Source organism: Eriocheir sinensis, chromosome 3 (assembly GCF_024679095.1).
Source record: "Eriocheir sinensis breed Jianghai 21 chromosome 3, ASM2467909v1, whole genome shotgun sequence".
Taxonomy (NCBI): Eukaryota; Metazoa; Arthropoda; class Malacostraca; order Decapoda; family Varunidae; genus Eriocheir; species Eriocheir sinensis.
The window spans coordinates 6855481-6999659 of record NC_066511.1 but is presented as its reverse complement, the minus strand read 5'-3'; the positions used below and the strand labels follow the sequence as shown (position 1 = coordinate 6999659).

Here is a 144179-nt window from a genome sequence, read left to right as displayed (position 1 = left end):
CTTTTAGGCAGTCATCAATTCTTTTTTATTATCCTCATCAAAATATTATAGGAAATGTTGGTTAGTGAAATAGGTCATAAGTCCTTCACCTTCATTCATATCTTATGGGATCATAACTGTTTGTGACTCTTACTTGTTGGGGTTTCTTCTTTCCTTATTAGCCTTATTAAAGCACCCTTGTTTTCCTTTTATATTTTTTACTACTCAGTGCTTTTAAAAGTTTAGCCTTTAAATGCAGTCTTTCCATTCTTTAGTTCCTTTATGTTCCATATAAATTCCCCCTCTTATCTTTTTTTTTCATGCTTCTGCACCCATATTCTACTTAACATGCCATACTTGTGTGTTCTATTAATTCATATAGTATACTTATTCCTAGTGGCCCAACACTTTAAATTCTGCTCTTCTCATTATCCTGATCTCTACTGTTTTTTTTTTTTCTTTTTTTTTTTTCCATTCCTCATGTCTTCCATCTGATCTCCCCTCTCAGATATATTTTCTTCTAATACTCCATTACCTCTTCCTCAGCTTCCTTTGTATCTAATTTTCTTCCTGTGTAAACCTCCAGCTCCTGTCTCTCTTTGCTTTTTTTCATTTTAATTCATCAACATATTCCCCAAAATTTTTCCTACATGGCCTTCCCTCTCTTGTCTCCCTTGTCTTTTTCTCCTCGTTTTTATGTTTCCTCCTTGAGCATCCTCAGTACAACTTTCTGTTTTATGTATCTCATGGCCCCCTCCTTTTCCTGTCCATCCTGAGCATTCCTCCACTCGTTTAGTTCCATCCTTATCTTAATGTCTCCTTTTATTTCTATTAATTCTTGGGGGTTCTGACATCTCCTTTCCTTTACCTGTCTGGAGAAACTTTAATTTTTTTTTCTACTACCAAATTCACAACCTCTTCCATATTTCCCATGTCCATTTCATTCTCCCTTTCACATTCTTTATCCACCTCCTTAATGTAAACCTCTTATGAGTTCTTATCTTGTAATACATTGTTTTTTCCCTTTGCTGGTTCTTTTCTCTTAATCTGTCTTAAGTCTCACTCGCAGGAAACTATGGTTCGATATATCTATTATCTCCTTTCTCTCGTCTATCTCCATTTCTGCATATCAGTCATGCAGTTTCCTGTTGGCCAGGGCAAAGTCTACTACAAATTTTTTTTTTGCCCTCCCACTTATAGAGACCATTGCACCTTGTGTTGTTGTTTTACATTATCCATCCAGTCTACTCTCATCTTGTTAATTCCCTTGCCTCTGCCTCCTTTCCTCTTCCTCCTCTCTCTCCAGATACTCTAATTTCCCCTCTTGATTATACAACGGTTGCCTTTATTTCTCTCTTCACTTTGCTTTTCTTGAAGCACCCTGTCTTCCTTTATCTCCTTCGTCACTTCCAGTTGAATTCCAGTTTTTATTTCCTCTTTGTTTGCTTAATTTTTCAGCTTTATTTTGTCCTTGCCACCACCACCCACTTCTCCTTCTCATCCACCTTCTTTATCTACACTGGCCTCTTTTTACTTTTTGTTTTTGTTTTCCTTCTGAGTCTTGTCACTTACACCATTATTATATTTTTACTACAAGGCTTCTTTCAGTGATATCACAGGATGTCCTATCCCTCTACCTTTTTCTCACGATCCTCTCTTTTGTGTAATAGGCGCACCTAACATCACCACAACCGATTCAGGATTCAATACGTTTCCTAACTTATAGGCGGTAATGTTATGATTGTATTTCGTAAAGAATCATTATAACCAAAAACTAACTAAAGTTATGAGTATTCTTTTTCTTGAACAAAACATTGAATAAACAACATAACAATAATATGAAAATACGTTCATATTTTATACGACAACTGTGGCCCGAGGCAGCAACGCACGCCATTTTGCGAGTATTAGTTTCCTTACATCAGCATATTTTTACTGCGCAAAGCAGATGATGTCACTTATTGTGACTTCGGGAGCTTTCATATTTATCTATTTGTGTATATTTCATGGAGGCAAAAGTTACATTACAGTACTACTTTCAATTTTACTAGTGACACGAATTTGTGACTTTATCACAATAGAATTTGTCAATTAAGTGAATCAGACACCATAGAAATATTACCAGTGCGTGTATGAAAGATAAGCACATACATTGATTTAACTCTAGGATGTCTCGTGGATCATTTATAAATAAAAACAAAATCTGGATAGGCTACTCTTTAGCCCACTACCGCCGCTTGAGGCACAAAAACAGTCCCTCCGCCAAGTTTGTTCCCCACATTTGGTGATGTTAGGTGAGCCTATTCCTTGAGGCTGAGCATTGATATTATTTCTCTTAATCATATTTCTTTCTAAAATGCTCTCTTCCATTCTCCTTAGTGCTCTCTCTACAATCCTCTCTTCTTTAAGAGAAACTTTTTATTTAATAATAAAGATGTAATACTCCTGTTTTACAATACAGTAAAACCCCGATTATCCGAAAGCGGATTATCCGAAAAACCGGATTATCCGAAATTGATCTGGATAATGCAATTAAATTTTTTTTTTCTATACTAAAACGTTATAAAACATCAAAAATAAATAAAAGTAACTACATATGTACTATATTAACACATTTAAAATTGATAAGAACAGTTAAAATGAATATGCTTTCTAATACGTATTGCCGAAATAGCTTGTAACGAATAGATCAATGTATTAGACAAAAAACATTAAACAAACTCTCAACAACACCACGTCCGCACCTTCGCCCCAGCAAGGACGTAGGTGCGGCGAACGAACAAACTACTGCACGACTACTCTCACACCGTACTCTCAAGACAACGACACAAACACGACTCCCCTCTCCACTCCATGCCACATTCCCCTTCCAACATACGAGTTGCGCGATAATATGAGTCATCATACTGTGTCTCCACCTGCACGATGCATCAAGGTCACACTTGCAAGCTTGCACAACCATTCACAATCGCACTCTGCAACATTCACAATTCAGACCTGCAACGCTCACAAGTATCAACATACACTGGTCCAGACAAGGAGACACACAGACAAACATACAATAAAACATTTACATGACATGTTTTAAGCGTACTACTTTGTTTAGCGTAGCGTGTGTTTGTTTGGTTTCATTGTTTACATCGTCAGTCGGCGGCCGGCAGTCGCGTCACACACTTCACACTGGGCAGTCGCATCGCGTTCTACCAGTGCTTCGACCTCACTTCTTTCTACATCACCATGCCGAAAGAAACCGGGAAAAGGAAGAAAGTCGTCCTTACCATACAGCAGAACACAATGCCGACGATCAAACTGGCGGCGATCAAAATGGCGGCCATAAATCCGGATTATCCGAAAAATCGGCTTATCCGAAAGAGGCTTCCCCCCTTCCATTTCGGATAATCGGGGTTTTACTGTAGTTTAGTCAGACCCCACTTGGAATATGCAGTTCACTTTTGGTCTCCCCACCATGCAAAGGACATTGCTAAATTGGAAGCTGTTCAACGTTGGGCAACAAAAATGATCTCTTCCTTGCGCAACAAACCTTACGACAAAAGGCGCTCAGCTCTTAACATGCTCTCTCTTGAGAAATGTTGCCTCTGAGGAAAACTGATCGAATGTTTTAGAATACTTAATGGCTTCACGAATGTGGACAAATCAAAATTGTTTAAAATCGATGACACTTTGCGAGCGAGAAATAATGGCACAAAACTTAAGTGTAAGTAATTAAATGCCGACTGTGCCAAACTTTTTCACCAATGTTGTAGGGCAAGAATAGGATAAGCTCCCACCTTCAGTGGTCCAGTGCAACACGAATGACTCCTTTAAAAACAAGCTCGACCGACACTTCCTTCAACTTAATATATGCTAAAGTAGAAATGCAAAGTTCTGGTGCCATCTGATTAATAAAAGTTCACTTAGGTTTAAGGACAGACCATCTAGTCTGGACCCTAGGGTCTGTGTGGTCTGAATTTCAATGTAAACCTATGTAAATACTCCTTCCCTCTCCCATCCTCTTTCTATGGTTACTCGTATCATCTTTTCTAGTAACTTTTTATTGAAATAATTTTTCAGTCCCTCTTATTTCTCTATTACACTCCCTCTGCTTTTCTTAATTCAGCCATTTCCTTATTCTCTCTCCTTAGTTGTTAAAGGTCTGTGCATTTTTTCACTTTGAGCTAACAGTTTCTACAGAACCATAACCATCCCCTTTGCTCTTGCAGGTGTTACCAGGCCACCCGGGACATGACGTTTATGGGTTCCTACAGGAGGCTGGCGTCCTCAACCTCCTGTAGGTTTGATTGACCTTATATTGTTGTTTTTACCATGTCTTTAATTTTAACTTGTTTTATATAGTTTTATTGTGTTGTTCTTATCATGTTTTTAATTTAAAGTTTTTATAGTTTTATTAGTTTTTTTTTATCATGTTTTTTTTCTTCTTTTACTGGTTGTGGTTGTATATAGTTTATCAGTAAGTTCGGCGCCATATGACCACGCAGTTGCGGTGCCAAGCAATGAACGCCCCAATAATCAATAATCATCCCAAGGTTGAACTCCATCTGCCATGTACCACTCCACTCCCATATTCTATCCAGGTCCCTTTGCAATGCCTCACAGTCCTTCACATTTCTCACTCGTCTCAATAGTTTTGCATCATCTGCAAACAAACTCATGTAGCTGGACACTCCATTTACCATATCATTTATATAAACAGCAAACATTATTGGTGGCAACACCGAACCTTGTGGGACCCCACTCATCACAGGGCACCAGTTGGAAACCTTGTCTCTGATTATTGTCCTCATTTCCCTGTTAGTTATGAAGTCCTTCAGCCACTTAATCAGTCCATCACCCACTCCACCCCTGTTTTTAATTTTCCAAATTAGTCTTCTGTGTGGTACTTTGTCAAATGCCTTTTTCAAATCCAGGTACACTCCATCCGCCCAGCCTTCTCTCTCCTGTATTAAATCTATCACTCTTGAGTAGTAACTCAACAAGTTGGTGATGCAACATCTCCCTCTCCTGAATCTAAACTGGCAATCCGAGATAATTTTCTCACTTTCTAAGAAATCCGACCACCTGTTTTTAACTAGTCTCTCACATATCTTCGGAACCACACCAGTGAGTGATACCGGTCTGTAATTTAATGGGTCCTCTTTCTTTCCTCCCTTAAATATTGGTACTATGTTTGCTCTCTTCCAATCTTATGGTACCTTTCCTTCACTCAGGGAGGCACTCTTTATGGAGTGCAGTTTCTCTGCAAGTTGTTCACTACATTTTTTCAAGATCCACCCTGATACTCCATCCAGCCCCGTCGCCTTTCTCACATCCAGCTTGTTCAAACTTTCCTTGACCTCCTGCACCGTTAACTGTATCTCTTGCATAACCCTTCCTCTTTCCTGGCCCGGGGGTTGTACAAATTCTTCTTCTCTTGTGAAAACTCTATGGAAGCTGTTATTCATCACCTCTGCCATCTCCACTGGGTCCCCATATGTGGTTTCATCCATTTTCAGTTTATCGATTTTTCTTTATTATTTATTTCTTTATTATTTGCCGTCCACATGTCTATAGAATAGTTTGGGTTGGTCTTTGCACTTGTCGATTATATCTTTTTCATACTTCCTTTTTTCTTCTCTTCTAATCTTTGTATATTCATTCCTTGCTTGTTTGAAATCGTTCCACGAGTTGATTCTTCTTCATCTTCTCCATCCCTTCCAAGCTTCCATTTTCTCTTTCTAGCTGTCTTGCATCTCTTTTTAAAGCACTCCTTTTTACCAACATCCTTTTTGGTTTCCTTGGGGATATATCTATTTTTTGGCTTCCTTGTATAGCTTTAAAAACTCCTCCCATTTGTCCTGTGTACTCGTGGCTTTGTACAGCCCACTCCAATTTGCATTTTCAAAAAAGGTTTTCATGCTAACAAAGTCTTCCTTACAGTAGTTGCTTCTCCCAATTTTGTGAACCTCTTTTCGGTCAGTCGTTCTCTTTTCTGATACTTTAAATTCCACAATGGCATGGTCACTCTTCGCTATTGGACAATCTACTTTAAGATTTTCTATTATTTCCGGCTCCTTACTAAATACCAGGTCTAGTCTTGATGCCCCGCCTTCTTTCCCGAATCTGGTATGTTCCTTGATCCACTGAGTCAGCACATGTTCCATTGCCAGTGCAGGAGTCTTCCTCCCCATGACTTGTCTGCTCCCTGTGTCTGCCAAGCCTTTATAATGATTCACACTCCCTCAACATTGCATGCAGGCAACTCCCCGTGTATTGTATCATTTGTTAATATTCTCGCAACTCCCATTCGCTTGTTCTTGGGGGCACGTGCCCTACTACATAATGCCTCCTTCTTCCTTCAGCTCCCACAGTTTTCACTTTCAACACCTCTGCCAAGCCTTCACCCTCAGTCACCTCTTCCACCCTAATGCCTTTTTTGACTGTCAACATCACACCTCCCTGTTTTATCTTTCTTTCTCTCCTCTATATGTTGTATGCACCTTCTCCCATCTCCACCACCTCAATTGGGTCTCACAACTTAGTTTCCATCAGCCCCACAATATCAGGTTCCTTGTCTCTCAAATAGTCGTTAAACTCCATCCATGATGAAACTGTTCCATTAATCTCCAAGTTTGCCATAAATTGGTCGACGTTGCGGGTCGCAAACATTGAAATTGCAAACTTTGAACCATTATTCTTATGGGGAAAATTGAAAACCGTCAACATCTTGTGCTTGGCCACCCATCCAGGTGGCCAAGCGTCTTGAGCTGCCGACAAGCAGCTGCTGCTGGCTGGCGGGCGATGATGATGGTGATGGTGATGATGAGTATTGGTGGCGTGACCTTTGCATCGGCGCCGGCTGAACAGTGTTTTTGTCGGGGCCCGCGTGTGTGTGGCTGTGTTTGTTGTGGGTTTTGGCTTCTCAATTTGCCAGTTCTTGTTTTCCACATGTTGCGTGGGACCCCTTTCTTTACTTCCATCTCTTCTTTTTGAAAAGGAAGAGATAGAAGAAAAGAAAGAGGTCCCGCACAACATGTGGAAGGTAGGAATTGGCAGATTGAGGAGCCTGGGCACACGATGGGCACAGCTACACACGCATGGACCCCGATGAAGGTGCCGTTTGGGTGGCACCGATGCAGGGGCTGCGCCGCCGACGCTCATCATCACCATCACCATCATCAGCCGCCCGTCAGCTGCTCGGGCCCGGCGCGCGATCAGGGCTGCTCGCACACATGTGCCTGGCTACCCGGATCCCACTCACCATGCTTCCTGCTGCCAATGGAAAGGCCCAGGGGGTGGGTAAGAGCGAGAATGGGAATCAAGGACCACAACAAGGTGTGAAAAAACCTGGTTTTAGCAGCCTTTTCCGTTTCCTTTCGGGTCATATTGCAATTTCAGTTTTCAATAAAAATCTAATTTTTGAGGTCCTTATCGCAAACTCTGTGAATCGCAAACTTGAAACTCGCAATCCTGGAGACAGTACTGTATTCGTATATGTCACTTTCCACCCTTCCTTCTTTTCTGTTAGTTTCATTCCCTCCTTCCTCTTGACCCTATGAACCACTTTCTCACTTTCATGTCCATATCATGTGTGTGTGTGTGTGTGTGTGTGAGAGAGAGAGCACAGAATTTTCCTTAATTAGGGCTCATACAACTTTGTACATCAAATAATTTGAAAACCCTTATTACAGGGACTCCACAAAAATTATATAGCTCAATTCCACTAGTATATATGCTTCTTTGTGTCTTCTATGTATACATTCCATGTCTACGTATCTGATTTATATGTATGACATATGGTGCCAGTAGGCTTTATTGGCTGGGTCTGGTGGTTGGCCAAAGCCTGTTATGGCATAGGCTTCTGTTTAAAAAGGCACCATCTTGCTTGTCTCATGCTGCCCCTTGGAGCTCATCTTTGATCCTCTTTTTTAGAGAGAATCCAGAATCTAGGTGTATAGATGGTCTTAACCCTTTAAGTGCTATGGCCGGGCATGGATAGAACCCCGTACTGCGGGAGCCGGGGAGAAGTGAAGACAAAATTCACATGTTAGCATCTCAGAAGTAGCAGTGTGATTTGGGAGGGAGGGAGGAAGTAATGAATGAAGAGGGGGAAAACGCAGGTGTTTTCCCATTGGGGGAGGATTAGCAGAGATAATTTTCTTCCTCTTTCTCTATTCCTTCCTTTCTTACTCTCTTCCTCTCCTTCTTTCTTCTTTCCTTTCTTACTTGCTTCCTCTTTCTCCTTTCTTTCTCTTTCATTCTTCCTCTCTTTCTCCTTCATTCTTGTTTCATTCTTTCTCCTCTTCTCTTCCTCTTTCTTTTTTCTTTCTCTTTCTTTCTTTCTCTTTACTTTCTTTGTTTCTCTTTCTTTCTCTTTGTCCTTTTTTTCTTTCATTCTTCTTTTTTTCTTTCACCCTTTCATTATTCTTCTTTTATTTGTCAACCTTTTTCTCTCTTTCATTTTTACTCTTTCTTCCTTTCTTTCTTTCTTTCCCTTTTTTCTTCTCTATTTCTCCTTTATTTATTTATTTCTCTTTCATTTTTTCTTTCTTTATCTTTTTTTCTCTATTTTGCTTGCTTTCTTTCTTTCTCCCATTCTTCTTCTCTCATTCTTTTTCTCTTTCTCCTTCCTTCTCTCTTTGTTTGTTTTTTCTCTTTATTTCTTTATTTCATTCTTGATTTCTCTTTTTCTCTCTCCCCTTTCTTTCTCTTTCTTTATTTCCTTATTTCTTTCTTGCTTTGTCTTTTCACTTTCTTTATTTTTTCTTTCTTCCTTTCATTCTTCTTCATATACGCAGGATATTTTGAGGAGGGAGGGAGGAGAGGAGGATGGGGATAGATGGGGAAGGAACAGGAGGAGGAGGAAGAGGAGGAGGGGAGATCATTATGGAAAGGATCACTCTCTCTCTCTCTCTCTCTCTCTCTCTCTTTTTTTTTTTTTTTTTTTTTTTTTTTGTTGCCTGTTGCGCAGTAGGCATCTTCCTGGTGGGGCCTGATGGTCGGCCCAAGGCTTCTTCCAGGTGGGGCCTGATGGTCGGCCCAGCCCGTTCTGGCGCAGGCGAGTGTTTATAGCGGCGCCATCTTGCATTGGCTCATGCTGCCCCCCCGGAACTCGTTCTTGATTCGCTTGGACGGCTTCCTCTAGAGTCCGGGTTGATGGGTGGTCTTCAGGACAGCATGTGGGTAGTTTTAAGCCACTCGGCGGTGACTGAAAAATCGAGTGGTAGCGTGGATTCGAACCCAGCGTCCATCACGTGAATGTGAGCCAGCACAGCACCACCTTTCCCACCCTTCGCTACACGCTGGTGAGATGTAGCCCCAGTCGCCACCAGTTCGGGCCACCCTCGCCTACCTTTGTCTCTGTCTCTCTCTCTTTGTCTCTGTCTCTCTCTCTTTGTCTCTGTCTCTCTCTCTTTGTTTCTCTCTCTCTCAGTCTCTGTCTCTCTCTCTCAGTCTCTGTCTCTGTCTGTCTCTCTCTCTCTGCCTCTCTCTGTCTCTGTCTGTCTCTGTCTCTGTCTATCTCAGTCTCTGTCTCTCTCTGCATCTCTTTGTCTCTGTCTCTCTCTCTGTCTCTGTCTGTCTCTCAGTCTCTGTCTCTCTCTGTCTCTCAGTCTGTCTCTCTCTGCCTCTCTCTGCCTCTCTCTGTCTCTGTCTGTCTCTGTCTCTCAGTCTCTGTCTCCCTCTGCCTCTCTCTGTCTCTGTCTGTCTGTCTCTCTCTGCCTCTGTCTGTCTCTGTCTCTCTCAGGCTCCTCTGCCTCTCTCTGTCTCTGTCTGTCTCTCTCTGCCTCTGTCTGTCTCTGTCTCTCTCAGGCTCTGTCTCTCTCTCTCTCTCTCTCTCTCTCTCTGGTGGTGGTGGTCGTGGTGTGTGTGTTTCCCCTTCGCCCCCCCCCCCCCCCCTCGTGTCCCCTTAGGTCCCTCTCCCGGGTTGTGGATGGGTAGGTAGGTAGTGGGTGCTAATCTGATAACTGGGGGTCGAGCCTGACTGCGCTCCATCGTGATCAACAAGGTGCCAACTAGTTGCCCAAATATAAAAACGTCCCCGGACGCTCATAACAGAGAACCTGGGAAGCGTCCACAGACGCTCATAGCACTGAAAGGGTTAAGGACAACAAGTGGGTAGTCTTAGGCCACTCAGCTATGACTGAAAAATTGCCAGCTTGTTTGTAGCAGCAGGCGGGATACGAATCTGCATCCTCCTGGACAGTGCACCTGCTCACTGACCATTCAGCTTTTTAAACTTGTCTGCTATATTGCAATCTAAAATATCATACCCTCACTCTTGCCATCATTGCCAACATAATATATATGTCCAACTTTCTCCTCTTATACACCTTGTTAAAATCCAGAATATTCTTCATCATCCTCTTACTTTCTTCTAAAAAGATGATTTTCATCTGAACAAAGGCCCATCATCAAAGACTGCTCTGTACCTACCACTTTAAGCCCTGGACCTAACTTCCCTACTCTGGTCCTACTTTCATGCAATCTTTCACTTATCAGTGCCTATATTTTTCATATCACTGCAAAGTGGTCAGGATATAGTGGTTCAAATATGTTTTCTACAAAATTTTATTGCTTGTGAGGTAATTTTTACAGTAAAACTCAAAATATGTAAAATATTTATTCAATGGTAGTCAGCAGTTTATTGTGTATTATACATTTAGATAAATACTTTGGTGTCATCTAACATTGTAAATTTCATCAATCAATGCTTTGCTTTACACAGTAGTTCACAGTTTTTTTTCTACATCAAAATTTTCATATATGTAAAATTACATTTTAAATATGGAAAATATTTCCATAATGCCAACTGTCAGTAGCCTATAGAATCAAACATTATGATCAAGGCATGATTTTTATACAGCTGGAACTGCTGGAAATGCTTCCTTAAAGGTTTTATAATCCATATTAGATAAATTTATCAATAATGTTTCAAAGAGCTTCTGGAGAAACACTAAATCATCTGATTGTTTTAAAAAGTTGAGTGTCCCTTAAGTATATTTCAAGTTTTTCAGACATTTGTTAAGTAGAGTTAATAGCTTACTAAGAATAGTGCAATGTTCTTACAATGTTGATAAATAAGCCATAAGTAAAATTGAATGTGAGGTAACAAAACTATAAATATTTCTTTCTTCAGTTGTAAACTTCAGAGTTGACTAACATCTTTGTTTCTCTTCAACAGATAACTGGTTTAATTTAATCAGTAGGGGCTATGGGTCGCTTTGTCTTCCCCAGCCTATGATGCCAAACCTGGGGGTTCCCTCGGGGAAGTCTCCATGGAGGCTTCCTTCCCATCCAAAGTACCTCACGGTAGGATCTATAAGATTGCTTAAGCCACAAGCTCTGTTGGCATCCCCTTGGCCTCCTCCACTTGGGATTGTCTTGCAAAAGCAGTCCAGTGAACAAGGTACACTTATGGGTAGTGTGCCATTTACCCATATAGCTGGAGTTAACATTCACTGACTATGCAAGTATTAGGCCTCAATCTAATTTCGTTAAATAATCATCAGTTTGACACACAGTCATTCCAGCGATACCCCATAGTTTTGCATAGGGGCTTATTACCAGTCCTTAATCTGACTCTTCAAGTATAACTCCTCCATGGTCTAGTGGTCAGCGTGCCTGGCTTCTACTCCACGGCCTGGGTTCAAATCCCGGCCCGGGCAGTCGGCGTGCAGCTCACCTAGCTGTTCATCCTCCCTCTCGGGCTGGTCGATAAATGGGTACCTGGGGAAACCTGGGGAAGGTAAACTGTGGTAACCCGGATGTCACACTGGTCCTGTGTCCCGGGGTAACGGGCTCCCTCCCACTACAGGCTCAAGGGCCAATATTACGGAGATGAGCACCGAGGCCATGCACTGCTACAGCGTATGCCCCCAACTTTACCTTACCTTTTCAAGTCACCATTCAGTGTCCATGTTTCACGGTTTTAGAGTAAGATGGGGAGCCCAAATGACCTGAAGATTCAAATCTTTGTCTTTCTGCACAGGTATTGATAATGGCATATATACATGGTGAGTGAATTCATAACACAATAGGCCAAGTTAATCAACTGCAAGACTTCTTGACGAGACCTGCCGTTTTTCTGCACTATGCTACTAAAGTATGTGGCATTTTCTAAGATATGAGTGTCCTCTCCACATGTATGAACAAACTGTACTGTTTCATCTTGTAAGCCTCCAAACACCTGTACCTTGGCCTTGGCCCAAGAGACCTGAAGTCTCAAGGGTTTCTTTCATCTCTTCGTGCAGTGCCTTGAGAGCCATCACCAGAACCTCAAGTGACTCTGATATAAGATGTGTGACCTTGGCATTACCAACTGATGCTCCACACTGACTTTGATCTACAACTCTGTCTAATCCCCAGTCCATATAAGTGTTGAAAAGGGATGGGTCATGGGAAAAAAGCTGGACCCCCCTCACCCTCAAGACACACCTCATAGCATTCTCAGTCCTAGAGTACAGGCCAGTCAGTAGACCAATGATCTTGCATGTATCCTGTGGAGTTGCAGGAGATCCCAGAGTACCTTGTGATGCATTGAATTAAATGGCTGCAAACATCCCCTGTCGAAACTTAAATCAGCGTTCCACCAGTGTGCAAAGTGCTAGGATACAGATGGTTGTTGACTTACCAGGTGTAAATTCAGACTGTTCAGGTTTCTGCAGCTTCAGCAGCAGGTTACTAATCTGCATTTTGTCTTGCAGTAATGAAAGCAGCTCAAGGGCAAAGAAAAAAAAAGCCACATTAAGTGCTGGTCTTATATAAAAAAAATGTAATCAAGTGGCCAAAAGGGAGGGTCAGTTTTGGATGGAGAAGAAACCAAAGTTTTGTGCCAGACTGTCAAAAGCTTTTAAGATGTTTAAGGCAACAGCAAAAGTTTCACCAAAATGGCTAAGAATGGATGACCAGGATTCAGTTAGAAGGGAAAGATCACCAGTAGAATGTCCCTTGCAGAATCTGTACTGGAGAGCAGAGAGAAGGATGACAGTTGATAGACGAATAAGAACTTAACTGTTAAGGATGGTTTCAATATCTTTAGAAAGACAGGAGAGCAAAGTTATAGAATGATAGTTTGATTGGTGATGGTTACTCTTCATAGACACAGGATGTATGTAGATGTACTTCAAGGTAGAAGGAAAGCTATAGGTATTGAAATGCAGATAGAGTGGAGTCAGAATGAGTCAAAGGTTTTGTCTCATCGACTCTGCTCATCTTACTGACAGTCTCCTACCTCTAAAATTCTGTTGCAATGTTGCCCCTCTATCTTCTATTGATATTTTAATGCTGACTGCTCTCCTGAACTTGCTAAATGCATGCTTCCACCCCTGCTGCAGCCCCATTTTACATGAATTTCTACTCGAGCTCATTTTCATGCTACCCAAACCCCTTATACAAGAGTTAACCAGCTTCATCATTCTTTAATCCCTTTCACTGGTAAACTCTGTAACAGCCTTCCTATGTCTGTATTTCCTCCTGGCTATGACTTGAACTCTTTCAAGAAGGAAACATCAAGACACTTCTCCATCTAAAATTCACTCTCTCTTTTTGACTTCTCATTCTGTTTTCTTTACAGAAGCAGTGCATAGGATCCTTTTAGATATTTTGCCCTTTAGCTGCTTCCTTTACTGTAAAAAAGGTTTTACCTGGTATAGAAAATAGATGGATAAGCACCTTGACTGGCACACTGAGCTGTGTAATACCACGGAAGTCATTTCAGTTCTGGCGGTCCCCACTCCTTTTCCAGATAGGGACGACCAGCTTCCTTTTCCAGTCAGGAGGAATGGTACCAGATTTCCATATGGTCATCAAGATCCATTTCCCTTTGGCTGGGTTGCAGACGGCAGCTGCTGATTCACCAAGAGATGATACTCATGCAGAGGTGAGAGAAGCTGTGAGGAAGTTGAAGGGTGGAAAGGCAGCTGGGGTGTGTGATACCAGTGCATAAATACTGAAAGGGGGGTGAAGCCATGATCCATGGGTTGCATTTGGTGTTGTCTGCTGTGTGGCAATCTTGACTGGAAAAGGGGGTTGGTTGTCTCTATCTGGAAAGGGAAAGGGGACTGATAGGACGGTAACACTTATCGTGGTATGTATATGTATATGTATGTATGTATGTATGTATGTATGTATGTATGTGTGTGTATATATATATATATATATATATATATATATATATATATATATATATATATATATATATATATATATATATATATATATATATATATATATATATATATATATATATATCTGTTTATATTTCTGTATTTATGTTTTTGTTTATGTATGTCTCTCTCTCTCTCTCTCTCTCTCTCTTTATTTATTACATTGCGGCCTATTCCGCCAGTGGGCTTCTTCCCGGTGGGGCCTTAAGGTCGGCCTGGCCCGTTCTGGTGCAGGCGAGTGTTCATAGTGGCGCCATTTTGCATTGGCTCATGCTGCCCTCCCGGAGCTCATCCTTAATCCTAGAATCTAGAGTCCGGGTTGATAGGTGGTCTTCTGGACAGAATGTGGGTAGTTTTAAGCCACTCGGCGGCGGCTGAAAAATCTCAGCTTGATGGCACCGGGTGGGGATTGAACTCGCATCCTCCTGAACGCAGCGCCGTCACTCTGTCAACTCCGCCACCACACGGCTCAGTGTGCTGTGGAAAGTACTCACTCATCTGCTGCTGATGCGAATTCTGCAAATCCGCTAAGGTTTCAGACACCTGGGCAATCTGGGTTCATGTGTGTCCTTGTGGAACGCTGAAGTGAGTTTTGACAGGAGCTACTCCCAGCCTATGTCGATCTCAAGAAGGGTTTTGACTCGGCGCATCGTGAGGCACTCTGGAACATTATGCAGATATGTGGGATTCCTGCAAGGATTATTGACCTAATGACTAGCCTTTACTTTGGGACTGAGAGTGCTATGAAGTGTGGGGGAGGCATTTCCAACTTCTTTCCTGCTAATTCAGAAGTGAGGCAGGTGGTGCATCCTTGCTCCATCACTTTTCAACACTTGCATTGACTGGGCTTAGGCAAAGTTCTTGATCATAGTTGTTGTGGAGCATCTGTTAGTGACATCAAAGTCTCTGATCTTGTTTTTGCTGATGATACTATACTTGCAAAATTCCTGGAGGTCCTGGTGTTAGCTCTAAGTGTTGCCATTGGTGAAGCCTCTGGGACTGAAGGACTCTTGGGCCAAGGTCCAGTCATTTGGAGGCTTGATAAATGACAGTTCAGTCTGTTCATGCATTTGGTGAGGATGTCGAGAGCACTAAAAGTTTCACCGACCTTGGTAGTGTAGTGTCTAAGCAGAAAGTCACTGGACAGATTGACCTGGCCCATTGTGATATGGACTTGCTCAGCATGAGTATATGGCATTGTCAATATATATGGAAGCAGACAAAGATTTGGATCAATTAAGTTGCTTGTGCTTGTTTTACTGAATGACTGTGAGACATGGGCACTGAATAGTGACTTAAGAGAGTCATATTGATGTCTTTGGTACCAAGTTCCTCTGTAGGATCATGGGGTATCACTGGAATGACTTCATGTCGAATCAGCGACTACATGGTGAAACTGATGAGGCCTGTTACCAGCTTAGTCTGTGAACGCTAACTCTGGCTGTATGGACATGGTGTATGCCTCCCAAACATCAATCCTGCTCATAGGATTGTGTTTGTACGAGACAACCCTGAGTGGAGGGGACCAAGTGGACATCCACATCTCATGACTGGGGCAAGTCAATTGATCCTGCCAGGAGGGACTTAGGATGGATAGGGCAGCTGTGTGGGAGCTTGCTCGGGGGAACCATCAGGAGTGGAGTCAGTGAGTGAATTTCACCCCCACGGTGTATGCTCCTTGTTAGTTAGTCAAGACCGCATGCAACATGAGAATCATGGCCTCAACTCCAGGTTTTAGCAGCTTTACAATGATGGTAAATACCAACTGCTTCTCTACCATTCAATGTTGCCAAAGGGTCTCTGACCTCATCATAAGAGGGGTGGGCTTATCAGTGAGTGGATCAGCATCTGCCAATTGGAGAGTCCCCTGTGTACAGCTTCTCAACCTATTCAGCTCAATCAGCCCTCTGTCCATCCGTGTCTGACATGAGGCAACCATCTACCATTTGGATAGTGCTCACCTGGGAGGGAGGCTTCTTCAGTGCTCGGTAAGCAGGTCTGAGATCATTTGCATGGAAATGGCCCTTGATATTCTTGGTGAGTGACATAAATCTCCTTTTCCCTCCTCAGGAGAACTATAGTCTAGTGTGGCAGAGCCAATTCACAGTAAGCCTGGCAATACGACTCTCCTCAATATTCTTCAGCGTCTCTGCTGAGGCAAAACCACTCCTCGATCTTGGCTGCTCTCCAGTTATAACTCCTTTGCAGTTTGGAGAGTGTCACGTATGAAGGTATCCCACATTTCTACAAGGTCCTCAAGGGTGCTGAGCCCATTGAACTGATTTGAGAATCAAAGCATACTCATTGTATTGAGATGAAATACTGTACTGTTGTATCTCATTATTTTTCTTGACCTGACATGAAGCTTGAGTGTTGTAGCAAGAAACCTATGATCAGTTGTAATTAACTCTTTAGTCCAGAAAGGCCTGAAGCCCTGAAGGATCCTCCATTGATTGCTTACAAGGTTGTGGTCACTCTCCTCAGCTACTCTTCCAGCATTACTTTACCAAATCTAGCAGTCCAGCTCTGGTCTGTGGTACCAAGAACCTGTGATTCTCAGCCTCCTTGAACTTAAAAAATTCAAGAGGAGAGAGCTGTTAGTGTTCCTGGTGCCAGAACAATGGGGACCAGTATGTAACTTATGGACAAGTCTGTCATTGCTAATAGTAGCACTGAAATTGCCCAAGACAATAAGTGTGTCCTGAGGGGGCACAGGTCTGATATGAAGTCAAGTTTGGCATAAATCACCTTTCTCTTTAGTTCCACATATGTCAGTAGGAGCATACACTGCAACAACAGACCTGAAGCCCAAGGCATGGTTCAACCTTACTCCCATTATGCACTCATCATCCGGAGTAAACAACTACAAATAGCTATAATTGGCTGGAGATGTCTATAGATACCCTATTAAGACGGGTGCCATTGCCCCTCATGTCAGATCAGTAGTAGGTGGGAGGCGATGACCGAGTGGTTAGTGTGCTGGCTCCGTGTCCAGGAGGATGCGGGTTTGTATCCCGCCTGCCGCCACAAGGTGGGATTTTTCAATCACCGCCGAATGGCCTAAGACTACCCACATGCTGTCCTGAAGACCACCTATCAATCTGGAGTGTAGACCCTTGTCTTGAAAAGAGAAGGATCAAAGATGAGTTCCGGGGGGCAGCATGAGCCAAGCAAGATGGCGCCACTATACACACATGCCTGCACCATAACAGGCTGGGGACAACCATCAGGCCCCACCAAGAAAGCCTACTGGTGCCTTAGGCCTCCTTGTTGGAGTTGCACTATATTCAACTTAAGCTGTCGGTGATCCCCTGAGAGGCTCTGGAAACTTCGGATGCTCATGCTGCACCAGGATTGAATGAGCCTGCTGTCAGTGATGGGTGCAGGGCAAAGGCAACAGGACTCCTGCATCCTGAAGGAGGATGGGCTCCCTACCCCCTAATTTTGATTTGGGGATGGCTGGGGAAGTGCAGAAGCGGTGCCCGCCCACGGAACCATGCCCGGGATTAATCTTCAGAAATCTCTCCATTTGGGCTTCTGGAATGTCCTGATCCTCTTGGGGGATCACTGACTACTCTTGACTACTTTATTAATCGAATATCTCAGAAGGCTTAGAGTAGATATACTAGTGGGACTTTCTATGAGGAAACCTGGCGAGGTCAGTAGTTGGGGGTACACCTACTACTGGTCTGGCATGAGCAATGGTGCCTGTCTTGAGGGGGTGGATTTAATTTTTTTTTTTTATTGCATTTCCGCCTATGGTGCAGGTAAGCTCTCTTGGTAGGGCCTGATGGTCGGTCCCAGCCTGTTGTGTTGCATGCAACTGTTAATAGTGGTGCCATCTTGCTTGGCTCATGCTGCCCCCTGGAGCTCATCATTGACTGTCATTTAGAGAGAATCTAGAGTCCAGGTTGATATGCAGTCTTCTGGACAGCATGTGGGTAGTCTTAGGACACGGCAGGGACTGGAAAATTCCAGCTTGTGGCGTGGGTGGGATGCGAACCCGCGTCCTCCTGGATGCAGCGCTGTCACACAATCCACTCAGCCACCACCTCCTCGAATGGATGTATTTCCAGCCAACTCCAGCCATTTGTGGCTAAGGTTACTCTGGTTGATGAGTGTGTAATGAGATTGAGGTTGAAGGGCACACTGCTTTGTCTCTTGTTGCAATGTACGCTCCTTTCGAGATGTGTGAAACTGAAAAGGTGGTGGTGGTCTGTGCCAAAGTCAACTCCATATTAGGCTAGTGCCCCCCTCGGGACACACTCATTGTCTTGGGTGACTTATACTACTACTGGCCCTGATAGGATTGGTTATGAGTTATGTGTTGGTCTCCATGGTTCTGATATCAGGAAGACCAACAGCTCTCTCCTGAATTTTGCCAGGTTCTTGGCACCAGAGGCCAGAGCTGCACTGCTGGACTTGGTATAGCAATGCCAGAGGGGTAGCTAAGGAGATTGATCATATCCTTGTAAGTACTCTTTGTAGGATCCATCAGAACTGCAGGGTTTTCCTGAGTGCTGAGTTTTTTGGAACTGATTATAGGCTTGTTATTGTAACACTCAAGCATTATGTCAGGTCAAGAGGAATCTTGATATGCAACACTGTGTTCGTCTCAAGAAGCTGAAAGACCTGGCATGTTCTCATGAGTATGCAGTGGCAGTTTCAAATCAGTTCAATGTGCTCAACACTCTTGTGGACCATGTAGAACTGTGGGACACCCTCAAATGTGAAACTCTTCAAGCTGCAAAGGAGTGCACTGGAGAGTACCTAAAATCTAGGACTGGTTTTGCCTTGAGGGAGATGCTGTAGAATATCAACGAGTCATGCTGCCAGGCTTGCTGGGAATTGGGACCAATATAGAGCTCTGTTGCATAGGATTAGAACTCTCCTGAGGAGAGACAAGGAGAGGTATGTCAGGAGTTTCGCTGAGGAGGTCGGGGCCCATCTCAGTGCGAATGACGTTCGACCTGCTTACCATGTCCTGAAGAAGATCTGCTCTGAGCCTCCCTTTTGGGCGAGTGCTACTGGAACAGCAAATGGCTGCCTTGAGTTGGATATGGATGGGGAGAGGGCTTGTTGGACTAAGTACTATAAGCACTTGTATGCAGCGGATCCTCCAAGGGGGCAGCTTTCAGTTGCTGGGTTACAGATGCTGATCCACTCATTGACAAAAACCCACCCTCTCTTGATAAGGTTAGAGAGCTTGTGGCAAAGTTGAGGGGTGGAAAAGCACCTGGCATCTGTAACATCAGTGCGGAGCTGCTTAAAGCTGGAGGTGAGGCCATGATGTGCCGGTTGCATGTGGTCTTTACTAGTTTATGGCAATCTGGTACCATTCCTCCTCTTTCCCATCAGTGTAGGAGTGAGGCAGGGCTGTGCCCTTGTCCCTGTATACTATATTGATTTACATTATGAAAATAACATTTTCTGTTGCCTCAATGTTCATTATGACCTATCACATGCATTGTAATAGTGTTGCAATAAAAGAGCTAAAAACAACACTGTGAACTTGAACCATTCCCTGCTCTCTGCTTATTTTTATCTCAATGATTTTCAACCTAAGTGGATGGCTATCTTAAGGTGGGTAGGTTTAGAGGAACCATAGTTATAAAAGTGGAATCCATGTATACTCATGTAGTTCCGGTGAAAATGTGACACAATCTAATTTAAGTGAGTTTAGGTAATCACTGACTCGCATTGTAAACTGATAAGAAAAGTTAATCTGCTTTCGTAGAACTTTCTTCAAGTAGTTCAATGAGTTTTTAAATTTTATCAGAGAAAATGGGTGACTGTATGGGGTAGGCAGCAGTTTCAATCTCTACAATTCGGGTGGTGAGTCGATGCGCCCCCTGGTGTATGCCCCCATTGATTGATTGGCTTTACAGCACACACCAAGTATACAAAAGTGGCTTGCATGCATCTGCTGTCTGCCTGCATTCTAGTCACCATGCAGCTGAAGATACACTGATTTTTGTCTTGTGCAATCATCTTTCCAGATAAGTTCCTTGCCTTCCCTCTGTAAAATAAAGGTTGAAAATTAAAACTGTGGTTCTTTGAGATAGTTTGGACATGTGATAAGAATGAATGAGAGTTTGTGTAAGAGTTGACCCATTCACACACAAACCTCAAACACACACATTCTCATTCATTCTTATAACATGTCAAAAGTTCCTCAGCACCGGGCTTGACTCATCCAATCCCTTGTTCATACACCCATACAAAAATTTTCATTACTTTCTCCATCCCATCCTGACAAACCACTTGCACTTCTTATACAAATAATGCCCAGTGAAGAACAAGGAGGCTTCAGGAAGGGAAGGGGATGTGTGGATCAGATATTTGCCTTCAGGATGGTAGTAGAAAAAATAATAGCAAAAGGAAAGAAACTATACGCTGCCTTCATGGATTTGGAAAAAGCTTATGACAGAGTCGATTGGATTGCATTGTGGGATGTTTTAAAGATTTATGGTGTGGGAGGAAAACTGCTTAGTGCAATAAAGTCTTTCTATGAGGATGCATCTGCATGTGTCAAAATTATTGGAGAAACAAGAACATTTTAAGATAAAAGTGGGCTTAAGACAAGGGTGCGTCATGTCACCATGGTTATTCAATATTTATATGGATGGCGTTATTATAGAAATTAAGGGAGGAGTTGGAGTAAGACTTCGATGAGGGAAGGAAGTGGGTACTGAATTAGATACTGTTTGCTGATGACATGGTGCTCATTGCAGAAAATGAAAGTGACCTACAAAATTTGGTCAGTGTTTTTGATAGTGTCTGTAATAGGAGAAAGCTGAAAGTAAATGTCAACAAAAGTAAAGTGATGGTTTGTGAGAGAAGTAGAAGTGAGGTTGTTGATTTTGTATGCCCATATAGAGTGGGAATTGAATGTGGAAAAGAATGCAAAATAATTTTGAATGGTGAAGAAATGGAGGAGGTCAATGAGTTTAAGTACCTTGGATCAGTTATGTGTAAGCATGGTGGTATGGAGGGAGAGATAAGAGAAAGGGCATTGCAAGGAAGAAGGGTGGTAGGGTCTTTGGGACGAATCATGAATGGCAGAAGTGTGAGCATGGAGGTAAAGAGGGATTTGAGAAATACAATAATAGTACCAACCCTCACATATGCAAGTGAAATGTGGGCCTGGAATGAAAGTCAGAGGTCTTGAGTGCAGGCAGTGGAAATGAGTTATTTGAGGAGTGCTTGTGGTGTGAGTAGAATAGATGGAATGAGTAATGAAAGTGTGTACGAGCATTTTGGAATGTGTCACAGGGATGAAGGGAAGAAGTGTGGAATGGTGGAAGAAGTGAAGCGACAGACTTTAAAGTGGTTTGGCCACATGGAGCGAATGGAGGAGAGTAAGATGACCAGATGCGTGTATGTGAGTGAGATAGAGGGAGGGAATGCTAGAGGACGACCTCCAGTGAAATGGAGGGATAGGGTGCAAGAGTACGTTAGGGAGAGGGGGAAAGATCTTTGAGAAACTTTGAGCAGGCAAGGAGGGAGTGTCTGGATAGAGAAAGTTGGAAGCTCTTCTGCCGTGGCCATCCCCTGGTGGGAGCTCTTAGGAGCAGGCGTCGATGAAATGATGACGATGAAGTATTTGTGATTGCCATACATATCACATCTATCTCTGATGCACGTGAAAGGGCTGGGAGGTAAATTCTCTCTTTTTACCCTTCTTTCTTTCTTCTTTTATAACTCTCCAACACACTAATTACCTATCTGCTCTTCATTGCTCTCTCCCTTACTTCTTCCTACATGGTCCCATGCTTCATATCCCCAAGTACTTGAATTCACTCACTTATCTTCTCATCTCCCAACCAGATCCTACATTCTCTGCCTTAACTCTTTGGCTTTGCAAAAATAGTGGCCTGCTCTCTTGCCCTTACAAATACCATTACTTTACTTTTGCCAACATTTATTTTCAACTTTCTCCCACACATTCTATCCAGCTCATCCACAATCCTTTGCAACATATTTAAATTTTCTTACAATAACACATCTGCAAATAGGTCTGCCATCTAGGACTGTTGTGTACCTCTCACATTCCTTGCACCTAAACCCTATACATTTTTTAAAGGAAAGGAAGCAGCTCAAGGGTGAGAGAAAAAAAGAACCTTGCTAGTGCTGCTCCTGCAAATAGTGTTTAGTAGAAAAGTTCCAAATCAGAGGCCAGAATCATCAGGAGAGGTGTAATGATACTCCCTTCATGAAAGTGTTGGTCATAGACAAAAGGAAATACAGATGCAGGAAGGCCGTTCCAGGGTTAGCAGCAATAGGGATGAAGGAATGAAGATGCTGGTTAACTTTTGTGCAGTGGGGCTATAGGAAGGGTACAGGCATGTTGTTAGCAAGTTCAAAAGAGGTCGGTATGAAAATACTGACAAGATAGAGAGGTAACATTGTGGCAGAATTTAAGAGATAGAAGACTTGATAAGAGGAGGGGAGTTGAGATGAAAAACATTTGTCTATAGCCCAAAAGAGCCATCTGTGTGGAACTCCCTTCACATATACATGAGATACATACTCCATATGAGGTCAGACAAGGCTCTTGTATATGGACAGCATCTGGGTAGGAAAAAAAAGAGAACCTGGATTATACACAATGCCTAACTGAGGAAGCAGATCTGCCGCTCATCTCTCATAAAACCATCTTAAAAATATTGAACAATCTGACCTCACACACACCCATTTCACATCCACACCAACATCAAAGTTCGCACCCATATTTCCATTCACATGCCTAGATGGACTTGCTTCTTGTAAAAAGGCCTGGGGTTATATGCCCTTCCTCATCATGTTTTTTGAAGATAACTCCTAAACCCTTCCTCTCAGCTCTATCATAAGCCCTCCCCAGGTCCATGAAAGCAGCAAATAGCTTCCTACATTTATCTTCATACTTTTCAAATTTAATTCAAAAATCTGGTCTGCACATCCCCTCCCTCTTATAACTCCCTAGCTCATCTGCATTTATTTGGTTATTTTCATCATTCCTATTTAAAACCCTTCCATACACCTTTCCTGTCACAGTGTAAGCTTATTCTTCTTTAGCTTTTATAATCATTCTTACTTCCTAAACCTTTCTAAAGAATTGCAATGATGCTTTTTTCCAGTCTTCTTGCACTCTACTTCCATGCTGGATCATATGCTATCTGCTATTGTACCTAATATCAATGCCAAAAAGTTGTAAACATTTAAAGGTCCATTCACATAGTAACCTTTTCATCCTCGAACACTCCTACAACAGCAAGAGCAACAACAACAACAACAGACGTGGCACCAACAACAGTAGCAACAGCACTTATAACATCAACAACAACAATGGCTTTGCGATAGGAAATATATAAAGGAAGAAGTATGGTCTTTCTCCGTTTTCTTTGGAGGTCATCATTACGTCTCTCTCTCTCTCTCTCTCACTCTTTTCTCTCTCTCTCTCTCTCTCTCTCTCTCTCTCTCTCGCTCTCTTTTCTCTCTGCTCTCTTTTCTCTCTGCTCTCTCTCTCTCTCTTTTCTCTCTGCTCTCTTTTCTCTGCTCTCTTTTCTCTCTGCTCTCTTTTCTCTCTGCTCTCTCTCTCTCTCTCTCTCTCTCTTTATTATTTTTTATTTTTATTTTTATTTACTAAGCATGATTACATAAGGTGGTACATGGAATTGGCATCATACAACTAAAAGATACCGGTAAGGTTCCGAATAACTATCTGTAGTTGTGTTACAGGATAATGGACAGTACTGTGATAAAGTTAGTGGTGTACATGAGACAATAACCAGGTGTTCACTTCTTTTTTAAAAGTGTGGAGTGTAGTGGATGTGTGAATGTCAGTGTGTCTTGTCAGGCAGTTCCATAGTCTAGTATATCGGGGCACGAATGAGCGGAGGAAGGTCTCCGTTCTGGTGAAGGGCACGGTGAGCTGGTGTTCCCTCGACAGAGCGACCCTGGTGACGTGGGGGTGTGGTGTTGCCCACTGTTGCCGGAGAGTTGCGAGGTGCGGAGCAGCCTGCATGTGTACCTTGTAGATGGTACACAGGCCAGCCATGTCTCGCCTCTGCTGAAGAGGATGTAGTGGAGTGGGTTGCTGCTGGTTTGGGGCGGCCCTTTGAGAGATAAGCCGTTGGGCGCAGTTTTGTACCTTGTGGAGAAGACCCAGGTCCAAGAAGGTCCAGGAGACACACCTGACACAGTTCAGCCATCCTGCTGCCTTGGATGCAGTCTTCCTGATGTGGCTGGTGAAGGACAGGCTGTTGTTCGCCTCCACGCCGAGGACAGTGATTGACTGTTGCAAGGGCAGCACCTTCCCTTGTAGGATTATGGGGGGAGTGGGGATGGCTGGGGGGCAGCGTCGCCTTGAGACCAGCATGACCTGTGTCTTGTTGTGTGCCAGGTCAACCTGCCAACGATGTCCCCATGATGAGACGGTCTGTAGAACCTGGTTGATAAGGGCGACGGTTGCACAGTGATCTGTACCGTCGCAAGGGAATGTGAGGGTACAGTCATCCGCGTAAGCGTTTGCTTGAGGTATGAGGTGGAGAAGATCATTAAAATACACATTCCACAAAAGTGGTCCAAGGACACTACCCTGTGGGACGCCAGCATTAATAAGATACTCCCCCGAGGTGTGACCGTTCACCACTACACTGAGTGACCTGTCCTCGAGGTAGTCGTGAAGGAGATGGAGGAGCCTGCCACTAACACCCACACTCTGGAGTTTGGAGATGAGTCCAGAGTGCACACTCTATCATACGCTCCCGCGATGTCTAGGGCGATGACGAAAGTGTTGCGTCCTCTGTCGAGGTTATGCTGCCAAGCAGAGGACATGCTGAGGAGGATGTCGTTGGCATACCTGTTGGAGTGGAAGCCATACTGTCTGTCGCTGAGAATGTGGTGTGTGTTGAAGAAGCCTGAGATCCTCTTGGCAAGAATAGATTCAAAGGTTTTGCTAAGGACGGACAGGAGAGAGATTGGCCTGAAGTTACGAGGATCTGTCTTCTTCCCTTTTTTGTGTATGGCTGCCACGTTAGCAACTTTCCAGAGGGAAGGCCACTTGCTGGTGTTAAGGCAGCTCTGAAAAATGGTGGTGATGGGGCCTGCAAGCTGGGCTGCGCAGTGCTTGAGGATGTGTGGAGATATCCCATCTGGTCCAAGGGCCTTCTTGGTGTCGACCTTGAGCAATTGTTGCTTGACATCCTCAGTGGTAATAGTGATGAATTGGAGAGAGGCGGTGTTGAGTCGAGCCATGGCAGGTGGGTGACGTTCAGGGTCAGGGACAGTCATCTTCCCTGAGAAGTATGCTGCCAATACCTCTGCCTTGTCGTTGCTTTTGGTGGCTACCGAGCCGTCCGCCCAGTCTAATGGAGGAATGTGGTCTTCAGGAGCGAGGCCTTGTTGGTCCTTGAGGGCAGTCCACCAAGCCTTGCTTCCCACAGAGCGGCCAGAGAGTCGTGACTTCAAGTCGTCCTGCCATCGTTGTTGAGCCAAACGCTGCACACTTCGCATGTTGATACACTTTTCTTTGTGGAGCAACTTGTTTATGTAGGTTGGATGTTCTTTAAAGCGTCTCCATGCTCTGCTCTTAGCGTCGGCAGCCATCCTACACTCATACCCAAACCAAGGCTGGTCACAAGGCTTGACCTTGAAGGTATGGTTAGGGACAATTGTTCTGAAGGGAAAGAACAGTACTTGTGAAAGTGCTGACCTGTTCGTCCACGTCACCTGTGAGGATGGTATGCCAGGGAGTGCAACACAGGGCTTCCTGAAGTCCCTCCCAGTCAGCTTTGCCCCAGAGCCAGTTAGTATGCATCGTAGGGGCGTCCCTCAGTGCGGCGACTTGAATCGAGCTGAGGACAGCCAGGTGGTCTGAGGATTCCACGGCACCAAGGGGACGACAGGTGACAATATCCTCTGGCAGATCACTAATAACAGGATCCAGGGAAGAGCCAGAGTTGTGGGTGGGAAAGGTGACATGGTTTGTAAGGCCATGTACGGTGAGGAGATTGTCAAACACTCTAGCAACCAAGTGTTGATTTAGGTCGCCAATGATGAAGATGTGGCTGTAGGAGTGCTGCTACATAAGCTGGTCAAGATTAGTGTGTAGGAAGTGTATGGGCTCTCCTCCTTGCCACTGAGGGCGATAACACACGCACAGAAGGGTGGAGCCATGTTGTTGTGTCCATATCTTGAAAAACATCATCTCAAGGTGGATAGGGAGAGCTACATCAAGAGGATGAACTGACAAGTTCTTGTTAAAACAGACAGCGACACCACCGAAGGTCCCGCGTGATCTGTCCCTTCTGTGCCAACTTGTGTATCCTAGAGAGGTAACCTTGATTAATGTTGCCCATGACTCCACACACCGGGAGGAAGGTTGAGTGGTGGGCCTGGAGGTTGAGTGGTGGGCCTGGATGAGGCAGGAGTGGTTGTGTGGTGGCTGGCGGTCCTTGGTGCGATGTCCAATTATGCCCCAAGCTCACAGCTTGCGTTGGTGGAGAGAGGGAGGCTGGAGCAAGAAGACGAGTAAGAGACTGCACAAGATTGGCGTTGTTCAGAGCCTGTTCAATCGTAATCTTGTGGAGAAACTGCTGTCTCTCAACTGCCAGGCGAGTGCGGCACTCCTGAGTAGTGTGACGAGGACGATGGCAGTAGTCACACCACTTGTTCATAGGACAGCTGGCTTCCGTGTGATCTTTGCGTCTGCAGGTGTAGCAAAACACTCTTGGGTGTGTAACAGTAGGACGAGGCTGACCAGCAGCACCTGAGTGTCGTCTGGGCGCGTGAGTTAGTGTGTGTTGAGCTTGCTTGCCTTGTCCCCGAGTTTCGTTGGTGTACTTGAAGGAATTGTTATGTTTGGGTGCACGAGAGGGTTGCTCAGCTAATGGATGAGTGTTACGTGACAGGCTAAAGCGAGGATGATCCAAGTCAATTACTTGTTGAAGTGATGAAGTGGGGCGGTGTTGGTTTGAGCCGCGCCCCGTATCTCTGGGAGCGGAGTGGGGCGGGGCGGGTGAGGTGGCGCGGTGTACGCTCAGGCCTCAGTCTCTCTCTCTCTCTCTCTCTCTCTCTTTTCTCTCTCTTTTCTCTCTCTCTCTTTCTCTTTCTCTTTCTCTTTCTCTCTCTCTCTCTCTCTCTCTCTCTCTCCTCTCTCATCTCTTCTCTCTCTCTCTCTCTCTCTCTCTCTCTCTCTCTCTCTCTCTTTTCTCTCTCTTTTCTCTCTCTCTCTTTCTCTTTCTCTTTCTCTTTCTCTCTCTCTCTCTCTCTCTCTCTCTCTCTCTCTCTCTCTCTCTCTCTCTCTCTCTTCTCTCTCTTCTCTCTATTCTCTCTCTCTCTCTCTCTCTCTCTCTCTCTCTCTCTCTCTCTCTCTCTCTCTCTCTCTCTCTCTCTTCGTTATATATGTAATTAGTCTAGATTAAGGGGTATAATGTTGGTTCCATTTGCAGTATATAATAATCCCTGATAAAGTCTGGATTTTCGGTATTTCTTGCTCGATTTATGTTCATGACATAAAAAAAAGTGTAATGGAGGCTCCGAGCTTTTGGGTAATTATATATAGAAGGTAAATAACGAAGACTTAAATTACAAGAGGGAGTGAAGAATAGGAGAAGGGGAGAAATCACGCGTAGCTGCTCGAGTAGTGGTGTTGATGGTGATGGTACCTTTTGTGGTGGTGGTGGTGGTGGGTGTTGTTTATGGTTGTGGTGAATGGTGTTGTGGTGGGTGTGGTTGTGGTGATGGTTGTTGTGGTGGTGGTGTTTTTCGTTGTGGTGATTGTTGTGGTTGTGGGGTGGTAGTTGTGGAGGTGGTGGTTGTGGGGGTGGTGGTGGTGGTGGTGGTTGCAGTTGTGGTGGTTGTGGAGGGTGTGGTGGTTGTGGTTGTGGTGTGGTGGTGGCTGTTCTGTTTGTTGTGGTGGTTGCGGTGGTGGTGGTTGTGGTGGTTGTCGTGGGGGTGGGGGTTGTTTTAGGTGGTGGTGGCTGTGCTGGTTGTTGTGGTGGTGGTCGTTGTATGACTGGACCATTCTGGAAAGATCAATCTATCATTACAATATTTACTTGCCTCACATTTTTTTGTAGTCAGTCAACTTAGATCGGCTCCCACTGGCGTTAGTGTTGTAAGGAGAATTCTATTTAGTAAATATTTTTGTCAGGTCCTGACTTTACGATTAAACAAATTAGTGCATGTCAGTCAGATTGCATGTAATGTCAACAACTGACACACACACACACACACACACACACACACACACACACACACACACACACACACACACACACACTCAAGCACGCAGAATCACAATAATTCCCTCCACTCCTTTACTTGCTCACTGCTTCTTCTGGATCGTCGTTCGTTGACCCTCGGAGGCTACAGTATAGTCACACAGCCAAGGAGTCAGGTTGTCTCAAGGAAGATCTGGAATTAGGCATTTTCACGTAAGTTTATGTAATTGACGCTACTTTAACACTACGCTGATCTGTCATGAGGTGTTCACTGTTGGTATGAATTTCTTCAAAAAGGTAATTTATCCACCGTAATACACTGCAGAAGTAGGCCTAAATATGGTAAGGTAAAGGAAAAAGAAAGCATACGACAAGGCACCAAGAATTTCCTGTCAGACTTGTTGGTCAGAAATATTGGTATCAAGAGGCAGCTGGTGCTTCGTTAGGGTGGCTATTTGTGCTTCCCATCTTTTCCAGCTCTATTAATATTGAATGGATACAAATGAATTCTTGCAGAGGCTACCCATTCTCTTGCTCAAAGGTTCTGCTGTGAGATTTGCGTACTGCGCGGCGATCAAAACGTGACGTAATCTTTAAGGCATGCAAAAGAAGACATAATTGTTATCTTCTTCCTTTTCCTCTTTCTCTTCCTCCTTCTCCTTCTCCTCCTTCTCCTTCTCCTTCTGCTCCTCCCCCTCCTCCTCTTCCTCTTCCTCTTCCTCTTCCTCCTTCCCTTCCTCTTTCTCTTTCTCTTTCTCATTCTCTTTCTCTTCCTCCTCCTCTTCCTCTTTCTCCTCCTCTTCCTCTTTCTCCTCCTCCTCCTCTTTCTCCTCCTCCTCCTCCTCCTCCTCCTCTTCCTCTTCCTCTTCCTCTTCCTCCTCCTAATCAGCCATATTTATTGTCTTTGTCGTCATCATCATCACTGTTACAAGTACAATGGAAATGTATATATTTGTGGAGGAAGATTTTGTACACACCTAAAATGTAGCTTGGACAGTCGTAAAAAGCGGGGATTGCAATGGATGAATGAAATTAAATAAATGAATGAAAAAGCCTAGAGGTAAATAAAACATTAAGCACACACGCACAAGCAGGCGGAAATACGTGCGTGGGCTTGGGTGAATCCTCCCCACGGGGCAGAGTGGTGGCGGTGGTGGTGGAGGGGGGTGGGGGAGCAGCCGTTGACAAGAGGCATTTACTGAGTGGGACTGAAATGTGGACCTTCGCTTTCCCTCACTAAACCAGAATCTGTTGAGGAAAGGTAGCCTATTCATCCCCAGAGAGCCCCAAGCATTACACACAACCTCTGGACGCTGAAAAAAATAATAAATAAATAAAGTGACTTTTGACAATCAGTTCTGGTAAGTGAAATTCTATAAACTCGTGAAGAAATCGCACTGCCCATCATATTACGTATTTGCTCGACAGTATTCCGAAGTGCTTGCATTTGCCCCATTAACGCAAAATTGCTCTTATCGATCAACACTGCACAAAAAAGCTAAATGGACTAAGTAAAAGTCTGGGCTGGCGTTTAAAAGCTAATACAAATTTCACCGCGCCTGACGAGCAGGAAAGGCGCACTGGGAGTAGCCTGTAAAAGTGTAACCATATCGTAACCCCTTTTCTTTCATAAAGGGAGCCATATATAGTCCGTTCAAGCGAATTATTCGTCTGGTACGGTGGCACTGTTTTACTGGGCCTACCCTGATTAGCTGGATTTATCTTTGACTCATGGAAGAAGGATTTCAATCTCATACGTTCTGGGGCTACATATTTGGCTATGATTTACCTTAGTTCAACTCTCATACACGATAGACATACTGGGTTTACCTTATTAGACTCTACAGTGATTGTAAAACTCGTATGTTTGTAAAAAAATCAGCAAAACATAAAAAAGCAGCTCCGATACTTGCATACCACATTTACATATCGTTACCATTTCCAAGAGTTATGAAATCAATACTTAAATAATCTATTTCACCCTATAAAGAAAAGCCTCCTGAACACGATGATATAAATAAATTACAGATGAAATAGATATAAGCGAAAATTTGAATAATTTATAAGAACATGTCCCATCCTCCTTCAGGGTGGCGCGCGCCCGGACATGTGACCACGGGCTGCCTCCTGCTGGCGCTGGAGTGAGCGCTAATGCAGCCAGGTTCCTCCAAACAAATGCCTACTTATTTATCTCAGCTCATTATTCATCCCTACGTGGTTTCTTTAATTTCTGTTAATTTTTAACAATTTTTTTATAATTAAGAATTAGCGGAAATTGCGTGATAAAAGCACTTAGATGAATAGCAGGGGAGTGTGGAGGAATGAGTGGCTACGAGGGAAAGAAAGAGTTCATTATGATATGAAGAATTATTAGCGTGCTCATTGCTCGTCCCGCTAGCACATAAAATAATACAGTGATGTAGAATAAATCTATTTTGCGGGAGAGGAGGGGGTGATAAACCTATAATAGGTTATATAATTTATGCTTTGTCCGTTCCTGAGTAATGTAAACGTGGCAGGATGTGTCCGTAGACTTTTCCACATCACGGCCAATGTAATGCTTGTCCGTAACGCTTTAATCTTAGGCCTCTTTCACATGAAGCCACCGTGGCCGTCACCGGTGACCGTCACCAGTTACTTCCCATACTTTTTAATGACGCCTTTCATACGAGGCCACTGCGGTTGCCCGGTGGCGTCACCGGGTTTAACGGTGGCTCGCTCGTGTAGCTAGTGGCCGCCACCCACACTGGCCGTCACTCACTGTAAAGCATTATTTCCAATGGGAGCTTTCATACGGAGCCACCAGTGGACGTCACTTTCGTCCAGTGGAAGGCCAGGTGTAATGGAATATGGTGTTGATGAATGGGGTCTGTATTGTATTTTCATGACTATGCTTCTTCCTCTCATGTTTGCATCAGTTCCTGTGATATCGCCGATGATGAGGCCGAGAAGCTCCTCAAACGAAGGTTTGCTCATACGAAAGAAATTTAAAAAATTCTTCTTGTCGGCTTATAAATCACTGTAGTGTGTATGATGCAAATCACTGTCCATTCTAGATAATAGAATATCATGGGCATGCATTCTCCTTTTAGGGCGTCTCTTCTTTTTCTTGGCCAACAAAGCAAAGAGAAAAGCTCCTCGTTTGACGCCATTCTTGCGACTGATAGTCATGCTTGCAGTTACCCGGCCCTTTCACACTGGGGTAACCAGTGGCAGTAACCATTATGTATCATTATATATTGCAATGTCCCGCTATTAGCTATTACCGCCCACAGGGCCAGTGGGACCTGCCTGAGCTGATGAGCTGATTCATTGACAATAATGTTCTCTCCTGTATTTTATGAGAGTATCCTGCATTTGCCCCTAGATTTTAATTCTTCTGGGTGCAGTCCCTTGTGTCTGCCCCTTTTATTTCATCACAGCTACTATTATTTTTAATATAGTATTTGTCACATACCATTGTACCTGTTTTTTTTTTTAAATAAAGGAAGCAGCTCAAGGACATAAAAAAGTAATGAGGAAAAAAGCCAGCCCCTATAAAAGAATAGTTCAGAAGTGGCCAAAAGAGGTCAATATCGGGAGGAGAGGTGTCTCGATACTCTCCTCTTGAAAGAGTTCAAGTCGTAGGCAGGAGGAAATGCAGACGAAGGCAGATTGTTCCAGAATTTACCAGTGAAAGGGATGAAGAATGAAGATGCTGGTTAACTCTTGCATAAGAGATTTGGACAGTACAGGGATGAGCATTTGCATTAACTAGGGGTCGAGACGGCATGTTTCACCTCTATTAGATAATTAGACAACCATTTATCAATCTAGGAAGTTACTTACTATTAACCTTTTTGGTTTTGGGCACACACTTCCTTTATTTTCCTGTTTTCTTCTATCATATTACGAATCTTATTATTTCCTCCACTGCTTAGTGGCATGAATATTATACACGTTTTTTTGTATTTTTGCAAACTCCATTATATATTGCCTGGAGGTTGGGATGGCATATTCTCTTGATCTTGATCTTGATGTTAATAATAATTAATAATACACAAGGCACCTGTATAGGTGCATAACACATATATTATGGTTGGCTGTTAAGGGGAAGGGGAGCCGAGTGTGCAGGGGAGGGAAGTGAATCAAGTGCAATTGTTAGTGTGGGTGTGCTGTGGTGACAAGTGTATTTGTGTTATGAATGAGTCTACTGTATCGCAGTCACATATGGAGCGTGGAAAGTATGAGTGCTTGTATGGGTCAGTGTTTGTGTGATATGTTTGATATTTTTGGTTGTGTGTGTTACGAGTAAGTTGACTGTTTGCGTTGTGTAAGTATATATGTGGATTAATGTTATTGTGACTTTGTGATCTTGTACATATATGTAAGTCTATGTGCTTGTCTGCGTATGTGAAGAGGTTTCATGTTTTTCTTTTGTTTGATCCGTGTTGTAATACCAGGCGTTCGAGTGTAATTGTTTGTAATGAATCTAACCGCCTTGGCGTTGATTTGCCCTAACCTATCAATGTTTCTTTGTGTGTAAGGATCCCACACTGTGGAGCAGTATTCTACTGTTGGTCTCACCAGTGTGTTATACGCTAACGCTGTGTTTTATGTCATGTGTACAGTTATGTAGATTTCTCCTCAGAAACCCCAGTGTTTGGTTGGCTGTGGCACTGATATGGTCTATGTGAGTGTTGGATTTTAAGTTAGTGGAGAGGTGGACACCGAGGTATTTTTTTTGTGTGCACTGATCCAAGGTCTGTATTATGAAGAGTGTAAGTGTGATGGATGGAGCTCTGAGCTCTGGTGAATCATAACAGTTTACATTTGTCGGGCGGAAATGCATCTGCCATGTTCCTCCCTTCTCCTTTGTTGTGTATTTTGCAACAATAAACCATCAATCAATCAATATAACGGACTGGGGGCGACCACCAGCCCCCGCAAAGAAAGTCTACTGGCGCCATAGGCAGAACGTAAAAACAACAACTACAACTACAACTACTACTACTACTACTACTACTACTACTACTATAAAAAATACCTAATATATAATAAAAGTAATCATAACGGACTGGGGCCGACCACCAGGCCCCGCTTATATTTATTATCAGATGATCTAATGATAATCATCAGTTACTGCTATAAAGAAAAATCACGTGATTTGGATTACGAGCAAAGGCATTTAATTTTTTATTGACTGAGGTAATATGAAAACACTTTTCTAAAAAAGTTCAATATCTATCATTACAATGTTTACTTGTGTTGTGCATATTCTTTGAAAGTCAACCGACTTCGATTTACTCCCATCGCTCTTAATATTGCAAATATTGCGCGCGCGCACGCACACACACACACACACGCACACGCACACACACACACACACACACACACACACAAACACCGTTCTCGTATCTCAGTGGATTAAAGCTCTGTCCTGTTATGCTCCTTCCTGGCAGGCTGAGGTTCGAGCCCCGCTCAGGTCGAAAGATTATTTCCGCTGACAAGAAGCGGTCACTGTCCCTCCTTGAGAAACGGGGATGGGGATGTGTGATGCGTGAAGGTCGTAGCAATACCCAGAGATCGGCTAATGAGGTGTTTGCTGGCGATCACGAGTCCAGCACGTGATCAGGTCGTGGTGAAGTATACATACACACAAACACACAGATTTATTATGGAAAAACTGAATGTAGCTGGAAATATAACCTCATTTCGCCTCCTATTATTACCACAAGAGCCGCATTACACTTATAATTACTTGCACGGACCTGTACCACTCTACCCCAATATGCTTATGAAAAATTACTATAATTGCATGCAACGTGTGCCCATATGTATGTATCTCTCTCTCTCTCTCTCTCTCTCTCTCTCTCTCTCTCTCTCTCTCTCTCTCTCTCCTCTCCACTTTGTCTGGAAATGCACCAAATAAAAGGCCTGTAAAGTGGAGATAACTGCAGGGATGTGGTGTGTCGCGTTTGTGGGTCTCAAGCGGCGGTCAAGACAAACCTGATAACAAAGGCCATCACACCGAGGCCCTGTGCAAGACGCCAGGCGAGGGCTGAAAACTGTGATATAATTGTTTATTTCAAAGACTAACTGTTGTTGCAAAAAAACGATTGTGTTCATTGTTGTCTTCCTTGCTAACCTGCTTCCGGTTCCTTTGGCTCTTTATGTTGATTCTGGTTTCAATTTTCCATAAACTGTTTGTATGTATGTATGTGTTTACTTGGTTCCAATTATTTATTTTTCACTATTTTAATGCGTCGTTTACTATTAATATTAATTAACTTATTTTCATATATTATTTTACGAAAAATCATCGCTAAAGGAACTGAATGGCTTGATGACACGAGTTGACTTCAGGTTCTGGAGCTCTAGTCTTGCAGCGTACAATGTCACACATCACCAGAAAACAAACAAGTCGCAAAGCCACTTCAAGTAAAGACCCTTGCATTTAACGACTTCCAGATAGGCACAGTGAAGTGACAGAGCGCCCATCACTGCTCACAATAGAGACATTCAGGCCACCTTGGCGCTGGAGCAGTGCATGGCTCCTGTGTGGGTGTGTGAGTAGTCACGGGCGATGGGGCAGTTACCTTAAGTGGCGGCCGTAAACAAAGTCAGCCAACGACAATCTTCCTGGGCAGAACCAACAACCAAAGGCGTCGCGCGGCCCAGATAGCGCGGCTGCATCACCGGGGCCGCTAATAGTTGCCGTCCAAACTAAACTCAATAATCTACACACAAACAATGCCACTGGCTTTGATAATGGAACGGGCATACACCTCCAGCATGCAAGTGTCCCAAAAGCTGGGAACGACAATTATTCAAGGATGTGAACGTCGCTGGCCAGGATAGAGAATTCAACGACACTCAAAACCGACTGCCAGCTGGTGACGATAAATATAAGTGCTTGGCAGGTGCGTCAGGTGACATTGTTTCCATGTGTCAAGTACAGTTGTAATGAAATAAATTTCAAGCAAATAAACATGTGTTCAGTGTTATTAAAAGCTCCAGCAAACCCCTGTATTCTTTTTTCCACACACACAAAAAAGTTTGTTGCGGTTGCAGCTTCAACATAATTATGCCTTTGTACTTTTCATTGTCAAGCATCCTTGGTGAAGTGGTTAGCGTGCTCAGCTACAAATCCGCGGGTCTGGGTTTGAATCCCGGTTCAGACGGTCGGCACACAGCTCACTCAGCTGTTCATCCTCCCTATCAGGTTGGTCGATAAGTGGATACCTGGGAACTTGGGGAGCGTAAATGTGGTAACCCGAGTCCTGATGTCACACCTGCCCCATGTCCCAGGGTAATGGGTTCTTACCCACCACAGGCGCAAGGGTCGGTGCGACGGAGATGAGCACTGAGGTAACGCCTAGCTACAGTGTACGCCCCCAACTTTACGCATACCTCAATTTATCACTATCGACACTTTGTCTATACTGATTATATATTTTCACTTCTGCATTACGTAGTGTCGCATCAACTCAGTCACCAAACCACATGCCGATCATGCCCATGATATCTGTAATGTCACTAATGTCGACAAAAACAAATAAAATTCCTGAGCGTCTCTAGAATGCAGCACAGCCCTCAAGACAGACTGCTGACGAGGTTGTGCAAGTGCTGTCCAAATGGTAAAAAGAAAAGCATAATAAATATTTTTAATTTTGTCAGTGTTTCCAGGATATGAATTACATTAGCATATAACATCAGTCACGCCTCATTTTCATTTTCAGTTCGCACATACGAATCAGAAAACAGAAAAGAACATCTGTGGGTTAACAAAGTGTTGGGAAGAGCAAACTGCACCACTGGATACGTAAGATGGAAGTTCGATGTCAGCGACAAACTACGTTGCTATTTGCTCCGATTTTTTCCACAAACACGTCGTCAGTAATATCAGGTTCTCCGTTATCGGTAACTTAGAAAATAACATGACAACAAACATATTATTAATACCAATGAAATGTTGATGAAACACACTACAGGCACTGCTTCCATAAAGAGAAATACATCAATAATAATAATAATAATAATAATAATAATAATAATAATAATAATGATAATGATAATGATAATAATAATAATAATAATAATAATAATAATAAAATAAAAATAATAATTACTACAAAAATATTTCTACTACTACTACTACTACTACTACTACTACTACTACTACTACTACTACTACTACTACTACTACTACTGGGTAGCCGGTGGCCGAAGTGATAGCGTACTGGACCCACATTCGCCGCGTGATGGACGACGCGGGTTCGAATCCTCACGCTACCACTCGGATTTTTCAGTCACCGCCGAGTGGCTTAAAACTACCCACATGCTGTCCTGAAGACCACCCATTAACCCGGACTCTAGAGGAAGCCGTCCAAGCGAATCAAGAACGAGTTCCGGGGGGCAGCATGAGCCAATGCAAGATGGCGCCACTATAAACACTCGCCTGCGCCAGAACGGGCTGGGCCGACCATCAGGCCCCACCTGGAAGAAGCCTTGGGCCGACCATCAGGCCCCACCGGGAAGATGCCTACCGGCGCAATAGGCAACAACGTAAAAAACAAAACAAAACTGCTATATTATTATTATTATTATTATTATTATTATTATTATTATTATTATTATTATTATTATTATTATTATTATTATTATTATTATTATTATTATTATTATTATTATTATTATTATTATTATTATTATTATTATTATTATTATTATTATTATTATATATTATTATTATTAATCGCTCAAAGTTTTTCACAGAAGTATGAATACTGAAAGACACTAATACAACAATAAAACAATAAAACAAAAGGATGATTAAGTAACATCCCTTGCAGCGATTATCACGGAAATAACTAACGCTGATGCAAAACGAAACAAAACAAGAGCGAAAAAAAAAAACCGCGAAACAATTTTTTTTGTTAGACGCTTTCACAAAATGTAAAACAAAAAAGGCATCGAATTTGAGCAACATTAATTCATGTCGTTTTATATAAGGTCAAAAAGGCGTGAGAGAGGAAGTTATGAGAAGGCAAGCAGGCAGGTGGGCAGGCAGGCAGGCAAACAGGCAGACAGGTAGGCAGACAGGCAAGCAGGCAGGCAAGCAGGCAGGCAAGCAGGGTAGGCAGGCAGGCAGGGTAGGCAGGCAGGCAGGGTAGGCAGGCAGGCAGGGTAGGCAGGCAGACAGGTAGGCAGACAGGCAAGGAGGCAGGTAGGCAGGGTAGGCAGGCAGGCAGAGAGACCGACAGGGAGGGTAGGCAGGCAGGCAGGATAGGCAGGCAGGGAGGGTATGCAGGCAGGCACGGAGGGTAGGCAGGCAGGGTAGGCAGGCAGGCAGGGTAGGCAGGCAGGCACGGAGGGTAGGCAGGCAGGCAGGGTAGGTAGGCAGGCAGGCAGGGAGGGTAGGCAGACAGGCAAGCAGGCAGGTAGGCAGGGTAGGCAGGTAGGCAGGCAGGCAGGGTAGGCAGGCAGGGAGGGTAGGCAGGCAGGGTGGGCAGGCAGGCAGGCAGGATAGGCAGGCAGGGAGGGTAGGCAGGCAGGCAGGGTAGGCAGGCAGGGAGGGTAGGCAGGCAGGCAGGGAAGGTAGGCAGGCAGGCAGGGTAGGCAGGGAGGCAGACAGGCAGGCAGGGTAGGCAGACAGGGAAGCATGCAGGTAGGCAGGTAGGCAGGGTTGGCAGGTAGGCAGGCAGGGTAGGCAGGCAGGCAGGGTAGGCAGACAGGCAGGGTAGGCAGACAGGCAGGGTAGGCAAGAAGGCAGGGTAGGCAGGCAGGGAGGCAGGGTAGGCAGGCAGGGTAGGCAGGCAGGGAGGGTAGGCAGTCAGGCAGGGAAGGTAGGCAGGCAGGGAGGGTAGGCAGGCAGGCAGGGTAGGCAGGCAGGCAGGGTAGGCAGGCAGGCAGGAAGGCAGGCAGGGTAGGCAGACAGGGAAGCAGGCAGGTAGGCAGGTAGGCAGGGTAGGCAGGCAGGCAGGCAGGGTAGGCAGGCAGGCAGGGTAGGCAGGCAGGCAGGGTAGGCAGACAAGCAGGGTAGGCAGGCAGGCAGGGGTGGGCAGGCAGGGTGGGCAGGCAGGCAGGGGTGGGCAGGTGGGCAGGCAGGCAGGCAGGTGGGCAGGCAGGCAGGTAGGCAGGCAGGCAGGGTAAGCAGGCAGGCAGGCAGGGTAAGCAGGCAGGCAGGAAGGCAGGCAGGAAGGCAGGCAGGCAGGGAGGGTAGGAAGGCAGGCAGGGAGGGTAGGCAGGCAGGCAGGCAGGATAGGCAGGCAGGAAGGAAGACAGGAGGGCATAGGTTTAGCTGAGTAAAGTATTAATTCTCATGGTGATATTTCGACACACAGCACATCCTTGTATATATAAACTGGTCCCTGCGGTGGTAAATTGAGTTGCCCAGTCCTCGCGTGACGTCTTTCACAAGGTCGCGGAGCCAGGGCCAAGGGTCAAGTTTATCAGGTTTGTCGTGACCTCGCTCGGAACACATAAATGGGACGCACCACTTCCTTGCAGTTATCTCCACTTTACAGGTTTCTTATCCAGAAATAACGACTCTTTGTTCCTCTCATGTCTGTCTGTCTGCTCTTTTCTCTCTCAATGTAACAGAGTGATTGAATTTAATCTGGCGACATGTATAGACAGGAAGTTTTACGCCTACATGTAGATCGGGGAATAACCCGGCTTATCGTGCCAAATAACTGACTTTTACCAATGGATTTTCATGACTATTTTAGGAACAAGACTGCAAGAGATAAAGGTTTGGCATTAGAGATTATTCACTTTCCGTTAACACTACATTCGTCACCCACCTCGCTTCGGAAAGTATAGGTATACCTTGCTGGCAGTTCAGATCTACAAGGTAATGTTTTGGGTTTCCGATTGATTTCTTGGCCTCATCTAACTCTCCCCCATCCACACCCACCCACACACCCACACCCCAACAAACACCACTCCGGTAGCTCAGTGGTAAGAGCTCTGCAATGACACGATCTACGGTGTGGCAGGCGGAAGGTCTGAGCCCTGCTCAGGCCGGGATTTTTCCACTGACAGAGGAGCGGTTACTGTCCCCCCTTGAGCAAGGGTGTGGTGTATGAAAGTCCCGGCAGTACCCAGAGATCGGCTATAAGGAGCTTGCTCGGGTCGGGAGGGTACTTGCTGGCGATGACGAGCCCAGCTGGATGTGAGAAAAGCGACGGGGCCGGATGGAGTATCAGGGTGGATCTTGAAAGAATGTAGTGAGCAACTTGCAGAGAAATTGCACTCCATAATGAACACCTCCCTGAGTGAAGGAAAGGTACCACAAGATTGGAAGAGAGCAAACATAGTACCGATTTTTAAAGGAGGCAAGAGAGAGGACCCATTAAATTACAGACCGGTATCACTCACTGGTGTGGTTGCGAAGATATGTAAGAGACTGGTTAAAAACAGGTGGTCGGATTTCTTAGAAAGTGAGAAAATTATCTTGGATTGCCAGTTTGGATTCAGGAGGGGAAGATGTTGCATCACCAACTTGTTGTGTTATTACTCAAGGGTGACAGATTTAATACAAGAGAGAGAAGGCCGGGGGGATGGAGTGTACCTGGATTTGAAAAAGGCATTTGACAAAGTACCGCACAGAAGACTAGTTTGGAAAATTAAAAATAGGGGTGGAGTGGGTGATGGACTGATTAAGTGGCTGGAGGACTTCCTAACTAACAGGGAAATGAGGACGATAATCAGGGACAGGGTTTCCAACTGGTGCCCTGTGATGAGTGGGGTCCCACAAGGTTCGGTGTTGGCACCAATGATGTTTGCTGTTTATATAAATGATATGGTGGACGGAGTGTCCAGCTATGTGAGTTTATTTGCAGATGATGCAAAGCTATTGAGACGAGTGAAAAATGTGAAGGACTGTGAGGCATTGCAAAGGGACCTGGATAGAATTTGGGAGTGGAGTGGCACATGGCAGATGGAGCTCAACCTTGGGAAATGTAAAAAAAAAAAAAAAAAAAAAAAAAAAAAAAAAAAGAAGTTTGGTAGGAGTGGTAGAAGATACAAATATGATTATAAGATGGGAAGTGAGATAATATGCAGAGGAATGGAAGAAAAAGATTTGGGAGTTACTGTCTAAGAGAACTTATCACCGGGCAAACACATCAACAGGATAACGGGACAAACTCTGAATTTGCTCAGGAACATAAGGACGGCATTTGTGTACTTGGATGAGGAGATTATGAAAAAAATAGTAGTTACAATGATAAGGCCAAGGTTGGAGTATGCAGCAGTGGTCTGGTCTCCTTACGAAAAGAACATAAGGAAGCTGGAAAGAGTGCAGAGAGTGGCAACTAAGATGGTACCGGAACTTCGAAATCGGACTTATGAGGAGAGACTCAATAGAATGGGGCTCACAACCCTGGAGAGAAGAAGAGATAGAAGAGATCTGGTAGCGGTGTACAGGGTGGCGAACGGAGTGGAGCATTGGACAGAGAGGACCTGTGTGTGTGGAACGAGAGAGAAACGAGAGGACATGGAAAAAAGTTGAAGGCGACTACGTGTAGGCGATGTGAAAAAATTTAGCTTCCTAAACAGAATCATTAAAATACGGAATAGACTGGAGGAGGAGGTGGTTTGTGCAAGAAACATTCATGACTTTTAAGGAAAAGTTGGATAAGAGTGGATATGGAGACGGGACAGCGTGAGCATAGCTATTTTCCCGTATGTCACAACTAGGTAAATACACACACACACACACACACACACACACACACACACAGTCACACACACACACACACACACACACACACACACACACACACACACACACACACACACACACACACACACACACACACACACACACACACACACACACACACACACACACACACACACACACACACACACACACACACACACACACACACACACACACACACACACACTCACACACACACACACACACACACACACACACACACACACACACACACACACACACACACACACACACACACACACACACACACACACACACACACACACACACACACACACACACACACACACATTTATCGAGACTGACTAGAGTCTAGACGATATTGCACTCCTTTTAGCAAGCCAGTCTGTCACTAAGCAACCGGATTTGCCTGGGGTATGCAGATTATTTTCTTCCATCTTTTGTCCTCGTCTAAAGAATTTATTCAGGGTAGAAATTGGTCAATGAAAACAGAAAAAAAAAGAAACGTCACCACAGTTGTTTGAGGGCCGCCACAGGTGGACCACAACCCTAGGCACCGCCGCCCCTCTGCCGTTCGAGGGGAGTGGCTCGGGTAATTTGGTCTCAGCCACGTCCCAGGGGAGGGGGGGCCGGCTCTTCATTACGCTTCAGCCAGGTAATGTGGTTACTATACAAACACTACCGAGGACGAGAACCTGTAATTCCGTCCTCTTTGGGCATGATATATAAATATATACATTCGCCTCTCTGCCAGTGTAATAACTCCGGCGGTCTGTCATCCAGCAGGGCAGAAAGAGAAAGGGGAAAGTACTCGCACGAAATTTCATATCATATGCCGCCTCTTCAAGCATAACGAGCTGTGTATAGAGTACAGTCTTTGTAGTCTGTAATATATGGTGTGGGATTTACTAATATAATCTTTTTGGTGCATGACCAGACCCACCCCTTCCTGACAGGCGCGCGCACACACACACACACACACACGCACACGCACACACACACACACACACACACACACACACACACACACACACAACTCTCTCCCCTCCATTTACAGTATTCACCATCATTTACTTTGCTTTCCCCTCTGTTTCCTTTTCCTGTTTGTCTTTTCAACATGATTTCCCGTAAAAGGCCAAGAGCCTCACTATTTCCACCCCAACTCAGAATCAAATGTTTTTATATTTAAAGTTGTTTTCCTTTGTCCATACAGGAAAATGAGGTTCTCTTCATCGACACATGGAGCTTGGCGAGTTTAAGCCTTCATTCACCTCCTTCACAATAACTTTGCTACACTGGTTGTCACTGTTTCGGCAGGCGGTACAGTTGTCTTTTCATTCCCACAGAAAGGCACTGCTAACCAAGTTTTTCATCTTCCCAGAGGACACCCAGCCTGGTTTCAATAGGGGACCCTTCTCTTGCCGAGCATCAATCTAGTTATCTATCTACCTATATGCCTGCACATCGATCTATATACCTACCTACCCACATGTTAACTTATTAACTTATTCAATACGAAGTGTTGTAAAATTTCCTAACTTCTTTAAAGGGTTCGCTATGGTTATGATTTTTTCCCTGCCTTGAACATTGCTTCAGGATCATCACTGTAGATCTACTTTTCCAGTCCTCCTTTTTTTGTCCCATCTTTAGTTATTGTTTTCATATATCACTCATGTTTCCTTTCCTTTCACAGTACAGTTTGCTGACCCGCTCAGTGCTCAAACTTGTCTGCCAGAATTTTGGTCGAACAAAGCGCACCAAATCCTTACACTTTGGTAACATATAGATTGGTTGAAAGTTTGCATTTTTTCTATACATTTTTTACTTTCAAAAACCACATTGGTCGGTAAAAATACACGAGTGTCTGCGTTTCTCTCTGTACTTAGCGGTATGCAACAAAACCGTTACGCTTCGGTAGCATAGATTGGTTGAAAGTGACTAGATCCCTTTATTACTTTTATGTTGATCACCTTTAGTAGCCTACAGAAATAACACGAGTCAGCGTTTGTTGAAGGATTAACTCAGCAAAATCATTAGGAAACATTATTTATAGGGATTTCATACATATCTTAATATATTTCATAATACCAAATGTCAATTGCCTAAAACAGGAACTATAACGATGTGTCGAGTTGTTGTTTGTGTACTGAAGCGACCCATCCATCAAGCCATCGACCCGGAACTCTCGAGATCCACAATTCAAACTTTCATGACACATTGATCAATACTGCCGCACTCTGGCTTTTGTTCTCCAAGGAGCCGCCCGCCTCGATTCTACTTCCTCTACTCGCATGTGGCTGCTCTCCACTATTCTGTTTCCTTTATTTATTTATTTTTTCTCAGATAGGCACGTCGTGTACAATAATTTATTAATTTTTGTTATTGCTTTTTCATAATTAGCTTTCCAGATGACTACCGATAAACTTGATCTAAGATATACCAGCCAAGATATATCACGGCAGCCACTATAAATAAATACTAATCAGCTGAGGCCGACCACTAGACTCCTAAAAGATACGTTGCCTACAGGTACTATAAGCATTCTGTCCATAAAATAGTGACTCTTTCTGGAAAACACCCTGCCATCAATGAAATATTCGAGACGATTAAAAAACTCCAATAGCTAAAACAGCAACATCAACAACCAGACAACAAATGCAGCAGGAACAGCTGCAGCATGAACAGCAGGAGCAATATCAAGACAACAAGAACAACAAAGTAACTTACAGTCGTGCGAACCGTCCTTCCCTTCTGTTTTACGTTCGGCCTGTGTGAACACCCTCGCACTAACTCAGGCGGCGGGCTAAAGTTTGGTCTGCGTTTCCCAAGCCATGAACAGTCCATCTAAATGAAAATGAGTAACAACATTCACCGGCTTCCCTCATTTCTGAACCACAGGAGGAACACTTGGGGAGACAGACAGACGTGTGCATGGTTTGGAGGGATTGGAGGGAGGAACACGTACTACAGCTGCGTTTTACCGATTCACACTTATTGTATGGGCTACTTAATAAGGTGTGTCATAGGGAACACACTGTTTCGAGGTAGGCATATAGAAATGTGAATGAACAGAAAAGGAGCAGCGGAGTGGTCTTTTTAGCAGTGCGTGTTGCCTCTAACCTCCAATTTTGCCTGACTTCCATTGTCTGTATTCGCAAAATAATCAGACCGCATCCCATGAAGGCGTTCCTGTCCTTATGTAAAATGGCTTCTCGGGTTAGTCAAAAACAATTTAAGATCCAAAGCCATCCAGTCCAAGTGAAAGAGAAGGGGCAGACCAGTAAGATAAAAGGCTTCCTTATCTGTAATGGAGAGATGAGACGATGTGACGCATGATGAAATTGGTTACAAATGACGGATCCCACTCCCTCTACGTTTTATCAGTAGTTTTAAATTCGAGAGAGGCCGAAGTTAGACAGCTCTCCTATGGCAACCGAAAACCTTTATATCTGAAGCTACTAATCATTCGGCCGGACTGCAACACCTGGCCAGCGGATTGTGATAGATGTGTTGTTTTCAAAATACTCAATAAAGCATTAGTGTGCCGACTGTCGCGCGCCATGTCCGATCTACAAATTTATGATCGTAACTAATGTACTTCGGGAATGAAAAAATACCGATAGCGGCAAGCACACGCACATACACACAGGCAGGCAGGCACACACACACACACACACACACACACACACACACACACACACACACACACACACACACACACACACACACACGGACTGACCGCTATAAGAACAGCGCAGTGCCCATGATGGTCAAATATATCAACAATGCAAATTAAGAGCAGCACAATTTGTATGTTTTGTAAATATTTTTCATTAGGACTTATTGTTGTTGTTATTATGATTATTATTATGATTATTATTATTATGATTACTATTATTATTATCATTATTATTATCGTGATTATTATTATTATCTTTACTATGATTATTGCTATTATTGTTATTTCTATTTTCCTTTTTATTTTCAATCATACTACTTTGTTCATTTGTCTCATTCATTTCATTTCATCTTCCATTGATGTATATTTTCAGCTCTAGGGCTGCCTGGTACTTCATGAAATAAACCGTTTATTATTATTATTATTATTATGTAATCGTACCCGCTCCAGTAGTTCAATCGGCTAAAGCGCCGCGCTGCAAGGCTTCACAGCCAAACAGGCGGCAGTTCGAGCCCCGCTCAGGCCGGATTCTTTCCGTTGACTAGGAGTGGTTACTGTCCCCCCTTGAGCAAGGGGGATGGGGTGTGTGGTGTGTGAGGTTCTGGCAGTACCCAGAGATCGACGATAAGGAGCATGCACTTGCTCGTGTCGGGAGGGTACCTGCTGGCGAAAGCGAGTCCAACTCGTGATCAGGCAGTGATGAATTATACACACACACACACACACACACACACACACACACACACACACACACACACACACACACACACACACACACACACACACACACACACACACACACACACACACACACACACACACACACACACACACACACACACACACACACACACACACACACACACACACACACACACACTGACAACCTAAAATGGGTTGGCTGAGTGGTGGCTGTCTTGGTCGGAATTCGAACCTTACGGATCAGAGGTGAAAGACACCACCAAAAGCACTGCCGAGCGATAATTACCCTGATCGATCAGCCATGCCCTTAAGACAACATCTGCCTCACCGACTGAGTACCCACAACACACAACATAACACTTGAGAGGGCACTTGGGTCCCTCGTTAAGTCCACATTCTTCAACAAAGTTTAGACCATAATGGCCCATAACGGCTGCCTCTCCTGGCCTAAGTATTTTTACCTTTGCAGCCCCGGCACACCAGCCAGGTAGGCGGGCTGGCGCAGACCTGAACAACCAGAGGAAACTTTCACTAAAAGTGCCTCGTACACAACATGTCCATTTATTAATTAATCGCTCTTCGGCTCAATGGCCGCTGTTACCAAACACAACTTTAAGCAGTCAATTACTCTTCCTGTAAAATGCAGAATCACAGGCTGCTCTCTAACCGATTTTGCTTTTGATTTATCATCCACTCACGCTTGCCGCCTCTCACATCAAGAACCATTTATGGCCGCGTGAAGGCTCCATTCGCTTTCCGCTTTTTTTTCGGGTTTGATCAAACAAACGCGAGCAAACAAACTGTTCGCAGAAAGCCGCGACTGATGTAGTTTACAGCAATCATCCATATACATCACGCTTGAATTACTTGTCACGCGGAAGAGCTGCGCAGGAATACACTGGGCCGCCATTACTTTTGGATCTGTAAATGGCATTTGGATTTGTTTAAGCTGTTACGGGACTACTAGCATCAGAGCCCTAAGTGCCACGTGTTCCACCCCGTACTGTTTTTATTGATCACTTGTTCGCTGCAGCCTGCCCATCCTCCTCCTACTGGGTGGAATGTGTAGGGCGGGTTGTTCCATTACCAGTTTTGTATTCTTTCCAGGTTCACGTATATTTCTCTCGCTCAGTCAATCGATTCGTCAAAAAACATGCATTAATAAACTCTTCTGGAGTAGACATAACGCACGCAAAAATTCCTTAACTGCACGAAATCTGAGCCAGATGCTGAGGGAAGAAGAGGAAAAGGAAGAAGAAAACGAAAAACAAACAAAAGAGATGAAATGAAGAAAGAGACTCGCATCACTTAAATAGAAAACTTCCCGAAGAGTCAATACAAGTTTCTGAGTAAAGCTTAAGATGGTTTCTTCTTTTTCAAAGAATTTAAACCTGGCAACTACTACTGCTCTTACTTTTGTTCTCTACTCACATTAACAGAGAAAATAAGTCTCACCCACATAAACCTGGCAAACACCATCACGACAAACCTTTCCTACCATCCACGAGTCATATACATGCGTTGCTTTAGATGGGGGGGGGGGGGGGGGGGGTTGTGTATGGGCCAAAGATGTGAATTTTACATGGTAAAGGGAGTGGCTGATATTCGAAGGTGATACCAGAGGCTAGCCTATCGAGGTTCAGGTACGGACAAGTCACAGAGTGCACACAAATGTTCCCGAGTTTTTCCTCCAGAGGCCACGGCGTACTTATATTAGTGCACCCTGGCGGGATTTATTTTCTGCGTTAATGTAAAAAGTTAATAAAAGCAATCGCAGTAACAGTTGTTAGGGTCAAGTTTGCTGAAAAGAGGAAGCTATTTTCAGCTTACCCAGGCGCTTGTACTGATTCTTCGGGAAGTTTTCTGTACAGCCTCTCGACCCACCGAAGAGGCGGGGCTTCTGGCACTATGCTTCAGCTCGGTGTGGTTACCTGAGGTTGTACCTTTCCGACTTCCGTGGAATGATTACTGTTTCTGGGTCAGAAACTATTTGCTGGGTGTCCTGCCCTTCACGGAGGTGATTGTCACTGAGATGGAAGGACGCAATCGACGCACTTTCTCTTCTCGTGGTAAAAGATCATTCAATATTCAATCACGCTTGTTGCGCTTTCAAAGACACAAGCAGCTCACAGTACTTTAGGCAGTAGTGCGAGGGGCGGTGCCCGGGCCTTCGAACTCTTGCTAATCATTATTTTTTCATTTCTGACCCGAATCGTGACAAATCGACTTACCGAAAACTCCTCCATCGATTGAAAATGTCAGATCTTGTAAGCTTTAATTCATCTAGAGACTTCTGGCGTATAGTAAAAAATATCTCTAACAATTATACTCTATCCTTCCCACCTCTCCTTAATTCCGATGAATCTACAGCTACTATGACAACTGTCTCCAAAGCTGAACTCTTCGCTCAGACACTCAAAACCTGTACTTTCCTGTTAACATCCTGCTTGGTGAAACTCTTTCGTCTCAGTTTTTCAACATCAATTGTCCTTCATGATGAAAGTACGCCTATATACATCTTGCGCCTAGGAAAGGCTTTACTTTCTTGTCTTTCTAAAGCTTCTGAAGCTATCCTTAACAGGAAAGTTCTGAAACATTCATCAACTTCTGACCTTTTCTCTGTTCACCAATACGGATTCCACTAGGGGCGTTCCACTGGTGATCTTTCCTTCCTAACTGACTCTGGTCATCCTTTCTTAGCCGTTTCCGTGAAATTTTTGCTGTTGCCTGATGCATTTCCAAAGCTTTTTACAAAAGTCTGGCCAAAATCTTTGCGTCCCAAACTACATTCCTACGGATTCTATCCCTCCAGTTTCCTTTCTGGCCGATCTATCTTTTCTGTGGTAGATGGTCACTGTTCTACCTCTAATCCCCTAAACAGTGCATGGTGTTCCGCAGGGCTCTGTTCTACTGCTCACTCTCTTTCTGTTGTTTATTATTGATCATTTTCCAAATTAAACCGTTCTATTCATTCCTACACCAATGATTCTACTCTGCATAACTCACCATCTTTTAACAGAAGACCCTGCCAAAAGGAATTACAAGATTCAAAGTTGGACGCTACAAAACGCTTAACCTCCGACCTTCAATCATTTCGTAATGGGGAGAAAGGACTTGGTGTCTTTCAATGCCACAAACACTCAATTTCTCCACTGACAACGACACAATCTTCTAAATATCTATCCTGCAGTATTCGATAACTCATCTCGCCCCCCTTCTACACTATACATCTCGGTCTATCTTTAACTCAAAATCTCGACGGGAAACTTGATATCTCCTCTCTTGCTACATCAGCTTCCTCGAGGTTAGGCGTTCTGTATTGTGTACCAGTATTTCTCCCCTTCCCAGATGCTATCCATATACAAGGACCTTATCCACCCTTGTATGAAATATGCAATATCTCATGTATGTGGGGATGTCTCCACACACAGCCCTTTTTGACAACGTGGTGCCAAAGGTTTTTCGTCTCATCATCTCCCCTCCTCTTACGGACAGTTTTTTTAAAACATTAACTTCGTCGCAGTGTTGCATCCCTAGTTTCTGTCGATATTTTCATGCTGACATTTCTTCTGAACTAGCTAAATGAATGCCTTCCCTCCACTCGCGGCCTCAGTGCACAAGACTTTCTACTCTACCTGACCGTTATGCTATCTAAATTCCTTATGCAAGTACTGATCAAAATCTTCACATTTTTTATTCCTTTCTTTTGCTGGCAAACTCTGAAAAGCCTTCCTTCATTAGCATTTCCTCCTGCTTCCAGCTTGAACACTTTTAAGACGGGAGTGAGTACCAAGACACCTCCCAAATGATTTTGACTCTCTGGCTTGGAACCAACGATGCCAGATTGTCGTACTCAGCCTCTTATATTTACCGACTTCCGACCCAAAAACTGCCTCGTGGACCCCAATAAGGAGATTCACCTATAATTATCGTTAAAATAGTTAATTCCTGATGTTTCTTGGCAATAGTTAGGCGTCAGAAATCGGTATATACTATGCTCTGAGTACGATAATCTGGCAACGGTGCTTGGAACTCTTCTACTTTACACTATTTGCAGGAGAAGGGCCAGGGGGCTCTTTTGTTTCCTCTTTCTTTTTGCCCTTGAGCTGCCTCCTTTTCTGTAAAAAAATAAATGTATTACAATCTGCCTTGCCACCCCGTTTTATAATATTGTCTCGCTGTCCCGCCAGCAGCCACGAACACCGCGAGGCCGGCGTGCAGGCTCTGTAATTACCAGCCTTCGATTACTCTCAAGCTGTTATTACAAGCGCCGCTTTTTGCTGTCCTCATTTTTTAGAACTTCCTTTTGATCTATATTTTACGGAAACACGAGACTGATGGTGATAGTACAGTAGTAGTGTAGTTAGTAGTAGTAGTAGTAGTAGTAGTAGTATGTATTATTATTATTATTATTATTATTATTATTATTATTATTATTATTATTATTATTATTATTATTATTATTATTATTATTATTATTATTATTATTATTATTATTATTATTATTAATTAGTGGTAGAAGTATTAATATATTATCATTATTATTATTATTATTATTATTATTATTATTATTATTATTATTATTATTATTATTATTTGCACGAATAGTAATATGGGTTGCTGCTGGTGTTGGTGGTCGTAGTGGTGGTGGTTTGTGGTAGAGACAGCAGCATGTAGCGACGGTGGGATGGTGGTGGAGGTAGTAGCAGCCTTGAAGATATAATTTAATAACAAAGAAGGTCAGAATCAAGACACAAGAAAATATATGGGAAAATCAATGTAAAATTATTTTGTACGAAAATATTAGTCATATACATACAACATTGTGAAAGCATAAAACATTGCTTTAGATATAATAACCTGAAAAATTAACATAAAGTAAAAAAAATAGTTCGATGTAAGGCTTTAGATGTATGGGGAGGCGGTGGCTGAGTGGATAGCGTGACAGCGCAGCGTCCAGGACGACACGGGTTCGCGCCCCGCACGGTTGCAGAAACTGAGATTTTTCAGTCACCGGCGAGTGGCCTAAGACTACCCACATGCTGTCCAGAAGACAACCCATCAACCCGGACTCTAAATTCTTGGATTAAAGATGAGCTCCGGGGTGGCAGCATGTGCCAATGCAAGATGGCGCCACTATAAACACTTGCTGGGGCCCCATCAAGAAAGCCTACCGGCGCCATAGGCGAATACGTAAAAAAAAAATGTAGCTTCAAAGAGATATTCTCCTTGCTTCTGCAGCTGCAAATTTATCGATTAGTTCCTCATAATTTATGCTGTCGGTAACCTCCCGCTCCACACTCCACACTCAGCAAAATCAAGGCTGATAATCTTTCCTGTCCCATGGATGATCTCAGGTAGGACAATATAAGTTTTAACTTACTTAAAGACCTTTCACAGCTAGCAATGGATGTTGCAACAGTCAGTAAGATCTGAAGACCAACTCTCAGATTTGGAAATACATCATCCTCATACTGCACAATGAAGCGAAGCAGGTCCTCTGGTGTCGAAAGCGTAAAATCAGTCCTTGCCTTGAGTAACATTCGGCAGTCCATTATTTCACTGAACATCTCCAATTTCTCCGTGCATTTAATTAAGAGTGGAAAACATTTAATTCTGAAATTCATTCGTAATCATGCAACATCAATTTTGCGCCGCCCCCAGATGCTGCGCCCGGGGACAGATGTCCCCCCTTGCCCCCCCTCTAGCTACGCCACTGATGTTAGGTTAGGCTAGATTTAGTTAAGTTAGGTCAGGCTATTAGTTAGGTCAGGTTAGTTTAGATTTAGTTAGGTTAAGTTCAATGAAATGGATAAGAGAAACAGACACATGATATCACTACTCTGTTGTAATATACATCTTTACAACAGGAGCAGTTCTTTCAACTACTCATTCCTTCCTCTTTGGAATGGAAACTACGCTTTCCTAGACAGAGGGGGCAACCTTCTCAACACCCTTCCGTTGAGTGACAACTTTCTTCTGTTACGGAAGGAGTAACCTTTTCAACAACTGTCTGATTTGTCACAACGGGAACCTTTCCCTCTGTTACAATAGGGACTTCTTCTTTCTCTTTAGAAACAGTGACAATCTCTTCCGTCACCGAAGGGGCCCCTTTTTCAACCACCTCCTGTTGAGGGACTACCGGGACTTTTCCTTCCGTCACCGTAGGGGGAATCTTTTCAGCAATCTTCATCTGTGTCACAACGGGGACTTTTTCCGTTACCATCGAGGGCACATCCTTTTTAACAACTATCGTCAGCGTCAAAGCAAAGACTATCTTTTAACTTCAGCCTTTTTTAATACGACGCATAGGCTAGGCTTAGCTTTTGTATTTTTAGCCCTTGCTTTGTCTTTCCTAATTTTGTATTTCACGTCATCAACTTGTTGTTTCAAGTCTTCAATTGTTCCATTAAGACTTTTTTCGTTACGAACCTCCACGGATGTCACCTTCGGGCTTCCCTGTGGAGATAGTTGTTCTTCCTTCTCCTTCACTACAACTTGAGTCGTTTTGTTGCCGGGCAGAATCTCCTTTGTTTCCTCTGTCCGCTCTACTTTCTCAAGTCCATCGCTCTTATCTGTAACATCGTTTGTTTCTGTCATGATTTCCTTCTGTATGACAGTATTAGTATCATATCTGGGCGGGGCGCGCCGAGTGCCTGGAAATCGCATCAAAAGTAGGAGACTTCCTCTCGCGGCGTTTCCTGCTGGGACCGCCTCGTGAAAAGAAGGAAACACAGCAGGAACGGAAGAGGGGGAGGAGGAAGAGGAAAGATATGATAAGGGAAAGTGTACTGAGAGAATAGCAAGGGAAAGAAGGAGAAGAAAAGGAAGAGGGGAAAGGGAGAAGGAGGAGGAGGAAGAGGAAAGATATGATAAGGGAAAGTGTCGTCCATTTCTCCCCTGCATATATTTTTAGTTTCATCAATTCTCTTATTTTTTATTAATTGATTTTCCTTATGTATGTATGTATGGCAGGGCTTTGGCAGTGATGGTAGTGGTCGTGGTGTTGAAGGTAATAACTGCCTTCTGTGTTAACTCATTCCTAGCCGTTTATCACGCGGAGAAGGGAACCAAATTTTCCTCCCTTTACATTAGTATCCAAAGTTCGCGGAGATCGTTCATCGCCACGGACGGGCTGGGAGGTTCTTAAAGCCTCGTTAGGAGAGAGGATCCCATGTTTCAGCGTGCATGTGAGCCTATGCTCGGATCCGACACCTAGATTTCTTTGTTGGACGGAGTTTTAAAAGTGTTGGTGATAAATGGCGCTGATGAATGACGAGTGGGAAGACGGACGATTGTAATGAGTATTGTTATTATAATTTACACAATAGTAATCATCATCATCATCCTTTCCATTGCTGATACTATTGCTACTAGTACTACTACTACTACTACTACTACTACTTCTACTACTAGAACTACTACTACTACTACTACTACTACCACCACCAGCACTGCTACTACTACTACTACTGCTACTACTACTACTACCAGCACTGCTACTACTACTACTACTACTACTACTTCTACTACTACTAACTGCTACTACTAACTACGACTACTACTACTGCTACTAAAATTATCTTCAACATTACCAACGTCACTATTTCACCTCCTGCACTACCCAAACTGGAAGGGAAAGATCAAAGCTCGGTACGTACTAGGAAAAACAACAACAAAAACCCCCCCATCCACAGAAGAATGATTATCCAGTGAAACAGGTGACATCACTGAATATGTACATAAATAACAAAGTAATTGCTTTTTTTTCTTTACAACAAAGGAGACAGCTCAAGGGCACAAAAAAAGGAAACAATAAAAAAAATGCTCGCTACTCGCTGCTCCTAAAAAGAATCCAAAGTGGTGGCCGAAAGATAGGTCAATTTCGGGAGGAGAGGTGTCCTGATACCCTCCTTTTGAAAGAGTTCAAGTCGTAGGCAGGAGGAAATACAGATGAAGGAAGATTGTTCCAGAGTTTACCAGCGTGAGGGATGAAAGAGTGAAGATGCTGGTTAACACGTGCATAAGTGATTTGGACAGTAAAAGGATGAGCTTTAGTAGAAAGTCGTGTGCAGCGTGGCCGCAGGAGGGGGAAAGGCATGCAGTAAGCAAGTTCAGAAGAGCAGTCAGCGTGAAAATAACGATGGAAGATAGAAAGAGAGCCAACATTGCGGCGGAATTTAAGAGGTAGAAGACTATCAGTAAGAGGAGGAGAGTTGATGAGACGAAGAGCCTTGACTCCACTCTATCCAGTGCTCCCCACTGCCTGCCTTCCACCTCCACATAGCCAGACGCTCAGCCACAGCAGCCTGCCTTGACGTGATAACCAAATCAATCAATAAGGCTTAGGTGCAGCTTGGGGGTGAGGGCGAAGAGTCCCGTAACCTACTCCCATGAACCAGCCAGCCAGCCAGCCAGACAGACAGACAGACAGACAGACAGACAGACGCACACACACACACACACACACACACACACACACACACACACACACACACACACACACACACACACACACACATAGCCAACCTCCCCCCCCCACCCCCTACACACGCAGACGCAGGGACCAGCATTCACGACGTTTCCACTCAGACAAAGGAGGACACCCAAAAGAAATTCGTTGGAGTGGACAGGCCGCTCAAAGGAAAGAATCACCTCCACTTGAAACCACCACCGGGATCACGTCAGCGCCCTCCCTCACGCCTGCACCCAACCACCCAATCCCGGGGCCCACGCCAGCGCCCACGCCCGCCGCCAAGCACCACCACAACACTCCCACTCAGAAACTATAGGAGCATTCAGTCCGTTGCCCGCCATCAGGCCCCCGAAGCGTGAAAAATCGAGGCCGCTACATAAGTTACGAGATGTCAACTTTAGAGATTAGAACAGTAATGGTCCCTCTGGATTATAGGGATTAAGGTGACAGATGCCCGTGATCAGCCTCCCGCGAAGTAATGCAGCAGGCAAATGCGGGCAGTAACCTTCTTCGTGAAACTAGGGAAGGGAAGGGAAGGGAAGGGAAGGGAAGGGAAGAGAGGAGAAGAGAAGAGAAGAGAAGAGAGGAGAGAGAAGAAAAGAGATGAGAAAAGAGGAGAAGATAGAGGAGAACAGAAGAAAAGAGGAAAGAGGAGAGGAGAGGAGAGGAGAGGAGAGGAGAGGAGAGGAGAGGAGAGAAGAGAAGAGAAGAGGAGAGGAAAGGGGAAGTTTAATGATCCTGGTGGTAGTCTGACCCTTCTTCTGTACCATGAACCTAAAAAAAACACCCACGAGAATTCGATTAATCCTCTTTTTAGCCTTTGGAAATAGCTGATGTGAGAGGCGGAAGCGTCTGAGGATACCAACGTAGAGCCCTCCTGCCGGAAGAAATATGTGCCTTCAGTGCTGCCTTCCGGTTTGGCAAAGAAATGTCCTCTCTCTAGGTACGTCTCCAAGGGGACGATCTAGTGGCCAACGAGCAGGATGTCCGGTTACCGCACCAGCAGGCAGAGGCTGACTACACGTGTCCTCCATATAGTCTACCGGCGAACTGGTTCTGAATTAAAAAAAAATCTTATATCGTAATAATTTACTTAAGAGCCTAATAGTGTTGAATATTTTCCCTTAAGGTCAGCGGGCGATTAATTTTCTTCAACATTATTTGATAGAAAATTAGAAAACTCTCCAGTGCCATTAATCCCTCTCTGTCGGGACTTGAGTAAATATCGGTTGATCAAACACTTCGGGCTGAAAAAGCGGAAGGTCAGAGGTGAAAAATGACGGGGCTCCTCAGGAGAGTTCTGCTTAAAGACGCATCGCTCGCTTCTTCATTGGATTTTCTACTCCTTTACCTATCAGCACTTTTGAGAGCATGGCATAAAACGTGCTTCAAAGTCTTCCTCTTTTAAGTAGACCATAAATATGAAAATATTGACTTTCACGGTAAATAAAGTGGAGTCGTCAAGAGGACGGTAGCCATAGCATTAACGGGCAGGTGAAAGGCAAGTAATGAACACGTTTAAAAATCTTGCGGTAAAGTAAAAGACGACAAGCTCAACACCTAATAAAAGGTAGTTTTATACATGCCCCTCCTCTTGTGTCTTTCCCTCCAGCGTGAAAAACAGATGTAAATATTGATTTTAGAGGACGACATCTAACTTTACGCACGGCCAGTGGCTTTACTGGCCCATGGTAAATACTGCCGACGGCGTAACGGTACCGAAAAATTGCTTATGTTCCTGAAACCTCGGACACCAAAAGTAAGATAGATTATGTAAAGAAGAAATGCTTGGTCTCTAGATTATGCCGATATTCTTGCAAGCCTTAAATCCCATGACCCGGGGCTATTGACCGGTAAATCACATGTTATTGCCCGTTCGGATACTTAAGCATCGGTGGTTGTCTCACGCCACAATAAACCTGCGGCAGGCAACGGGCGGCCGGTGCACGCGTCCCCGAGAGTCCATCGCTCCGGACGTGTTCATCCAAAGTTGTGCCGTGATGACGCTGCTTCGCCGAGAGCTCTCGAGCGTGATAATGAAGATGAGTCCTCGAACTGCTGGGCTCAAGTTCAGTGGTCACTTTACACACACACACACACACACACACACACACACACACACACCACACACACACACACACACGCACACGCCCACTCACATTCACACACACACACACACACACACACACACACACACAGTTTAGTAGCCGCTAGCTGCAAGGGGTGAACATTTGTGTACGATGGCAGCTCAGCAAAGGAGCCTCGACTGGACATTATTCGGTCAGCGATGGTAACGTTGCCGGGGGGAGAAGTGTTGCCGGATTACAAGATCCCTCAAAGGTTGTAAAAGGCAGTGAAACAAATCTACGAAATTTTCCTTTTATGTTTTCATCACTCCTTTCGTTTTCCTGTTCAACTTTGTTTTCAGGGTGATAACAAAAGGAGGAAAACAAAAGGCAGGCATTTTCATTTTCGCCATGCACATGCTCTTCATTTGTTTCTTTTTGTTGCGAGAAAAAAAATTGTGGGGTTTCGCTGATGTAGAGGAAACGGCTTGAACATTTCCCACGCGTCCGCTGGTTGTCCGCTATTACCCCGGCGCAGCAGAGTAACCAGTCGTAGTAATGGTAGATTGCGTACCCCCCCCCACCAACTCACTCTCTCTCTCTCTCTCTCTCTCTCTCTCTCTCTCTCTCTCTCTCTCTCTCTCTCTCTCTCTCTCTCTCTCTCTCTCTCTCTCTCTCTCTCTCTCTCTCTCTCCCTTTTTTCGGGACCACTACTTTGTTTACCCAGCGACATTCAGAGGGCTTTTTTTTTCTTTATTTATTCAACGGCCAGGACTGTTCCCATTTGTGTAGAGAGGGGAAAACACTGAAAGGCCTCTTACACATATGACTGCACGCGCAACATTCCCAGTGGACAGGAAAATAAGAGCTGGAACTGAAATGAAAAAGAAGCGACCCCTGAAGTGTTTTTAATCTTTAATATCCACATGTAATTACTTCAAACCAACACAGACAGCGCGCTGATAATATATTTCATTGTTATGTGTACTAGAGTCCATGGGTTTGTGAATCAATGCGATCAAACATAGTAAATGGAATCCTTACAGTAATATTCTCTTGCGATATACGGAAATTCAGGAAATATGAAAAATACAATTAGAATTCAAATACAAGCAATAGGCGAGGCATTGTGCGTGGTGAGTACGTATACACCGAATCCAACGAGCCATGAAATGGTGCAGCACGGGCCGGGCTTCACGGTCTCCGCTCCTTGGTCGTTTCATTAGTCGCCTGTTTCTGCATGATATGTTTGGCCTACGTGAAATACAAAACCTCATCAAAAAACACTTTATGGTCACTATAGCTCATTGTAGGCTACCGTCAGTCAGCAGGGTAGCTTAAATCATCACAGTGAGATAAAACAAACTGCGGGACATTAACAGAACCTGCATCTTTGACGTTTACAATAGGGAGTCAGATTTCTTGACGTTCACACGAATGTGGAGGGACTGAGCCTTGGCAAAGGAGGCGACTGCGGAGATTAGGTTTTGCTGGAGGCTAACACACACACACACACACACACACACACACACACACACACACACACACACACACACGCGCACACACACATAAACATACACACACGCCCGCCCGCCCATCCACCCATTCACCCGCCCACTCGCCTACTCTCTCTCTCTCTCTCTCTCTCTCTCTCTCTCTCTCTCTCTCTCTCTCTCTCTCTCTCTCTCTCTCTCTCTTAAAACTGGTCACATTAAGCTGAAGTGTTTTGATTCTCGCCTCGAGTCTTAGATGTGTGTGTGTGTGTGGGGGGGTATGTAATTCACCACGGCCTACTCACGAGTTGGACTCGCTTTCGCCAGCAGGTACCCTCACGACGTGAGCAAGTGCTCGTGTCGATCTCTCTGGGTACTGCCAGGACCTCACACACCACACCCCCCATCCCCCTTGCTCAAGGGGGGACAGTTACCACTTCTAGTCAACGGAAATAATCCGGCCTCAGCGGGGCTCGAACCACCGCCTGTTTGGCCGTGAAGCCTTGCAGCTCAGTGCTCTAACCGATTGAGCTACCGGTGTGTGTGTGTGTGTGTGTGTGTGTGTGTGTGTGTGTGTGTGTGTGTGTGTGTGTGTGTGTGTGTGTGTGTGTGTGTGTGTGTGTGTGCTCTCTCTCTCTCTCTCTCTCTCTCTCTCTCTCTCTCTCTCTCTCTCTCTCTCTCTCTCTACGACCCGAAGATCACCTTGGAGTGTGGTTATTCTTCCACCCATGCCTGGAGCTGTTACGTGCACGGGTCGACGTCTTGTTTTACGACACTTCGCGGTTTATTTTGCTCTGGGCTGAAACCTTCCGACAATGCACCATGGATGTATGCTGACGGTTCCTTGTCACTAATGTTCATGGAAAAGCAGGAATATGACTAAAATGATCAGAAAGGTAGAAGAATAAACACTGAAGCAGCCCGCTTACCTGACGACCAACAACACGAATGCCATCAAAAGGGGAAATGCATGTCAATAAATGCATGTCAATAAATGCATGTCAATAAATGCATGTCAATAATCTTCCAAACAAAAATACGAAAAAAAAAATCTGTACTCAGACTAACGTTATGCTTGTTTGTTGGAAATACTAACATTATCACAACTATCATTTTATTGCGGGAAATGATTTGCATGTATATTGTTTTCGTAATTGTTTATTCTGACGCTTCCAGTTACATTTGTTTGTGAAATACCAAACTCCCGCCGGAGCAACTATCTTCGCCAACTCGGCTTAACCCCTTAACTGTGTATTTCCTACAAGAAGACATCACCAAGCTACAGGAGTGGAACAAAAAGTGGTTGCTACAATTCAATGAAGAAAAATGTAAAGTCCTGCACCTTGGGAGGGGATATCCAGCATACCAATACCACATGGGAAACACTCCACTATCCACCACAGAGGCAGAGAAAGACCTGGGAGTGTATGTTACCAGGCTACCAGTGAAGGCGAAATCCATGCCAATCGCAGCGGACGGCTTAAAACACGATTGTTAGCAAAGTGTCTGACGTCGGGAAGTAATAGACAAGGTCACCAACGAGGCTGAAACGGCCGTCGGGGCAAAGTTACGTAACGCCCCAGCGAGCGCCAGCACCAGCACCAGCCCGTTGCCTCGGTGTTTAATGTTGGGCTGCGCGCTCCAGGACTAACCACAAACAAGCATTTATACCGCCATATTTTTTCTCTTTAATTTTACTGGTGTGTTTTCTCCTTTGTTTTGTGGAATTACTTCATATTATTATTTGTATTTATATTCATTATTATTATTATTATTATTATTATTATTATTATTATTATTATTATTATTATTATTATTATTATTATTATTATTATTATTAGTGGTAGTAGTAGTATTGCTTCTTTTTTGTTCTACCCGTTCAGTTTCTTCCTTTTCATCTATACTATCTTCTTCAACCTCTATTTAACCTTCGTCCTCGTCCTCGTCCTCGTCTTCGTCCTTCTTCTTCTTTTTATTCTTTGTTTCTCCTATTTCTTTTCTTTTTTCTTTTTGTTTTCTTCTTGTTTTTTCTTGTTTTCTTCTTTTTCTTCTTGTTTTCTTCATGATCCTTCTTCTTCTTCTTTTCCTTTCTTGTCTCTATCTTCGTCTTTTTCTTCTTCGCCTTTTTCTCTTTAGTCTTCTTCGTCTTCGTCTTTTTCATCTAAGTCTTTTTCTTCTTTTTCGTCTTCTTCTTCGTCTTCTTATACGTCGTCTCCCTCTTTGTCTTCTTCCTCTTAAACCTTCTTCCTCTTAAGCCTTCTTCCTCTTAAGCCTTCTTCCTCTTAAGCCTTCTTCCTCTTAAACCTTCTTCCTCTTAAGCCTTCTTCCTCTTAAGCCTTCTTCCTCTTAAGCCTTCTTCCTCTTAAGCCTTCTTCCTCTTAAACCTTCTTCCTCTTAAGCCTTCTTCCTCTTCAGATATTTTTTTTCTTTTTCGTCGTCGTTTTCTTTTTCTATTTGTCTAACCTAACCTAACCTAACCTAACCTAACCTAACCTAACCTAACCTACGCAGGGCATTAAAACAGTAAGTACCATTGCTGTGCGCGCTCCATATGCTCTTGGGTTTGTTTGCTCTCGCACGTGATTGAACATAAGCTCACCTTTCTGTTTTCTGGGCACTGTTGTTTTCATCGCTCAAACTTCTTTTCTTTTTATTTTTTTTCCTGCCTTCCTGACTTATCGCAGTAATTATCTTAAGTGTTCCATCTATTAGTTCTCTGTTTTCTCTGTTTCTGTGTGTATTTATTAGTTCCCTTGACGTACGAAGCCTTTGTTTTGTTTTTTCGCTGAAGTAAACATTTTTTTTCTATTTTTGCGTTTTAGTCCCCGCTCATCCCTCCATATTTCCTTACTGATCTCCCTTTATTTTGTATTCGTTCCCTACTTCAATAGCTTTTTTTTTTTTTTTTTACAATATGTATCCTCTATTTGTTTCTTCGTTCCCGTGTTATTTTTGGGTGTTGTGTATATCTTTGTTTATTTAGTTGTATTAATATTTCACTACTTTTTTTCTCTGTCTGAATATATATATCAAAACGTCCATCCATGCACACAAAAACACGGATAGCAGAAAGATTAGGGTCTTTTCGACAAGATTTATGATCCTTTGCTGCGCCGCCCTAAAAAAATCAATCAGAATTTATAAATCATGCGTTGTATCTCCGCTGAGCCTGTAAATCGCACCATCCCTCACAGCCTCATGTTTATTCCGGCCCCGCCATGCCTCAGCTGCGTGTGCGTGCGTGTGCGTGCGTGTGTGCATATATGCGTGCATTTATTACTTGTGTGTGTGTGTGTGTGTGTGTGTGTGTGTGTGTGTGTGTGTGTCTCGGCAAACGAAGCTCAGTTACACTGTTACCCTTTCTTTTCCATTAAGGGATACTCTATTACACACACACACACACACTCACACACACACACACACACACACACACACACACACACACACACCACACAAACGGAGCCGCGGTTAGGGTGATAGTGGTGTAACGACGTCGAGGTGGAGGGTCAGTCTACAACGTGCCACACGAGGAATAACCATTTTCACGATTTTCAAAAGTACATGGCATTCACTTGCTCAGATTTATTCTAAAATCTGTCATTTGGACAGTCCAATATTTTTTTTAAATCCTTGCTGGCAAAGTAATATTGTCTCTCCCGGAGACCCTCGACAGTAGACTCTAGAAAAAAGAGTTTGGAGACCTGCATACCTTTTTAAGAGCCATTATAATGGATGGCAGACTGTAGTGCAGTAAAGACTGCGTGCACGGGCACAACATGGCAAGGAAGACGAAATTAATTAAGGACAAGTTTAAACTTACATCATATTCCAACGGTAAAACTTAATCATGCTTAAATAACGAAAGTGTTTATTTATTGCAATATTTTTATGCATCATATAATTAACCACACAAAAGATAGTGTTTTCTGAAATTAAAGTTATGTCTTGTTTCTTTCTACACACACATTTTTTTACTCCAGGCTTTCTGGCATCAGTTTTTTGTGCTGCTGTTCCCCATTCGCGACACTTATTTTCCATTATAAGTAACGTTATGCTGTCGAGATCTGTTGTCGCTTTTATGTTTGATTCCACACGTATATTTTCCAGAATGTCGTTGTGGTCTAACTTCTCAAGATTTCTTGTTCCTCAGCCTAAGAGCGGAAGGAAGAGACACAACATCCTCGTATCTCGTGTATTCATACTTTATCTAAAGTTTAGAGCGCTTGCTGGCGAGGGGACTCGATTTATTGACAAAGTTCCCTTGCTGCTACCATCCGATTTTAGCTTCCAGGGATGGTTTATGTACACACGATGCCCTTTTGATTCTCCCCGCAACCTCCGCACCTTGCCGGATGCTACCCCAGAGTCAAGGCCACAAGGTGTTGCCTCAGAATTCATGACGACGCAACAATATATTTCAAATGCAGACTGTCGATAGCAAGATATTCTGCATTGAAGTGTGAGTTCTGCTTAATCTTACGGACTCTTGTTTCGTTGTTTGATTGCAGTTCCATCTGGTATCAATGATGGTGACTCATTTGTTGTTTCTTGTTTTTACAACGTAACATCTAATCTGATGAAGAATTCCCAAGGTTCCCGACAATGTTTGTTTTCATAATGAAATTTGAAATCATGTTTACTGAATTGTTCATATGAGACGATGAAATGAATAATTTAAAGTCTTAGTTTGAGCAAAGACAAATGATATTCATTGCTTTATATCTTAATTCTCATCAGCAACAACTCTTGCCTATTTCCTTCCCGAAATTGAATTTATCCAATATATACTCGTTGCTGCGTGTTCTTACATCAGTTTGAGTATTCATCTAAATCGCCCTTATTCATTATAAACCTCAATAAAATCTCACCGTCTACGGTTAGGGAGGGAAATAATAGCCATGCCAACATTCTGAAAGTATTTTGGACAAGAAAAGTTTCCAATCTCAGCTTCATGCATCGTAGGGGCTTCGTCTTCTTTGTAGCGGCTTCTTTGGACTCGCAATGTGACAAGGAGACATGTATTCTCAGTCCCAGCATTTCAAGTCCAACACCCATAGGAACAACAATGCAATCTTTTTTGATGATGATGATGATGATGATGATGATGATGGTGATGATAACAATAACAATTATAAATATTTTTACTACTACTACTATTACTACTACTACTACTACTACTACTACTACTACTACTACTAAAACAACTATCTTTTAAACTACGGCCTCCATTCATTAGAGTTGCGTTGTGAGAGGTATCTTTTCTTATAGTCTTTCACAAAGCAATTCATTGACCCCAGCCCGCCAATGACTGTGGCCGACAACCATCTTTATTTAGTATTACAAACATTATTAAACATATTGTTCTTAAGCTAACAGATACGGCTATCAACCACCATCGCCTCAAAGTCCAGGTCGGCAATGTGGGTGATTTTGGGAGCAGGTGACCTGGTTCCTCTCAGACAGACTAAGGCTAGGAGGAAGAAGGACAACCTGCATCTCATCCAGGCGACCACACTGCTTCTCGGCTGCTGTTTCTTATCCGCCAGTGTTTCGGCGAGTCTTGCGTAGAAGCTCTGCGCCCTTGGTCCCATCCCTCCCGACGTCGTTAATACTACCGGGGTGAAAGAGCCCTGGTCCACATTCTGTATTCTTTCTTCATACGCTCTGTTTTTCTCTTGTTCATTTCTTCTGTGGGCTGCATCGAGGGTCAGGTCTCTAAAGCAATGGGCCATGGGATCAAAGATCCTTATGTCAAAATATGCCCTTTGTCCACGAGTCCAAAACCCTCTGGCGCTAATATCCACTCGTGTTTCGTTCGAATCATGAGCGGTGCGTCTGGCGGTGTGTTCGCCTTGCAGAGGAAGCAGCATGGGCTCCACGGTCACATCGTGACAGAATTCTTTCAGCATCTGAGCTGTCACGTCTTTCACTTCGTCATGTCTCATGGAGACGGAGCCTCCTGTCTTGCATGTCATGGCATGGTTTTGGTTGAAGGGTGAGCCACAGTTACACATGTTTGGGAGCCCATCCAATAGCCAGCCATACCTCAGGGCAAGGGCATCAGTGAATTCTTTCTTGTTTAAGTTGAAGCCTTTTGCCCTGATAGGTAGTGTGGTTAGCCAGTTCGAAGCGCCCACTTCCTGTGCTATATCCGTCCTCTTCCTTGTGTCTTCCGGGAGTTCTCTCATTAGGTCACTCAGAGTGTCTCTGTTTTCCTTCTCGGTTCTTGAAGATTTCATTTCTTAGTGACATAATTTCTTGAGGGTTGTCTTCTCCCCTTTCATTTTGGTCGATAATGTATCCGGTCAAAGAGGTTGTGATTCGGAGTGAGTTCTCGAATTCATACTCTGCCAGATTTTGCGGGTTTGTGATGCCGACCCCCCCCCTTTCTTGGTGGCAACTCCAGCAACCTTCGCTCCTGGTCGCTGGGGCATCTACCATTTGCTACCGCAGGTATGGAGGTGTTTCTGATAGCATCTTCCAGAGGTTTTAGTAACTAGTAACATCAGGAACTGTCCTCAAGAGTTAGTTCCATTTCTGCTTGACACCGTACGTAAATGCTGTGTAGGCTGCCTACGGTTCTGTTTTGGCGATCTCGCTCAGCCTCTGCAATTCGGACTTCCAGCGCTTTGCAGCTGTTTTCACATATTCGATTCTATAATCAGCTGTTCCAATGACTGCCCCGAGGTGTTTTTCACCAGTCACTGACAGCTTCACGTTACTGCCCTGGAATGCGGTTTTGGCCCGATCGTATGCCTCTGGTTTTACAATCACCACAAACTTAGTGGCGTTGGGACGGTACCCTATTTTAGGGCCGTGTTCATTGACGAGGTCCCACCATTTCCTGATAATAATAATAATAATAATAATAATAATAATAATAATAATAACAATAACAATAACAATAACAATAACAATAACAATAACAATAACAATCACAATCACAATCACAATCACAATCACAATCACAATGATAATGATAATGATAATGATAATGATAATGATAATGATAATAATAATAATAATAATAATAATAATAATAATAATAATAATAATAATAATAATAATAATAATAATAATAATACGTATAATAACAATGATAATATAATAAATAACAGACAAAATGTTAGTCACTAACAATTATAGTAAAACAAATGACGAAAAGAATGAGGAGAAAGAGTAGGAAGAGGAAGAAAGAGGGGGAGAAAGAGGAAGATGAAGAGACAAAGGAAAAGGAAGAGAAAGAGGAGAAAGACAAAGACAACGACGAAGACAAAGACAAAGACAAAGACGAAGACGAAGACGAAGACAAAGACGAAGACAAAGACAAAGACAAAGACAAAGACGAAGACGAAGACGAAGACGAAGAAGAAGACGGAGACGAAGACGAAGACGATGAAATGAAGATGAAGATGAAGATGAAGATAAAGATGAAGAAGAAGAGGAAGACTAAAACAAAGAAAAAGACGACGACAACGACGACGACAAAGAAGAAGAAGAAGAAGAAAAAGAAGATGAAGAAGAAAAAAGAAGAAGAAGAAGAAGAAGAAGAAGAAGAAGAAGAAGAGGAAGAAGAAGAAGACAAAGACAAAGACGAAGAAGAAGAAAAAGAAGATGAAGATGAAGAAGAAGAAAGAAAGCAACTTTGCTGAAACAAAAACACTTAAAGCAGTCTTAAAAATCCGGATTAAGCTCTTGGATCATCTGTATGTATGTATGTATGTATATATGTATGTATGTATGTATGTATGTATCTATTTATGAATCTATATTTATTTATCTATCTATCTATCTATCGATCTATACGTATCTCACCATTCAGACTTTTGCTTTAATTACTTCCAAGGCTACGCTGACAAAACTTTCGCGAAATTATAACGAAAAAAAAGAAAGATATTCGGTATATAAAAGAATACTAACTAACGTACTGCCACAGAATCCTGGCATGAGAGAAAAAAAAGAAGAATTTTCCCGCTAATTTGTACCGCCAAAGGGAACTTTTTTTTTAATTTGGATTTGGGCGAAGAAAAAAAATCTGAAAGAAGTGAGGAGAGAGAGAGAGAGAGAGAGAGAGAGAGAGAGAGAGAGAGAGAGAGAGAGAGAGAGAGAGAGAGAGAGAGAGAGAGATTTACATAGATTTACATAGAAAATCAGACCACACAGACCCCATGGTCCAGACTTGGTGGTCTGTCCTTAAACCTAATTGATTTTACATTAATCAGAAGACTCCAAAACGTTGCACTTCTACTCTAGTTGATATTAAGTTGAAGGAAGTGACGGTCGAGCTTGTTTTTGAAGGAGTCAATCGTGTTACACTGGACCACTGATGGTGGAAGCTTATTCCATTCTCGCACTACAACGTTGGTGAAGAAAAATTTTGTGCAGTCTGAATTTACTTGTCTACATCTGAGTTTTACGCCATTGTTCCTCGTGCGCAGACTGTCATCGATCATAAACAATGTTGATCTGTCTACATTCGTGAAACCATTAAGTAGTTTAAAACATTCGATCAATTTTCCTCGGAGGCGAAGTTTCTCAAGAGAGAACATGTTAAGGGTAGAAAGCCTTTCTTCGTAGGATTTGTTGCGCAAGGAAGGGATCATTTTCGTTGCCCGACGCTGAACACCTTCTAATTTAGCAATATCCTTTGCATGGTGGGGGGACCAAAACTGTACCGCATATTCCAAGTGGGGTCTGACTAAACTGTTGTAGAGCGGGAGTATTACATCTTTATTCTTGAATACAAAGTTTCTTTTAATGAAGCCCAACATTCTGTTCGCTTTATTTGCTGCATCGATGCATTGCTGTGAGAATTTGAGGTTTGACGCGATTTTGACCCCCAAGTCTTTGACGCATTGAACGCTTTTGAGTTTAACGCCGCGCATTTCGTATTCGAACTTCTTATTCCTCGTTCCAACTGGAAGGACCTGGCACTTGTCTACGTTAAAGGGCATCTCCCATCTATCCGACCAAGCTGAAATTTTGTGCAAATCCTCTTGGAGGCTTTGCCTGTCTTCGTCAGTGAGAACCGAGTTACCAATCTTTGTGTCGTCTGCAAATTTACTAATGCGGTTATTGAGTCCAAAATCCACGTCGTTGATGTAAATAATGAAGACTGGGCCAAGGACCGAGCCCTGAGGGACGCCACTAGTGACAGGCGCCCTCTGAGTTAAATCCGTCAATCACTACTCTTTGTTGTCTGTTGCTCAACCAATTCGCGATCCATTGGTTTACTTGACCGTCAATACCTATTTGCTTTAATTTGTAAAGTAATTTATGATGCGGGACTTTATCAAACGCTTTCTGGAAATCAAGATAGACTACGTCCAGTGATTTGGTTACGTCATAAACAGTGAAGAGGTCGTTATAAAAGGTTAATAGGTTTGATAGGCAGGATCTTTTGTTTCGGAAGCCATGTTGTGAGTCCCCAATCAATGAGTGGCTTTCAAGGTAACTCACAATTTTGTCTCTAATTATGCCCTCAAGTAGCTTACCTACAACCGAAGTTAGACTAATGGGCCTGTAATTACCTGGTACTGGAGAGAGACTTAGTGACCGATGACCTTTTGATAGCTAGTAGCCATCCACCCCCCGCCCACACACACACACACACACACACACACACACACACACACACCACCCCCGAGTACTGCTTTTACTTGAGTACGTTTCACTGCATATTTTTAAGCGAATATACATTTTTTCTATGAATGGCTTATTTGATTTGAACTGACAAACTAAAAAGATGCGTCCACACACACTCGAGCACTCACCCTTCCCACTCTCTCCTACACAATGACTCCTCCTGTACCTGCCCCTCTTGCCCCCCCCCCCTCTCCTACACACAGACAAGGATTCATGGCGAGAAACGAAGAAAGTTTGTGGGAAAAAAAGTGGCCAGGGGAGCTTCTCTACCCACCAATCCTACCTTTTCCTGGACGCTTCCTACTCTTAACATATGTCGTGGTGAAGAACAAGATGAGAGAATATTGAAAAGGGGAAGTAGGATTGCTGATGAAGAGGGGAAAGAATCAGCATGCTCTCTAATGACAGATCCTCTTTCCTTCCACACGTATCCCCTATTCTTCGACAACACTCCGCTGTCACCTTCTTCTACACTAAACATCCTCGGTCTATCCTTAACCCGTTCAGTACCGGCTGATTTAAATATTTTTTGCTTGCCCAGTACCGGCCAATTTTTTGAAATTTTTTTTGGCTTAAAAATGTTCCGTGTGATGGGAAAAGTGGAAAAAATAAGAACAAAAAACATATGTCATAGACTTACTTTTTGCAGGAGAACTCCATGAAGTGTTACTACGGTGTGACTGAAAACGGCCCCTGTACGTGATCGATGGTTTATGGAGGATTTGACAAGTGATAGAGGCCAGGTAGCCTATTTTTGTTGCACACAGGTGTAGAATACTCCAGAGAGCACCATTTCATGGGGTATAAGTGTAGGATTTTCAGGACAGTAGAATCTCGTGTTACAAAGGCGGCTCAATATAGCCTGTATCCTCATCTGGCACATATTCCTTGTCCGAACCAGAGTCTGAGAGTGCTCCCACGTCTTCTTCAGATGAAGAAACCTCAAACTCACTGTCTATCGCCATATGGCAAAAGGAATTGGCGACCGCGACATTATTTAGACTTGGTCTTGATCTTGATCTTGATGTCACAGATGGCTTGTGATTCCTCCCCAGCTTGGGTAGTGTTGCCAATGCTACAAACGCACTCGCACAGTGTTGCCATTGTATGCAGCAGTCTCTGTAGCAAAAAATAAACCCGATAATCGACTGTAACAGTGTTTAGCACGCCCGACGTGTATACGCGTCGCTAGTATTTCCTGCAACCATAGGCGCTGACGCGTATACGCGTCGCTGGTACTGTACGGGTTAACTCAAAATCTTAAGTGGAAACTTCACATCTCTTCTCTCACTAAATCAGCTTCCTCGAGGTTGGGTATTCTGTATCGTCTCCGACAGTTCTTTTCCCCCCGCACAATTTCTATCCATATACAGGGGCCTTGTCCGCCATCGTATGGAGTAGCATCTCACGTGTGAGGAGGCTCCACACACCATGCTCTCCCTAACAGTCTTAGTAAGGCTCTTCGTCTCATCAACTTTTCTCCTCTTACTGACAGTCTTCTACCTCTTAAAATCCACCGTCATGTTGCTTCTCTTTCTATCTTTTATCGACATTTTCACGCTGACTGCTCTTTTGAGCTTGCTAACTGCATGCCTCCCCCTCTCCTGCGTCCCCGCTGCACACGACTTTTTACTGTCCAAATCCCTTTTGCAAGAGTTAACCAGCATCTTCACTCTTTTATCCCTCATGCTGGTAAATTCTGGAATAATCTTACTTCATCTGTATTTCCTCCTGCCTACGACTTGAACTCAAGAGGAGAGTATCAGGACACCACTCTTCCCGAAACTGACCTCTATTTTGGCCACTCCTGTCAACTCTTTTTGTAGGAGCAGTGATTTGAGGTCTTTATTCCATTGTTGTTTTCTTTATTTTTTTTTTGCTCTTGTTCCTTTCCTGTAAAAAAAATATGATAACATAGTCCTTAGTAGAAAAGTATATCAGTCAGTCGCTTCACCCACCCTACAACGCCAAGTCCGGGGGCTCCTTCCGGGCAAGTCTCCATGCAGGCTCCCTTCTCATCCTGAGTACCTCCCGGAAGGATCTATCGACTTGTTCCAGCCACTTACTCTATGGGCGTACCCTTGACCTCCTTCACTCAGTATTGTCTCCTACAGAGACAACACGATGAGCAAACTTGGCTTCTGGGTAACGTACCACATGCCCGTGTAGCCGGAGTTAGCGATGACGGACTATGCAGGTAATATATGTCAAATCAGTCTCACGGAGTAGTCACCGGCTTGAACACAGTCATTCCAGCGATATCTTATGATTATGCGTAGACACTTATTACCAAAGGCATCAATCAGACTTTCCAGGTCCGTATTTAGTGTCCATGTCTCACAGCCATAGAGTAAGACAGGGAGCGCAAGCGACTTCAAGATCCGGATCTTTGTCCTTCTACACAGGTATCGACAACGCCAAATTCTCGTGCTGAGCAAGTCCATAACACCGTGGGGCAAACGAATCTACCGCAAGACTTCCTGGCGAGGCTCACCGTTGTTATGATCTACGCTACCAAGGTATGTGAAATTATCCGAGATCTCTATATCCTCGCCGCATGCACGAACAGATTGTATTGTTTCGTCTAGCAAGCCTCTAAACACCTGTACCTTGGTCTTGGCCCAGGAGACCTGAAGTTCCAAGGGCTTCGCCTCCTCGTGCGAGAGCCGTCACCAGAATCTTCAACTACTCTGCAAGAATTACTGCATCATCGGCAAAAAAAAAGTCATCAGGTCGTTAAAAGCGAATGAATAACACAACAAAAGGAAGAGGAAGAATAAGAAAGCGTCGAAGTAGCTCCCTCTTATCCATTCTCCATGCTCTTACTTCTCTCACAACAGACTGCTATTGATTGGTGGTTATCTTAATAGCACTCCTCAGGGCCACCAATCCTGATCAACTCGCGTGCTCTCAGAAACTAGAGGAGAAGGACGGAAACACCCAGGGTCTTCCTTTTCGTCCTCTTCCTCCTCGTCCTCCTCCTCCTCGTCTCCTCCTCCTCTTTGGCCGACTGGTTAAAGGGTGGCTCTCCCGTCTCGCTGGTCGCGGGTTCGATCCCCGGCGCCAGCAAAACCTTTCCTTGTCTGGATTAATTTCTCTTGTGTTTCGTTTCACGCAGAGGTCGTGTGGGAGTGTAGGAAAGAGTTCATTCTGGCGTTTCACTGGTGGAAAAGCGGTGGCATCCTCTCTTGTGATTTTGTTGTGTCAACCCGAGTGGGTAACAGGTAGAGTGATGGCCCATGCTCTCCGAAGTTCATAGAAAATGGAAAATCTCAACACACAGAAATTAATCTAAAATAGGAATGGGGAGCCGTGTAATGCAGCTAACTTACCTGATGGGCGAGCCTCCCATAACTCACACTGCGAGGGGGGTACCTCTTTGGACGACTGGCTTTCCGGTCTCGCTGGTCGCGGGTTCGATCCCAGGCGCCGCCAAAACCTTTCCTTGTCTGGATTAATTTTTCGTGTGTGTTTCGTCACACGCAATGGTCGTGTGGGAGTGTAGAAAAGAGAAAATTCTGGCGTTTCACCAGGTCCTTGACGCATTGAACGCTTTTGAGTTTGACGCCACGCATTTCGTAATCGAACTTTTTAATCGGTATGCGGGTGAAGTGTTTTCACCTCAGGGAACTAGACGCCCCTGCCTTGCATAGTCTCAGGTCACCCTTGGACAAGGTATAATACCTAATCTGCCTCCCGTGCCAGGGTCATGGTGAAGCCTCTGGGCAGCAGCAGAGGTGGATTGGACTGCAGGCAGAGAATCTCTTTATGAGACAATGGCTGGAGTTCCAGGCTCCTAGTAAGTTGGACCGTGCCTAATTATTTAGGCCTGCGGTGTAGAGGAGTGTGGCGACCTCTACACTAAAAAGCCTCCCTGGGAACCAGTTGTCGGTGTGAGCTTCCCGTCCCTCCCCTCTGACGACGGAACTCCCATCCCTATTCTGCATAGCAGCTGATTCTTATTCTTTTCTCCTGAAAGAGATGTCTTCCGTGGGCCTTTTGAGGATGTACCTCCTGGCTTCTAGGTGGAGTTTCTAAGGGTTTTTCTCATACTCAAGGAATATTTCAGCTTTTTTGTTCTCTCTGGAAGGGCATCTGATACTCTCTAGAGTTGGTGGAGAACACCTGGTGACAGGTGCCACTGGCCAGGCCTCGCAAGGGTCGCGGAGTTGTGTTAGACGATTCGGAAAGTGGGAACGAGTTGCTGGTTCATCTCCTCCCTTGCCAGCTTTGCTCTGAGTGACTACGCCGGCCCCGTTGTATGGGACAAAACTACGAGGACAATAGCTAAAAAGCGCCGGGTTGTAAAAGTCTCTTTCGTGACTGAAGCTCAGGACAAGCGATTGGTCTTTGAGTCGTTTTCAAGACCCTGTGGGAGCGAACTCCCAGTGTTGGAGGCATCTAACACAACAGTATCTAACTTCCATGCACATTCTTTATCAAATTCACACTTAAGTAATTTCGAGAGTGCTTTTTGATATTTGCCCCAATTGTGAACCTGCATCAATTTCTTACAATGTCTTCGACACCCCGTAAGTGTGACGTCTGTCCCGGACGATTTGCAGCCCTGTACTTCCAGCCGAGTAGGACTTGTCGCCTCTGTGTTCAAAGATTAAGACTTACGCAGGCTGTGACCGAGTGGAAAAACAAACACCATGATCTTGAAAAGAAGTTTGAAGCCCTTCAGGAATTTGTTGCGAGCAATGTGGCAGTGACTCCACCATCGATGGTGGAGAGGCCCTCCACCGAGACTGTGCCCCCTCTAAACGACCCTCTTGCTTCACGGAAGGACGAGTTACCTGCCTCACAGGTTAACTCCCAGCCTGCCTCACAGGCTAACCTCCAGCCTGCCTCACAGGCTAACTCCCAGCCTCACGATGCACTGAATCAAACGCCTTCTTGAGATCGACATAGGCTGCAAGCATCCTCTGTCGAAACACACGTCGACGCTTCACCAGTACGCGGAGCGCTAGGATACGGTCAGTTGTTGACTTGTTAGGCGTGAACCCAGACTGTTCAGGTCTCTGCTGCTTCAGCAGCTGGCTGCGAATTCGCATCAGCAATAGGTGGGCAAGCACCTTGCCTGGCACAGTGAGCAGTGTAGCTAATACCACGGTAGTTGTTGCAGTCCTGGCGGTCCCCTTTCCCTTTCCAGATAGGGACGACCAACCCCCTCTTCCAGTCAGGAGGAATCGTACCGGACTGCCATACGACAGTCAAGACCGCATGCAACCCGCGGATCATGGCCTCATCTCCAGCTTTGAGCAGCTGTTACAGGCGCAGGTGCCTTCCCACCCCTCAACTTAGCCACAGCCTCTCTGACCTCGCCCAGAGAGGGTGGGCTTTCGTCAATGGGTGGGTCGGCATCCGCCACCTGCAACCCAGCAACTGGAAGCTGCCCATTTGGAGGGTCCGCCATGTACAGCTGCTCAAAGTACTCTGCCCAACGAGCCCTCTGCCCATCCATGTCCGACACGAGGCAGCCGTCAGCTGTTCGGATAGCGCTCACCTGAGAGGAAGACTCTGAGCGGAGCTTCTTCAGGGCTCGGTAGGCAGGTCGGAGGTCATTCGTATTCAAATGGCCCTCGACCTCCTCGGCGAGACCCCTGACATACCTCTCCTCGTCTCTCCTCAGGAGAGCTCTAGTCCAACGTGACAGAGCCCTGTATTGGTCCCGATTCCCAGCAAGTCTGGCAGCGCGACTCTCCTCGATATTCTCCAGCGTCTCCACCGAGGCAAAGCCAATCCTAGATCTCGGGCGCTCTCCAGTGCACTCCTTGGCAGTTTGCAGAGTCTCGCGTTTGAAGGTATCCCACAGTTCTACAGGGTCTCCCGGGTGCCGAGCACTTCAAACCGATTTGAGACTGTCACTGCATACTCCTGAGCACATGCCAGGTCCTTCAGCCTCTCAAGATGGAACACAGTAGTATTGCATCTCGAGATTCTTCTAGACCTGACATGAAGCTTGAGTGTTGCAACAACAAGCCTGTAGTCAGTTGCAAAGAACTCATCACTCCGGTAAATCCTGCAGTTCTGAAGGATTCTCCAACTAGTACTTACGAGAATGTGGTCGATCTCCATAGCTAACCCTCCGGCATTGCTGTACCAAGTCCAGCGGTGCAGCTCTGGACTCTGGTACCAGAAGCCCGCAATTCTCAACCTTTTGGATATTGCAAAATTCCTGGTACTAGATCCATGGGGAGCAACATACAGCTCGTAGTGCTGCCCTGTCAGTGCCAGTAGTAACATTGAAGTCTCCCAGGACAATGAGTGTGTCCCGGGGAGGGCACTGGTCTAATATGGAGTCGAGCTTGGCGTAGAACGTCTCCTTCTCTTCAGTTTCACGCATCTCGGTAGGAGCGTCCACTGCAACAAGAGACATGAAGCCCAGTGTGTGCTTCAGCCTCACTCGCATTATACGCTCATCAACCGGAGCAACCTCAACCACAAATGGCAGCAGTTAACTGGAGATGCCCATAGCTACCCCCCTGACATGGAAGCCATTGCTCATGCCGGACCAGTAGAAGGTGTACCCCCCCTCACTGATCTCGCTACTGCCAGGCCTCCTTGTCTCAGAGAGTGCCACTATGTCCACCCTCAGCCTTCTGAGCTCATCTGATAGGTGGGACAGTCGATCATCGTCCGAGAGGCTCTGGACGTTCCAGGAGCCCCACGCAAAGCCCTCCGAAGGTTAACCCCGGGCCTTGTTCTGCGGGCGGGCGCAGCCTCTACACCACCCCGACCACCCCCAAAACAAAAAGAGGGGCTAGGGGGCCCTTCCTCCTTCGAGGTGCAGGGGTCCCGTAGGCTTTGCCCTGCACCCGTCACTGACGGCAGGCTCCCCGGATGCGGATGCATCGTGGAAGCCTGCCGCGCGGTCGGGCCCCCCAGCAAGACCGGATCGGGGTCGAGGCTCACGCCCCGACCCCGAACTGTACTTTTTAATTTATTTTTGGCTGAGGTTACGTTTTTTTGTGGGGGAGGGGGTGCAAACTCTTCCCCCAACCACCCCAGATCAGGGGCTGGCCTGACTGCTCGCCATAGGGCAGGGACGCAGGACCCCTGGGGGGATTAATCCCCCGGCTACCCCCAAAAAGAAGCATGGACAGAAGAGAAAGAGAAAGCGGGGGAAAGACAGCTCGGGGATGGTTGAGGGCACTGCATTCCTCATTCAGATAGACCTGCCCCTAACCTCACCCCTTTGTTCACAAGAAAACGTCCAATTCGCTAACTTTTAGGACAAATTTTACTACGATTCGGACTTGTTCCTTGCCGATGGCATCCACTTAAACCCTGTTGGAGCAGCCCGTTTCGGGAGGCTGCTCTGTGACCAAGTGGCTCTTCGAAAGCCAAAAATCGCCAAGGTGAGAACACCAGCAGCCCCACCGTGAGGGAGCACTTAACCCGCGCAACCCCCGACTCGAATCCCATTAAAGCTTGCTATGTAAACGCTCGTAGCCTACTTAACAAATTTGACGACTTAGAAGCACTCGCAGCTACAAATCATTATCACATCATCGGAGTCACAGAATCTTGGATAGACACTTCAAATAGAGATTTCATTGCGGAATATAGATTACTGGGTTATACCATCTTTAGTCATGAAAGAGTGAACAGACAGGGTGGAGGCGTTATCTTTTATATCCACAACTCTCCCCATCCAGCATCCGTGAAAACAGATATTATAACCAATGTGGACACGGTCTTCATTGAAATAAGAAATGAGTCTCGTAAAATAGTAGTTGGACTAATCTATAGATCGCCAGGGCAGACTCTTGATATCGACCACGCGTTAATTGAATTAATATTAGCAACAAGTAGTGTAATGTGTATATTATAATGTACATGTGTATGTATGACTGTACGTGTGGCGACACCCGGTCGGTGTCGCACAACAGGATGTCTAACAACACGTCGTGCTTTTGGCCGTGGGAAGCTGTGATGAACTGACACTAGGATCAGCAAATGATGACTTTCATCAACAGTCATCAACCGGAAGCCCCACCCTTCCGGACGCACTACAAGCAAATAAAACAGGCGAACAACGCAGAGAAGAGGAGAGAAGACGGGTGACGGGCAGGCGAGCGGTGCTCTGCCGCTCCGCGCCCTGCAGCGGTGTGGCTGTCTCTGATTTCGTGCGTCTCGCTCACGTAAACTGTAAACCTTATGTAGTACAACTGTTAATATAGTTAAAATACATTTGGTATTTGTATCAACCTGAGAGAGAGAACTAAAGTGAACTAAAGTGAACTTATAACGGCTACCGCTCGGCCACACATCACTTAACTAAAAAGGCTATTGTGTTATCTCACCTTACTACAATCAACTTGTGAAAGCAGGCAACGGTATACCGGACCTCACGTGAGATAACAGTTCGCGCCTTAATTAAAAACACAAAAAAAAAACACTTAAAAATCGCTAACAAAAATGGTGAACAGCGGTCTACGGACCTCTCCGAAGTGTTCTATAGGTGTTATCTCTAATATAACATAACATAAAATGCATGGTGGCTGGTGGCCGCCTCGTCGTTAACCACGTTAAAAAAAAGTAACGCTCAAAAGTTATTACCTTAAATGATGTGCAGCGTGGTTACGAACTACTCCGAATTGTTATATCTCTCTCTCAAACGTAGCTTCAGTGACAGTGTGTGGGGGCAGTGAACGGTATCGGACACAGCAAGCATACGCTGACATCAGCGCGCGGCTTTTCCTGCCCCAGTGAGTCGAGTCAGCACACAGCCGCACCCGAGAGCACACCCCGCCCCGCCCCGCACCTCCACACAGCCCGCGCGCCCCGCCTCGCACCTCCACACAACCAAGTTTACTTGGAGGTGTCCAGGCATTTGTTTCTTCCTACGACACAACTCGTCGTAGGTGCGCACTTATCTTCGCCAGGCAACTCGGACCTTTGAGGGTGACTGGTGGGCGTATATTGTCTGCCCGCCGCCCCTCCCACCACCGCTACCAGACGGGGGACGGTAGACCCTGCCACCCCTGCAGCCCTGCCCTTGCCACCGGCGAGGCGAAGGACGCGAGCGTGCTGAGTAGTGGGGTATCGAGTTGCTGTCTTCGAGGTTTTTAACACATTATAGCTGACACTCATTGATACGGTTTCAGTAATTACACCACTTGTAACATTATTTCAGGTGAATTACTATTATTATGTTCACGTGTTTAGGCGTGTGGGTCCGTATCTAATCTATTAGATTTTTCAGCTGTTGATTTTCCTGGCGTGTGGATGTTTAATATTTTTCTTGAGTAACATGGTTACGCATTTTATGTATAATCATTCATTTTCTTTTCTCCTTTCTTTTGTGTGTTTTATTGCACAGTGGAGAAGTTATGTCTTGCTAAGCCTCACTCATTATTCTTTTTCCTCTTTTATTATGCATTTTATAAGCATAGGGGAGGAGTGAGCATACTTAGCGGTGAATGATTATTACTTTACTTATTTTGCAGCAATATTTTTTTTCTTTTACCATTTTACTCCTCATTTTACTAGTAACTCTTTTTAATGGCAGAGAAACCTGACCAGAGGACTATGAGGGGTGGGTAGAGATAAAGAACAGTGCCGTCAAGGATAACGGTAACTGTTCTCATGTAAGGAGTGTAGCAGTCTTCAAAGGGTGCTTGCTCCTCCTACGCTGCATGTGCAACCAAGAGGTATTTACTTACCTTACTAATCCCACAATGGCTTCTGCCCCTAATCACCCGCTAACAGCAACAGCAGTTAGGCCTTTCGCAGGGTAGCAAGGGAGGCAGATTATTCGGCCAGGGACTTCTTGTTTCAAAGTGAGATTGTCATGGACATTTCATTCGTGTCAAATCCGGGAGATTAAATATCTCTCAGCCGCTCGAAGGTCAATCCCGGGAACGGGCGCAGGGCCCTCATAAACAGGAGCGCGTTCACTGGACGGAAGGATTATGATGCGTTTCGGTCACTTTTTCTTGAAACATTTGGGGAAGATGGGCAACACAGCCTCGTAAAGGGTATAAATTTTGCTGTGGACACTGTGCAAACCAGGCCTTTTTAATAGGCAAGTGGACGCCTTTAGGCTATCTACTGATTTGATCTCGTGTTTTAAACAGGGAAACTAGACAGATGGAGAAACCATTTCTGTAGCTAATGCTAGATTATTACTAGAGTTCCTTGTGTACATGATTGTCCTTAAAGTTCCTCTTCGAAGGAGTGCAGTATCCCTTGACTACAGCCCCACTGGCAACCTACACGGTTTTATCAGCCAACTTTTATGGCATTTAAAATAATTTTGGGTCCTTTTTGAAGCTTCGTTTGCCGTCGACACGTTCGTCGGGGAGGGGGCCTTCGCGACCCTCTGACCTAAACCTTTTTGGGTGTCACCAGCGGTAATCAAAAATTCCTTGGTGTGTTCTTTTACCCGTGGTTTAGGCAGAAATAGTCAGATAAATTGGTGGTTGGAAATTTGAGCTTTACGATTTTTTTTTGCACAGAATGGTGCATAGTGATCGTCTCCAAAGACTAGCGCCGGCTTGAGGTTCAGCCTGACGCTGCTTTGTGTATCTTTCCACCACACGACTATAACCTGCATCCTCGCATCTACTAATTTATGTTTGGTTCCTAAGCTTTTGCCTGCATCTTTTTCATGCGAGAAGGGGAGTGCTTGAGTAATACTTTTCACTCTAACCCACTATTTTCTTTTATTGCTGAGTTGATGCAAGGCAGTCAGTCTTCTTAATTTAATTGGAGCCGTAATAACCGAGGGTGTAGACTAACATAGGGATAGGTACAATTTAACCTTGAACCTCATGTGCTTCTGCTTAAAACAGACTTTTTCTCTGCACTGACAGACTTAACTTGAGCAGATGCTGTCCCTAACTTTTATCGTAACCAGCATGTGAATATCTGTAAGCTTTGGAAGTAAGCAGACAAGTCTTACTTACCCTTACTTGACATACCACTGTTACCCGTTACGGGAATTATTTTTGGCGTCAAAGATGTCAGTCATCCACGTTCGTTACGATCGAGGGATAGGTGGAAATTTGTCTTTGTCATTTGATGTTTATTAATGCTGGAATTACTTTAATCAATTATGCTGGAATTATATATTTCAGTGAGATTTGTTATAACAGTGACTTCACAACTTAGTGACAGGATTTTCTTTTATAGTACTGTAGACTTGTAAAACGGAGTATTAGGAGTTAGTGGTGCTGACTGCCGATGCTTCTAAGGTTCTCCAGACTTGTCCTTATCACATTGTAACTATTAGGAGACTCTACGGATAACATTACCTCTTTTCACACAACCTTATCTATTGTTGTAAACCCCACCCGTCTCGAAGGCGTGCCGAGGGTAACGACACTGGCAATTAATTGTCACGCAACGGATGAGCGTTTCTCTGCGACAGTTTTGTGTCCAGGTGTGACTCGAAGGTTCAGTGTGTAGCAGATCTTCTTCAAGGATTGTTCCTTTTTCTTTTTACTATTCCAAATAGCTCCATTACCATGTATCCTAATGACAGTTTAGTCAATTTAATTTTACTAGGATGTATCATGTAAATAATTTTTCGAGCTATTATTTTGTTTTCTCGGAATAGTACTGAGCTTCCATGTCCACGACTCTTACCAAGTTTACCTCGCCCTGTATGTACTTTGCCCATTTCTTGTTACTTCCATGATTATTTTTATTATCATTGGCATTTCCCGATGCTGTATCGTTAGGCGGGCTCTGACTTGTATATATATTTTTTTTAAGCAATAACAGGACCTCGTTTAACTAGTACACATTGTGCGACTGTAACATGGGTAGGTACACTGCTTTTAAAGGTCGGGTGAGTCGCGAGGTCGCGACTTTTAGAGAACCGAGCGATGTAATGTGTATATTATAATGTACATGTGTATGTATGACTGTACGTGTGGCGACACCCGGTCGGTGTCGCACAACAGGATGTCTAACAACACGTCGTGCTTTTGGCCGTGGGAAGCTGTGATGAACTGACACTAGGATCAGCAAATGATGACTTTCATCAACAGTCATCAACCGGAAGCCCCACCCTTCCGGACGCACTACAAGCAAATAAAACAGGCGAACAACGCAGAGAAGAGGAGAGAAGACGGGTGACGGGCAGGCGAGCGGTGCTCCGCCGCTCCGCACCCTGCAGCGGTGTGGCTGTCTCTGATTTCGTGCGTCTCGCTCACGTAAACTGTAAACCTTATGTAGTACAACTGTTAATATAGTTAAAATACATTTGGTATTTGTATCAACCTGAGAGAGAGAACTAAAGTGAACTAAAGTGAACTTATAACGGCTACCGCTCGGCCACACATCACTTAACTAAAAAGGCTATTGTGTTATCTCACCTTACTACAATCAACTTGTGAAAGCAGGCAACGGTATACCGGACCTCACGTGAGATAACAGTTCGCGCCTTAATCAAAAACACAAAAAAAAACACTTAAAAAACAGCTAACAAAAAGACTAACAGTAGCATTTGCGAGGCAGTAATTGTGGGGGACCTTAACTTGCCAGTGAAAAGATGGGGCGAACCGTTGAACTCTCATTCAGGGCTTGATCTGTACACAAATTTATTAGAAAGTGATTTACATCAACACGCTCAAGAACCGACTCGGTAAAATAATATACTTGACCTTACCTTTTCAACGACAGCTGATCTAGTTAACGAAGTAAATGTTGGTCCAGTTTTTAGTTCTAGCGATCACCGAATAATCACATTCAGCATCAAGATGAAAGAAAGTAAAGTAACTGCTAGTAAAGAAAAAGTACCAGATCATCAGAGAGCGAATTTCGTAAGACTCCGATCAATTTTAGATAATTCTGACTGGACTGAAATTTATATATGGAAACATATTGATAAATCGCAGGAGGCCTTCACCACAGTATTGAATAATGCCATAAGCATATGCGTACCCTATCGTAACAGACGTTCAACTTTTAAGAAGAAATCCAAATGGTGGAATAACGAAATTAAAAATAGCCTCTCTTAAAAAAATGCGTATACAGTAGATACATATCAACTCAGAGTGAGGCTGACAATCTAGAGTTGGACAGAATTCGCCGCGAAACCAAGAAATTAATCAAACGAAGCAAGAAAAATCTTGAAGAATATATAGCGGAATCAAGTAAATCTAATCCTAAAGATTTTTTTTAGCTATGTAAATAATAAAAAGTCACTCACTTGTAGTATCGGACCGCTTGCTAATGATAATGGTAACCACACGAACTATGAAAAGGAAATGGCCACAATCCTAAATAACTTTTTCGCATCCGTATTTTTTTTTTTTTTTACGTCATGGCCTATTGCGCCGGTAGGCTTCTTCCCGGTGGATCCTGATGATCGATCCAAGGATTCTTCCCGGTGGGGCCTGATGGTCGGCCCAGCCCGTTCTGGCGCAGGCGAGTGTTTTTTATAGTGGCGCCATCTTGCATTGGCTCATGCTGCCCTCCCGGAGCTCATCTTTAATCCTAGAATCTAGAGTCCGGGTTGATAGGTGGTCTTCTGGACAGCATGTGGGCAGTTTTAAGCCACTCGGCGGCGGCTGAAAAATCCCAGCTTGGTGGCACCGGTCGGGGATTGAACTCGCGTTCTCCTGAACGCGGGGCCGTCTCGCTATCCGTTCAGCCACCGCCTCCCCTAGACGACCCGACGAAGATTGTTTATCACCTCAACCGCCGGAGGTTAAAGGACCGAAAAGATTTTAAATGGCGTGCTCATCGGAGAAAGTGACATTTTACGCACAATTGAAAAGATTAAAGTAAGCAAAGCTCCTGGTCCAGACAAAATTACCCCTAGGATTTTCAAAGAAATCAAACATCAAATTTGTAAACCGCTCTCTGTCTTATTCAATAAATCTTTAACAGCTAGAAAAGTTCCGTCGGATTGGAAACTACCAAATGTCACACCAATTTTCAAAAAGGGGGGCAAGTCTCATCCAAAAAAACTATTGGCGCACGGTACCTCAGGTAACATTCACAATTGGCTTGTGGACTGGCTCTCTGAGCGGAAACAGAGAGTAGAGAGGTGTTTCATCTAACTGGCTCGATGTCAGAAGCGGCGTACCTCAAGGATGAGTGCTTGGGCCCATGTTCTTCTTAATTTATGTTAATGATATAAAAATTTGCTGATGACACAAAAACCGCTCGTAAGGTAACTACGACACTCGACGAAGTAGCATTACAATCAGATCTAGATCGACTTGCAATCAGTGGCAAATGAAATTTAACGTTGACAAATGTAAAGTGTTACACATCGGAAACAATAACAATCGCGTTCAGTACGTAATGAATGACCAACAACTTTCTGCAGTAAGTAAAGAAAAGTATCTTGTAATCACTATATCAAGCGATTTAAAAGCCCAGTCAGCATTGTTCAGAGGTAGTTAAAACCGCAAATAAATTGATTGGCTTCATCGGACGAGTCTTTAATAATAAATCGGAAAAAGTAATATCAAAACTGTATAATTCGCTGGTTCGACCCCATCTAGAGTAGTGTGTTCAGTTTTGGTCTCCGTATTACAGAGAAGACGTAGAAAAGTTAGAACGGGTTCAACGGAGAATAACAAAAATGATTCATAGGTTGAGAAATTTATCTTATGAACAAAGGCTTAAAGAAGTAAATTTATTCAGCCTTTCAAAACGAAGAATGCGAGGCGATCTAATAGAAGTGTTTAAAATGTTTAAAGGATTCAGTGATATTTATGCGGAAGATTACTTTACAATTGATCGATCAAATAGAACAAGAAGAAATCACAATTTCAAGATAAGTGGTAAAAGATTCTCGTCGCACGAAGCTAAACACTTCTTCTTCAATCTCGTTAATGTTTGGAATTCTCTACCCTGCGATGTCGTTGATAGTACAACAGTTACGGCCTTCAAAAATAGATTAGACAAGGATTTTGAATCCGACCAGCAACTAAGACATTACTCATTGTTGTAATAACGTTAAATTCTTTCGAATACTGGTGTCCTTGTCCGTTTTTATCGTCCGGTTAGTGGTAGCAGTAGTGGTAGTTCTTTCCTCTTTCCTGCATAATTTCCTTGCAGTCTTTCCATGCAGCATGGTTCTTTTTCCTTTCCTGCCAGCGTGATCTCTTCCTTACCATCACCATCACACACTCCCTTCTTCCTACCCGTCTCGAATCCCCCCTTTATTTTGTCAGCATATTTCGCCTCCTTCCATACTTCTTTCCCGCTTCACACCGCCCACCGCCGCAACCACCCTCCCACTCCTCCTCCGCCCTGCTTCCTGCTTTAAAAATCTCTTCTCCTTACCCTTCACTCTTGAATCTCCATTACTTAAACTTCAATCCCCCTTTTTTTCTTGCCGACCTCTACCTTTCTTTCCTCTTTTTATATTTCCGCCACTGGTATTGTTGTTTCTGTCCATTCTGTTGCAAGTTTATGATTTCCACTCTTATTTCAGTCTGTATACACAATCCTCGATCTTTTCAATACAGCTTTCTTTTACTCTCCTTTCTCCTTCCCTCTCTACTCTGTTATGCTTCAATTTTTCACCTCTTTTACTACGGTAGGCAGAGATTACGTTGATTTTACTACCTTTTCTATGCCGTTCTTCCTTTCATTTTTCCCTTTCTTTCCTCTCCTTCTATTCCTTTTCCCAGACAGGATCCTGATTCCTCGGCTTCCTTCGGCTTCATAACTCATCCTCACCAACTTTATGACACACGATGAAATTCTCTGCTTTATGATGTTCAATAATTTTCTGTGCGTCAACGATCCATCCCTTACGTCCCCATGTATTTTCATTCCCCCACGCCTGCTCTCCCGCCCTCGCCGTCTCTCCCCAGAGCATAAAAGATTACCAAGACTGTATTAAAGTGGTGAATAATATGACACCGTGAGCTGGTGCTGGTGGTGATAGTCGTAAATTCTGCGGCGGAGGGAGGCAGGACAGGAGGGCAAGGCAGGGAGGGATGGAGGGATGGAGGGAGGGGTTAGGATGCGGCTTGATTTATGCTCTCCCTCCCCACAGGTGGTGCTCAGGTAAGGGGTGGGGTGGGTGTAGTTGGGAAGGTCAGGAGAGGATGAGGATGAGGAGGAGGAGGAGGAGGTGTGGGTAGGTGCTGGGGGGCATTGCTACCGAAACACTAACCTGAAACACAGTGGAGTTTACGCGTATTACTCGATGTGAGAATAAATTTGTCCCTTTATACTCTCCATCGACGTAATGGCTTCAACTACAGCCGGGGGGGAGTAGGGGTGTGGAGAGAGGGGGAGAGAGAGAGAGAGAGAGAGAGAGAGAGAGAGAGAGAGAGAGAGAGAGAGAGAGAGTCACTTTGAAAGCCGCTTATCTTTTTCCTTGGGCTCTACTGTATATTCAATTAAACATCAAAGTGCACACACCATTAATCTCCTCTTTGCCACCACCTATTGCTGCCCCTCCACCACCAACTTCTCATCCACCTCCTCCTGTTCCTCCTCCTTCTTCTCCTCTCCGTCTTCCTGCTTCTCACCCTCCTACTACTTCCCATGCTCATGCTCCTCCTCCTCCTCCTCCTCTTCCTCCTCCTTTTCCTCTTCCTTATCCTCCTCCTTTTCCTCCTCCTCTTCCTCCTCCTCTTCCTCCTCCTTTTCCTCCTCCTCTTCCTCCTCCTCTTCCTCCTCCTTCCTCTTCCTCCTTCCTCTTCCTCCTCCTCTTCCTCCTCCTCTTCCTCCTCCAGGGATAAAATGATCACTTTCCTTGAATCAAATGATTTGATAACTGATAGTCAGCACGGATTTCATAGTAATCGGTCTTGCCTTACCAACCTATTAACTTTTTTCAACGATGTTTATACATGTTGGGACGCCCGAAGCCCATATGACGTAATTTACCTAGATTTTCAGAATGCGTTTGATAAAGTTCCTCACGTTAGGCTTATTTCTAAACTGCGTTCCCACGGTATTAACGACCATCTATGTGCGTGGATTCATGACTGGCTCACCGACAGAGAACAACGTGTAGTTCTTAATGGTGCAGCATCGGATTGGCAACCCGTCACCAGTGGCGTGCCCCAAGGTTCGGTCCTGGGGCCAACACTATTCATAATTTACGTGAACGATTTAGAAACTGATATCCTATCAAAAGTAGCCAAATTCGCCGACGACACCAAATTAGGAGGTACGGTAATGAACAGTCAAAGCTGCGAGAATATTCAATCAGACTTAATAAGACTTGCCGACAGGAGCGAAAAATGGCAAATGAGTTTTAACGTAGATAAATGTAAAGTAATGCACATAGGTGAAAAAAATCCTAACTTTAATTATCAGATTCAAGGACATGAGCTCAGCGAAGTAAAACAAGAAAAAGATCTTGGTGTCATTATCAGTAACACTCTTAAAATGAGTGATCAATGTTCTGCAGCGAGTAAAAAAGCCAATATGATGTTAGGATTAATATCAAGAAACTTTGATTATAAATCACCCGAACTTATGAAGAGATTATATTTAGCATTTGTAAGACCACACCTAGAATACGCCATTCAGTTCTGGTCACCGAACTATATCAAAGATCAAGTTTTGCTAGAAAAGATACAGCGACGAGCAACCAAACAGATTCCAGCGTTCCGAAATTTGCCATATGACGAGCGTTTAAAGCGTTTAGATATGTTTTCCCTAAAAAAGCGAAGGATAAGAGGGGACTTAATTGAAGTGTTCAAAATCCTTAATGGATTCGACAACATTAAACCAGATAGTCTATTTCAGAGAGACACCAACACAATAACACACAGCAACGGTATGAAGTTAAAGGGAAACCGATGTAACACATTGGTGCGCAAAAGTTTTTTCAATAATAGAGTCGTCGATCACTGGAATAGACTCCCACCGTCAGTAGTTAGCGCGCAGAGTATCAATAGCTTCAAGTCTTCATTGGATAAGTACTTCAGGGATATAAGATTATACTGACCCTTCTTCGCATGTTTTCAGACAGATTGCAGCAAGACGTCAACCTAAATCCATATTATTCTCCCCCACAACCTAGATTGCAAGTTGCGTAAGTTAACAATAGAGTAAAGCAACAGTTAATGTCCGCATGACAGGTGGAATGAGGTGTGGGTGCAGTAAGGTGACAGGTTACTGGTGCCGTGCCTAGTACCGCCGGTAAAACGAGGATCAAGCCTCCACCTGTGCCCCTGAAATTACACCTTACCCATCGTGAGTATTAGGGGGGATCCTGAGGTTGCCCTGTGTAGGCCACTCGGCCTCTTCCACTCTCCTTGTGTTTCTGTGTTCTTATGTTCTTATGTAATGAAGTCATTTTCCCCCACAGCTTAGGTTACCAGTAGTGTAAGTTAAGGGTAGTAATTTCCTCTTATTTCTCTCTTTACTGTAAAATTTCCATGTCCCTTTCTTCCTTAAAGGTACATGGTATTCTCTTCTAACTATTTCCTGCCGGCACGTTGCCGGAGGGAGAGGTGGCTGGGGAGGAGCCTTCATCTTTTCTGTCCTGTCCTGCCACACGTAGATTACTAGAAGTAGCGGTAGTAAACTGACACCCTCGTCATAGACCGATAGGTCTTCTGGTGTCTGTTCTTCCTATGTATTCCTATGTATTCCTTTTCTTTTTCCTCTTCCTCATCCTCTTCCTTTTCCTCTCTTCCTTTTCCTCCTCCTCCTCTCACTCCATGTAGTTTTTCCATGTTGCATGGTTCTTTTTCCTTTCCTGCCAGCTTTGGCTGGAGCGTTGGGGGTGGGGGGGTGGGGGTAGGGGGTAGAGATAAATCTATGCTGTCCTTCATCTTCCACCTTTGATTAGATAGTTAGTGTAGCTTGTCACAAACAGCCTCGTAAGGATCAGCAGGTCTGCTTTTGTTTGTTCTTCCTTTGTGTTCCTTTGTGTTCCTTCTCCTCCTCCTCCTCCTCCTGATCCCCCTCCTCCTCCTGATCCCCCTCCTCCTCCTGATCCTCCTCCTCCTCCTGATCCTCCTCCTCCTGATCCTCCTCCTCCTGACCCTCCTCCTCCTGACCCTCCTCCTCCTCTTGATCCTCCTCCTTCTCTTCCTGATCCAACAAACAATATAGAATTGAATATTGATCCCCTTGGAAACTAAAGCATTGTGCAAATTCAAGATGCCTGGCTACGAATCCACGGGCCCAGGTTCGAAACCCGGCCTGCAGACCACTCAGGTTTTCATCCTCCCTTTCAGATTGATCGATAAATGGAAGGAACCTGAGGAAAGCAAACTGTGGTAACCTGGACACTTCTCAGTGTCCCGGGGAAGTGGGTTCTTACCCACCACAAGTTCAAAAGCTAATGATACGGAGGTGAGCACTGTGGCGATGCGCAGCTATGGAGTAGGCTCCCGACTACTTTTCTTGTACATGAGCAAGCTCACTAAGGTCAGTCTCCCGTAACAAAACAAACAAACAAACAACAAAAAAAGGCCTACTGATACATACTTTGTTTGGAACCAATTTATCCGCCGCTGTAACAACCCTCCTGCTTAAGTAGTTAATTAATACAGAAACACTGAATGTTTCTTTGCCGCGTTAGGAGATAACAGAATGTTGACGCACGTATGTAATTCTGAAAGTGCTTTAATTTAATCTGACGGTTACTTAAATACCTTTAAGATCAGATTAAATCACAAAAGCGTTCTGCTCTTACACATTTCCACATTTACTTTTCCTCTCACCCATTCATTTCCCTTTCCTCCTCCTCTTGCTCCTCCTTTTACGACAATTGAAATAAGATAAAAAATGAAGGGACCAGAACTAAAATACCAATCAAAAAAGAATAAAAAAAGAAAAAAAAACTACTCTCGGAAAAGCCACTTAATTATTCAGCGGCGCTCCTGGATTAGCAGGTGTGGGGGAGGGGGGGGGGGTGAGCTAAGTAATCATTTAAGCGTCACACAACCTGTAAGCGGCCGACTTGCTAATCTTTCCCGTCCGTCAGTCCAGCTGCTCCGCTTTAAGTCTCCGAGGCGGCGGGGCGCTGCTACCATGAACCTCCCGAGGCCATGTGAATACTTTTGTGTGCAGCGCTTGGCCACCTAACAACCGCGACCTTTAAAGAATCAACGTTAAAAAAAAAATTAAGAGAGAGAGAGAGAGAGAGAGAGAGAGAGAGAGAGAGAGAGAGAGAGAGAGAGAGAGAGAGAGAGAGAGAGAGAGAGAGAGAGAGAGAGAGAGAGAGAGAGAGAGAGAGAGAGAGACCGGAAAAGTCAAACCATTACAATAATTAAAAAAAGAAAACGTGACAGCACTATTAGATCTCTCTCTCTCTCTCTCTCTCTCTCTCTCTCTCTCTCTCTCTCTCTCTCTCTCTCTCTCTCTCTCACTCTCTCTCTCTCTCTCTCTCTCTCTCTCTCTCCCCCCCCACGACCTCCTTCACCCCTCGCCCCCTTCACGTATCGGAGGCTCTCTAATCTCTCCTCCCTACGGGCGCCTCCAGGGAAGAGATAGGGGGCAGGCGGCGGTGAGGGCGTGGCCGGGTTCGATGACGGCAAGGGAGGCAGCGTTGGTATGACTGTTAGCCATTCACTCACTCTCTCCTCCACTCACTGATTGACCCACTCACCCATTCACTTACTGACCGCCCCACTCACCCACTTATTTACCCACCGATTTACTGATTAGTTTATTCACTCTTTCACTAACTTATTGGCTCACTTATTCACCGACTCACTGACCCACTCACTCATCCATTCATCCAGATCAGTCACCTAGCTCTCACTCATTTACTCACTCGTTCATCCACTCACTCACCCACTGACTTGCCCATTCACTAACTCATTCACCCACTCATCCACTCACCCTCTCACTCATCCATTCACTTACTCATCGGTCCACTGACTCATCCCCTCACTCATTCACTCACTCACTCAGCAACTCGCCCACCCAGCCTCCGCCCAACCAAACCTCTGCTCTTGAAACCTTGGATCATGCTGAGAGGCGGGGCTGTACAGTTCGGCTCTACAGTTGGCCTCGCGTGCCCTCCCTCCCTCTCTCCCTCCCTGTTCCTCTTCTTTTATTTCGAGTCTTTGCTCTCGTTTTTGCCGCCTGGCCGGAAAGCAAAATTCGGGGTATGTTGTTTTTACTCGTTTTTGCTTTTATTCTTGGGGTTATTTACGGATATGACGCAACGCTTGTTCTAAAAATTAAAACAAACAAACGAAAAAAGAAGTTCGTGCCTTTTCCCAACTGTGTGGTTTTTATTTCATATCCGCTGCTTGGCGCGGAAAATTCGTTCTCTTTTTGTTGGTTTGTTTGGATATTGTTAGCTTGTTTGTATGGATGCTGTCTGTCTGTGGGTATGGATGCTGTCTGTCTGTGGGTATGGATGCTGTCTGTCTGTGGGTATGGATGCTGTCTGCCTGTGGGTATGGATGCTGTCTGTCTGTGGGTATGGATGCTGTCTGTCTGTGGGTATGGATGTTGTCTGTCTGTGGGTATGGATGCTGTCTGTCTGTGGGTATGGATGCTGTCTGTCTGTGGGTATGGATGCTGTCTGTCTATGATTATGGATGCTGTCTGTCTGTGGGTATGGATGTTGTCTGTCTGTGGGTATGGATGCTGTCTGTCTGTGATTATGGATGCTGTCTGTCTGTGGGTATGGATGCTGTCTGTCTGTTTGTATGGATGGTGTCTGTCTGTGGGTATGGATGCTGTCTGTCTGTGGGTATGGATGCTGTCTGTCTGTGGTTATGGATGCTGTCTGTCTGTGGGTATGGATGCTGTCTGTCTGTGGGTATGGATGCTGTCTGTCTGTGGTTATGGATGCTGTCTGTCTGTGGGTATGGATGCTGTCTGTCTGTGGGTATGGATGCTGTCTGTCTGTGGTTATGGATGCTGTCTGTCTGTGGGTATGGATGCTGTCTGTCTGTGGGTATGGATGCTGTCTGTCTGTGGTTATGGATGCTGTCTGTCTGTGGTTATGGATGCTGTCTGTCTGTGGTTATGGATGCTGTCTGTCTGTGGGTATGGATGTTGTCTGTCTGTGGTTATGGATGCTTTCTGTCTGTGGGTATGGGTGCTGTCTCTCTGTGGGTATGGATGCTGTCTGTCTGTGGGTATGGATGCTGTCTGTCTGTGGGTATGGGTGCTGTCTCTCTGTGGGTATGGATGCTGTCTGTCTGTGGGTATGGATGCTGTCTGTCTGTGGGTATGGATGCTGTCTGTCTGTGGTTATGGATGCTGTCTGTCTGTGGGTATGGATGCTGTCTGTCTGTGATTATGGATGCTGTCTGTCTGTGGTTATGGATGCTGTCTGTCTGTGGGTATGGATGCTGTCTGTCTGTGGTTATGGATGCTGTCTGTCTGTGGTTATGGATGCTGTCTGTCTGTGGGTATGGATGCTGTCTGTCTGTGGGTATGGATGCTGTCTGTCTGTGGGTATGGATGCTGTCTGTCTGTGGGTATGGATGCTGTCTGTCTGTGGGTATGGGTGCTGTCTGTCTGTGGGTATGGATGCTGTCTGCCTGTGGGTATGGATGGTGTCTCTCTGTGGGTATGGATGCTGTCTGTCTGTGGGTATGGATGCTGTCTGTCTGTGGGTATGGATGCTGTCTGTCTGTGGGTATGGATGCTGTCTGTCTGTGGTTATGGATGCTGTCTGTCTGTGGGTATGGATGCTGTCTGTCTGTGGGTATGGATGCTGTCTGTCTGTGGGTATAGATACTGTCTGTCTGTGGGTATGGATGCTGTCTGTCTGTGGTTATGGATGCTGTCTGTCTGTGGGTATGGATGCTGTCTGTCTGTGGGTATGGATGCTGTCTGTCTGTGGGTATGGATGCTGTCTGTCTGTGGGTATGGATGTGTCTGTCTGTGGTTATGGATGCTGTCTGTTTGTGGGTATGGATGCTGTCTGTCTGTGGGTATGGATGCTGTCTGTCTGTAGGTATGGATGCTGTCTGTCTGTGGGTATGGATGCTGTCTGTCTGTGGGTATGGATGCTGTCTGTCTGTGGGTATGGATGCTGTCTGTCTGTGGGTATGGATGCTGTCTGTCTGTGGGTATGGATGCTGTCTGTCTGTAGGTATGGATGCTGTCTGTCTGTGGGTATGGATGCTGTCTGTCTGTGGGTATGGATGCTGTCTGTCTGTAGGTATGGATGCTGTCTGTCTGTAGGTATGGATGCTGTCTGTCTCTGGTTATGGATGCTGTCTGTCTGTGGTTATGGATGCTGTCTGTCTGTGGGTATGGATGCTGTCTGTCTGTGGGTATGGATGCTGTCTGTCTGTGGGTATGGATGTGTCTGTCTGTGGTTATGGATGCTGTCTGTTTGTGGGTATGGATGCTGTCTGTCTGTGGGTATGGATGCTGTCTGTCTGTGGGTATGGATGCTGTCTGTCTGTGGTTATGGATGCTGTCTGTCTGTGAGTATGGATGCTGTCTGTCTGTGGTTATGGATGCTGTCTGTCTGTGGGTATGGATGCTGTCTGTCTGTGGGTATGGATGCTGTCTGTCTGTGGTTATGGATGCTGTCTGTCTGTGGGTATGGATGCTGTCTGTCTGTTTGTATGGATGCTGTCTGTCTGTGGGTATGGATGCTGTCTGTTTGTGGGTATGGATGCTGTCTGTTTGTGGGTATGGATGCTGTCTGTCTGTGGGTATGGATGCTGTCTGTCTGTGGGTATGGATGCTGTCTGTTTGTGGGTATGGATGCTGTCTGTCTGTGGGTATGGATGCTGTCTGTCTGTGGGTATGGATGCTGTCTGTTTGTGGGTATGGATGCTGTCTGTCTGTGGTTATGGATGCTGTCTGTCTGTGGGTATGGATGCTGTCTGTCTGTGGGTATGGATGCTGTCTGTCTGTGGTTATGGATGCTGTCTGTCTGTGGGTATGGATGTTGTCTGTCTGTGGGTATGGATGCTGTCTGTCTGTGGGTATGGATGCTGTCTCTCTGTGGGTATGGATGCTGTCTGTCTGTTTGTATGGATACTGTCTGTCTGTGGGTATGGATGCTGTCTGTCTGTGGGTATGGATGCTGTCTGTCTGTGGGTATGGGTGCTGTCTGTCTGTGGGTATGGATGCTGTCTGTCTGTGGGTATGGGTGCTGTCTGTCTGTGGGTATGGATGCCGTCTGTCTGTGGGTATGGATGCTGTCTCTCTGTTTGTATGGATGCTGTCTGTCTGTGGGTATGGATGCTGTCTGTCTGTGGGTATGGATGCTGTCTGTCTGTGGTTCTGGATGCTGTCTGTCTGTGGTTCTGGTTGCTGTCTGTCTGTTTGTATGGATGCTGTCTGTCTGTTTGTATGGATGCTGTCTGTCTGTTTGTATGGATGCTGTCTGTCTGTGGTTATGGATGCTGTCTGTCTGTGGTTATGGATGCTGTCTGTTTGTGGGTATGGATGCTGTCTGTTTGTGGGTATGGATGCTGTCTGTCTGTGGGTATGGATGCTGTCTGTCTGTGGGTATGGATGCTGTCTGTCTGTGGGTATGGATGCTGTCTGTCTGTGGTTATGGATGCTGTCTGTCTGTGGGTATGGATGCTGTCTGTCTGTTTGTATGGATGCTGTCTGTCTGTGGGTATGGATGCTGTCTGTCTGTGGGTATGGATGCTGTCTGTCTGTGGGTATGGATGCTGTCTGTCTGTGGGTATGGATCTTGTCTGTCTGTGGGTATGGATGCTGTCTGTCTGTGGGTATGGATGCTGTCTGTCTGTGGTTATGGATGCTGTCTGTCTGTGGGTATGGATGCTGTCTGTCTGTGGGTATGGATGCTGTCTGTCTGTTTGTATGGATGCTGTCTGTCTGTGGGTATGGATGCTGTCTGTCTGTTTGTATGGATGCTGTCTGTCTGTTTGTATGGATGCTGTCTGTCTGTGGGTATGGATGCTGTCTGTCTGTGGGTATGGATGCTGTCTGTCTGTGGGTATGGATGCTGTCTGTCTGTGGGTATGGATGCTGTCTGTCTGTGGGTATGGATGCTGTCTGTCTGTGGGTATGGATGCTGTCTGTCTGTGGGTATGGATGTTGTCTGTCTGTTTGTATGGATGGATGCTGTCTGTGTGTGGGTATGGATGCTGTCTGTCTGTGGGTATGGATATTGTCTGTCTGTTTGTATGGATGGATGCTGTCTGTCTGTGGGTATGGATGCTGTCTGTCTGTGGGTATGGATGCTGTCTGTCTGTGGGTATGGATGCTGTCTGTCTGTGGGTATGGATGTTGTCTGTCTGTTTGTATGGATGGATGCTGTCTGTGTGTGGGTATGGATGCTGTCTCTCTCTCTCTCTCTCTGTCTCTCTCTCTCTCTCTCTCTCTCTCTCTCTCTCTCTCTCTCTCTCTCTCTCTCTCTCTCTCTCTCTCTCTCTCTCTCTCTCTCTCTCTCTCTCTCTCTCTCTCTCTCTGACGTGACTAACAATACTAATCAGTCTACGTTAATCAACTAAGCTAAAAATATCCGCTAATATCATTATCATTCCTAATTAGCCGATTAAAAATCATGCTAATAATACTGAACTTAATTATCGTCAAATTAACCGTCAAACATTTCTGCCGTCACTACAATCATTATAGACAGACGCCGGATTCCCTTTTCTTTGTCAAGTCTATTACATTACACGGTGGTGCTGGTGGTGGCTACACTTTTTTGCCCTACCTTCATGCGCTACTTGCATCCGATGGTTATGGTAAAGCAAAAGCTAACCCTTTGTTGTGTGAAGCTGTTATTTGATCCGTTGTTTATACTGTAATCCTGTGCTTTCCCTTCACGGTCTATACGCTGGTGATGAGTAGTAGACCACACTGCGTATTCATTGTGATTCTCGGAGATTTGTAAAACGAACACTTTTTCTTAGCTAATGTAGGATCATATACTGTGATTTTGCGAACTATATAGTATGGACCTTTTTATCCAAGCTAATGCAGACTTTTTTACGTCGTGATAATGGAGTACTGGAGAGTAATCAACACTCTTGTCCCTGTTAACAGTTTGCTGGGCCCACGCAGCTTCCCAGCACGGCGCACGACAAACTCGTTCACCTGTTTCAACCTCTTGCTCTCCGTCACTAAATACGAGATTTTAACCTCGAGCATCCAAATTGCAAATACTTTCAAGACTTGTTTTATATTGTAGCATTCTTCTATAGTTACACAGCTTTTATAGGAACACACTATCAAAATTGTTGGTCGGTTGGCATTCGATGGTTTTGTGAATTGTCAGTAATACAGTTTTTGATGCCAAGGGATGGGTGGTATGCCTGCTTGATGGCAATATATGGCATCATGATTACAGGGCTACCATCACACGAACATCACTCGGAAATCTACACCAATTTACTTGAAGGTTTCCTTGATGTTATAAGATATTGCACAGTTTTGGAAGTACCGAAATATTGTGAAGTAAATAAACCTGGAGGGCGGCTTGTCGTTGAGCCTCAGTGTATACAATCAATGTGAGACTTTTCACTTACTGGTTTTATGAATTCACCCTCCTGTGCATATTTCAACACGGCTGAATGCGGCGTGGTGGCTCTGATTGCCCAGGCACAGTGCTCAAGTCTATTTGCCTTGTGTCTGTGCTTTGGGAGGAGACACTAATTTCGACAGTCACTTGAGTGCATCATAATTTAAGTCGCTCGGTAATTCTTTCACAGTATTCCAGCTGTGCTGCGGACGAACGATTGTGAAATTAACGATAGATAAACATTCCTTATTTCGACATGTTTATTTTCACATCTCAGCTCAATGATCTTCCTGGGTATTTATTTCCTCGAGTGAGTACGATGTGGAATGATGTGTACGTAGATGTTGATGAAAACGCCTTACTATGAAAAAAAAGAAAAATCACACAAGCCCCGACCACAACGTACATACATATGGAAGGACTGAGAGAGAGAGGACAAGAGGGGCGTGAAAGAAGGATAGGTAAAAGGAGAGAAAGAAGGGCGAGAAGGAGAGCGGGAAGGAATGTCTACTGAGGAATGGAAGTGAAATATGAAGGGATGAGAAGGGGAGAGAAAAGGACTAGCAGGACGGACGTGTGCAAATTAATAAAAGAAGCGACTCAGCACACTTTCCTCTCACACCCTTCGCAACGATCACTGCTACGGACTCGGTGAGGATACGCAGGTACGATATGATGATGTACTTTTCTTCCCTACGAAAAGTAGAGAGAAAACCCCCCCCACTGCATTTGATCAGTAGTGAACGATCTCCCACGAAACTATAGAGCAGAGAATTAGTAACGCGGTGTTTATTTAGATTCCGTCGTTTGGTGGGGCATAACGCATTCATCCTGCAGTACGTGCGCGGATATTTTGTCTTCTATGTAGCCTGAACGCACTCTTGCACGCTCAGGACACCCCCCCCACCCCTCCCACCCACACACACACTACGCTCAGTTTCCAACACTTTCTTTTTTTACTCTCTTACACATCCAATACATATCTTAATACTTGACACGCTCACTCCAGCCTTCTCAACACCGACTCTTGTCTCGTGCCACATTTTTTCTTTCAGCCTCCAATGTTCCCTTTCCGTCTAACTTGTTCCCAGACACTCTTGCTAAGCCGGGGTCATTCACACCTTTCCCTCAGTAAAGCCAGACGATCTCAGTGTTTCTTTATATATATATGCATATGTAAATTCCGGCGCTGAATGTTCATGCATATACAAAACAGTCTCTCGCCTCTCGCACGAGGATCTGGATGGCTCAAAACTTTTAGGTACGCAGTATTCATTAGTGAATCTTGTACCTCTGTTGTATCTCCGAGAAACAAAGGAACTGAAACAACCGTGTACTGAAGTAATCTCGTGTGTGTGTGTGTGTGTGTGTGTGTGTGTGTGTGTGTGTGTGTGTGTGTGTGTGTGTGTGTGTGTGTGTGTGTGTGTGTGTGTGTGTGTGTGTGTGTGTGTGTGTCACGTGTTCATGACAGTTAAAATAAAAATGTCAGTTTTCATACAGCTCCACTCCGCTATCCCACGCCTTTCGGTAAGTGTTCTCGCCTCACTTTTCCCACCTACCCGCACGCCTCCATGGTGACCGTCAGCGAACAGCGAAAGTTGGAAAGTTTCGTTTAGTCGGCGCAACATTTGTGGTCATATGCCGGAGAGAGACAGAAGGGGAAAGAATTATAGGAGAAGGGAACAGATCCCAGGAGACGGGACACAACCCCCGAGTAATACCTGGTACCCATTCACTGCTGGGCGGACAGGGGCGTAGGGTATCGGAAGAGCCACCCAAATTTTTCCACTCCGCCCGGGAATCGAACCCGGGCTCTTTCGGTTGTGAGCCGAGTGTGCTAACCACTGCACCACGAAGCTCCCGGAGCGAACAGGGAGTGGTGTGACTAAAGGACGGACGAGAGGGGATCATTGTGGCTGGCGCCCTGTCACTGTTAGTTCGTTATCAGTTTCTGAACCTCACACACGGAACTATGCACACACATTCTAAACGTGACTGTGACAGACCAAAGGAAAAGCAACAATCGCTTCCGAAAAATAAAAGGATGAAAAAATAGCAAATTTAGTTCCAGAGGCGTTCTTACATTAATGTGTTCAATACAAAACTGAAAACGACGAGAATCTGCAAATAATGTGTTTGTATGTATGTACATACCCGCGAATACAGTCCACCCTTAACAACACGAGCCCCGACCCGCCCTGACTGTGCCCCGCCCCGCCCCGCCCAGCTTCGCTCCGTCCCTCCCAATACAACAAATGGGAACTTGCACAATTCAAAACTCACTTTACTGCAGGCGAGGCGTGGCTGAGTGCTTTCTTTTCTCGGTGGTTCATCTCCTGAAATTGGCAATACTTTTGTTGAGAATCTGAAATTTGATACAATATATATGTACGTGAATAGATAGATAGATATATAGATAGATAGACAGATATAGATAGATAGATTGATCTAGATAGATAGATAAAGAGAGATAGATAAACACACACAACAGCAACAACAACAACAAAAAGTAATCTTATTTCAGTATGGTAATAAAATTCAGAAAGAGAAATAAAATTGAGAGAGAGAGAGAGAGAGAGAGAGAGAGAGAGAGAGAGAGAGAGAGAGAGAGAGAGAGAGAGAGAGAGAGAGAGAGAGAGAGAGAGAGAGAGAGAGAGAGAGAGAGAGAGAGAGAGAGAGAGAGAGAGAGAGAGAGAGAGAGAGAGAGAGAGAGAGAGAGAGAGAGAGAGAGAGAGAGAGAGAGAGAGAGAGAGAGAGAGAGAGAGAGAGAGAGAGAGAGAGAGAGAGAGAGAGAGAGAGAGAGAGAGAGAGAGAGAGAGAGAGAGAGAGAGAGAGAGAGAGAGAGAGAGAGAGAGAGAGAGAGAGAGAGAGAGAGAGAGAGAGAGAGAGAGAGAGAGAGAGAGAGAGAGAGAGAGAGAGAGAGGTGACTGGGAGGGAGAGACAAACATAATAACACTTGCAAATGATGATACACAGCAATGAAAGAGGCACAAATCATAATATTTGAGAGAGATTCCGGGTCGCAGAGGAAGGAAAGGATACCAGCTATGGAAAAGGTGAGTGCGGCAGCGCGTGGAACGACCTAACATCAGTGCTTCTGACACGTATAAAGATGGGCCAGGCAGGGTGAGTCGCTAAAAAAAAAAGAAAAATGAAAAGTCCATGGCAGCTAGATTGGGAAGCGGGTATAGTGGACTGGAGATCACTCGTCAGGGAGGATGGTAGAAAAGAGAATATGTGCGTAAAAGACGTGAGAAAAATTGAAGTTGGGGCAAGCAAGAAAAAGTGAATATGTGTGTGTTCGGTGTTTTTTTTCATGTTTTGTGCTTGATATTTTTAATTATTCATCTGCTTTCTTGTGTCTCGTGTGGGTAATCAAGGTTACGCTATTACGGTTTCACAAGAGTAGGCCACGTTTGTTAAACCTTTGCCTCTCTCTCAAAAAAGTTTCCCGAGCAAAGAACGCAAAACACAGGAGGTAACGAGGGTACGAAGTATTTTTGTGCTAAACGAGGCAGTTTGCGAAAGTCATGGCTCTCTACTCCATTATTAAAGAAAATGACTTGGAATTCATAGAGCACGTTGCATAATACATTTCTTTGATACCTTCCGACTGAACCTTCGTATGAGCACAAAGCTTTCTGGGTGTTTTAGCCTAGTCAACACTACAGCGAACCTTTAATTTAGTCCGCGCAGACATGCCACAGGGAGAAACCAGCAGGTGTTCCAGTGGTAGGCAGTGGATAAGGGATGCGGTTGGGGTGCTGGTAGTAGTAGTAGTAGTAGCAGTTGTAGTTTGTAGCGGCGATTGGAGTGTTAGCAGTATTGGTAGTAGTAATGAGATTGGAATTCGTATTTGGGGAGCGAGGAACTTTGGAATGGAAGGAAACTTCTCAGAAAACAGATTCATAGAAGGTTCGGCAGTACAACAATGGAAAAGTGCAGAGTTGAATACTAGGTAGAGAAGAGCGTGTGACGGGCGGGCGTTGGAGTGGCTCATGTCTATTAGAGGAACCTTGCATGTTAAATTCAAAGGGTCGCTGGTGCCTCAGATAGGAAAGTATCAGAACAGCAAATATTTCACAGAGGAATGATTAGGATAATAGGATTTCTCTTTAGCTGATCCCTTAACAGTCTACGTGGACCTGAGTTACTGCTCGAGACATAGTGTAGTCAGTCCCTTTGTGTGTCTGCAGTGACGCTCTGGACGACTCTCAAAGTGAACGTCCAACGGGAAGGAAAAAGAAACCAAGACGTGCTCCTCCATTCACACAAGACTCCCCTGAATAGCGACTCCGTTGTCAGGCTTCTTTTAATGTGGCGATGAAGCGAGGTTCTTGGCGGATCATGACGAAGGCAACTTGTATTCTGTAAAATCTGAGAGAAATTGATGACTGAATCAAAGAGCCTTCAGCTGTCTTCTTGGTTACTCTTTATGGGCACCATGAATCTTATGAACAGGTGTGACTTTCTCTTTCCCTCTTCCTTTCCTGTCTGAACACCTGTCAACAATCCTTCTGATACACCCGTTTACTCCCCTTCCAACTATATATTTCAACAGGTAATGATTCAACAGGTAATGAGAGTAACAACACGACAACCGCTCTATCTGTCTGTATCTGTCGATCATCTGTCTGCTCTTTTCCCCCCTCCCATTTTCTGTCAATCATTCACACTCCCCCACCCCCCCAACACACATACATACACACACACGACAACCATCATCACCTCGACCCGCATTCCTCCCTCTGTATAACATCTTTACGGCACACTACCTCACCAGCATTCGCACGGGGTATAATGTACAAGGGGATCTTTTTTTCTGACAATGGGAAACAACGAACACCAAGCAGACTAGACTAAAGACCCGACCCCGCCCCAACACGCCAAGTCGCCGGGCTCCTTCTTCCCTCCTGCTCACCCTCGCGGTCCCTTGCTCACTGCGAAGAAAAGGCCGTAACTTCCCCAAAATATTTCTCACCCAACTGAACTTCTCTGGTGACCTTCAATATTTTTTTCTTTTTTCTTTACACAGTCGCTCCTCTTGTTCTGTCCCTTTTTTTTCTTGAGAGAGAGAGAGAGAGAGAGAGAGAGAGAGAGAGAGAGAGAGAGAGAGAGAGAGAGAGAGAGAGAGAGAGAGAGAGAGAGAGAGAGAGAGAGAGAGAGAGAGAGAGAGAGAGAGAGAGAGAGAGAGAGAGAAACTGCCGGTGGAGTAGATGACCACTACGTTATAGTTACACGTCACATGGACGTCACGAATGAGAGGCGGTGCATACATGATGACGGCACCTAGCCTCGCTACTGGTGCCTGTATATTTTAGTGAAGTTTACCTTAAAGTTACTCCTACAAATGTCGTAATCATCAACATTTGGCACCTAAGCCTATTTTTGCCAGTTAGGTCGGGGTCTCAATCATCGTCTTCCAAAATACCATCCTTGTCCGGCGCTTTGTTAAAATGTTATATTCGAAAAACTGTGTGTCAAGGCCCCTGAAACGCATAGTAGATACAGGTATTAGTAGTGATGTCAGTAAGTTTGCAGATGATACCAAGATCGGTAGAGTAATTGAGTTGGATCAGGACGCTAGTATTCTCCAGGGTGAACTAAACAGATTATATGACTGGGCGGATAAATGGCAGATGGAGTTCAATGTAGGAAGGTGCAGTATTCTGAGTGTAGGTAGGAACAACCCCTCTCATAACTATTACTTAAATGACACTCATAAGCAAGTCTGGGTGCGAGAGAGATTTAGGGGCCTTAGTGAGCTCTGATCTCCGTCCAAGGGCACAATGCATTCAAGCTAGAAATAGAGCAAATAGGGTACTGGGATTTATTTCAAGGAGCATAAGCAACAGAAGCGCCGAAGTCTTCCTCAAACTATTTTTAGCATTAGTTAGACCTCATCTTGACTATGCGGTTCAGTTCTGGTCACCTTACTATAGAATGGATATCAAAATGTTAGAATCAGTGCAGAGGAGGATGGCTAAGATGATTCAGGGGTTGAGAAACTTGCCATACGAGGAAAGACTCAAACAGTTAAACTTGCATTCTCTAGAAAGGCGAAGGGTGCGTGGAGACATGATCGAGGTTTATAAATGGATGAAGGGCTTTAATAAGGGAGATATTCATAAGGTTTTGTTGGTAAGAGAACCGGGTAGGACACGAAGTAATGGGTTTAAACTGGATAAATTCAGATTCAACAGGGACATAGGCAAAAATTGGTTTACTAACAGGGTTGTGGATGAGTGGAATAGGCTTAGATGTCTTGTGGTGAGTGCCAATACAATTGTCACATTCAAAAAAAGATTAGATAAATTCATGGACAGCGATATTAGGTGGGGTTAGATACACGGGAGCTTAGGGTCAAAGGAGCTGTCTTGTATAGGCCTACCGCCCTCTTGCAGACTCCAACATTCTTATGTTCTTATGTTCTTATAGCTCTCTCAGAAAGGAAGCATCACGACCCATCGAACTAAGCTTGATCATTGTTTTGAAATCTGAATAATTTTGGGTCGTTGTTTGTTGCGGAAAATGTATGTTAGCATAAGAAACATATCAAAATACAGTAGAAATAAAGACTAGCTCCACCCTTCATCACAACCGGAATCTCGACCCTATCCCACCCTATACCCTACCTCCACCACCACCACCACCACCACCACCACCTCAGCTGCTAACGAAACTCTCGATCTTTTCTTGTTCCTTCATATCCTCCACTATTTTCAGTCTGACGCCTCTCTCCTCCTCTGGGTATACGTATAGCACATCCACACCCTTCTCTCAATCTTCCACCGCACCGCACTGCACCGAGGCCTCATCCCTTCCCCACCACGCCCACGCCTCAGATTAAAAGAAAGAAGAGCTAATCGGATGAAAAGGGAAGTGAGGAGATAAAGTCTAAGCTGCTTCTCCCGATCGCTGACTGCTCCTGAACTTTCAGAATGCGATACAATTATCAAAGTTTCGAGTATATTCGTCTTCATTCGAGACTTCCTTGCATCTCGTGCAAAATGGAAAAGGTGCAATAAAAAACTAAAAGGTCACGATGATAATGAAAGAGGAAAAGAATCATGCAATCTGCTTATATCCATGAGGTGGGGACAGACGCCCAGCACATTGTCAGTGGATGCAAATGGCATATGTATAATATTTAAAAGGACCACATCTATGGCAATACATAGTTACAAAACATGGCGCTGATAATGCTGCTTTTGAAATTAATGAAAACACACACGATACGGTAACAATCCCCCTGTGGTACTAGCTGGCTTGAAAAAAGTTAAAATTGGTTTTAAAACAAAAGTCAATTGCAGTAGAATGAACATTTCCCTCTGGTTGGATAAAGAAGATCTACTATCACCAAACTTCCATGATTGGCAAGAAAAAAATTCGCTCTCACTTTACTTTCATCTTGGAAAACTTATTAACTTATCGCCCTCGGCGCCTTCTCCGTAGACTTTCAGGACCATAACGCTGCCTCCGCCATTCCTTGTCTGGGTTCATGATCTGATCCTCGGAAAGGCGTAAGAGAAGCCCGAAGAGTGATTCAAAGCGACCGGATCCCGCCTCTTTCGTCCTTCTTCCTTATGATGTCTTGGGAAGGTTTAACTTTTATTACTAATAGAAATTTGTATCTTAAACATGATGGGCATGCACAGAAAAAAAAAAATCTTATTTTGTCACGTATACCGGAAGATAATAAAACGTGCAAAATAAAGGAAGACTTAAGTCACAACATAGTTTAAAGATAGATTTATGCTTTGCAGCTTATGAGTCTGTCGCAACAAAGGGGAGGGAATCCATGGAGCACGATTCAGACTCCTCGAAAAATCATATTCGCATTTTCGCTGACTTTCTGAATCTCATTATTCAACGCTGACTGTACGCCCGAGTGCGAGGCAGCGAGAGGGAAGGAGACAGAGAGGAAGAGAGAAATGAGAGAAAGGAGAAAGAATGGAGAGATGGGAAATATGAAGGCTCTCCCTCCCCAGGCACCAAGGCCAGGTACCAAGGTCAGGCATCAGGCCCAGACACCAGGCCCAGACACAGGGGTGGTGCACCGTGCCTCACCCCGTCCCTCCCTCCCTGATTACGAGTGTGTGCATCCCGCGACAGTCCGGCTCTGTGCTCATTACTTGCTCTTTTCACTTCTCGGCTCCTTTCACCAGTCTGTATTTACAATCAGAGACAGAAAAAAATGATCGCGTTTGCCTTCTCACCGGCCGGCCCGCCCTCCGCAAGGACGAGGCTACCACCCTGCAAGAACGATCCTCCCACCTCAAGTTTGGTCTTACCGCGGCCCGCTGATACTCTGTATGGAAATTGTGTTGAACTTATATCATTCATACTTTCCAGACGAATATTCATATAGACAATCAGCTTGTTAAAAGAGGGAGGAAATGATTCAGGATGGTGCACAGTAAACACCGAATCATGGAAGAGTCAAAAGGCGAGTCTCTCTCTCTCTCTCTCTCTCTCTCTCTCTCTCTCTCTCTCTCTCTCTCTCTCTCTCTCTCTCTCTCTCTCTCTCTCTCTCTCTCTCTCTCTCTCTCTCTCTCTCTCTCTCTCTCTCTCTCTCTCTCTCTCTCTCTCTCTCTCTCTCTCTCTCTCTCTCTCTCTCCTCTCTCTCTCTCTCTCTCTCTCTCTCTCTCTCTCTCTCTCTCTCTCTCTCTCTCTCTCTATCTCTCTCTCTCTCTCTCTCTCTCTCTCTCTCTCTCTCTCTCTCTCTCTCTCTCTCTCTCTCTCTCTCTCTCTCTCTCTCTCTCTAACTCTTTCACTGACACATGCCCACGCACGCACGTTCACACACGCCCACACACACGCGCACACCCACACCCACACACAGTCAATAATGAGCTGCACCGCGCGGACCAAGACGGATTGGTGCCCGATCCCCGTGTAGGTGGCGGTCACTGATCCGCTAAAACAGATTTGTGAGGGAATTCCAGTCATTGGCTTGAACCTTGGGGCAGGAGATGGACTTAAGGCCAGGCAGGCACACAAGGGCTGGCGTAGTCCGTGAGTATTAATGTGCAGTGCTCTCCCATAAGGACTGAATTTAAACGTAATGATTTTGATATCCACACTCGTAGGATTCATGCACTTTCGTTTACTTCTTTCCATATTCCTCTTACTCTCCTTATTTTTCCGTCTCCTATCATCATTCACTTTCTTTTATTTCTTTTAATATTCCTCTTACTCTTCCTATTTGTCCGTCTATCATCATCTTTCCTTCTTCTTGTTCTTGTTCTCGGCCCTCTTCTTCTTCTCTCCTTTAATATCCAGCAACGCCCGTGTCCGTCCACATTAAAAGAGGTGAGGGCAAGGAATACATACATTCGCGGAGGATTCATTCTGAGCGTTAAGTGTCGTCGGTATGAGACAGTGAGGGCGTCTTGCCTTTCATCACGTCGGTCCCCTTCTCTTGCTTTATTCACCGAACGGCAAGTAAGCTCCGCTACATCTTTAGTGGACACTCCTTGTCGCTGCGCTCACTGACTGTACCGACTGTCTTCTGCACTTTTGTTACTCGCCGTGACGCACAAAGAGTTCCTTGTCCCGGTGATTCAATGCAGCATTTGAGTTTGCCGAACTGCTGATGTGGCGGGGACGGACGACCTTCATAGTGCTGAGGCTCGTCAGTGAATCTAAATTAAGCTCCTGCAAATTGGAAGTCAAGGTATGAAAGGCGAAGGTAACATATTAACTTATTGACGACTGGGCGAGGTGGGGACGACCTTCATACTGCTAAAGCTTACCGATGTCTTGCTAAATCTTACATGAATTCTAAAGGGCAAAAAGGGAAAATAATGTCCCGTGATGAAAATGACTTGCATAAATGAAGTATAAAACAATATGTTTGGGGAATATCGTTTTACTGGGACAGCGGCGTGCAACAGTATAATGTTGCCGAGGAAAAATTGGTCCCTTGGTTTAGCGGGTGCACTTGGGAGAGGAGCCGTGCATACTTTCTTTTCTTGCTCGTTGTTGATATTTAGACATGAGCAAGTTAGTGATACATTGTTAGTTGATGCTTGAAACAGGCATTTAACTGTTTATTGTTGTAATAAAATGAGTACGTTGACAATGCCAGCGCGTGTTTCTGGTCTTTGTTAAGACGATTTCGATGCAGTTTGTACACGCCACTTACCGTGCTGCCCCTCCTTTATGAGTCAATTTACGGATGAGTTGTAGTGAACCGGTAACAAAGATCCTAATATATATATAGGACACGTTTAAGCGGTGTTCCGGGTAGTAATGTAAGCGCTTTTAAACTCTGTGATTAATTATTTAGCGTGCCATGCTACGTTGTCGGGATGTTGACCGGATACTGACTGCCGACAAGTTGGCAGCATGTCCCAAGACTAAATATTTTTATATTTTAGACGGCGAGAGGCCGCCAACCACTTGGCAGAGAGTCGGCCAACTAATTTTTCTCGCTGAATGTGGAGTCCTCTTTCTCCATTTCGGCCATTAATTTATCAAAACACCATACTTGCGTCCTGCGGAGCAGCCAGGGGCGAGCCCACATGCGTTGCTTCAGCCGTTTCTTCTTCTTGCCCATTCTCCTACGGGCCTCAACTGCCTTCACTGCACGCCATCAGGAGATTCATATTTTTATTTTGCAATCGCAAGCACAACAACTTTTGGCATGGTTACATTTTCATGGCTCAAATTTGTGAGCCATCACAGCATGCAAACACTCTTGCGCCTCTCCCTGGGGTTGAATGGCACAAGGAAAAGTCGCGGCCCATTGTATATACCCCATGACCAGGGTAGCCACTTTGATCTCAGAAAAATAAGGAACGCAACATCTCTCCAATACGGAACAAACCCGTATTTTAAGGGACGGGTGGCAACCCTAAATTTTTTCTAGTCGGCCCTGACTGACAGCCGCTGCCCGCTGCTGGTGGAGGCGTAAGTCTATATACACCAAGTCAAGTCATACGCAGGTTTGTGGGAGGAGACTCGGCCGAGGCGTGGTTTATGGGTGACACTGCTTGGAGCCAAAGTAGAGAATGTAGAAACAGGGATTTAGAGAAAACGAAGAAAGGCGGACTAATTTAAATCAATGACTTCATCATGCCCTCCCTCACACCCCACATCGCCGTTTGCAGGCAATAGAATTACAGTCACGCAATAGCACAATAAAAAGACATTTTTTCGTCAGTGGCTTGCCTGAACGCGCTGTGAAAGGAGGCGAGAAAGCACATCCAGAATGCACATACGGCCCCAACTTTAGTCACCCCTGAACTGGCGGGTAATTTTTTTTTTAGCTCCAAGTTACGTCATCCCGCTGCTCCGCCCCAAAGCCGCCTCCTCCGCGTACCGGTCGCAGCTTTGAAGCAGAGTGACTTGACTTGGTATATACAGACTTAGGTGGAGGCAGGAGGAATGGGCGGGGGACATTTATACGTCGCGTACTTCACACGTATTTTAGGACGACCCATGGCAATCATAATTTTATGGACTGGTTTCGTGATTGACTGAAAAATGCGCTCATTATGATTTTAAAATACTGAATTTTATCTGCCTGACCATTCAGACATTCAAAAACGGAACAAATGGCGCTGTTCTAACTGTGGCCTTCGCTAAGCTCCGCAGTACTTTAGGACAAGTAACGGGGCAAGCGAGACTTGCCGTTTCTGCATCAAGGCAGAGCAAGATGAAAGAAAAATCAAGCACCTGGAATCCACGATCCACTCGTTAACGCGGGACATGAAATATTTGGCGGAGCGAGTCACAGCGTGTAGCAGGTGTTCCTGCTCATCTACTCACGGGGGTACCTCACCCCCCCTTCCTTCCACCCTTGCTTCTCCCCATACAGCAGCCTCTCTTCTCCCGCCTGCCTCCCCCTCCTCGCTAGTGCCTTCTCCCTTCACTTCCCCCTCCTCCTGCATCTCCCTCTTCCCTTCCACTCCTCCAGCCGCTTCTCTCCTCTCCTCCCCTCTCCCCTCTCCTCACCCGCCATCTCCCCACTCCACACCCACCATACTTCCCTTCCCTTCTGCCGCCGCTGACTCTCATTCATCACCCCCCTCTCCCCTTTCCTCCACCTCTTCCCTCCCTTCCGTCTCTTCCTACTCTTCCTCGCATTCTCTCCCTTGTCCTCCCCACATCTCCTTCCCCTCCTCTGCTACCACTACCTCCCCCGCCTCCTCCTCCTCCCCCGCATCCCTCCCTCTCCCCTCCTCCCCTGCCTCCCCCACCACCTCCGCCACCACCTCAGCCACCTCCTCCTCCCCCCCTTCCCCTTCGACGTCATCCCCTTCCTCTCTCTCTCCTTCCTCCTCCTCCTTCTCCTCCTACTCCTCCTCCTCCTCCTCCTCCTCCTCCTCTCCTCCTCCTCCTCCTCCTCCTCCTCCTCTTCCTCCTCCTCCTCCTCCTCCTCCTCCTCCTCCCACTCCCCTGCTGCCGCCCCTCCCTCTCCTCCTGTAGCGGCTTCCCTTCCGTCTACTGACAAAGTTAATAAGAGGAAAGTACTGGTGGTTGGGGACTCTCAAGTCAGGTTCATTGACAGGTACTTTTGTTCAAGGGATAAGGAAAATAGGCTTCGAGTGTGCTTTCCCGGGGCAGGCATCCAGCACGTATCTGACAGAATGGAGGAAATTTTAGCAGGGGAGGGGACACAGCCAATCGTCTTCTGCAGTTACGGTGGTAATGACATCGGTAAGGTGGGTAGCGAAGAGATATTTCGGCGCTTCAGGGAATCGTTTGCTAAAGTGAGGGACTTCGGGGGGGTGCCGGCTGTTTGTGGGGTTTTGCCGAGGAGGGGGTTGGGAGAGGGATGGCTTTCCAGAGCCTTAGCAGTAAACAGCAGGCTGGCGGCCCACTGTAAGCGAAATGGTTGGCTTTTCCTTGACAATTGGGACCTCTTCTACAATAAAGGCACCTTGTATGCCAAGGATGGCGTGCACCTGTCACTCCAGGGGGTGGAGGTTCTCGCAGACTCCCTCGAGCGATCACTTAGCACCCTACAGAATTTTTTAGAGTAGGCGAGGGGGGAGGGCCTGTCAGTGCATCGCAGACTGGGACTAGGGGGCGCAGGAGAAATCGAAAGGATATAAGAAAGGATGGGCTAACGGCTTATTACACCAACAGTAGGAGTCTCAGGAACAAGATAGATCTACTGAGGGGGAAAGCATGTGTCGAGAAATTCGACATTATAGCTATCACGGAAACATGGGTAGATACTGCCAACAAAAACTTCATGTCTGAGTATGAAATAGATGGTTACCAGATGTTTCACAAAGATAGAAAGGGAAGAAGGGGAGGAGGGGTGGCACTTTATGTTAAAGACACACTTAAATGTTCCGCTAACAACTCTATTCAAACAAATGGCGACTCAGAATCAGTTTGGGTGGACATCCACAAAGGGAAAGACAAACTAATTCTAGGGGTTCTTTACAGGCCACCCAACCTCAGCAGGCAGGACACTGATATATTACTACAAGAGGTAGGCAGGGCGAGCAGGAGCAAAAATGTCTGCATAATGGGGGATTTTAACTATAGGAATATAGATTGAGAAGGCGTGGTGGGTGATCTAGAGTCTGAGGATTTTCTGAAAGTAATACAAGATAATTTTCTCAAGCAGACAGTAGCAGAGCCCACCAGGTGTAACAACATTCTGGACTTGGTCTTAACTAACACCGAGTATATGATCAGCGAGCTAGATGTTGGGGGAGAATTAGGTGACAGTGATCACAAGGAAATTAGGTTTAAATTGGACTGGGCGGTGACCCATGAACTCAACCCTGTGTTGGTGCCCGACTTTAGAAGAGCTGATTATGAGGGGCTCAGAAGACACCTTGAGGAGGTAAACTGGGAAACCTTAGGGCTGGATGAGGGCCAGATCTCAGGGCTGGAACCGGAAAGACAGGGGAACCATGTAGAAATGACCTACAATAATTTAGTTAGAGAAATTGCAGAGGGTCAGAGACAGCATATCCCTTACCAAGCACGTAGGAAGGAAAATAACGACCCCAAATGGATGACCCGCAGACTCAAGCATGAAATAGGCTTGAAGAGAGGAATTTATAGGAAAATAAAGAACGGAGAGATCCACCTCAGGGGTAGGTATGTTGAGCTAGCCAGGTCGGTGAGGAAGAACACCCGCCTAGCAAAGAGAAATTATGAGATTAGGGTAGCCAACGAGGCCAAGAGCGATCCCAAGGGCTTCTTCAAATTGTACAGGACGAAAACAAGGGACAGAATTGGACCGTTGAAAACAAACACGGGCGAGCTCGTTGAGAATGGAGAAGATATGAGCCAAATGATGAATGACTATTTCCTCTCAGTTTTCACGCAGGAAAATCTAACAACCATTCCGGAGAGAGTTCAGATATATGGGGGTGACGAGAACGACAAGTTGAGGGATGTGATCATAACTAGGCAAGTAGTCCAGGATGAGATTGGTAGGTTGAAGAAAAACAAATCGCCGGGCCCAGACGAAGTATTCCCAAGGGTTTTGAAAGAGTGCAAGGAAGTCCTTAGTGGCCTTCTTGCCGATATCTTTAAGATGTCGGTAAATTCTGGGTATGTGCCCAATCAATGGAAAGTAGCTAATGTGACGCCGATTTTCAAAAAGGGAGACAAGTCAGCCACCTCAAACTATCGCCCAATTAGCTTAAAATCAGTTGTGGGAAAGATGTTAGAGTCAATTATAGCCGGGAGCATTCGGGACCATCTAGAAAAGCATAATTTAATTCATGACTCACAACATGGGTTCACAAAGGGTAGGTCTTGCCTTACTAACCTGTTGTCCTTCTACACTAAAGTAATCGAGGCGGTTGACAGAGATGAAAACTATGACATATTATATCTAGATTTCAGTAAAGCGTTCGACAAAGTCCCTCATCACCGGCTATTACTAAAATTACAGGCTCACGGCGTAGATGGGAAAGTTTTGAACTGGATCAGGGCGTGGCTTAGTGGTAGGAAGCAGAGAGTGCAAATCAATGGTAGGAAATCTGAATGGGGCAGTGTTACGAGTGGAGTCCCACAGGGGTCGGTGCTGGGTCCTCTGCTTTTTATTATTTACATCAATGACTTGGACACAGGAATTAGTAGCGATGTCAGTAAGTTCGCAGATGATACCAAGATCGGTAGAGTAATCCAATCAGACAGCGACGCTACCGTTCTCCAGGATGAGCTTGACAGACTATATGATTGGGCGAGGAAGTGGCAGATGGAATTCAATGTCGGGAAGTGTAGCATTTTGAGTGTAGGTAGGAATAACCCCTTACACAATTACTCCTTAAATGACACCCCTCTAAGCAGGTCTGGGCGTGAGAGAGACTTAGGAGTCCTAGTGAGCGCTGACCTCCGTCCTAGGGCTCAATGCAATCAGGCTAAAAATCGGGCAAACAGAGTACTAGGTTTCATCTCAAGGAGCGTGAGCAATAGGAGCACTGAAGTCATCCTCAAACTTTACTTAGCACTAGTTCGACCTCATCTCGATTATGCAGCTCAGTTCTGGTCCCCCTATTAAAGAATGGATATCAAGATGTTAGAATCTGTACAGAGGAGGATGACAAAGATGATTCAGGGGGTGAGAAACTTGCCTTATGAAGACAGGCTAAAGCAGTTAAATCTACACTCTAGAAAGGCGAAGGTTGCGAGGAGACTTTATCGAAGTTTATAAATGGATGAAGGGATTTAATAAAGGGGATGTCAATAAAATTTTGAGAGTGAAAGAGCCAGGTAGGACGCGTGGCAATGGTTTTAAGTTAGACAAATTCAGATTCAACAAAGACATAGGCAAGGATTGGTTCACTAATAGAGTGGTGGACGAATGGAACAGGCTTGGGAGCCATGTTGTGGGTGCCAATACCATAGATACATTCAAGAAGAGGTTAGATAAAGCCATGGATGGTGAGGTAAGGTGGGGTTGAGTGTACAGGAGCTGCCTTGTATAGGCCAACCGGCCTCTTGCAGACTCCTTACGTTCTTATGTTCTAATGTTCTTATGTTCATATTGGTTCAAAACGGAACGCAACAAATTTCACTCTCCAGTACGGAACGATTCCGTATTTTAAGGAACAGGTGGCAACCCTACCTGTGACCCATGAAAAGGAGAGCGCTGGGTAGATGTCTGCGGCCAAAATATCCCTTCAAAATTTGGGTAGACATCGGCGACAGTTGGCAAGGTTGCCGCCAAGATAGTCGGGAGGACCGTAGGGAAGACCGCCGGCCAACTCCTTGCTTGCCGACATGCTGGCAACTAGCTGGCCGAATGCCCTAAGACAGGCGACGATCGTCGGCAATCATACTAGCCGACTCCAAGACGCCCCCCCTCAATAAAAAGAAAAATCCACTCACTCTTGGAACGTGGGAGCCGACTTGTCAAACCCCAAAGTCCCTGGGTTGTCGTGGCCCAGAGTCGGCACAGAAGGCAGGGGGCCACACTGTGCCGACTCAGGGCCACGACAACCCAAACGACTCTAGGGTACACGAGGTCTTGGGTGTTGATGTGAAAAGGTCGGGCATGGCCTGAAAGAGCTTTATTAACGGTCGCCGGATACTGAGCGGACGTCGGGAGGGGAGTGTGGGGTTGTGAGGGGGTGCGTAAAAAAGCATTACATGCTAAACTTCTACGATAGGAGACGGCAGGGGAATGGACGAACGGTCATTTTCGGTTGAGGTCCGAGGGAAGTCGGGGACAATCGTCGAGACTGTCCCCAACAGGCTTGGCTTGTCCTGAAACAGTCGCGTAAACTGTCGGGGCCATTTTTAAAATTTTGACTCTTACCTTTCGGCACAGTCGTCGGTGCTGACTACACAAGAATAATGAGGGACTGCCGTGACGACAGTCCTCGTCTAATGAGGGTCGTTCGTGACGACTGTCGGTTCAGAAATATTGGGTAACATGTCGGGTTGTTGGCAGGATACTGACTGACAAGTTGGCAGCATGTCCCAAGACTAAATATTTTTATATTTTAGACGGCGACCGGCCTCCAACCACTTGGCAGAGTGTCAGATAACTAATTTTTTCTCGCTGGATGTGGAGTCCTCTTGCTCCATTTCGGCCATTAATTTATCAAAAAGCCATACTGCGTTCTGCGGAGCAGCCTGGGGCGAGCCCCCATGCGTCGCTGCAGCCTTTTCATTGTGTTCATTCTCATGCGGGACTCGACTACCTACACTGCGTCCATCACGAGCTTTATATTTTCATTTTGCAATCGCAAGCACAGCAACGCAAATTTGGGAGCCATCACAGCACGCACGCACTCCTGCTGCCTCTCCCTGGGGTTGAATGACACAACAGAACGTCGCGGCCCATTATAGCCTTTATACCCCAGGACTCTTGAAGAGTGCTGGGCAGATGTCTTCGGCAAAAATATCCTTTTAAAATTCTGAGTAGAATTGGCAAGGCTGCCGTCAAGACTGTCTGCGACTGTTGGCCAATCGGTCGGCAGAGTCGTGGTTGTCGTAGACATGGCGGCAAGGGATGACCGTCGCCAAAAAAAAAAAAAAAAAAAAAAAAAAACCACCTCCCATTCTTGGAGCGTGGGAGCCGACTTGTCAAATCCAAAAGTAGCTGGGTTGTCGTGGCCTAGAGTCAGCACAGTGTGAAGTGGGCCTTAGGCTTTGTAACACTTCATGCGCTAGCATATCTTTTATAAATTCCAAATGCACACGCACAAAAAGAAAGATAAATAACATCCCTGCAGGAAAAATTGAGACAATAACGACCACCACCTCACCAGGGAATTGTCGTAACACCAATGTGAACCATTAGGTCACAGTTGCCAGGAATAAATATTATTGTCTATGACCATGCTGAAGGAAAACATCTGCTTGAGGATGTATACATCCTGTTAAATTTTCTGCTCTAAGGTGCATTGGCCGTGCACTACTTTGTGGTGACAATATTTAATTCAGTTTGTCGCTCAAATTTTCTCTTTCCTTCTCTGCATCACCCCTCCCGTATCGTGCATGCTATGCATCATGTGACCCATCATCATCAGGCGCAAATTAGCGACATGGTTGGTGCATCCCAAGCCTTCCTCATTTATAGATACGACCGCGGCCCACGGACATAAGGGAGAGAGGCAGCGATGAACTTGACGTAAATGCCGCGTGGGTGTGAACTACACCAACACAACCACGCCCTTGCTGCTGCGTAAAAATGTGTTCAACATTTATACCCTCACCTTGTTTATTGCTATAAAATGAAAATAATGTTTTTCAACATAGGAAAGAGGCGGGATGGGACAAATGGCGTGATGTATTAGCTGTGCTCTGTGAGAAGATTTCTGTAAAGCTGAAAGCAAAGGCCTGAGAGTGTTTTGAGACTTGCGATGATGTAGGGACTGGAAACCATACCAATGAAGAGGACATACCAGTAAAGGCTGAGTATGACAGAGATAAGGATTCTGAGATGGGCGTGTGGGGCCAGGAGCGGGAGACTGTTAGGAATGGACAGGTAAGGGGAACAGTAAAAGTTAGAGAGATGTCGGCGAAAGTACAAGAAACGCGATTAAGACTGTGTGGTCAAGTAAAGATGTGAATAATGATTATGTTATACTGGCAGTGTTGAAAATACAACAAACAGCCTGGGCAGAAAAGAGGACGCCAAAAGCTGACGTGAGGGATTCTCTTGAAAGAGGAAGATGGAAAATACTCACCGAAAACAGCGACCACTTATAAAAATGGAGATAACTACAGATTTTCCTCTGCTAACAGAATCAGTGAGAACGGCACAACTCTGCTGAAACAGACTCAAATAGCACGAATCCCTCACTCCATATTTTTTAGTACCTACTGTCATGATAAAAAATCCCTCTGGTATTTTGGGGGTAGCTTATAATTATGAATCACTGCCTCTGGGATTTACGCCTTAGTCGTTGAACTGCAGTGGTATCGGAAAAAAAATCGTGGGGTCGATTAATTAAGGCCTGGACATGTTAACGCCCCTGCAAGGTCAGGCGGCGGGGGGAGGGAAGGGGGGGAGTATTTGCGTCATAGAGCGAGGATAGGGAGGTAGGAAAGAAAAAAGTCCTCGGTGTTAGCTTTTTTATCCTGTTCCCTCAATGGCTGCGTCTCCCCTCACGCCTCTGGATCCTCCTTCGCGGGGATTTAAGAGCTGTCTGAATTGCACCGGCTGGGAGTCAATTAATTTATTCATTGCAGTCTCATCGGTCACCACGATTGATCTTTCCGTAGAGACAAAGATGATTTAATTATTTTTTTCAACTAAGGATTCTTATATATTTCCTCACTGCTTCCACTACTAATACTCTCCATAGGTTTTGGTCAAATTTCATGTATTTACTATTATCTCTCTCACTCCCATGCATCCCTGGTGTCGCGGCCCCTTTCATCCGTAACATCAAGCCAGCCTTCTCGTTGGTGATCAGTTACAGATCTAAACCGGATTCAGTGTCGTCAAAGCTTCCCCCTTGATCACTATGGCAACCTTGTTCACTGATTTCCGATTGTCACCTGTTGCTTCCTGCGAGGGGCGATTGGTTTCGTTTTTTCCATCCTCGACGTGTGTATACAAATGAATACACATGATAAAGGAATAACTATGAATACATTCTCTCTCCGTCTCCGTTTCTCTGACTATCTGTCTATCCGTCCGTCACTTACACATATCTCTCTCTCTCTCTCTCTCTCTCTCTCACCCCCCCCCCACCCACCCACACGGACACTCACTCTCATAGTCATATTCACACACACACACACACACACACACACACACATACTCAACCCCCCTCCCCACACACACACACACACACACACACACACACACACACACACACACACATACTCAACCCCCCTCCCCACACACACACACTCACCCCCCCAAACACACACGCACCCTCACCTACCCTCCTTCCCCCCAGCACACATGCACGCGCACACGCACACGCGCACGCGGGCACGCACACGTGCACATACGCATACACACACACACACACACACACACACACACACACACACACACACACACACACACACACACACACACACACACACACACACACACACACACACACACACACACACACACACACACACACACACACACACACACACACACACACACACACACACACACACACACACACACACAGGAGAGGGAAATCTTGTGTCACCAACTTGTTGTGTTGTTATTCAAGGGTGACACATTTTATACAAGAGAGAGAAGGCCGGGGGGATGGAGTGTACCTGGATTTGAAAAAGGGATTCGACAAAGTACCGCACAGAAGACTAATTTGGAAAATTAAAAATAGGGGAGGAGTGGGTGATGGACTGATTAAATGGCTGGAGGACTTCCTAACTAACAGGGAAATGAGGAAAATAATCAGGGACAGGGTTTCCAACTGGTGCCCTGTGATGAGTGGAGTCCCGCAGGGTTTGGTGTTGGCACCAATAATGTTTGCTGTTTATATAAATGATATGATGGACGGAGTGTCCAGCCATGTGAGTTTGTCTGCAGATGATGCAAAGCTATTGAGACGAGTGAATGATGTGAAGGACTGTGAGGCATTGCAAAGGGACCTGGATAAAATTTGGGAGTGATGTGGTACATGGCAGATGGAGTTCAACCTTGGGAAATGTAAAAAAAATGGAGTTTGGTAGGAGTAGTAGAAGATGTGAATATGATTATAAGATGGGAAGTGAGATAATATGCAGAGGAGTGGAGGAAAAAGATTTGGGAGTGATTGTCTCAGAGAACATGTCACCGGACAAACACATCAACAGGATAACGGGACAAACTCTGAATTTGCTGAGGAACATAAGGACAGCATTTGTGTATTTGGACGAGGAGATGATGAAGAAAATAATAGTTACAATGATAAGGCCAAGGTTGGAGTATGCAGCAGTGGTCTGGTCTCCTCACGAAAAGAACATAAGGAAGCTGGAAAGAGTGCAGAGAGTGGCAACTAAGATGGTACCAAAACTTCCAGATCGGACTTATGAGGAGAGACTCAATAGCATGGGGCTCACAACCCTGGAGAGAAGAAGAGAAAGAGGAGACCTGATAGCGGTGTACAGGGTGGCGAGCGGGGTGGAGCATTTGGACAGAGAGGACCTGTGTGTGTGGAACGAGAGAGAAACGAGAGGACATGGAAAGAAGTTGAGGGCGACCACGTGTAGGAGAGATGTGAAAAAGTTTAGCTTCCCAAACAGAAGCATTGAGCTGTGGAATAGACTGGAGGAGGAGGTGGTTTGTGCAAGAAACATTCATGATTTTAAGGAAAAGTTGGATAAAAGCGGATATGGAGACGGGACAGCGCGAGCGTAGCTCTTTTCCCGTATGTCACAACTAGGTAAATACAACTAGGTAAATACAACTAGGTAAATACATATACACACACATGCATACACGCACACACACACACACACACACACACACACACACACACACACACACACACACACACACACACACACACACACACACACACACACACACACACACACACATACACACACACACACACACACACACACACACACACACACACACACACACACACACACACACACACACACATACACACACACACACACACACACACACACACACACACACACACACACACACACACACACACACACACACACACACACACACACACACACACACACACACACACACAAACATGCACACACGCACGCAGACACGCATGCACGCACGTCTGCACGCACGTAGGCAGGCATGCACGCCTTGCCCCTCCCCACGCGCGCACGCACATACATTTCTGAATGGTCCAGAAGCAGCATGGTCTGTATCGATGCCTCAAAAACAAAATTTCTCCTGACAACTCCATGTAGTCTTCTAAACACCTATTTTTTTTTTGATAACTCATTAAACATTCTCGGCCAATCTTTAACTTAAAAAATCGACGGGAAAACTTTATATCTCATCTCTTGCTAAGTCAGCATCTACAAAGTTTTGTATCATTTCAAGCCATTCTTTTTGCAATCCCAGTTGCTAACTATATACAAGGTCCTTGTCCGCCCTCGTATGGAGCATGCATCTCGTGTATGGGGGGCGGGTCTACACATACAGCCTTTTTGGACAGATTAAAGGTTGTTCGCCACATCGTCTCTTGTTTTATTGACTCTTCTACCTCCAAATTTCCGCCGCAATTTTCAAGCTGACTTCTTTTCTAAACTTGCGAACTGGATGCCTACCCATTCCTTTCACCTCGCTGCAGAAGACTTTTTACTCAAGCTCACCTCTATTCTGTCCATATCCCTCATGAAAGAGTTACTCATCACATACATTTTCATCTCTTTCTATGAAAAACTCTGCCTTCATCGTCTGTATTTCCTCCTGCCCATGACTTGAACTCTTGCAAGTGGGGAATATCAAGATATATTTCAAATCGACACTGACCTTCTCTTTTGGCCATTCAAACTATTTTCTTGTTTTTGAGCAACGCTTAGTGGTGTTTTTTTTTGTTCTTTTGCCCTTGACTGAACTGCTTCAGTAACAGTAAAGAACAGCTTCCTTTTTTCAGGTCAGCGCATTGACAAAAGACGCGTAGCAGAAATTTTCCGGATTCACGACTCAATAAAATTTGACATTTCTTTTCTGGCCATGTAAGCAAACACAATCGCCGCAATATACCACGACAGATTATATTATTGAACACGACATTGCCTCAGCCGGCTGCCGCAAAACTTACGACTCGGTAAACAAAACATTTTATATTGAGTCATTCTTTGTTTATTCAAATTCATGCTGGTGAAGTTGTAAATAAGAAAAGCTTTAATGGAAGTGTGTGTGTGTGTGTGTGTGTGTGTGTGTGTGTGTGTGTGTGTGTGTGTGTGTGTGTGGGTGGGTGGGTGGGTGCGTGCATGCGTGTGCGTGTGAGGAGGTGGTGAGGAGTGTGTGTGTGTGTGTGTGTGTGTGTGGTGTGTGTGTGTGTGTGTGTGTGTGTGTGTGTGTGTGTGTGTGTGTGTGTGTGTGTGTGTGTGTGTGTGTGTGTGTGTGTGTGTGTGTGTGTGTGTGTGTGTGTCAGTGCGTTCGAATTTGGAAGTTCCCGTGGGTATGATGGCTTGCGGCAGGGAGGCGGCGGAGGGGATTCATTAGCATATTCACTCGTGTCCTTCAGTCAGGATAAGAGTCACCCAATTTCCTGCACCGCTCCCCCGGCCGCCTCTTTTCTTTCCCCAACGAGGCGATTCCGCTGATCTTTCCTTTCCGTCTGGTTTCCTTCCCGTGCATCCCTCAGACTTGTTCCCTTGATGAGTTTTATCGGTTCTTTGCTCCGTAACAATTTCTTATGCCTGACCACTACTTTTTTTACGCTTTTAGGTTTTATAGCTCCTCGATTTCGGTTATTTTGCACTAACACTTACCTATCCGCATACTCTGCACGCACGCACCCTTCCCCACCTATCCCCACACCCATACCCATACCCACACCCACACCCGGGTACACCAACTCGCCAAGCATCATCACTTCACTCGTATTATCATGAAATTCTAAAGGAAGATTCATCGCCCCAACCTCCTCCTCTTCCTCTCCTGACATTTACGCTTGGCCGTCAGCTAAAAGAAAGAGAAAATATTTGACTAATGGATGAGATACAACCTTACCTGTTAAGTTCATTAGGAAACACTACAGATGCATTACTTAACAATAGTAGTGAGTGAAGGGGGGCAACGTACTATAAACAGGGACGGCACTGAAGGGAAAAACACTGGGGAATTATTAACCTTCTCACTGGAAAATGTAAAAAAAAAGGTTTGGGAGCCCGAGCGTAGATTATCACTAACCATTCTGCGCTAATACGGAAGGCTTTACTGTAGCCTGGATAGAAAGAGATAAACATACAGGCAGCGGATGCATATTACCAAAAAAAAGAAAAAAAGTGTAGGTAGTTGCGGGGAGGTGATGAACGCTAAAGGATTGTCATACGTGGACGTGTTTCTGCTAACTTTGCAAATCCGAATAAAAACCGTTTGGTGGTACACACACAGAGCGAGTACTTGTGGTGATCAGGTTATGAGGTTGAGCGTTCGTTCGTCTAACCTTTGAGGTGAAAATAAATGACATGTCAAATGAGGAATGGCAAAGGTGGTGCGAGATTGAGGAATATAGAGGTGAAAAAGGGTAATGGCACTATGACGGGACACCATAAAAACGCCTTCAGATTCTTTGCTCAGACTCCCCTGTTCGTGAGGTATGGGAGGTAGAGCGGCTGGCGGCTGCGTTGGCAATCTATTGTTACTTTGCCATAAGCTTTATTGGTCTCTTTACACCTGGGTTTCTCCTATCTATTCTCCTCAACGAAAGAAGTCTTGGATTAAGGTGACAGATTGACTCTCTTTGACGTTAAGCGACGGAGAATGGAGCCAATTTGTAACAAGTCTAATACACCAAATCTGAAATACATAGTCATTCAACGTGATGTACACAGGACTGAACCTGCAACACCTCCAACGCCTGGCTCGGAGCACTCAAGTGGTTAACGCAGGTAAGAAGGTGATTGTGTCGAGGAAACTGGAGGTAATTTGATTCGGGAATAAAATCTGATAAAACAATTGATTTCTTTCGATATAAAAGTGATCAATGATAACTGACAGGTACGTATGGAGAAGGGGGGAAATTTGACAGGTGGAAATCTAGAGAAGAGCAATTGAGGGAAAAGGAAACGGAGGTGTAGTTGAGAAGAAACAGATGACATTATATATTTTTCTAGTTCCTTGCCGAGCTTGAGTCAGGGAAAGATACAAAGGATCAAGAAACAAACAAACAAACAAATTAACACACCAATGAATGAATCAACAAATAAAGAAAGGAAGAAGGGAAGAGGGAAGAGAAGTGAAGAGGACAAATGAGAGAGGGGAGAAAGCAAAAAAATGAACAAGGGTGCAATACAAAGAACCAGACACAAGGGACACAAGCTTTCGCCGGGTACTCCTTCCTTTTATTTGTATCTGCGTGTGTCGGGTGTCCTCCCCTTACCGGTACACGTCCCTTTGTCAGTCACTGCTCGAATGGCTCTTGAACGTGCGAGGGGCAGGGTTCAATCCAGATATTACGCGTTACGCTTCCAAACTCTTTATTACCCTCAGCAAGCAGGTCACGAAATGAGCTGAAGCATTAATTTTGTCTCGTCTCGTCCCGTCTCATATCATCTCATTTCATCTCGTCTCGTCTCGTCTCATCTCATCTCAATATCCTTTTATATTTTTCCCCCCAAAGGTCGCCGACCTCTGAGAGTCGTTATCCTCTTTGTCTACCCGCCGCCACTTAGTGTGACAGTGATACTCGTACTATTCGGGTCGGTAAGTAGTTGAGAGGATGACGGGGCGGCATTTTCCATCAGTGGAGTATAATAATTTTCTTCCCGTCCTTAACCAGCGACACGTGGGGCACTCACTATTCATACAGACAAGTGGCAACCCATGAGACCTTGATAACTATCCTGCGGACGAATAGGCGCACCTAACACCACCAAATGTGGGGTACAAACTTGGCGGAGGGACTGTTTTTGTGCCTCGAGCGGCGGTAGTGGGCTAAAGAGTAGCCTATCCGGACTTTTTGTTTTTATTTATAAATGATCCACGAGACATCCTGGAGTTAAATCAAAGTATGTGCATATATTTGTATTTATTCATACACACACTGGTAATATTTCTATGGTGTCCGATTTACTTAATTGAGTGAAATTTTATTGTGATCAAGTCATAAATTCGTGTCACTAGTAAAATTGAAAGTAGTAATGTAAATTATGCCTCCATGAAATATACACAAATAGATAAATATGAAAGCTCACGAAGTCACAATAAGTGACATCACCTGCTTTGCACAGTAAAAATATACTTATTTAAGGTATCTGATACCCGCAATATGGCGTGCGCCGCTGCCCCGGGGCACAGTTGTCGTATAAAATATGAACGTATTTTCATATTATTGATCTGTTGTTTATTCAATGTTCTGTTCAAGAAAAAGAATTCTCATATTTTTAGTTAGTTTATAATTATAAGAATTCTTTACGAAATAGAATTATAACATTACCGCCTACTAGCTAGGAAACGTACTGAATCATGGATCGACTATGATGATGTTAGGTGCGCCTATTCAAGACGTTTCCTTTGACAATAATGGAAAACACGTAAAAACGAAAGATATTAAAGCGTTTTGCCATCCCAGACCATAGTTTCCTGTAATAATAATAAAAAACCCTTTAATGTGTTTACTTACTTTAACTGAAACATTCCGGACGCAGTACGAGTGGAACGCTTCAGCTTCTATGAAAATAGGAAGGAATGATATCGGAGAGAGAGAGAGAGAGAGAGAGAGAGAGAGAGAGAGAGAGAGAGAGAGAGAGAGAGAGAGAGAGAGAGAGAGAGAGAGAGAGAGAGAGAGAGAGAGAGAGAGAGAGAGAGAGAGAGAGAGAGAGAGAGAGAGAGAGAGAGAGAGAGAGAGAGAGAGAGAGAGAGAGAGTGAGAGAGAGAGAGAGAGAGAGAGAGAGAGAGAGAGAGAGAGAGAGAGAGAGAGAGAGAGGACGACGACGAAGATTGAGAGGAGATATAAACGAGGTAATCGAAAGATGGAAAAGGAATATAAGGATAGAGAGGAAAGGGAAGTTGGGAAAATTGTGATGCAAGGATAAAGGAGGAGGAAAGGGAGAGACCAGAGGAAGATAAGGAAGGAAAAGGGATGAGAGAAAGCAAGTCTAGGGAGGTGAATATATGAGTATGAAGGAGTGAAGGGAGAAAGAGGAGAGAGAGAGAGAGAGAGAGAGAGAGGAAACAGCGAGAGAGATAGGCCGGGACAAGGAAACAGGGAAAACAAGAGTAAAGAAGTAAACGAAAAGGGAAAAAAGCGAGTGAAAGGAGAGAGGGGTAGGGGAGACCACACGAGGGAGGAACAATGGGCCGCCGCATCCCCTCCACACAACACAGTCACGCAAACCAACACACACAAAAAAGCGAACCCCTGTTGTTTTCAGCTGGGCAAACAGAAATTGGCGGAATTTGCATAAAACAGAATAAATAAACGAAAGCATCACCACCGCTCTAGTACTCCACGACCCGCCCTCACACCACCGCCACATGCACACTGTAAGGACAACATTTCAATTCTATTCCCTAAGCATCACCACTGGTCTAGTACTCCACGACCCGCCCTCACACCACCGCCACATGCACACTGTAAGGACAACATTTTAATTATATTCCCTAAGCATCACCACTGGTCTAGTACTCCACGACCCGCCCTCACACCACCGCCACATGCACACTGTAAGGACAACATTTTAATTATATTCCCTAAGCATCACCACTGGTCTAGTACTCCACGACCCGCCCTCACACCACCGCCACAAAGACAGTAAAGACAACATTTAAATTATATTCCGGAGCATCGCCATACAAGCAGAGGGTTGAAAAGAAGAAAAACGAAGAAAAGCAAAAAGTAAGCACCAAAAAGATGATTATGACGAAAGAAAAATATATTAACTAGAACAGGAACGGTAAAATTAAAATGTATATATGTAAAAAAAAACCTTATTAATGAGAAAATCACGCACCTCACAAGCAGCGGTCTAAAAAACGTAGGCAAAGAGCGAGAGGATAAAACCAGGGAAAAAAACTAGTCGTCAAGTGAATTTTGGAAAAGAAAATAGGAGTTAAAGCACGAGAACATTGACACTGAGTGAAAAGAAAATCCGGGAGCCGTTGCAAAGGCATATCCCGGGACTACATCTGGTCTGATAAAAGAAAATAAGCCCATTAAAAAAGATGCAAATGACAAAAGTTAAAAAATCAAGTTCAACAGCAGTGATAACAAAACCAGCCGATATATGAAAAACTAAATATCAATAAAAGGACAACGCAAAGGAAAATATAATGAATAGATGAGAACAAATGAAAAAAAAAAGAACACCAGCGTCAGCAACAACGACAATGATAAAACTAGACGCGATGGTGAGGAAAATTAACAGAACAGGAAAGACCATTACACACAACCCAGGCATTATGACAAGGGACGTGGAGTTAAAAAAAAAAAAAATGAACAGCGATACGAACAGAAAAAAAAAATAGATATGAAAAAAAAACTTGCTAGACCTGATAAAGAAAGATTAAAAGGCAACGAGAACTCCGCAAATATTTCGAAAACATAAAAAAAAGCTATTCGCAACTAGAACCAAAAAGAAAAAGCAAGACAATAACCCGACGAGATAAGAAGAAACCTAAGAGAAAAAAAAGACAACAATGGCTGGACATATAAAACGTATTTTCAAAGAGGCGACGCATTTTTTTCTCTCTCGTTTTCTTATTTTCATTTTTCAAGTCTTTCCCAGGCCGAGAGGTACGTATGCATTTCAAGCCCATGCGAGCCAGTTCAGTGAAGGAAACACATTGAGAAGGGGAGGAAGAGGAGGGGGAGGAGGAAGAGGAGGGGGAGGAGGAAGAGGAGGACGAGGAGAAAGAGAAGGAGGGGGAAGAGGTGAGACAGGGTGGAAAAGATAGAAGAGAGGGAGAGATAGGGTGGAAAGGAGAGGGGAAAGGATAAAAAAAGAATAACAGGGAGGAGGAAGGACAGGATAAAAAAAGAATGGCATGGAAATAGAATTGAGAGAGAGAGAGAGAGAGAGAGAGAGAGAGAGAGAGAGAGAGAGAGAGAGAGAGAGAGAGAGAGAGAGAGAGAGAGAGAGAGAGAGAGAGAGAGAGAGAGAGAGAGAGAGAGAGAGAGAGAGAGAGAGAGAGAGAGAGAGAGAGAGAGAGAGAGAGAGAGAGAGAGAGAGAGAGAGAGAGAGAGAGAGAGAGAGAGAGAGAGAGAGAGAGAGAGAGAGAGAGAGAGAGAGAGAGAGAGAGAGAGAGAGAGAGAGAGAGAGAGAGAGAGAGAGAGAGAGAGAGAGAGAGAGAGAGAGAGAGAGAGAGAGAGAGAGAGAGAGAGAGAGAGAGAGAGAGAGAGAGAGAGAGAGAGAGAGAGAGAGAGAGAGAGAGAGAGAGAGAGAGAGAGAGAGAGAGAGAGAGAGAGAGAGAGAGAGAGAGAGAGAGAGAGAGAGAGAGAGAGAGAGAGAGAGAGAGAGAGAGAGTCCAAAAAGGATGAAAAAAACCCCCGAAACCGAAAGAGCTAAAGCGGTCATCTTTCGTACACACATTTACCCACAAACAAACAAACAAACACAAACACACTCAACCACCCCTCCCCACACAAATGAACACCTATTTCCACCCCCCCCCCCCTACACACACACACACACACACACACACACACATCTCCACCCTATCCACACACGCCACTACAGACTTCGGTTTTTGTGGTTTCTCTGTATGAGAAATTAACACTTGTTCGACCTAGTTTTTTGAGGGCGGCCTTTCATAACTTTATCTCCGCAGTTTGTCACCTTAATATGCCGAGCGACACTTCTGACCCCTCCTCCTCTTCCTCTTCTTCCTCCTCCTTTTTCTTTTCAACGACTCCTTCTCTTTCTCTCCATCCTCTTATTTTCCTCCTGCTCTCGTCGTGACCCAGAAGATGGCCTTTGAGAGAAGACCCTTGCAACACTTTCCTCAATGCGCCTCTTTCACTAAGCGCCGCGGTCACCTCTCTCCTGCAGGGTTGAATGATACATATTTGATCCAGGAGAGGCAATAGCTGAAATTCCTCTTTGTGCGGCGTGTCAGTCATGGTGGGGGAAAAAGCCATGTTGATACGAGAGCCTGGGGCGGCGAGTGTGTGTGTGGGTGTGTGTGTGGGTGTGTTTATGGGTGTATGTACCCACGTCTTGAAGGATGATCTGCTGAGCTTTTCTTCTTTATTGTCTTCATTACGTCAAGTTCTGGGTATCGAAACTCTCTTCTCTCTCGCTCAGAACTCAGGCGCAGTAATCGTTGAAAAAGTAATCTTCGCCAGTAAAGATTCCATTACAGTCAATCTCTTGTTGCATCACATTCAAGTTTTATTAAATTTCTCTCGTTTAATTCTTTTCTCCTCGGCAAGGGTTCGTATGCCTTTGCAAGCGCTTCTATAAATGATGCTTTTTTTTACCCAGATAGAACGCTTTTAAAAGGAAGTCTGTTTTTAATAATAATTTTCCAGTTTAATAATTCCTGACAAGTGTAAAGAGAAAAAAAAAATCTAATACTTTGTTGCAAATACTTTTTCAAGGTTTTATATCCCCCATTTTTTTCAGATTCAGGTCCATTTATAATTCCTGGTGAGCAATAGAATATTTCCGTTTCAACTTCTTTAGTCATTTCAGAGTGCAAGTGTGACGCTGCCGCGAGTATACATTATTCATATGATATTGCAAACACACGAGCTGATTGCATAATTTAGAATACAAGTGTTTCGCCTTGAAGGTTGCATCACTATATCTAATAGAAGCAAGCTTATTGCTACTCTCAATTAATTTTAAATTCCTCACCGCACAGAATATTGTAATTTAGTAGCATTTTTTTTAGACAATATTAAAGAAATCAGATATTACTTGATATTTAGTGTTTTTTCATATTTCTTAACGAATAGGAAAGAAAAAATAACCCTTCCGCTATCAACACTAAAGTTTTACCGACTCGTAAATGTCGACAATGTGACTCAATACATTTTGTACCCCCAGTCTCGGATCTTATTACGGTATGCGTGGCGTTTACAAATATCCCGTTGAAAGCCGAATTAAGGAGAACGAGGAGAAGCAGCGGCACAGACTTTTCGTTACTGCTGGACCGTTATCGTGCCAGGCGTTGGGTTCCCTTCCTGCGACGCCCGTTCAGGCGACAAAACGTAAATGTCGCGGCAGATTATTTATTCAGTCCTGCAGCTGCTACGAGGCTCTCAGGAGGGGAGTACAAGACATGTGGAACTAGTCCGATATGCTCTCGTAACCTTCTTTTTCCAGCAATTTTACTGGAGTGACGTCTTTGCGACTTTCTCGTTCTGTTCTGCCCTTGAACTGTCTACCATTGGAAATCATAGACTATATATACAATGCTTGCATCGGATGTCAGATTTCAGAGATCCGCGGATGTCATATGTACATATTTTGCGGATGCGGAAGCGGATGCGGATATCAATTTCTACCAAACTGCGGATGCGGATGTGGATGCGGATATCAAATTATGACATCCTCACGGATGCTGATGCGGATGTGTTCAGGATTTTGGTAATTCAGTATATAGCACCAATTATTACTAGGTGGCAGCTGCTTTTGTTGCACAAAATGCATTTTGTAATTTTAAAGTTTTATGACGAGTTTCAGCCACACATGTTATGTGTTACTGGTGGTTTTATTCTAGTAAGACGAACATCGAACATCATGTATGTATATTAAAATCCCCTCAGATTACAGTGGTTCCCAAACTGGGGGGTACGCCCCCCTGGGGGGGCGTGAGCTGGATACAAGGGGGGCGTGATTCCGTCTGCCAAAAAACTGCAGTTTTGCAAGAAATACATACACACCCACCCACCCACACCCACACCCACACCCACACACACGGAGTAACTCAATCATCCTGACGTGAGTTTCAATATATATATATATAGATATATATATATATATATATATATATATATATATATATATATATATATATATATATATATATATATATATATATTTTTACAACAAAGGAGGCAGCTCAAGGGCAACAAAAAAATAAAACAATAATAAAAAAAAGCCCGCTACTCGCTGCTCCTAAAGTAAAACAAAAGAGGTGGCCGAAAGGAAGATCAAATACAGGAGGAGAGGTGTCCTGATACCCTCCTCTTGAAAGAGTTCAAGTCGTAGGCAGGAGGAAATACAGATGAAGGAAGATTGTTCCAGAGTTTACCAGCGTGAGGGATGAAAGAGTGAAGATGCTGGTTAACTCTTGCATAAGGGGTTTGGACAGTATAGGGATGAGCATGAGTAGAAAGTCGAGTGCAGCGGGGCCGCGGGAGGGGGGAGGCATGCAGTTAGCAAGTTCAGAAGAGCAGTCAGCGTGGAAATATCGATAGAAGATAGAAAGAGAGGCAACATTGCGGCGGAATTTAAGAGGTAGAAGACTCTCAGTATGAGGAGGAGAGCTGATGAGACGAAGAGCCTTAGCCTCCACTCTGTCCAGAAGAGCTGTGTGAGTGGAGCCCCCCCACACATGAGATGCATACTCCATACGAGGGCGGACAAGGCCCCTGTATATGAACAGCAACTGTGCAGGGGAGAAGAACTGGCGGAGACGGTACAGAACACCCAGCCTCGAGGAAGCTGATTTAGTAAGAGATGAGATATGAAGTTTCCAGTTGAGATTTTGAGTTAAGGATAGACCGAGGATGTTTAGTGTTGAGGAAGGTGATAGCTGGGTGTTGTCAAAGAATAGGGGATAGTTGTTTGGAAGATTGTGTCGAGTGGGTAGGTGGAGAAACTGTGTTTTTGAGGCGTTGAAGGACACCAGGTTCTTCTTGCCCCAATCGGAAATAATAGTAAGGTCTGAGGCTAAGCGTTCTGCAGCCTCCAGCCTTGAGTCGTTAAGTTCCTGAAGGGTGGGTCTTCTATTAAAAGAAGTTGAGTAATGCAGAGTGGAATCATCGGCGTAGGAATGGATAGGACAGTTCGTTTTGGAAAGAAGATCATCAATGAACAACAGAAAAAGAGTGGGGGATAGGACAGAACCCTGTGGGACACCACTGTTAATAGATTTAGGGGAAGAACAGTGACCGTCTACCACGGCAGAAATAGAACGGTCAGAAAGGAAACTGGAGATAAAGGTACAGAGAGAAGGATAGAAACCGTAGGAGTTTAGAAGGCAAAGATTTGTGCCAGACCCTATCAAAAGCTTTTGATATGTCCAGCGCAATAGCAAAAGTTTCACCGAAACGGCTAAGAGAGGATGACCAAGAGTCAGTTCAGAAGGCCACCAGTAGAACGCCCCTTGCGGAACCCATACTGGCGATCAGATAGAAGGTCAGAAGTGGAAAGGTGCTTTTGAATCTTCCGGTTAAGGATTGATTCAAAAGCTTTAGATAGACAAGAAAGTAAAGCTATAGGACGGTAGTTTGAGGGATTGGAGCGGTCACCCTTCTTAGGCACAGGCTGTATGAAGGCATACTTCCAGCAAGAAGGAAAGGTAGATGTTGACAGGCAGAGGCGAAAGAGTTTGACCAGGCAGGGTGACAGCACGGAGGCACAGTTTTTAAGGACAATAGGAGGCACTCCATCAGGTCCATAAGCCTTCTGAGGATTGAGGCCAGAGAGGGCATAGAAAACATCATTTTGAAGAATCTTTATAACAGGCATAAAGGAGTCAGAGGGGGGATGAGTAGGAGGAATATGCCCAGAATCGTCCAGAGTGGAGTTTTTAGAAAAAGTTTGAGAGAAGAGTTCAGCCTTAGAGATAGATGAGACGGCAGTATTGCCGTCAGGACTGAGGAGTGGAGGGAAAGATGAAGAAGTGAAGTTGGAGGAGATGTTTTTGGCTAGATGCCAGAAGTCACGGGAAGAGTTAGAGAAAGCAAGGTTTTGACATTTTCTATTAATGAAAGAATTTTTGGTTAGTCGGAGAATAGATTTGGCACGATTTCGGGCAGAAATGTAAAGTTCATAATTAGCATTAGTTTGAAGGCTCTGGTACCTTTTGTGAGCTACCTCTCTATCATTGACAGCACGAGAACAAGCGTGATTAAACCAAGGCTTTTTAGCGTGAGGAGTAGAGAAAGAACGAGGAATGTATGCCTCCATTCCAGAGACAATCACCTCTGTGATGCGCTGGGCACACACAGAGGGGTCTCTATCCTGGAAGCAATAATCATTCCACGGGAAATCGGAAAAGTACATCCTCAGGTCGTCCCACCGAGCTGAAGCAAAATGCCAGAAGCATCGCCTCATCGGTGGGTCCAGAGGGTGTACAGGAGCGATAGGACAGGATGCAGAAATAAGATTGTGATCGGAGGAGCCCAACGGAGAGAACAGTTTGACAGAATAAGCAGAAGGGTTTGAGGTAAAGAAGAGGTCTAGAATGTTGGGCCGATCTCCAAGACGGTCGGGAATACGTGTAGGGTGCTGGACCAACTGCTCTAGGTCGTTGAGGATAGCAAAGTTGTAGGCTTGTTCACCAGGATGGTCAGTGAAAGAAGATGAAAGCCAAAGCTGGTGGTGAACATTGAAATCTCCTAGGATGGAGATTTCAGCGAAGGGAGAGTGGGTCAAGATGTGCTCCACTTTAGAATTCAAATAGTCAAAGAATTTTACATAGTTGGTAGAGTTAGGTGAGAGATAAACAGCACAGATGTATTTAGTAATAGAATGACAATGAAGTCTTAGCCAGATGGTGGAAAATTCAGAAGAGTCAAGGTCGTGGGTCTTGGGCAATGGTTCCCAAACTTTTTTACATGATGCCCCCTATTGATTTCTATATATATATATATATATATATATATATATATATATATATATATATATATATATATATATATATATATATATATATATATATATATATATATATATATATATATATATATATATATATATATAAAGATGGGTGGGGTGGAGGATTTCTAAGAAATCAATAGGGGGCATCATGTAAAAAAGTTTGGGAACCATTGCCCAAGATATTAAAAACACATGGTAATTACACTTCCGCTGTGAAAAATCCGCTTCATCGGCAGCTCTGCTCTTAAGCCCGCCACACCGCCGGGCACACGCCACAACACAACACTCGTGCGATAAGAAGTGCTCAGCGCTGCCAGTTCATATTTTTCAGTCTTAATTTTTGTATAATTACACAATATATAGTTAGGGACGAAGCACTGAAATCTTCCTTGTGAACTTTAAGAGGGAGCAGGGTCTACATACACATAACACAGACATGCATAATGCATGTATATATTATTTACATACACAAATACGTACATACATATTTTCTCTCTCTCTCTCTCTCTCTCTCTCTCTCTCTCACCTTGCTAGCCAGGCTGCTTCCCTCCATACTTACGCAATATGACATAATACATACAGTACTATTACACAGTACATACACACATACTTTTACAAATTTACATGACACATACACACTACATAGTCACTATGTAAAATTATCTCCCTCCTTCTGCCCTTCCGCAAAACTCTTGACACATTTGGTTGTGTAAATTTGAAAGAAAATGAATACAAGGTGTAATTTTAGTAGATAATTAAGTAAAAAATGCATTTATTCATTATCTTCAACTTTCCAAGCTCTGTACTCTGCACTCTGAGTCTGTGACTCTGTAATGTATAAAATATATCCGCCACATCCTGTTTGTGTGTGGTGCGGATGCGGATGCGGATACATATGATTTTTTTTTTTTACAGCGCAGAGCAACTCGAGGGCAACAAAAAGAAAATGTAGAACAAAAAAGCTGCGGATGCGGATGTGAAAAATTAGGCGGATGTTCCGAGGATGCGGATGGGGATATCCGATACATGACAAGACTATATAAAATAAACTCGCAGCTGTAACAAAAATGAGACTGCACTAACGGCTTGGTCTAAGTAACGTGCTTCTTGGATCTCTAATATTAAATCACTGGCTTAATGAACGGCTGCTGGACATCATCTTTGTTGTTCTTTTAACGTTCAAACGTGACTGAACGGCCTCTTCGTAAATACAAAAGTGTGTGTGTGTGTGTGTGTGTGTGTGTGTGTGTGTGTGTGTGTGTGTGTGTGTGTGTGTGTGTGTGTGTGTGTGTGTGTGTGTGTGTGTGTGTGCGTGCGTGCGTGTGGATGGGGGAATAAAATTACTGCTGTCATGAATGTTTAAAATGACCGATCAGGTTTTGAGTTTGACATCGCCGAATAGTTCATCCATAGCCCTAATTAGTTCACTGCAGGACAATAGTTTTCCCAACGTCCTCCCTCTCTCTCCCTGCGAGTTACCTGCATGCTACCGTGTCGTACCTTCGTCCGAAATTGAATTAAGTTGGTAAACTGGCTTCCTTCCGAAAAGGATGTACCGATGTACTTTGCACCTTCTATTCTGATAAATTCATTGCTCTTGGTATTTTTTTTACAGTAAAGGAAACAGCTAAGGGGCAAAAACAAACAAAAATAATGAAAAAAAGCCCGCAAATCACTGCTCCTATAAAAAGAGTTAAAAGGAGTGCCCAAAAGAGAGGTCAATTTCAGGAGAGGTGTCCTGATACTCTCCTCTTGAGAAAGTTCAAGTCGTAGGCAGGAGGAAATATAGATGAAGGAAGATTGTTCCAGAGTTTACCAGCGTGAGGGATGAAAGAGTGACGATGCTGGTTAACTATTGCAAAAGAGATTTGGACAGTATAGGGATGAGCTTGAGTAGAAAGTCGTGTGCAGTGGGGCCGCGGGGGGGGGGGGGGGGGGGGGGGGGCATGCAATTAGCAAGTTCAGAGGAGCAGTCAGCGTAAAAATTTCGATAGAAGACTGTCAGTAAGAGGAAAGGAGTTGATGAGACGAAGAGCCTTAGACTCTACTCTGTCTAAAAGAGCTGTGTGAGTGGAGCCCCACCACACGTGAGATGCATACTCCATTCGAGGGCGGACAAGGCCCCTGTATATGGATATCAACTGTGAGGGGGAAAAGAACTGGCGGAGACGGTACAGAACGCCCAACCTCGAGGAAGCTGATTTAGTGAGAGAAAAGATGGGAAGTATCCAGTTAAGATTTTGAGTTAAGGATAGACCGAGGATGTTTGGTGTTGAAGAAGGTAACAGATGAGTGTTGTCGAAGAATAGGTGATAGGTGTTTGGAAGATTGTGTCGAGTTGATAGGTGGAGAAATTGAGTTTTTTGAGGCATTGAAGGACACCAGGTTCCTTCTACCCCAATCGGAAATGATAGCAAGGTCTGAGGTTGAGCGTTCTGCAGCTTCCAGTCTGGAGTCATGTAATTTCGGTTGAGAGGGTCTTCTGCTGAAAGAAGTTGAATAATGCAAAGTGGAGTCATCGGCGTATGAGTGGACAGGACAGTTCGTTTTGGAAAGATCACTGATGAATAACAGGAAGAGAGTGGGTGATAGGACAGAGCCCTGCGGATCACCATTGCTGATAGGTTTAGGGGAAGAACAATAGCCGTCTACTAGTACGGCAGAGATTGAACAGCCAGAAAGGAATCTGGTGATAAAGGTACAGAGAGAGGGTTAGAATCCGTAGGAGGGTACTTTAGAAAGCAAAGACGTGTGCCAGACTCTATCGAAAGCTTTCGATATGTCTACCGCAAGTGAGAAAGTTTCACCGAAACGGCTAAGAGAGGATGACCAGGAGTCAATTTAGAAATCAAGAATCTTTTCCTACTTTGTTTGCCATCAGGATTACCAGAGAACATGAAAAAAAGCTAAGAATTTATTTACCAACCCTACGTTTCATTTTTCGATACACTGTGTTTATGCTGTAGCTCAAATGTCGAATAAGTGAGTGCTCTCTTATCCTGCAAACATAACACACACTCACCCGAGTCAAGTCAATTAAAGGGCCCTGAGCCTTACTGCCACCCTTATCTGGGTCAGAAGTGGCCCGAGGGATCAAAAAAGCCGCCTCAAGGCCTCAGGAAGGGATAACAGCTGGATTATCCGAGAAGGTCACAGGTGGGGAGTTAAGCCTGATGACCTCCTTTACTATGTCAGTCAAGAAGCTCTTCAATGAGACAGAACTGAAATTTATTACTTTTATTAAAAGTTAGCCATGTTTTCATTGCTGACTATTTTGTCTAAGTTTAGCGGTCTTACGCTGTTTTCGGGGCTCCTGCCAGAACAAAAACAAGTTCAACGCCTCCAGTCAGCCAGGCTGGTGGGTGCCCGCAGGCCTGTCGTGGGGGGCAGCAACGGGGAAGTTTCCTCTGGGATGAACAACAGCTAATTAGAGGTATCGAAGACTTTCTCAAGACAAGCTATCATCAATCCACGAAGACCAGAGTTGGTCCTCGCGTTAGGCCTGCAGGATCACCCTCACCGATGAAATGTTATTCGATTCACTTCAAACACAAAGTTCCCTAATTACGCTGTGTAGTTTGCAAGAGTATTTGCCCAAGGTACTTTTTTTCCTGCATCGAAGATTATTATGTAAATTTGAACGCTGTACGAATCCTTGGCAAACGGTATCTCCCTAATTGCGTGATAGTTTTTAACAGAAAAGGAGGCAAATCAAGGGTGCAGGACAACAACACTCACCACACTCTATTGCACTCCACCGTGGTTTGGTTACGGCAGCCTGTTTCCGGCCGGCACCTTGACGAATGACCGGCTTCAGTGACTGAGCAAAAGATCTGAGATAAAGACATGAATGGCTGTCAAGAGTTAACGCTGCATTTCAAATTTTCAACTCGAATCCCTACGTTGAATAATCTCAGCGGCTTCTTTCACTGATTACTACTAATTTTAAGTTTCAGTTCAATGACATTTCAAAAGAGGAAGGATGGTGTATTTTACGATGGTGGCTCGAGGTGTTCCTAAAGGTTATTGTATTACAAGGATTTATACTTCTCAATTATGAAGTCATTTGATTTCAGAGAAAAAATTCACCCTGAAGAACTGTGTGAAAAGGATTTAGGGACCCTTTTACACATAAGATTCTTTCAACAGGCTGATGGGCGTGTTTTATTATTATTATTATTATTATTATTATTATTATTATTATTATTATTATTATTATTATTATTATTATCATCATCATCATTATTGTTTTTATTATTATATTTGATATTAAAGACTTTCACTCTCCCGGCTCAGGCAAAACAGCCCGCCACCCCTGGTAATTAAGGCTACTGGGGCCGCTAGAGGGCGGAGGCAGGGGTGGGTGTGGGCGCGGAGGGTGTGTTGTGTGTAGCAGCGTCGAACACGCTGTGCGGGGAAAGGGGAATAAACCCAGAAATGTGGTTTCACAACCCTTTTACAAATCTCATTTTTCTTTATTGAGAGCAAATGGGCATTTACTGTTATCAAACAGTTTTACGTTTTTCCTCTGATCATAAACGGAAACAAAGGGCGCACGAGGAGACGCTTACGCACAACTGATTCTAAAAACGTCTGCCCCAAAATCCGTATCTCTGAGTATTAATGGCCGACGCGGTAATGAATTCTCTCGACCTCGTCTGGCGCAGAATATATCTTCCCGAAATGCCCTTTTACCGCGGCGGCGTCATGAAGGATATCGGTACGTGCCTCGCGCGACGCACGGCTGAAGGAGAATGAGGCTAATTTGTCAACCCGGAAACATTTTAGACCTGTGCGGCACTTGGAGACACCGCTGAGGCCCCGCGGCACTCACGCGGCTGTGGAACACTAACTAATGAAGGGTAGGGACGTCAACGTTACATGCTCCGCGGCCTGAAGCATTTTTCACTTCTGCATGCTGCCAGGATGCCTCACTCAGTCATCCAAATTTCCGGTGGGACCTAACTGTATCTGTAGCTTGGGACGTGTGCACTGTGCAGCTATATTTTTTTTACAGCACAGGAGATAGCTGAGAGGCTTAACAAAAGAACCTCCCCCCCCAGCTATGCACTACTCCCGCCGAGGACAGAAGCCTTAACGGAGGGTTAGATTCAGACAGGGAGGTAAATTAATGCCGTGAGAGGTGCTGTGGTTCTTCAACGGCGAAATCGAACATTAAAACACCTGCCCATCCAGCACACTTTACACCTGTAATACGCCTTAAATTTAGGTATTGGAACATTTTCTTATTTAAACCAAAAAAATGTTACATTTTCCTTCCTGTAATAAAGTGTAGCACACCTGCTGTTAGTGTTTGATTTAGTATTACGGAACATATCGTAGATCAATGGGAGCGTCGCACACCAACATTCAGATGTGTGCGGCTTCACGCTGCGATCGCCCACGCCCACGCTCCTCCCCCCCCCCCCTACGCATGCCCCCTTTAATCCTATTTTCTTTAATATTTGAGGAAACATTATATTTTAAGTAAGTAACTATCGATATACCCGTTGCCATCATCAAAGACTCTCAATCCAAGACATGGGCCATTAAACACTAGACACTGCGCAGTAAAACAACAACAACAACAACAACAACAACCGGACGCTATTGAAACTTTTCGGGAGCCAAATTTACTTTCACGCTTTCTGAATAGTTTTCCGGTCCAGCTGAGTGTGCCCCCCCCACCCCCACCCCCACGCCGAACAAAAATAAATAAAACACCACTCGAATTCCTGTAATCATAAAAACGATGAAAAAAAATCTCTATGGAACCTCACTTGTTATCCCCTTACAATATAATAATAATAATGATAATAATAATAATAATAATAATAATAATAATAATAATAATAATAATAATAATAATAATAATAATGATAATGATAATAATAATAATAATAAACTGCATGATTAACATTTTCGAACAGGTAAAGTAGGTGCTCCACTCCGCTCCGGGTCCCAGTAGCCGAGTCTATTATTCACATCGCGGGGAGCCCAGCCACCTCCCTCCAGGGCTGTGGCGTGACTATGCCCCATAAAGACACACCCTCGGCGACACTGACCTGCGGGGAAGAGTTGTCGCTGGCCACCACGACGAGGCGCTGGACACACGACTAGCAGGGGCGGCAGAGCTGAGGCAGAGACTGTTGCTGTGTTGCCTGGCCCACGACGAGGAAGAGTGTGCGGCCTGTAACAAGTGTAGCATTAGTTGTCATAATTCTCGATAACAGAACCGTATGAACCAAAGCAAGATACGGAGAGGTAAAGCAGGTAGCACATCAAACCCGAACAGATTGAGTGCATGCCGTCAGGAGATATCGGAAAGGGGAGGGAAGAGAAAGAAAACGTATATCGCTACATAAAATGAAGCGCAGAGAATAGAGAGAGCAGTTTAGGACACGTGAAGTAAGACAGTCTATTGGCGACTGACTTTACTTTCGGATTCTGACCCGCTGTCGCCTTTCTTACTGACGACATGCGCAAGTACACACACATTCTGATGAAGCATTTCAGCCGCGTGAAGCTACCTGGTCGCACATTTCTGAACTGTAACTGGGTTTAGCACCCGGACCAACTTAGGTTAGGATTTAAGGTTTGGTTAAATTGAGTGTAGGTTACGTTAGATTAGGAAAGCGAAATGCTCCGTTGAAACTTTTTGCCGGAAAGTACACTGAGAATATTTAGAGGAGGATTACGTGGTTAGCTTGTGAGCTACGACCCGCGCATCACCCACGGCTCAGCGGCTCAGCGAGGTGTTAATCATGCAGACAATTCGGGAATATGTTACCCGGTCCCTTCTCTGTACCCTAAATGCAGCCATCAAAACCCGACTGCGAAACGGAAGCTAAAGGGCTATACAGCTGAACCCACCACAAGAGTAGCTTAACATCATTAAGATCATCTATCCATACTATTTTTTGGGGGTGCTGTTAGTGGGAAGGAGGGGTAGAAATTCAAGTCGGAAGTCGGAACTTATTCTCAGAACGATGCGATTTTGTTATCTAGAATATCCCCAAAGCTATAATTATGTGCGAAAATTTAAGACATTGGCTAGTATAAAATGGAATGGAATAAGAAAGAGAATCAGATTTACATCCTATCTTTATCCTGTTTTTATGTTGAATAAGATATGGCTCATCTTTTTCTCATTATAAGCTTGCCAAGGTTTCGAGAAAATCCAAAAAAGAAAAAAAAAGATTTGGAGTGAACATAAGAAGTCTGAAAGAGGCCGATTGGTCTATACAAGGCAGCTCCTGCAAGCCTAATCCCACGTTACCTCACTATCCATGTTAGATCGTTAGGTGGTTTGATAGTTAATAGGTAGTCAAACAGCTGTATTACCGGTAGTTAGGTAGGTAGTTAAATATGTTGTTTAATAGTTAAAGTTAGCTAGTTAGTTAGTTATTTTTTACTATATTCTGTATTTATCTATTTATTTCTACATTTATTTTGTTTATTTTTTGTTTTTATTCAAATTTTATTTATTTTATTTTTATTTTATTTGTTATTAGTGTTTTCTTTTTCCTTTCTTTTTTCTTTATTTCTTTTTCCTTTTCTTTCTTTATTTTCTATTGGTGTTTTTCTTTCTTTTTTTCCTTTGTGTTTTCTTACTGTTGACTTTTTTATGTTCTTCTCTGGTGTTCTTTTTTTCATAACATCCTTTTTATGATGTTCTTTGGTCTGGGTGATTCCCTTCCCTCCCAGAAGAGGCTCAACCATAATTTTGGTGGTTAGTTAGGGTCGAAAGGTGGATGAGGTTTGTTATATTTTTCTTTCCTTGATGTGTTTTCTTGTTTTCTTTATTGGTGTTTTCTTTTTCGATGTTTTTCCGTTCTTTTTCTTCTTCTTTCTTTTCTTTTTGCTTTTATTGTTCTTTTTCCTATCAGCCTTTTGTGATGTCCATTGGTCTGGATGAGCCTCTTCCCTCCCAGAAGAGGCTCGACCATAATTTCAATGATGTTAGTTGGGGCAGAAAGGTGGATATGTTTCTTTGTATTTTTCTTTTCTTAATGTTGCTGTTACTTTCCTTTTTTTTCTTTTGTTTTTTTTTCCGTATTTTTCGATGTTCTTTTCTATATCATCCCTTTATGATGTTCTTTAGTCTGGATGAGCCATTTTCTCTCCAGAAAAGACACCCATAATTTAGGTGATGTTTGGGCCTAAGGGTGGATGATCCGTTTTTTCTTTTCTTGATGTTTCGTTTTTATATTTTCCTTTCTTTTTTTTTTTTTTTACAGGAAAGGAAGCAGCTCAAGGGCATAAAATAAAAAAAAGTGTAGAAAGAAAGCCCACTAATTGCTGCTCCTACAAAAGATAAAAGTGAAGAGTGGCCAAAAGAGAAGGCAGTTTTGGTGTAGAGTTGTCTTGATACACTCCTCTTGAAAGAGGTCAAGTCATAGGCAGGAGGAAATACAGATGAAGGAAGGCTGTTCCAGAGTTTATCAGTGAAAGAGATGAAAGAATGAAGATGCTGGTTAACTCTTGCATAAGGGGTTTGGACAGGATAGGGATGAGCTAGAGTAGATAGTCGAGTGCAGCGGGACCGCGGGAAGTGGGGGAAGCATGCAGTTAGCAAGTTCAGAAGAACAGGCAGAATGTTGTTCGGAGTTGTCTCTCTCCTAGCCAGGATGCGTACCACGGCTAACGAATCCCACCTGCCCGGCTTTGTAGCCGGAAGATCTCTGGCACCTCCGGTTTTAATTAACAAGAACTAGTTCACCAATTAACATCTTTCAGGTACATTGTATTCACATACCTGCCGAGGGAAAACACCAGTGAGTGTGCCGACTCGCACAAGGACGGCCCCAAAATGGTTCCTAATAATTACACTGGGGTTCCACTTCTCTTTTGTCGTCTGATTCTTTATTTTTATCTTCTTCATTTAATTCTATTTCTCCTTTTCTTTTATTACTGATCTCCATCTATATATTTCTCTCTCTCTCTCTCTCTTTCCTCCTCCTTTATCTTTGCATCACAATTTTCCCAACTTCCCTTTCCTCTCTATCCTTATATTCCCTTTTCATCTTTCGTTTACCTCGTTTATATCTCCTCTCAATCTTCGTCGTCGTCTCTCCCTTTTCTCTCTTTGCCCTTACGTGCCCAACTTGCCTTGCTCTCTCTCTCTCTCTCTCTCTCTCTCTCTCTCTCTCTCTCTCTCTCTCTCTCTCTCTCTCTCTCAGAATTACCACCTGGATGAATAAACTAAGACAAAAAGTGTTGCCAATGACACAACTTTTACGCGTTCAGTTTCAAACCAACTTCCAGACTTCCTCAACAACATATGGCTCTTCGGGGTTTGCATTTGTATGTAAATCGAGTATGTTAATCTATTTTTTAGGTTACTATAAAACGAACATTATGCAGAAAATAGGCAAAAATTCAGCTATATATTCTTTTAGTTTGTCTGTTCCCAATGCAAAGGCCACAGGAGGAAGTACAGGTGCCCGTCTCTCGATTCCCTAGTCTTTCAGAAACAGCCTCACATCGAATCCTCTTCTCTGTTGTGCCTCGGAGCCGGGATTCTCGGATTCTGGGGAACGGGAAGGTTAGGCTTTCCGGTCGCATCTCCTGTCTTGGCTTCGTCCCAGCAACATGGAGAAAAATATAGATATCGGCATGAAATCTCAGACTCGTTTTTGGAGAGTTTGCCCTCCAGGACGCTGCCTTCGTTCACTATCCCTAACACGGACTTTTTTCATCGCTATTCCTGGTACATGGTTTTATTTTTGGTCAGATGTTTTTTTTCCGTTGTTTCCTATCCTTGAAGTGATTCCAACAACTTTTCTTATCTATTCCTTAGTTTAAGAAAAGTAGTTTTGGCAGTAATGAAAAAAATCTTTCCGATGAGCAATTCACAGAGGCGTCTTGGTAAATTTCTTAACTGAGACGTAATGTTCTATTCTTGACGAGGTTAAAATAATATAAAACCTGAATTATCGCAGTAAACAGTTATGAAAGCTCCACAGAAACCCTTAACATAATAACGGAATGATGGAACAAATTTCTTGGATAATGATGAGACACTGAAGGCTCGTCTGTTTCCTCCATATTCAACACAATGTGTCGTCTAGTTCCAGAAACCAAGAGATCCTGCGGTGGAGTCGAGCCGTGACCAACAATCACAATTTCGATTCACTTATTAGTGAAGGAATGAGCAGGATATCACACGTTTATGGACGAGGTGATGAGATGTTTGAGAAAATTTCACCCAGAGAGGAAGGAGATTCGATGATAGATGCAGACGATATAGCAATTGATTGACAAGGGCAAGAACTGTTGAGAGCACTGGTGGGATGGAACAACACCCTGAACATGGAGAATACATGTCATGCCAGTCTGTTAGGGGAAAGAGGGCATATTGCAATATTTAGTTCCCGTAATGCCTCTATGGTTAAGATTCGTTTTAGGTCCGTGCCAGTATCTCATAATCTACTTTATGAAACATCAGTATCTCTTCATATATCTTTTCTACAAACCTTCAACAGTCATGGAAACGCTTTGAAAATCCAATTCAAGGACTTTTTTTTTACTCTTGAAAATATGGGATAATGTTTACGAAAGCGCGTCGCCTCCTCTGCTGGCCGCGGCGACACTGCAGCGGGTGTTGCGAGAAATACCTCCTCGCTGAAATAAGTCACATATAAATTAAGGGGGGGTCGAGGGGGGCCCAGCCCCCCCGTTAGTAGGTCGTAAAGTTCGGTTGGAGTAGTTTAAATATGCTCCCCGATCCTAAGCCCTCTGCGAGCTATTTTGCGGCTGCGGCGGCTGCAGTGTCGCCGCGGCCAGCAGAGGAGGCGACGCGCTTTCGTAAACATTATCCCATATTTTCAAGAGTAAAAAAAAAGTCCTTGAATTGGATTTTCAAAGCGTTTCCATGACTGTTGAAGGTTTGTAGAAAAGATATATGAAGAGATACTGATGTTTCATAAAGTAGATTATGAGATACTGGCACGGAGCTAATACGAATCTTTACCGCCTCTATTCCTGTCGTGGTGAAAAGACACCAGCCACTAAACAGTGAAGCAAAAGCCTCCCGAGGCAATACTTACGGGACGGCAACATGGCGGGCGGAGCTTGCCAGATGAGGCAGGGAAGGAAAAGCGAGACAAATTTCTTATAACTTGGCTCTCTCATCCTCTTACGCCTGGTGCTTACCGCCCACGAATGCACGGACCCTTATGATGTATTTTCGCGAGTCAGTGTTGGAGTCGAGGGGAAACTTGACACCAGATGAAACAAAAACTTTAGCACTCGACCGCTGGTGGCCGCTCACTGGGCCGCGGAGGGAGATTATGGCGCTGAATGGTACGGAAGAGTGAGTCGAAGGAGTCGGGGCTCCGTTTCAAAAGTTGCCAGGAGTAGCACGGTGGCTTGTCAATATTAGATTGTTCATATTTAGCAACTTGATTAATCAGTGAGAGAGAGAGAGAGAGAGAGAGAGAGAGAGAGAGAGAGAGAGAGAGAGAGAGAGAGAGAGAGAGAGAGAGAGAGAGAGAGAGAGAGAGAGAGAGAGAGAGAGAGAGAGAGAGAGAGAGAGAGAGAGAGAGAGAGAGAGAGAGAGAGAGAGAGAGAGAGAGAGAGAGAGAGAGAGAGAGAGAGAGAGAGAGAGAGAGAGAGAGAGAGAGAGAGAGAGAGAGAGAGAGAGAGAGAGAGAGAGAGAGAGAGAGAGAGAGAGAGAGAGAGAGAGAGAGAGAGAGAGAGAGAGAGAGAGAGAGAGAGAGAGAGAGAGAGAGAGAGAGAGAGAGAGAGAGAGAGAGAGAGAGAGAGAGAGAGAGAGAGAGAGAGAGAGAGAGAGAGAGAGAGAGAGAGAGAGAGAGAGAGAGAGAGAGAGAGAGAGAGAGAGAGAGAGAGAGAGAGAGAGAGAGAGAGAGAGAGAGAGAGAGAGAGAGAGAGAGAGAGAGAGAGAGAGAGAGAGAGAGAGAGAGAGAGAGAGAGAGAGAGAGAGAGAGAGAGAGAGAGAGAGAGAGAGAGAGAGAGAGAGAGAGAGAGAGAGAGAGAGAGAGAGAGAGAGAGAGAGAGAGAGAGAGAGAGAGAGAGAGAGAGAGAGAGAGAGAGAGAGAGAGAGAGAGATTCTACACCTTTTCTGAGAGGGTGGTGACCGAGCTGCTGTGGTGCTGTGCCGGATCACTATGAGCCAACATTAGGCAAATTTACCTCTCATATATTAGTTACCACAAGACAGTTTCCCAGATCGTATTTTCCTCTCACCGTTAGGAAGCATGAACATACACTGTGCTGTTATTATCTTTTATTTTTACATCAAAGAAGGAGCTCAAGGTCTCTATTTAGAAAGCTTACCGATGCTATTGGCCGAACGTCAAACAAACATAACAAACTCGCAAAATACTGCTTTTGCAAACAGTACCATCAGTAGGTCACGAGAAGTTCTGAAATAAAAATCAATATAGGTTGGGAAAGTGTCTTGATACTGTTTAGAAAGCGTTCAAGTCGTAGGAATAAGCAGACACAAGAAGGAGGATAGTTTCAGAGTTTACTAGTGGTAGTGTAAGTGCACCAACACCTTTACATTTCAAAACGCTCTATGATGTTGTATTTCTCTTTCGAAGGAAAAATACAACTAAAAGGTAAAGAATTCCGTTGCCATGGAGACAACGGTGTCGGGTAACTCAAAAGTGTGTTGTTTAGTCCCGTGTGTGTTCATCAACACGCTCCACATTGTAAACACGACGCGTCCGTTAGTCGAATCACGGTTTGCGTCCTTCATACAAATTCATATAAAAATTTCCCCGATTTTTACCCCGTGACACCAATATTTGATTACTTTTCAACGAATTGACTGGTGGAAATTACAACCCAATCTATTACCACTGAAAAATGAATTAAATGTTACATTGCCAAAACCTTTCGTAGTTAGGATCAAATGTAATAAAAAGTCACATCTCAACAACTTTATATTTTTTTATCATCATTTATATTGAATGTAAATGAAGGCACTACTTACCGATGCACTACATTGTCGGTGCGTTGCTTCCACTACCCGGCTGGACAAGTATTCCCCCGCCAATTTTCACTTATCCTTTCCATAATCAATTGAACTGTGGTTACAAGAAGTAAGCTGAGCAGATTACCATGAATATGGAAGGTGGAGGAACTTTACAATTTAACCCTATAAAAATCCTATAAAATATAATCTCGAAAACTAATTTCAAATCGAAAGGACGACTGAATTCTTGGTATGATATTCAATAATCGGGATAACTCAGCACTAACTCGACCGTGAGACGCATGCAGCCCATGCGACTAGTGTGTTAAACTCCGCCTGACCCGCCCGTGCAGACCCTCCACTGTCCCTTTTGCCTTGGCCTGGCGGTCCGAATCCAGCGGCTCTACACCGTGGATCCGCGGCATTACCGCCAGTAGGGCCTAGCAGGCGGCCAGGGGGACGGCGCCGGTGCGAGTATGCTGGAGACTCGAGAATATATATATATATATATATATATATATATATATATATATATATATATATATATATATATATATATATATATATATATATATATACATATGTATATGTATTATATATATGTTTATATGTAATATTGTACTGTCCCTCCTGGTCGGTTTATAATTTCGAAATAATGGAATGCTGTCAGTTATTCAAGCAACAACTATAAAAAAAGTTTTAGTTAATACACACACACACACACACACACACACACACACACACACACACACACACACACACACACAAACGTTTCCCCTCTCCTCTCCGTTTTCAGTCAGTTAGAAAGAGAAACGAAGCAGTATTGTTCGGAAGTCAGGCCTAACAACTGTACTGTTAACCACAGAAGGGATGTAAGTGCATGGTCTCAATTACGGTCGTGTTGCTGCGGCCGGCCCTCGTCTAACCCTACTTTTGAGATACACTGCTGCATCTTTTGACATCTTGTGAGAAATGATCGGGACCTTCGAGAGTATAGGCGGAACATACATGGACCGGAGCTAACAAGTAGAATGTTTGAAGGCGGCGACTGAACCTTCCGACTAGTACCTCACGGAGTGGCGAGGCTGGGGACTTCCGGAAGGCTAGAGTATGGTATGTTAAAATAATGTACGCATCAGTTCAGTTAGTACTCTTTTCATAGGGACAAATATTTTACAAAACTGCTGAGGAATAAAAAAAAAGCACAAATATAGTGAGAAAGTTTTAGGTATCATATCGATTTTACAGCCAAGTTGAATTGTGCAAGGTAGCTTTTCTTTTTCTCCTGGTATGCGCATCGATTGGGGTGGTGTATAGGTTCTGCCTGACGCGAATACCGTGCTTGGAAGGGATGCGTACGGCTGTGCTCATTGCAGCTCATCGAGTTTCCCAATAAATGAGGATGAACTAGTGTAGACTCCGTTACCGGCAAAGTGAGAAACCCGGCATAATGTACACTCCCAAAACATCAAGGCAAGGTATGAAATAGTCATTTGTTCATATTTCATTGGGATTCTGTAGTTTACTGAATTCGCAGCAGGTAAAACGAGCAAGCTGCAGCAAACACGGTGCTCGTCTGCTCGTTCTGGGCTAGCTGCAACACAGTAATCTACGGAAACTGGGCAAGAATTTGTAAAGGGGCTATTACACTGGGCAGACTTTCCGTGGATCTTCAGTCAAACCACGATTTCCGCTGGCGTGGTTCTCCTATTTACGTGGTTTTCTGACTTGTCCACGATCTTCCAAAGCTACGGTCGATTTCACCGAAGGACGACAGTATTACTAACCATCAGCAGCAGCAGCAATAACAAGAAACAAATGAGAACCACGCTAGCAGAAATCGTGGTTTGACTGAAGATCGACGGAAAATTTACCCAGTGTAATAGCCCCTCTAGTGTATGTGTGCAACAATATGTTTTAAACCAAGAAATGTTTTTGTGTTCAGATAAATGTCCCGTGTAAATTAAAAAGTCTTATAAGTTCAGACTGCTGGAATAAGCAGATGATAATGTTGCAATGAGTGTGGGAGGAGTTTAGTTAGTGACGGAAGGTCTTTCGATTTCACAGATTTCAATTCGTTGATAAAGTGTCCAACCCCTGTTGTGGATCATGTACACTGTCTAATTCCAGGTGTGCATTGTATAGAAAACCTGGGTAATGTATCAAATTTCTAGGTAAAGTAAACATTATTAAAACAAAATACGCGCAGCTAAAACTTTGCCAGTAATGGATACACATTTTATAGAGTGCCTAGGGATTCTATACAACACCTGAATTTCGCACAACGCCGGTAACATAGACACCAAAATGTGGACCTTAAGTTTTTATAGGTCAGTGCAGCGTTGCCAGATTATCGTATTCACCACATCGTCTTTATTAGTTTTAAGCCTCAAACTCTCGTACCTACATAAATAACGATAGAAAATTGAAGTTAGCGTTAAAGCTCCCTTTTATTGATGTTTGTTTGTTTGTTTTTGCATTCGTTATTGGTCAGAAACTACGAAAATGCAATGCGATGAGTACGATAATTTGACAACGCTGGAGAGAGAAAAATTAGAGGGATTAAGGCGGAGTCTGGAGGAGAGAGAGAGAGAGAGAGAGAGAGAGAGAGAGAGAGAGAGAGAGAGAGAGAGAGAGAGAGAGAGAGAGAGAGAGAGAGAGAGAGAGAGAGAGAGAGAGAGAGAGAGAGAGAGAGAGAGAGAGAGAGAGAGAGAGAGAGAGAGAGAGAGAGAGAGAGAGAGAGAGAGAGAGAGAGAGAGAGAGAGAGAGAGAGAGAGAGAGAGAGAGAGAGAGAGAGAGAGAGAGAGAGAGAGAGAGAGAGAGAGAGAGAGAGAGAGAGAGAGAGAGAGAGAGAGAGAGAGAGAGAGAGAGAGAGAGAGAGAGAGAGAGAGAGAGAGAGAGAGAGAGAGAGAGAGAGAGAGAGAGAGAGAGAGAGAGAGAGAGAGAGAGAGAGAGAGAGAGAGAGAGAGAGAGAGAGAGAGAGAGAGAGAGAGAGAGAGAGAGAGAGAGAGAGAGAGAGAGAGAGAGAGAGAGAGAGAGAGAGAGAGAGAGAGAGAGAGAGAGAGAGAGAGAGAGAGAGAGAGAGAGAGAGAGAGAGAGAGAGAGAGAGAGAGAGAGAGAGAGAGAGAGAGAGAGAGAGAGAGAGAGAGGGCCTTTATTTTGCCGAGTAGCCAGAGGTTCGTGGCTTATGAGTTACTACAGAGCAAGGGGAGGGAAAAGATGCAGATTGGCTTGGCGTACGTATTCTTCATGTGCACGTATTTTGTTAATAAATATAACTTCATGATCCCCACGAGGATCTATCAATGAACAAAAAAATATGTCTTTTCTTTCTTGCTGGGGTACACTAGCAAGTCTGTCTCCCGCTGCTGTGGAAGAAGAGTTAATTATCGTCACACAAGAGCCAGACCCGCATATGTTAGCTCTCCTTACAACGACAGACAAGAATAAG

General features: G+C 44.5%; 1 long non-coding RNA gene across 1 annotated transcript; it reads right to left on the bottom strand.

The window, feature by feature from the left end:
- Positions 1-28413: 28413 nt before the first annotated feature.
- LOC127004176 (uncharacterized) lies at positions 28414-139019 on the bottom strand. The gene is made up of 4 exons (XR_007757680.1): positions 138834-139019; positions 133848-133972; positions 95728-95780; positions 28414-28538 (listed from the first exon to the last, which is right to left on the bottom strand). It is a non-coding gene; the product is annotated as an uncharacterized LOC127004176 (long non-coding RNA).
- Positions 139020-144179: the final 5160 nt, after the last annotated feature.